This window comes from Carya illinoinensis, chromosome 5 (genome assembly GCF_018687715.1).
Source record: "Carya illinoinensis cultivar Pawnee chromosome 5, C.illinoinensisPawnee_v1, whole genome shotgun sequence".
Classification (NCBI taxonomy): domain Eukaryota; kingdom Viridiplantae; phylum Streptophyta; class Magnoliopsida; order Fagales; family Juglandaceae; genus Carya; species Carya illinoinensis.
The window spans coordinates 42613399-42725677 of record NC_056756.1 but is presented as its reverse complement, the minus strand read 5'-3'; the positions used below and the strand labels follow the sequence as shown (position 1 = coordinate 42725677).

The window sequence follows — 112279 nt, the reverse complement described above, 5'->3', positions numbered from 1 at the left end:
TTCACACACACAGGATCTTAGTTTGTGATATGTGGGCAGATGCCTATCCTAGTGCTTGCCTTTACCATTTCTGTTCAAAGAACCTCTTCACGAGGTCCCAATCCATGCCCATGCACGAGCTGTACACATGAGCAACATGAGAAGGCAACCAAACACCCTCCCAACATAAAGTCAAAATAGCTACAACTTAAACCGATATATTGAATTTTTATTTTTTATTTTTATTTGAATCTCAAAAGAATATTTCCCAACTTTATCACCATCTTTAGTGTTTTTTGTCCGAATTTTAAGACTTAACTAAAGAGAGACGACACAATATACGAGTCGCATATTAATTCTTCTTTAAGCAAGTCCTATCATATTCACTTTACATGGATATCTTCATCATAATGCGATATAGGGCTTATAATTTGTATCTATCTCTATTCATTAATAGATGCTATTAAAAATATATGCTTTAAAGGATATATCCATCTCTTTGACTATGTGTGTGTTTACATATAGGTAAATACTTTAACCATAAAATAATTATATAAAAATAATCTCATAAATTGACATGGTTTGATGTGATTCGTCAGATTATAAAATTACTTTTATTATAAAGCAGATCTAATGAACAAGATAAAGTTACGTCAATTTGTGAGATTATTTTTATATAATTTCTTCGTGAATATAACAGAACTGTTATATATATAGTACTGCTAATAGATACTATCTATAACAATAGTCCTGATTGGCAAACTACCAAACTGATAGTTTACATCGATGCCAAGTTTCCACTAAACTAAAGTTAAGAAGCCATGTGCCGTCTCCGTGCAAGATATGTTGAGATTTGTCATTTTTTTTTACCCATAGCACATGAAAATGATGGTAGTGGGTGGGGCTAGTTTCTTGGTAAAAGGAAAAATATATATATTCTACTTTGGTGCACGCTGGATGCACAAGCCGTGTTTTATCCATTTAAAAAGCCGAAAGTAAAAAGGATCTTTTTTTGTCCCTTTTTTCTTTTGCTTTCTGTTTTTAGATGTCAAAGCCTATGTAAGATTCATTGATTTTTTAATTTTTAATTTTTAATTTTTTTAGATTCTATTTATTTCAATTTTGGTTAACACCAAGACTCAAAACCTTCTCCTTTTCTTCTAGTTTAAACTTCCAACCACTCCACATGGACTAAAAAGCCAACAAATGATGATGGAGGGAGGGAGGTGGTTTCATTTTGAGGGATTGTACAATGAGTTGTCTTTAGCTATTTTTCTTGACTGAGGTTACGTTTGAGTAATGAGGTGATTTTAAATATTATGTGAATAATAAGGGTTTTGATATATATAATTACTTTTTCGTATTTTTTATGTATTTCATTAATATAATTAATTACATTATTTTTTTAATATAAAATAATTATTTTAATCAATTACATTAATTGAATATGTAAAGAATTTATAAAAGTGATTACATATAATAATTTTAAAAAAATAATAATAAAATAATAAATAACAATTGAGTGTTAATGCATGAAAGTCCTCCATATGGGTTGGTTCAAAAGTCGCAAAAATGGTATTACCACCTCAGCCCTGACGAAATCCTGCTCTGAACAACGTGCTAGAGTCTAATTAGAAAGTTGACTGATTTCAGAGAGAGAGAAGAGAGGGACATTCAGAGATATTATTCTTGATCTGATGTACAGTGTCTGGTAGCATGTTGTAACCATTACTGCAATAGACATCCACTCTTGGCTAACATTAATGCTTATGATCTGGTTTTGATATATATAGTTGCAAGTTTTCTGCAGTTCTGGTTAGCTTGGGAGGATTCATTTTCCGACCACTGTGATCCTGTGAAAGAGAGAGGGATGCTTGAATTTAATAGATCTGTAGGCATTTGTTTCTTAGTTTGGAAACTGGATCTGGTCAAATTTCTTGGGGGGAATCCCAAAGAGTATTTGCTAAGAACCAGGCCACCAGTACCTGACACGAAAGGGCAGCAATGGGCCAAGTTTTTATTCACCACTTCTTTGGCTGGTGGTTATTTTTTGAGCGGTGATACCGTGGTTATGTTTTTGTCAGATTTTTTTAATATATTTAAATATTTTTAAATAATATAAAAAAATATTAATATATTTAAAACTATTTTTTTAATTATTAAATTAAAAAAAATTATGACCAGTAATCATTTTGAGGAGACACATAAAAAGAGCACACAAACATTTTTCTTATTCTTTTTACTAAATTAGAATTAAATTTACACAATTGATTTTATAAAAATTTTACAAATATAAAGAAATTTTATAAAAGTAAATTTATAAATTAATATGATTTTCCATGATATATTAATAAATTTAATATCTTTTACGTTAATTTGTGAATTTATTTTTAAAATATTTCTTTTTTGTTAAGCACTTCTCTTAATTTTATAAAAAGAAACTTAACAAAAATATTATTTAAAAAAATTAAATTATTTTTTCAAATATTATTAATTGTAAATTCTATAATATATAATTATTTTTATATATTTTATAATATATTTTATTATAAAATATTTAGTCAATTATATAAAAAGTACATAAAAATATTATATAAACTTTTGATTAGGAGAACATCAAATCATATTAAATTTTGTTTCCACATTTTGCAAGGGAAAAAAAAAAAAAAAACTGTCGAGAGTAATGGCCAATGGGAGCGGAAGTATGTCTGGTTCATGCATTTATTATTCTTTATCACCAATTTCTTGGTCTCTTCGTCCCATCAATGTCTTGAATATTTTTTTCTTCCAATGCATTTTGTGTGAGCATAAATATTCATAACCTGCACGACTAAAATTGGGTTTGTTCAATGGTCGTTTCATTATTTCTTTTGCAAAAAAGGATATTTGGGGTCGTTATTGCAGATATTACACAATTAAAATTTACAAACTCCAAAATTAATATATGAACGAAAACTATGTTAATTAATATTTTTTACTATATAAGAAACAAATATAACCATCTTAATATTTTTTATCATGTATCTATTTAGAGATATATATTACAAATTTTCGAGATGACGACCGTGTTATATTATCAAGTTTATGTCGTGTCAAGTTAAATTTAAGTTTTATATAAGTTAATTGTTAACAAAACATTATGGATAGAATTTAGATAATATTAATTCAGATTTAGATAGTAAATCAATAAATCATAAATTAATCTATTTAATTAATCGGATTACAACTAATCTTATTTTACTAATTTTATATGAGGATGCATTTAATAAATTATATTAAAAAATGCTAGAAGATTGAGAATGGTATCCCTTACATTAAGGGCAAATGTATTTATTTATTTATTTTTAACTATTTTTTTAAAATAATACTACGTTATTCCTTTATTTTGTCTTTTTATTTTGACTATTTATATAATTAATTTTTTTAAATTATTTATTTATTTATTAAGGAAGTTACTATAAATGTATATTTTTTTAAAATATTAAAAATTTTTAAAAAAATAAAACTAAGAATTTTATCTGACATTTCTAAGCGAAATACGAATTTACTCTTTAAAAATTAAGGAAAAAAGTACAAATCATAATCAATCAATTTTATAGTCACTTCTATCTGTCTAAGTACTATTTTAGACATAAAACAATTTGTCAGTCATAGTCGATCTAAGACTTGCAACCAATGAAGTTGAAACTTGTGTACAACTGCAGTGGCTCAAAAAGGTTCAAAAAAGAGATCCATAAATGCTGTTGCAAGGGGGGATTCACATTGGGGTTTGGTCCACAAGCTCTGTAAATTCAGCGGTGGAAAATGATATGTGCCATGTGGCATGCGATGATTGTGAATGGATGGTAATAATGGAGACTCTCGGTAGCATAATTGCATGAGAAGAACTGAAGATCAACCAACCACATTCAAGATTCTGTCTTTTGCTTGCAGTTTAATTAATCAAACCATCATGTAAATTGGAACTTTGATTTTCATGAAAAAGAAGATATCTCAGTAGTGGGGTGGTGTCTAAGCTTTGCTGCTTCTAAATTAGCTAAGCCTAAATCAGGTCTGACTGTGAAGAAGGAGGCATAGATCAACAGCTTTATCAATCACATATTGCATATATTTTCCTGTAATAAACTAGAACTAGTCTGAAGTACCAAAAGTCTTGTACTTTCAGGGCCATTTTGCTTTTTCCAAAAGAGATAAAGTGGTGAGCTAGCTGAATATAGAGGAATAGTTATCTTCTTTTATATGAAAATAAATCATTATAACAATTCAAATTACAATAGGTGGGGTTGAGGTGCCTTCAATTTTTCTGAAAATCAGTCATAGAAACGTAAAAATGATATGTATAGACTGTTATATAATTCAAGAGAACACGCTTCGTGGAGATAGTTAAAGTTGGCAATTCTCAATAAGACATGCCTAGGGTTTTATACTGATACAATTTGCAAAATATATATATATATATATATATTTATATAACCTCAAGAAAAATCTGATCGGGTACTTCTTACTTTACTAAGGATGGAAGTACCTGATTAAAAACCATTTACTAAAAAAGAAAGCACACAAAAAACTCACCTAATGGTTCATCATGACATCTCAAAACCCAAGTGCATGGCATTAGTATCTTCAATTTCAGTTCTATGGTTGATCATTGATCATGTACTACTCATATATATTATAAGGAAAATGCTGGTGAAGTCCTCCAAAGTTATTGCTCAAAGTTACTGTTCAATTTATATATATATTTTTATTTTTTTACTTAATAATTAAAGAAGTGACTATTAATGAAATTGTGTATTTTTTATTTTTTTTAATGATTAAAGATATTAAAAAACTTTAAAAAAATTAAATAGAGTAACTGTTGGGCCGCTGCTAGCACTACTCATATTGTAAACACTTCTTGTCCACTTGCATGAAAGATGCAAAGGTAGAAAGATTAATTGATTGCCTACATATACAATTCAAGTACAAAAAAAAGTCTCTGCCTTCATTTTCAAGCTGTGTCCAAACACATGCAGATACTTTCATTTGACTTCCAAAAGTACTCATAGATAAGGGGTTGTTGGGAAAATGCAATTTTTACATGTTACAACCGAACAACATTAAGCTGCATGCACGCGCGCGCGCGCATATATATATATATATATGTATGAGAAAAGTGTTATATTTATAAAGAGATTATATAAAAATAAATTTATAAATTGATATAATTTTATGTAATTTATTAAATTTATTTTATAATAAAAATAATTTTACAATCTGATATAATGCATAATATCACATTAATTTATAAATTTATTTTTATATAATTTTTTATGGTTAAAATATTTATATATATATATATATATATATATTAGAAGTTATAAAATTAGTCGAGAGCGGCTTAATTAATTAATCACCTAATACAGTCCTCTTTATTGACTTTCGATGAATATTTCACGTTTTAAAAATAACGTGAGGGTAGTTAATAGCTAGGGCTGAGAAATATATAGCCTCCACGTACAACTCCTTCCAACCTCAATTTTTTAGCAACAATAATTTATTAGGCTGGTTGCGTTGTCATCTTTGTTTGACTTTTACATACCACACACACCATTTATGCATTCTTGTATAGAGTTCAAAAAAATAATATATTACTATATAATAATCTCATATATATACATAATAATAATAAATATTTTAATTCCCATTTCATATATTTATTGCTTTCACTTTAGTCTTAAAATTCGGCTAGAAATCATAAGAAATTTTAATCTTATATTCTAGACATCTTGTTTGTTTCAACACGTATCTAGTTACTTGTCAATACACATATATATGTAAAATCTATGTGTCAAAGGAAATGATCATCATGTAAAGGAAATTAATTATGTTCAAACACTGACCATATAAATTTCTTGTTGTCTTTCTTTTTCAAATTGCATGTCATTCGAACACCGACTTGTTTGAATATGATTCATCGATTGGTTCTACTTCTTTCTCAAGAATATTTCAGTACCCTTATAATTAGCATTAATATTTAAGATTTTTTAAAAGAAACCGTACGTGATAGCGCTAAGAATTTTAAAATAAGAGTTATTCTACTTGCAAATCTGATAGGTTAACATACTTCTTGTTAACGATGTGGGATCCCGTCCTTTAGTTATATAAAAAAAAAAAAGTCAAAACTCTATTTATTAATTTAATTGAGTCCATATATATATATATATATGAAGATTGATTAGATGGTGAACTATTTAAAAGTTACTCGAATGGCGGTCCAAAAAGACGTATATTTATGTCACGATCGAATTAATTATGCGACTTTGTAGGTGAACCACTGCGTAGGTAGGTAGCTTTGGATTCAAGTATTCCTATTTTCTTGTCGCTTTGGGTCGAGTCTATCGATCCGATCCAAAGATATTTATATATAGCATCGTAGATCAAATTAACGTCACTAATTTCCTTGATCATGAACCCAAAAAAGCTTTAATGAACCCCAAAAAGGAAAAGTTTTGAGATTACAAGAACATGGTCACTAATGACTAATTTCTTATTTACTTTCTCCTTTCAACTTTACACAATATAGACAATCTTTAGAGCCACCATGCATGACTCCAAAGTCTTTTTATTTATTTGATGTGAGTAACTTTTCAATGGTTGGGGTGGTTCTTCGAAAAAACAAAATAGCAAGATTGCTTATAATTTAAAGGGACCTCTCTCCTTAATCAAATATAGGCATAACATATATAGTCTTTAATTTGCAACCAAAAGATTTGCTTAGTTATGGTATACCCTTGAGATTATGTATCATAATTTGATACTTGCTAGCTACCGTTTGTATTGAAGTGAACTTACTACAAGAAAAACGAATTTTTACGATTAAAATTTTACAACCAAAAGGATTATTTCCAATAAAAACGAGTACCTGCATCTCTTTTTGTTGAATTATAGTGTATGTACCAAGTTCTGTTATATACAAGTATGGTGTGTAAACACACACCATATGTTACAAAATCCATTATATTTTTAAAACAAAACGCCAATATTTTCTAAAACAAGTTGAATATTGGTTAGTTTCCACATCAATGGTCGATATATTAGTGTGCCAATTTGCAAGTTTACATAGTGAAATCTGTTAATACTCAATTGCACTCCCATCACAAAAGTTTTGGTCGTGCATGGTGGTGTACGTGTACATGACCGCTACAAATGAGCTATTAGATGATTAATTAATTATTATTTTTTAAATAACGTGTTCAATGGTTTTCTTAATAGAGAAATTGGCTTTTGTAAGTTGTAATCCCCTTGGGAAATGATGTGCATTTACTCCCTTTAATTTATGGGTGACTAATCATATATAGGAGACAAAGTCATCGCAGTGGACGCATTCAATATCGATCCCTAAATAAAAATTGGTCACGTTTGTATGACTAACAACGTCATGTATACGCTATTGGCGCATTGGTAATGACTAAAAAGTCCACCTTTTTCTTAGATTTTGGGCTGTCCATTGCAATCATATATATATATATATATATATATATGTTCTGTTCGGTACGTATCATTCACGCACATTAAATACTTAACCACCGGCAAATGGAGTTGGAACATGTTGTTCCAAAATGCCATGCAAACATTAATTCCAATAATTGATCAAATTTGATGAATTCAAAATCCTTGACTCTTCACGAATGATGGAAATAATTTATAGGAAAAATAATGAAATTGGGCTTCTTTCTATTGGTGTGTGGTATAATGAGGTTTGGACCAAAACTATATACGTGGGTTTGAAGCCCATTCACTGTGATGGGCTGATGCCCACTCAAACTGATCACTTTAAACTAAGACCGAACGTCATGATATTGAAAGGCCCATTCTCTCTCTCTCTCTCTCTCTCTCTCTCTCTCTCTCTCTCTCTCTCTATAAATAGAAACAAAAATTCTTCCCCATCCTTGATAAACCAGAGATTGAGATTTGAGAGATTGGATCTCTATTTTTTTTTTTTTTTCCTGTAGTATATACTCTGTTATCTACATGATATGTATGAGTGGATGATTTTGGCATGGTAAATGAGATTAACCGAGTATGATGCTATAAGCCAATGAGTAGTTCGAGCAGAAAAATGTTATTATTGATCCTAATTTATTACCAATATATCGCTCTTCATTTTAAATAGTTAAAATAGAAATTCATGAGATCAGAGTAGAATATACTCATTCTAATTAAGGTGTTTGTCAGAGTTTATCCTCTCTATTTTGGTCAAATGTATTTTTCTCATAATCTCGATGATCTATCATTAAATATCATGTCATTAAAATTGTTCATATAAGCACTGATTTTTAATAGAATGACAAATTATGATAAAATCAGAATACTACATATTTATACCCAAGAACTATGTAAATAATTACGTGCTTTCATGCAAAAAAAAAAAAAAAAAAGTTATGCCACAAGAAAATGATTTTGGCACTTCAAGCATAATTAAATAAATATCTCTTTCCTTTTTTTTTTTTGACAGAGTCAATCTTAATACCACATATGATAAGTATAAATGTAGATGGTATATGTGATACCACGTTGTTTGGAAAGAAGAAGTTTTTGCCCTTTATAATTTTCCAACGAGACTCCAATTATATAATTGATAGTTAGTCTTTTAGAGTATAGACAATATGGTTTGAGCCTTTTATTGAAGCCCTATAAATAATATTATAGACCATCCGAACTAAAAATATGAGACTTGAGCTACACTACCTACGATGGCCACATGAAATTAATTAATTAATTTATTTTTTATTTTTTTATAATGCTCGAATGAGACTTTAGTTATATCATCTACTAGTTCAAGTATATGCGTTGCAATGTGGTTTGAGAATTTCATTCCCAATGGTGGCGTTACTCAAAAATATTAGAATATCCTTAATTATCACGAACTCAAATTGGCATTATACTTTAAAAAATTGGCATTTTTTAAACTTAAAAAGGGAAAAAAAAAATTCTATGGTCTCTTCCTTCCTAGCCAGGAAAGTCAGCCGTTACCTCTCTCTCTCTCCTGTATTAGAACTTAACAGAGACCTCAGCACGCAAGAAAAACCTCCTTTGTATCAAACCTCACTCATCCTTTTCCTTCCCTACAACCAGCAGTACTGAGAAAGCAAACACTAAAAAACCTTGCAGAGAGGAAGAATTGCTTTCTGCAACCCTACTAAGCCATTCTTTTCTTCTTTTTGTTCCAATTCTTGTTTGTATATGTGTATCTGACGACTTGATTGATTTCTTCGATGTGCACGTACCCATTCTTTCAGGAGCAAACGCACATCCCAGAAAGCCATAAACGAACTGTCAAGTTCACGACTGAGGTAGCCATGTCATTGAGCCCTCCTCGTGTCCGTAATAATGGCAGTCCGAGGACCACCCCGCTCTACTGGTGCTTCCATTGCCACCTTGCGGTCAGGATTGCCTCCACCAACCCATCCGAGATCATTTGCCCACGTTGTAACGGGCAGTTCGTCTGTGAGATTGACGTCGATTTCACAGAGTACGATCCCTCCCCCGACGCACGTCTACTCGAGGCTCTCGCTCTGATGCTTGACCCGCCGATCAGGCTCTTCAATAATACAGAAACTGAATCTCGAAGCCGTCCTTGGTTCTGGCAGCGAAACCGTCGTTCAGTGGAAGATCGTCGGGACCCAGAAGCGGAAGGCATCACCCGCATTACCAGTCCTCGAAATGGAAGGTGGCTGCGTCGCAGGTTTGGCGGGAGAGAGAATCTGGGCCTGGAACCTGGCATTCTAGGACGGCCTCGGACTTGGATTGTCGTTAGACCTCTGGATCCTTCTGGCCCTTTCAATCCCATTCTCCAACCGGAACTTCCAGTTGCTCTGGGAGTTGATCCTAGAAATCATCGTTTTGGGCCGGGGCTAGACGGATTGATGGGGCAACTGACTCAAAACGATAGGCCAGGGCCTTCTCCGGCGCCCGAATCAGCAATCAACGCGATACCAACCGTGCAAATCACCAAGGACCATTTGATCAATGACTCAAACTGCCCCGTGTGCAAGGACGAGTTCAAGGTTGGTGGGGAAGCAAGGGAATTGCCCTGCAAGCACATATACCACTCCGATTGCATTGTTCCTTGGCTGCAGCTTCACAATTCCTGTCCCGTTTGCCGGAACGAGCTACAGGCGCCGGTTGAAGAGGGCAGGAGACGCCGGATGCGGTGCTTGAGGTGGAGTCAGTTGGCCACTTTCTGGCCTTTCAATGCGAGAGACCGCCGTACAAATCAACACGGCGACAACGTCGATTCTTCTCGAAGGGGTGAGCATTAAGTTTCTATAATAATTCCTTTTCCAGTACCAGATCCTTTAACATGCATAGGAGACTGAAAACCTAGTATGTACGCCATGCTTATGAACATTGAAAAAGCTTTTAACTCTTTGGTATCTGGACTCTGTATGATTGCGTACGACTTGATGGCTGAGTATCTTGTGAGAATTTCGTATGATCTCTCTGGATAATTCTATATCTCAACCTAAATTTTATAAAAATAAATTTATATACTGTAGTCAATTCATATGAGGAGTAAAATCAACTTTTTAATAAAAATAAATTTACAATACGATATCTTACTTTATGTGTAAAATCTCGACAAGTGTTTTGGTTTCATTCAATTTCTTGACATGACTCACTAAACTTAGAAACAAACAAACAAGTAAAGGATTAATGCAACCAAATTGATAAAATTCGTAGTAAGATCTTAGTAACATGCATGAACCATGCAATTAATTACTTGATATAATAAACATCATGATTGGAATTTAGTTTACGTATGCTTTCATATATCGATTGGAAATATTTTAAGGATGGATTAAAATCCATCGTGTATTATATATATATAATCTTTGTACTGAATGATCTGCTCTTGTGCCTTTGTTTCCCAGCAGTTAATTCATGGCGGAATTCTTGCTCTATTCTTTAGCACTTAAAATTGTTGCTGCTAGTGCTGGAAGCAGTAGTACTTTATATGGAGTACTTTATCATTTAGACCGCTTTCTTTAGCAATGTAATAATTACTACTTTATTGTTAATTTAATAGAAGTTTACAATATTCCTATATATATATTTGCTAAATTTTGTATTAATATATTAAGCTTTTTGATGAGGGGAAAACCCATATATGTACTTGTGAATTTCTGGATGATCTGGATCAAGTACGGGTTTTGCTACACAACCTCCCAATATCCCAACACCCCACTTTTTTTTTTAATTTTTATTATTTTATTTTTTATTAAATATTTAATATATAAATAATGAATAAAATAATTAAATTAATTTAAAAAGAATAAATTTTAAAAAAATATTAAAAAAATATTAAAAAATTAAAAAAAAGTGGAATATTAAGATGTTAGGAAGTTGTGTAGATTTTTTCTAAGGCAAAATATGTAACAAAAATCTGGACACTTGCACAAGTTCGACCTGTACTTTAGATTCATTACACACGTAAAAAGTAAAAGTAGCTTTGGATTTTACAAAACTTTTTGTAATGATCTGAGAACTCCTCCTATTCTCTTTTTGATTCAGAGAATGTAAGGAATGACTGTCGAAGTACCATTTCAGCCTGCCAAGTCAATTTCAGCTTGCATGTCGAAGTACCACATGCAAGCACTACATGAAAAGCCACATAAACTGTGGAGAGGAGAGAGAGTGTTACAAAAAAAAAAATAATAAAATAAATATTTGATAGTGGTACAGTATAATCAAGTTTGGTCTTAGTATTAAAATTACTGTAACTAAAAGTTACTGTAGTTACATTTTACCTAATCCAATGTGGACAGTTTTGTTGTTCTAATAACTAAAAAGTACGTACATTTATTTTACATTTAGCTAGGATGCTCTAACAAACAAAGAATCCTTTGCATTACATGAACATCACTCTATTAACTTTCATGCATGGATAATCTTTATATCTTATCTTCTTTAATCACGTTTAAATACTAGTTATTTAAAATGAGACGTATATGATCTACACCAAAACATAATAGCTATTTATCAACTAATAACGTGACTTAGGCTCTGTTTGGCAATACAATTATTCGAAAGAGTTTTTAAATATTTTCAAATATTTCATTCCTAAATATTATTCAAACACAACATTTTTCAATTTCAAAATTTTCATCTAATCATTATAACTTTCCTAAACTTTAAAACATAATACAAAAAACAATAAAACTTTTTCAATTTCTAAAATAAAAATAATATTCAAACAATTTTTTAAATTTACAATGTTTTTAATTAATTTTTTTCTCTCTTCTTTTTTAAAATCCAATAAAACATCATCATAACTCAACTTATTTCACTAATATTTACATATATATTGAGATATCCAAACGGAATCTTAATATGAATTGTCAACATACTTTATAAAAAAAAGATCGTTATAATCTTATATATTAAGTTACGTCAGTTTTGTAACAATCATATGGATTGCATTGGATTGGAAATTTCAATAAAATGGTGGGTTGCCAATTTCTATTGCTGTGTAGTGTATGACTAATCTACGTTCGATCTGCGGATGAAGATTTAATATACATCAAAGCGTACATGCATGCATGCTGTATTTTCAGTTTGGACAAGTTAATATTAAATCTTGCAAATAAAAATATATGTAAATATAGCACTCTAATATACTATTTTCAAATAATAATTTGTCAACTTGACAAGATTCATGGTAATAGAAGTAGTTCAAGAATAACTCAACTCATACAGGGAGATCTCTCCATCGTTCAATATACCACGAGAAGTTGTGTGTGTGGGTGGAGATGATCTCTCCCCTAGTGCACAGCCGCTGCATAGATTGCGCCCTCCTCGTAAGTGGCCGATGACCGTGGTGGGAACATTGCCATGCATGGTAAACGGAAGATTTCCTCCACCTCTAATACAAAAACACCCACAACGATTTTAAGAAACTACAGTACCCAAAAAGTCCGAACACTTGTAAGAACACAAGTTTCAGTTTGGCCACTAAGAATTTTAAGATGAGAATTTTAAATTTTAAGATGAATTATATTTTAATATTATTATTATTTTGAGATTGAAAAAAATTAAGAAAAAGTTGAATTATTTATTATATTTTATTTGGGTATTTGAGAGACTTGTAATAATGAAATGAGAATTTTTAATGTCCAAACCGAACCACGACGCTGTGAGAGAGAGAGAGAGAATTCTTTTAGCCAAGATAATATGATAATAGTAAACACTAATTTGGTTCCCCTTTCCCCTTCGGATTGCGTTTAGTTGTGTTTCAAGTTTTCAACCCCTTCATTTTATAACTTGGATCATACATTCAATAGCATACTTATTTATTCATTCATCAAGAATCCATAGTTCATTATCATGACAAGCTACATAAAATTAGAAGCACAGAACTAATCAAAATGTAATTAACTCTCAAAATGCACTTTCTGCTAGCTACTGTTGCGGAATCCATTAAGGGAGCCAAGGTCATGACATGGATCATCCATTTATCACCATGAAAACAGATCAGCGAATATAAAATCCAAAACATCCAAAGCAAGTTGGACGGATTGATATCAATAATCATGGATAGCAATCAGTTGAGCGAGTACATATTCTATCCAATGTATATATGAATGTAAAACAATTAGCATTTTAACATTCGAAAGTTTGGCAAGGAAAGTTGAACAACTTAATTCCTTGCTCACCTTTACTCCCCCTTGCATTCTGTTCTTTAGAAGTTCACAAGCACCTGAACTGATTGTGAGAACCAGTGTTCTGGAACATCATGCGAGCAACACCAAACCCTTCTGTGTATGCTGCGTTCAGGTATGACCTCTGCAATAATGATAATGATGAACATAGTAGAACCATAGAATTACATGAAAAAGCTTTACACAATCACAACCAATAATAATGCAAGGAACCAATGCCTCAACATGCAAGCCATGTATTCTATAAAATTGCCATGACCGATTGCTGCTTTTCAAACTAAGGATAAATAATAAATGTTTGAAAAAGAAAAAGGTGTCATGACTGACTGTTACTTTTCTGAAAAAGAATAAATGTTTGAAAAGGTAAAAATACAACTGCTGTATCCAAATACTTACAGTATCCGCCTTCAACTCAGCACTAAGACGTTCTCTGATACAATTTGATACAACAGCTCCTAGGCGCTCTCCATGTTGCTTAATAGTGTCCTCGGTTATCTGTATGATTTGATTTCTTTAGCATAATCCAGAAGAATCTCTTTGCGGAAAAAAAGAACAGGACAAAAATGCTTACCTCTGAAAGTAATAGTGCTGATGTTTTATCCAGTATCTCTTCCACATATTGCCCAACATCTTTGAACGAGTTGGACGGTTGCATGCTACCAACAGGTTTGTCCTTCACATTTTTCACTTTTCTGGATGGCTCAGCACCTTTTGCTGCATCAAAAATAATTAGTATATTAGGTTAAGATGATTAAGAACAAGACATTTTGGGATGAAGTTCGGACCACCCCCCCCACCCCCCCCCCCCCCCCAAAAAAAAAAAAAAAACCACAGCACAAAAAACCAAATAAAAATATATATTCAACTCAATAATGATCAAAACTCCTAATAGATGAGTCCGATCTAAAGAGGAACATAAATGGGCAGCTTCAAGGAAGTTGCAAGGTGCATTGATTAACTTGCATAGCTTGCATGTGCCACTGTTAAGTTGCATATGGCATGTTTGGCGCACAGGTCTAGGTTAGACAACACATCCATCCATTTATGCTGCTTTGTGCTGAGATCGCCATATTGGCATATTGGTATGAACATCCTATATCAGGAAAGATAGCAGCTAGAATACCACAATCACTATTTGGGGACTAAAGAAAAGAGGAACTAGGAAATGGCCTTTCCCTGGAATCAATCTGGTGACTGGCATGTCAGAGAACAATAGCTGAATAGAACACACTTGAAAAAACATAAACCAATTTGAATTGTTGAAGATGATTACTCAACAACACCCAAATCAAACCGATTTAAGTATCAAAGATGATTAATGAGCAACACCTGAGAGGAAATCTAAGATGAAAACTATGTTAATATTTTTTGCTATATAAGAAACAAATATAACCATCTTTTTTTTTTTTTTTTTGCCATATATCTATTTAGAATTATATATTAAAAATTTTCTAGACGACAACTCGTGTTATGTTATCAAGTTTATGTCGTGTCAAGTTAAATTTAAGTTGTATATAAATTAATTTTTAATAAAACATTACGGATAGAATTTAGATAATATTAAGTTAGATTTAGATAGTAAATAAATAAATAAATAAATCATAAATTAATCTTTTTAATTAATCGGATTACAACTAATCTTATTTTACTAATTTAATATTAGGATGTATTTCATAAATTATTTAAAAAGATGCTAGAAGATTGAGAATGGTATCCCTTACATTAAGGGCAAATGTATTTATTTATTTATTTTTAACTAATTTTTTAAAAGAATAATACTACTTTATTCTTTTATTTTGTCTTTTCATTTAGGTCATTCATATATTTAATTTAATTTTTAATTTTTATTTATTTATTAATTAAGGAAGTAATTAATAGTGTATTGATATTTTTTAAAAGTATTAAAAAATTAAAAAAATAAAAATATGAATTTTATCTAACATTTCTAAGCTATATTGTATTAGTACTCTATTTTAAATATTTTTAAAAATAAAAAAATACGAATTTACTCTTTAAAAATGAAGTGAAAAAGTAAAAATCATAATCAATCAATTTTATAATCACTTCGATCTGTCTAAGTACTTTTTGATATAAAACAATTGTCAGTCATAGCCGATCTAAGACTTGTAACCAATGAGGTTGAAACTTGTGTACAACTACAGTGGCTCAAAAAGGTGGAAAAAAGAGATCCATAAATGCTGTTGCAAGGGGGGATTCACATTGGGGTTTGGTCCACAAGCTCTGTAAATTCAGCGGTGGAAAATGATATGTGCCATGTGGCATGCGATGATTGTGAATGGATGGTAACAATGAAGACTCTAGGTAGCATAATTGCATGAGAAGAACTGAAGATCAACCAACCATATTCAAGATTCTGTCTTTTGCTTGCAGTTTAATTAATCAAAACCATGATGTAAATTGGAACTTTGATTTTCATGAAAAAGAAAGAAGAAGATATCTCAGTAGTGGGGTGGTGTCTAAGCTTTGCTGCTTCTAGATTAGCTAAGCCTAAACCAGGTCTGACTCTTGTTGAAAATTTGGACCTCTAAATTCACCCCCCTTAGGATCTACCCTTTGCAGGCATAACAAGAAAAATAGAGAAATAATAACAACACAAAAAATTTACGTGGAAACTCTAAAACAGGAGAAAAACCACCAGATCCAGAGAAGAAAATACACTATGTGAAAATTATTACAATCACATAATTTCTCTCCTCACCCCAAACACACCCACAAAGCTTTCCCCACTAGAAAAACTTTAACTCACACCTCTTCCCATTTTACAAAAATGGACAACAGAGGAATTTAACTAGAGTCAAAAGTTACTAGCTAAGCATTTGACTGGTGCACTTAAACTAAGAGGCTAAACCTCTTATTTATAAGTCTTGAGAGCTTGCTCCTTCCCATTTTCCACCCATATGGGACTAACCAAAGGAGCAAAAAGTCCAACAATCTCCACCTTGCGACTTTGACTGGTCCCACAGCCAAGCTCCACCTCAATGAAGATCTTCATAGCTTCCGCTATCATGCTTTACCATAAAAGCATACCCACTTAGAATAAACCAATTCCAAGCATTTCACTTCGGCCCATGTCGAAAACAACCTTGCTGAAAATTATGGTGTAACTTCCACGTTTGGCTCTCCTGGAAGTTCATCAGCCATCGACATGAATTTCCACCACACACCCTGCATTAATGCCAAACCAATGCCCGTGTGCAAACTTGTGGACCTGCTAATATTAACACATCCTCTATCATGACAACTTTGGGAATTAGCAGCATGCCATAAGGATGTACATGTCTCATTTTTCACGGAGAGAGACACAACATTAGCATCAATACCAGTATCTCCATTTACTGACTTGGAGCCACTTGCCGAACCCGCTCCTTGTACTAGCCGTTTCATCAGTCGCTAGAATCACTGCTGACTTCAAGGGTTGATCTGCCCTTCCACACCTTGTGTAAACCAATTTCTCCACCTCAAATCTAACAAGATTTGAAGCCCTACTTCCTAACATTGCTTTGATGAATTTACTGTAGAAATGAATAGTACCTCACTAAGTTAGTTCTCAGGAAAGATTGGAGGGTCACAATGGACACACTTAAAATTTCCAATCTCCTAGACAGAACCTCCTTAGACTGTACATATCCACACTACCACACCAAAACTTCATCTCACAAAAAGAACCTAGTGGCTCTGATACCAATTGTTGGGAATTTGGACCTCCAAATTCACCCCCCTAGGATCTACCCTTTGCAGGCATAACAAGAAAAATAGAGAAATAATAACAACACAAGAAATTTACGTGGAAACTCCAAAACAGGAGAAAAACCACCAGACCCAGAGAAGAAAATACACTATGTGAAAAATTATTACAATCACATAATTTCTCTCCTCACCCCAAACACACCCACAAAGCTTTCCCCACTAGAAAAACTTTAACTCACACCTCTTCCCATTTTACAAAAATGGACAACAGAGGAATTTAACTAGAGTCAAAAGTTACTAGCTAAGCATTTGACTGGTGCACTTAAACTAAGAGGCTAAGCCTCTTATTTATAAGTCTTGAGAGCTTGCTCCTTCCCATTTTCCACCCATGTGGGACTAACCAAAGGAGCAAAAAGTCCAACAACTCTGGGGAAGGAGGCCATAGATCACCAGCTTTATCAATCACATATTGCATACATTTTCCTGTAATAAACCAGAACTAGTTTGAAGTACCAAAAGTCTTGTACTTTCAGGGCAATTTTGCTTTTTTCCATAAGAGATAAAGTGGTAAGGTGAATATAGAGGAATAGTTATCTTCTTTTATAAGAAAATAAATTATTATAACAATTCAAATTACAATAGGTGGGGTTGAGGTGCCTTCAATTGGTCTGAACATCACTCATAGAAATGTAAAAATGATATGTATAGACTGATATATAATTTAAGAGAACACTCTTCATGGAGATAGTTAAAGTTGGCAATTCTCGATAGGACATGCCTAGGGTTTTATACTGAGATAATTTGCCAAAACACATCTATATATATATATATAACCTCAAGAAAAATCTGAGTACTTCTTACTTTACTAAGGATGGAAGTGCCTAATTAAAAACCATTTACTTAAAAAAAGGCACACAAAAAACTCACCTAATGGTTCGTCATGAGATCTCAAAACCCAAGTGCATGGCATTAGTATCTTCAATTTCAGTTCTATGGTTCATTGATCATGTACTACTCATATATATCATAAAGAAAATGCTGGTGAAGTCCTTTAAATTTATCGCTCAAAGTTACTGCTCAATTTTTATACATATATATTTTTATTTTTTTACTTAATAATTAAAAAAGTGACTATTAATAAAATTATATATATTTTTATTTTTTTAAATGATTAAAGATATTTAAAAACTTAGAAAAAAAATTTAAATAGAGCCGAGCAGTAACTGTTGGGCCGCCTGCTAGCACTACTTGTATTGTAAACACTTCTTGTCCACTTGCATGAAAGATGCAAAAGTAGAAAGGATTTTTATAATTAATTGATTGCCTACATATATAATTCAAGTACAAAAAAAAGTCTCTGCGCTTCATTTTCAAGCTGTGTCCAAACACATGCAGATACTTTAATTTCACTTCCAAAAGTACTCATAGATAGGGGTTGTTGGGCAAATGCAAGTTTTACATGTTACAACTGAACAACATTAAGCTGCATGATATATATATATATATATATATATATGAAAAATGTTATATTTACAAAGAGATTATATAAAAATAAACTTACAAACTGATATGATTTCATGTAATTTATTAGATTTATTTTATAATAAAAATAACTTTACAATCTGATACAGTGCATTATGTCACATTAATTTATAAATTTATTTTTATATAATTTTTTATAATTAAAATATTTATATATATATATTAGAAGTTATAAAATTAGTTGAGAGCGGCTTAATTAATTAATCACCTAACACAGTCCTCTTTATTGACTTTCCATGAATATTTCACGTTTTAAAAATAACGTGAGGGTGGTTAATAGCTAGGGCTGAGAAATAGCCTCCACGTACAACTCTTTCCAACCTCAATTTTTTAACAACAATAATTTATTAGGCTGGTTGCGTTGTCATCTTTCTTTGACTTTTACAAACCACACACACCATTTATACATTAATCTTGTATAGAGTGCAAAAAAATAATATATTACTATATAATAATCTCATATATATATATATATAATAAATATTTTAATACCCATTTCATATATTTACTGCTTTCACTTTAGTCTTAAAATTCGGCTAGAAATCATAAGAAATTTTAATCTTATATTCCCGACATCTTTTTTGTTTCAACACGTATCTAGTTACTCGTCAATACACACACATATATATGTAAAATCTACGTGTCAAAGGACATGATCATCATGTAAAGGAAATTAATTATGTTCAAACACTGACCATATAAATTTCTTGTTGTGTCTTTCTTTTTCAAATTGCATGTCATTCGAACACCGACTTGTTTGAATATGATTCATCGATTGGTTCTACTTCTTTCTCAAGAATATTTCAATACCCTTATAATTAACATTAATATTTAATTTTTTTTTTTAAAAAACCGTAATTGATAGCGCTAAGAATTTTAAAATAAGAGTTATTCTATTGAAAGTCTCATAGGTTAACATACTACTTGTTAACGATGTGGGATCCCGTCCTTTAGTTATATAAAAAAAAGTCAAAACTCTATTTATTAATTTAATTGAGTCCATTTATATATATATATATATATATATATATATATATATATGAAGATTGATTAGATGGTGAACTATTTAAAAGTTACTCGAATGGCGGTCCAAAAAGACATATATTTATGTCACGATCGAATTAATTATGCGACTTTGTAGGTGAACCACTGCGTAGGTAGGTAGCTTTGGATTCAAGTATTCCTATTTTCTTGTCGCTTTGGGTCGAGTCTATCGATCCAAAGATATTATATATAGCATCGTAGATCAAATTAAGGTCACTAATTTCCTTGATCATGAACCCAAAAAAGCTTTAATGAACCCCAAAAAGGACAAGTTTTGAGATTACAAGAACATGGTCACTAATGACTAATTTCTTATTTACTTTCTCCTTTCAACTTTACACAATATAAACAATCTTTAGAGCCAATGAGTAACTTTTTATTTTTTTGATGTGAGTAACTTTTCAATGGTTAGGGTGGGGCTTCAAAAAAACAAAATAGCTAGATTGCTTATAAGTTAAAGGGACCTCGCTCCTTAGTCAAATATAGACATAACATATATAGTCTTTAATTTGCAACCAAAAGATTTGCTTAGTTATGGTATACCCTTGAGATCATGTATCATAATTTGATACTTGCTAGCTACTATTTATATTAAAGTGAACTCACTACAAGAGAAACGGATTTTTACGACTTAGATTTTGTAATCAAGATGACTATTTTCGATGAAAATGAATACATGCATCTCTCTTTTGTTGAATTATACTGTATGTACCAAATTCTGTTATATACAAGTATGGTGTGTAACACACCATATATTACAAAATTCATTATATTTTTAGAAGAATCAAAACGCCAATATTTTCTAAAACAAGTTGAATATTGGTCAGTTTCCACATGAATGATCGATATATTAGTGTGCCAATTTGCAGGTTTGCATAGTGATATCTGTTAATACTCAATTGCACTCCCATCACAAAAGTTTTGGTCGTGCATAGTGGTGTACGTGTACATGATGACCGCTACAAATGAACTATTAGATAATTAATTAATTAATTTTTTTTTTAAATAACGTGTTCAATGGTTTTCTTAATAGATCAGAAATTGGCTTTTGTAAGTTGTAATCCCCTTGGGAAATGATGTGCATTTACTCCCTTTAATTTATGGGTGACTAATCATATATAGGAGACAAAGTCATCGCAGTGGACACGTTCAATATCGATACCCACATAAAAAGTGGTCACGTTTGTATGACTAACAACATGTACACGCTATTGCCGCATTGGTACTATGACTAAAAAGTCCACGTTTTTCTTAGATTTTGGGCTGTCCATTGCAATCATATATATATATATATATATATACTAGTAAAGCAGCACGTGCGATGTACGTGTGCCTAGTCGATATTTTTCTTAAGCGTAACAATTTAAAAATTTTTTAATTTAGCTATAAATAGACAGAATTTTATCTATATTTTAATAATTTTCTTCCTCTTCATAATAAACATTATATACATTGTTTGCAAAATATTCATTGCTATAATACAGCACTCTAATAAACATAACTATAACTATATACGAGTACCCTGTACTTTTTAGACAATATGTCATCAAAATTGTTAAAATATCAGTGATTGGACCCCTGTCGATATAAACTTTCTAAATATTTAAATATAATTAAAATATCTTTTAATTTTAAGTTCTTTATCTAATGATATTATTTAATCGTTACAATTTTTAAAACTTTTAAAATAAAACATAAAAAAATGGAATTTATTGCATAATTTATAATTTTTAACATAACAGTATTGAGAGTGATGAATAAAAGAAGCCGGACATGATTAAAGCTATTTTTTAGACAATGTGTCATCAAAATTGTTAAAATATCAGTGATTGGACCCCTGTCGATATAAACTTTCTATCCACCTTAGTATATTAAATTCAATATTTTTATCTGTAAGACAAGCAATTAAAGGGCTCGACCACCAACACACCATGTGATTTACGTGCATTATCGGCCCCATTCACCACCTAAAAGCTGGCCCACCAAGCCCACAAAGATAAGACCCATCTACTTGGCGATATCCCATTGGCTATTGATTTTATTAAATTATTTTTTCTTCATTCGTCGATTTTCACAAAAGTTAGTGTAATTCACATGCTTGGGCCCGCATTCCTTTATTTTAAAAAAATGTATTTAAAACATGGATTTATATTTGAAAGTGCCACGTATACTGTTTGTTCAATTATCCAACTACGTCACCTGCGATTTTTTTCTTAAATATATCTTATTTTATAGTTTTATAAAATGTCCAAGATCGGACACTTTTTTTTAAAAATAAAATTAATTAATTAAAAAGTAATATAAGAAAAAAAAATTATAATTTAATCAATAGAAGATACTGTTTACTTAAAATACAAATATATATTTTATGATTGAGGATGAAACGTCAATGTTTGGTTGATGTGGTCAATTCTATGATGCCATACATCCCTGTCACGTTACTAAAGCAAATTCATCGATCCCTGCACCACTGTCAGTTGAAATCAAGGCCCTGCATGTCAACTTGCATGCGTAGGCCTACAAAATAAAATAAAAAAATTGAAATAAATTCTTATCACAAAACATGTGCTTATCTCATCGGGCAGGATGTGTTATAGCACCAAGCACCAAAGCCACCTCCGTGGACAAGGACAAAACAGTTAGTGAAGAGTGGGGTCATCTCCATGACTTTCCTCTCACTTTTATTTTATTTTATGTTTTTTTTTTCTTTAGTTCCCAGTCGTCCTCACGAAGCTGCTGGATTTGCTGGTCTTTCACGCTGGAAACAGCATGGATGAGATGGAGGGTATCAGCGAGCCGTCGTGACCCACTCGTACGATACGTAGAGAGGGGATGCTTTGCCTGGGCTCAGAAGACAGAAACGGAGATTCCCTTCCAGTCGGCGACGATCTGGTGCATCGTGGTTATGTCGTGCGAGTACATGGTCTCATAGAGGGCGAGAACCACCCTTTGATTACTGAAATCGGTTTCCTCCAGTTCGTCGAGTCCCTGCCAAGCATCAGAAAAGATTATGCAGGAAATTTAAGAGATAATAAAGAAATTAAAATCACAGAGAGTGGAGGAATCGATTTTGGTGGAGCTGCTTCTCAGTTCTCTCGTTAGAAACCATAGAGAGAAATTAAATCGGAGTACATAGTCTCATAGAGGGCGAGAACCACCCTTTGATTACTGAAATCGGTTTCCTCCAGTTCGTCGAGTCCCTGCCAAGCATCAGAAAAGATTATGCAGGAAATTTAGGAGATAATAAAGAAATTAAAATCACAGAGAGTGGAGGAATCGATTTTGGTGGAGCTGCTTCTCAGTTCTCTCGTTAGAAACCATCGATTTCGGCACTTCATTGCCTGTTGTTTGCAGAGGGAGTGGATCTTGAGGCTTTGGCAGAGAGCTGGGTTTGTGAGCTTCAGAGAGAGAGAGAGAGAGAGAGAGAGAGAGAGAGGTTCAGCAAGAAAAAAGTAAGCAAAAAGATATGGAGTTAAAATTACCACGATCTTCAAGCCAATCAGAGTGATATTTTCCTTCTTCTGCAAATAAAAATCACAGATCATCAAATTCATAAACAAAATAATAAATAAATTTAAAAACAGAGAGAGAGAGAGAATAGAGGATGGGTCTGAGTTTAGAGAGAGAACTTAGGAGGAATACGAAGACGAGAATGGAAGATTTGTGTAGTCTGAAATTCTTTTGAATGACACAATCTCACTAAAGACCAAAACAGAAATAAAAGCAAACTGTCCGTAATTTTGGAATAAAGTTAAGGGTAAAATTGGAAATAAAAATATTAGACGAAAGTTCTGTAGCTTAAGTTATTGGCACTTATTAATATAAAGATATATGTTCTGTTCGGTACGTATCATTCACGCACATTAAATACTTAACCACCGGCAAATGGAGTTGGAACATGTTGTTCCAAAATGCCATGCAAACATTAATTCCAATAATTGATCAAATTTGATGAATTCAAAATCCTTGACTCTCCACGAATGATGGAAATAATTTATAGGAAATATAATGAAATTGGGCTTCTTTCTATTGGTGTGTGGTATAATGAGGTTTGGACCAAAACTATATACGTTTGTTTTAGGCCCATTCACAGTGATGGGCTGATGCCCCCTCAAACTGATCACTTCAAACTAAGACCGTACGTCATGATATTGAAAGGCCCATTCTCTCTCTCTCTCTCTCTCTCTCTCTCTCTCTCTCTCTCTCTCTCTCTCTCTCTCTCTCTCTCTCTCTCTCTAAAAATAGAAACAAAAATTCTTCCCCATCCTTGATAAACCAGAGATTGAGATTTGAGAGATTGGATCTCTATTTTTTTTTTATAGCTTTCCTGTAGTATATACTCTGTTATCTACATGATATGTATGAGTGGATGATTTTGGCATGGTAAATGAGATTAACCGAGTATGATGCTATAAGCCAATGAGTACGTAGTTCGAGCAGAAAAATGTTATTATTCATCCTAATTTATTACCAACATATCGCTCTTCATTTTAAATAGTTAAAATAGAAATTCATGAGATCAGAGTACTTGAATATTCTCGATCATTCTAATTAAGGTGTTTGTTAGAGTTTATCCTCTCTATTTTGGTATATTAATGTCTTTTTCTCATAATCTCGATGATCTATCATTAACTATCATGTCATTAAAATTGTTTATATAAGCACTGATTTTTAATAGAATTACAAATTATGATAAAATCAGAATACTACATATTTATACCCAAGAACTATGTAAATAATTACGTGCTTTCATGCATAAAAAAAAAAAAAAAAATTATTCCACAAGAAAATGATTTTGGCACTTCGAGCATAACTAAATAAATACTCTTTCTTTGTTTTTTTGCAAAGTCAATCTTAATACCTTATATGATAAGGATAAATGTCGATGATGTATGTGATACCATGTTGTTTGGGAAGAAAAATTTTTTGCTCCTTATAATTTTCCAACGAGATTCCAATTATATAGTTGATTAGTCTTTTGGAGTATAGATAATGTGGTTTGAGCCTTTTATTGGAGCGCTATAAATAGTATCAAAGACTACCCTAACTAGAAATATGAGACTTGAGCCACGCTAGCTACCTTCGATCGATGACCACATGAAGTTAATTTTTTTTCTTTATAATGTTCTAATGAGACTTTAGTTATGTAATCTATTAGTTCTTTTAAAGTATATACGCGCAGTGTGGTTTGAGAATTTCATTCCCAATGGGGGCGTTACTAAAAAAAATATTAGAATATCCTTAATTATCGCGAACTCAAATTGGAATTATACTTTAAAAATTGGCATTTTTTTAACTTAAAAAGGGGAAAAAAAATCCTATGGTCTCTTCCTTCGTACGTAGCCAGGAAAGTTAGCCGTTACCTTTCTCTCCTGTATTAGAACTTAACAGAGACCTCAGCACGCAAGAAAAACCTCCTTTGTATCAAACCTCACTCATCCTTTTCCTTCCCTACAACCAACAGTACTGAGAAAGCAAACACTACAAAACCTTGCAGAGAGGAAGAATTGCTTTCTGCAACCCTACTAAGCCATTCTTTTCTTCTTTTTGTTCCAATTCTTGTTTGTATATGTGTATCTGACGACTTGATTGATTTCTTCGATGTGCACGTACGCATTCTTTCAGGTGCAAACGCACATCCCAGAAAGCCATAAACCTAAACCCAGCTGAACTGTCAAGTTCACGACTGAGGTAGCTATGTCATTGAGCCCTCCTCGTGTCCGTAATAATGGCAGTCCGAGGACCAACCCGCTCTACTGGTGCTTCCATTGCCACCTTGCGGTCAGGATTGCCTCCACCAACCCATCCGAGATCATTTGCCCACGTTGTGCCGGGCAGTTCGTCTGTGAGATTGACGTCGCCCGGCCAAGGCTCGTCGTCGATTTCACCGAGTACGATCCCTCCCCCGAAGCACGTCTACTGGTGGCTCTCGATCTCATGCTAAACGAATTGATCGAGCAACTGACTCAAAACGATAGGCCAGGGCCTTCTCCGGCGCCCGAATCAGCAATCAACGCTATACCAACCGTGCAAATCACCAAGGACCATTTGATCAATGACTCAAACTGCCCCGTGTGCAAGGACGAGTTCAAGGTTGGTGGGGAAGCAAGGGAATTGCCCTGCAAGCACATATACCACTCCGATTGCATTGTTCCTTGGCTGCAGCTTCACAATTCCTGTCCCGTTTGCCGGAACGAGCTACAGGCTCCGGTTGAAGAGGGCAGGAGACGCCGGCTGCGGTGCTTGAGGTGGAGTCAGTTGGCCACTTTCTGGCCTTTCAATGCGAGAGACCGCCGTACAAATCAACACGGCGACAACGTCGATTCTTCTCGAAGGGGTGAGCATTAAGTTTCTATAATAATTCCTTTTCCAGTACCAGATCCTTTAACATGCATAGGAGACTGAAAACCTAGTATGTACGCCATGCTTATGAACATTGAAAAAGCTTTTTACTCTTTGGTATCTGGACTCTGTATGATTGCGTACGACTTGATGACTGACTATCTTGTAGTCAATTTTATAAATATGAAATGTTAAATCAACTTTTTAATAAAAATAACTTTACAATACCATATCTTTCCTTATGTTATATCAATTTGTAATTTCACTTTTGTAAAATCTCGACAAGTGTTTCGGTTTCCATTCAATTCCTTGACATGACTCACTAAACTTGGAAACAAACAAACAAGTAAAGGATTAATAATGCAACCAAATTGATAAAATTCGTAGTAAGATCTTAGTAACATGCATGAACCATGCAATTAATTACTTGATATAATAAACATAATTAATGGAATTTAGTTTACGTATACTTTCATATATAAGTTTTGCTACATACAAGTACAGTTGCGCACTAATCTGTGTACCAATACTGATTTATTCATACTTAAAATTTAAAATAACACTGTTTTCAATAAAATCTACTTTTTGACCAATCACATCACATAGATGCACAGATTAGTGCACAATTATGCTTGCAATTATATTTTTCCTTCATATATAGATTGGAAATATTTTAAGGATGGATTAAAATCCATCGTCTGTATATATATATATATATATATATATATATAATCTTTGTACTGAATGATCTGCTCTTGTGCCTTTGTTTCCCAGCAGTTAATTCATGGAGGAATTCTTGCTCTATTCTTTAGCACTTAAAATTGTTGCTGCTAGTGCTGGAGGCAGTAGTTCTTTATATGGACTTTATCGTTTAGACTGCTTTCTTTAGGAATGTAATAATTATTACTTTATTGTTAATTTAATAGAAGTTTACATTCCTATATATATATATATATATATATTTGCTTAATTTTGTATCGATCATATATATTAAGCTTTTTGTTCAGTTTAACAAAGTACTAGAAGCTAGTAAGTACTGGTTTTTGGATTCATTACACACGTAAAAAGTAAAAGTATCTTTGGATTTTACAAAACTTTTTGTAATGATCTGAAAACTCCTCCCAATTCTCTCTTTGATTCAGAGAATGTAAGGAATGACTGTCAAAGTACCATTTGAGCCTGCCAAGTCAATTTTTATAGTCATGATTCTGCACCGGTAAGAGTATCCTCCACGGATTAATCAAAGAAAATGGATAATTTTGATCAATGTGAGATAAATTTAACTTTTAATTATTTTATTCACATCAAATTTTTATATTAAATTATTTATTATATAATAATAAAATAAAATTAACCTAAAAAAATATTTAAATTTTTTAATTATTAATTTATTTAATTTTATCATTTTTTACCATTCATTATAAATTAGTTAGTAAACATCGAAAATAAGATAATAAAGCATGAAATAGACAAAGTCACTTAGGCATGTCTTTATAAATGAAAATAAGTGCACACCAAGAAAGTCCACATGCAAGCACTACATGAAAAGCGACAGAAACTGTCGAGAGAGGAGAAAAATTGTTAAAAGAAATAATAAAATAAAGAATTAGCATTACCTAATTCAATTTCAACATTTTTCAATTTTAAATATTTCATCCAATCATTACTTAATCATTATAACTTTCCTAAACTCCAAGACAAAATACAAAAATAAAAAATAAAACTTTTTCAAATTCTAAAATAAAAATAATATTCGAATAATTTTTTAAATTTACAATATTTTTAATTAATTTTTTCTCTCTTGTTTTTTAAAATCTAATAAAACATCATAACTCAACTTATTTCACTAATATTCACACATATATTGAAATATCATAACGAAGTATTAATATGATTTGTCAACATACTTTATAATAAAAAGAGCGTTATAACCTTATATATTAAGTTATGTCAATTTTGTAACAATCATATGGATTGCATTGGATTGGAAATTTCAATGAAATGGTGGGTTGCCAATTTCTATTGCTGTGTAGTGTATGACTAATCTACGTTCGATCTGCGGATGAAGATTTAATGTACATCAAAGCGTACATGCATGCATGCTGTACTTTTAGTTTTGACAAGTTAATATTAAATCTTGTTAATGAAAATATATGTAAATATAGCACTCTAATGTACTATTTTCAATTAATAATTAGTCAACTTGACAAGATTCATGGAAATAGAAGTAGTTGAAGAATAACTCAACTCATACCGGGAGATCTCTACATCGCTCAATATACCCCGAGAAGTTGTGTGTGTGGGTGGAGATGATCTCTCCCCTAGTGCACAGCCGCTACATAGATTGCCCCCTCCTCGTAAGTGGCCGATGACCGTGGTGGGAACATTGCCATGCACGGTAGACAGAAGATTTCCTCCACCTCTATTACAACAAAAAAAAAACACAACGATTTTAAGAAACTACGGTACCCAAAAAGTCCGAACACTTGTGAGAACACAAGGTTCGATTTGGCCACTGAGAATTTTAAGATGAGAAGTTTAAATTTTAAGATGAAATATTAAAATATTATATTTTAATATTATTATTATTTTGGGATTGGAAAGAGTTAAGAAAAAATTGAATTATTTATTATATTTTATTTAGAAACTTGATAAACTTGTAATGATGAAATGAGAATTTTAAGTTTGAGATGAAAATTTTTAATGTCCAAACGAACCACTGAAGCTGGTTGAGAGAGAGAGAGAGAGAGATAGAGAGAATTCTTTTAGCCAAGATAATATGATAATGGTAAACACTAATTTGGTTCCCCTTTCCCCTTCGGATTGCGTTTAGTTGTGTTTCAAGTTTTCAACCCCTTCATTTTATAACTTGGATCATATATCGGCCAATAGCATACTTATTTATTCATTCATCAAGAATCCATAGTTCATTATCATGACAAGCTACATAAAATTAGAAGCACAGAACTAATCAAAATGTAATTAACTCTCAAAATGCACTTTCTGCTAGCTACTGTTGCGGAATCCATTAAGGGAGCCAAGGTCATGACATGGATCATCCATTTATCACCATGAAAACAGATCAGCGAATATAAAATCCAAAACATCCAAAGCAAGTTGGACGGATTGATATCAATAATCATGGATAGCAATCAGTTGAGCGAGTACATATTCTATCCAATGTATATATGAATGTAAAACAATTAGCATTTTAACATTCGAAAGTTTGGCAAGGAAAGTTGAACAACTTAATTCCTTGCTCACCTTTACTCCCCCTTGCATTCTGTTCTTTAGAAGTTCACAAGCACCTGAACTGATTGTGAGAACCAGTGTTCTGGAACATCATGCGAGCAACACCAAACCCTTCTGTGTATGCTGCGTTCAGGTATGACCTCTGCAATAATGATAATGATGAACATAGTAGAACCATAGAATTACATGAAAAAGCTTTACACAATCACAACCAATAATAATGCAAGGAACCAATGCCTCAACATGCAAGCCATGTATTCTATAAAATTGCCATGACCGATTGCTGCTTTTCAAACTAAGGATAAATAATAAATGTTTGAAAAAGAAAAAGGTGTCATGACTGACTGTTACTTTTCTGAAAAAGAATAAATGTTTGAAAAGGTAAAAATACAACTGCTGTATCCAAATACTTACAGTATCCGCCTTCAACTCAGCACTAAGACGTTCTCTGATACAATTTGATACAACAGCTCCTAGCCGTTCTCCATGTTGCTTAATAGTGTCCTCGGTTATCTGTATGATTTGATTTCTTTAGCATAATCCAGAAGAATCTCTTTGCGGAAAAAAAAGAACAGGACAAAAATGCTTACCTCTGAAAGTAATAGTGCTGATGTTTTATCCAGTATCTCTTCCACATATTGCCCAACATCTTTGAACGAGTTGGACGGTTGCATGCTACCAACAGGTTTGTCCTTCACATTTTTCACTTTTCTGGATGGCTCAGCACCTTTTGCTGCATCAAAAATAATTAGTATATTAGGTTAAGATGATTAAGAACAAGACATTTTGGGATGAAGTTCGGACCACCACCCCCACCCCCCCCAAAAAAAAAAAAATAAACCACAGCACAAAAAACCAAATAAAAATATATATTCAACTCAATAATGATCAAAACTCATAATAGATGAGTCCGATCTAAAGAGGAACATAAATGGGCAGCTTCAAGGAAGTTGCAAGGTGCATTGATTAACTTGCATAGCTTGCATGTGCCACTGTTAAGTTGCATATGGCATGTTTGGCGCACAGGTCTAGGTTAGACAACACATCCATCCATTTTATGCTGCTTTGTGCTGAGATCACCATATTGGCATATTGGTATGAACATCCTATATCAGGAAAGATAGCAGCTAGAATACCACAATAGTAGCTAGAATACCACAATCACTATTTGGGGACAAAAGAAAAGAGGAACTAGGAAATGGCCTTTCCCTGGAATCAATCTGGTGACTGGCATGTCAGAGAACAATAGCTGAATAGAACACACTTGAAAAAACATAAACCAATTTGAGTTGTTGAAGATGATTACTCAACAACACCCAAATCAAACCGATTTAAGTATCAAGGATGATTAATGAGCAACACCTGAGAGGAAATCTAAGATGAAAACTTTGTATACAGCTACCTCCCCATCACCTGGGAGGAAAAAATGCTTTTATCTGAGAATGCAATACCTCATGAATTTCCAATCTAACATTTTTTACTTTCTGATTGTTTGAATAAGGTGCTTGCTTCCAGGCATAAATCAAGTGGCTTTGCATAAACCCCTTTCTTATAATGCCGTATTGCATTCAAGTGGAATCGTCTCCCTAAGCCCCTCATGGCCCATAAAGAAAATTGCACATACCACACCAACGCAATTGTTCACTCAGCACAGCAACATAAAACCAAGCAATAATATGGGGCCCCAGTGGTTTGTAGAATCCTTTCAGATGTGATAACATGTTTGAAAGAATAACTCGGCTGACATAGAAGAAGCAAGAAGATTTTAGCAAATTCATGACGTCTAAAAACATTCATATGCATTGTGCAATCAAGACAATTAACTCATTTTCAAGTATACAATTGCACACCATGTACAATGAATGCAACGAAAAACAATATAAGAAATAATCATTCTCGTAACTGCAATGTTTTGCATCTTCGACATGCAGATAGTCCTCCAAAATTTGGGAAAATATGAAATACACAAGCATTCATATCTTTATCTTTGTTCAAGCACATGATTGGGTGGCAATATCATATTTTGGGGAAAAAAGGTACCAGTAATTTCCATGGACTTACTAACTGAAACAGCATGATCTTTTGTAGGACCTTGAACTGAAGCTGCTTTTTCCAGGAGATCTGGCACAGCCACAGAATCAGATGGAACAAGATCAGCTAGATCAGGAGGATTATCTTTCCCTACAGGAGGATTAGCCTGAAAAAAAAAAAACCCAAAAGAAAAAAATAAAAAAAGATTAAATCACACAAACAAATAAAGAATTATTTGTTGAACCTACATTTAAAAAAAAAAAAAAAAAAATCCCAAATCACCTCCAGGTCAACATACGAGGAGTTCCTGCCAATTGATCTTAGAAATTTGTCGAGCTCACAGACATTAAGAGCTGTAAGTAGGAAACCAAGTGTCAGGGCCTAAATTAAAAAAAAAAATGCATGTATATTTACCAATAAATTCATTTACTGGTGCAGCCTCCCATGTACCCAAATGTTTTGAAGTAAGCAGCAGATAACGGTTGAAAATGAACTCAAAAGTCTTTTGAGTAATGCTACCCCTCACAGAAGGTTTTTATGGAGCTCACACTTTCCATAATTTGTCATAGATAAATAGCTGCCATTATGTATGTACATATGAATTTCTGTAGCTGTAGCATTTTCTTTAATCTGTTATGAAACTAAATGAAATTTTTTTTCCCCTAAAGAATATATGCTTGTTCCCTGAAATCACCCCAATTTCAGTTCTATCTATAAAAGAGTTTCCATCCAAGTTACTCCTATGTTTTTTTCAAATGAGTCAATTTAGTTTCTTGACACAACAAAGTCATGTTATGCAACATAAAAGGCTGACGTGTATCTTTTTTTCTTAGTCTTGTATGACCCAAGAAAAGTTCAAACTACATTTTTGAGTTCATACTCCAAAAGAACTAGGCAAGATTACCATGGAGTTTCTTGGGATCATAGAATGATAAGGCATTACTTGTCACATAACAAACTTCATATATTGTCCACTATTATTGGGTAAATGTTTATGACGTTATACCATAAAGGAGGTACAACCGAGGTGATGAGATTCTTTGTCAAAATTTATTAGATTTGTGGCAGGTGTTGGTTCTATGTTAGGCTTTTGAAACAATGTGTGTTGTGGGGATCAACCTTGGAAGATATCTTACCCGAAGTCGTATGGTATTGCTAATTGTAAGGATGTATGCATGGCAGAGACTACGCAAATACAAAATGGAAGTATTCGGTGGGATACACTTTTTACTAGACATGTGCAAGAAGAGCCCCCTTTTTCTTTTTATAAGTAGAATCTGCTTTTTTTCTTTTTTTCTTTTTTTTTTCCTGCCTATACCCTCAAAACCCTTTTGCAAGATACATGTTAAACAACCTAGCACACTAAATAACCAAGATGAAAGTGGTTTTAAAATTATATCTGGAGAAAAAAATGACCAAAGATTTTCTGTCTCTACAAACCACTTCTAACTTACATATTGTCATGTCATTTGACAGTGGGTGGAATAAGCAGTGCTCCTTGCCTTTAAAACCTTGATCCAACAACAGGGAGACATGTCTTCACAGTGCAAAGACAGAAGATAAGATGAAACTGAGAATATACAGATAAATATGGCAAATAAATGACCAGAGGGATAGATAGAGAGAGAAGGGAGTTAAAAGTTAATATCTGTGGGAATTTTTCTTAATTCAGGTTTAATGCACATGAAAGTCTATGGCACAGAAAGATTACAAACAAGTTACCTTTAACCCTAACTAAAGAATAAAAACTGACTGACAAGACAATTCTACAGTACCAAAACCAATTCAACAATGACAATCAATGAAACCAAAAAAGGAACCTTTTCTTATAAGTAATAATCATCTCATTTAAAAATGCTTGATGGTGCATTTTACTTACAACGAGATGTGTGCAAGCAAATCATCTTATTAGAAATAGAAATAGATACAAGATAGTCATGTAGATGAAGCCCATTAAAGTCTATGGATATTGTCATAAGGAGAGCGTTAAAGAAAGTCTTGAGCTCCTCGATCATCCATTCCTGATCCTCAAAATTTTGATCATTCTTTTCCCTCCAGCTACACCAATGAGACATATAGGAACCATTTTTCTCATTGCTGAGATTTGTGGACTACCACCTAATCCTCTCAATAAGTTAAGAAGGTCCAGAATGCTTCTAGGCATAATCCAAGTTACACCAATGTGTCTATTTCTCTTATTGTTCATGGTAAGAATCTTCCCAAGATATGCTTTTTTGGTGAGTTTCTCAACATATTCTTTTTATGAATAAAATTTTTATTAGACAAGTAACAAGGCAAAGCCAAGTACACAGGAAATATACAAAAACTGAACCTATTACATGTCAAGAACTAGAAAAAGAAAAGAAGAATCCATGGACACTAGTTCCATTAAATACAATTTTCCCAATATATGCTGTCATGCTGTCCAAGCAATATACACAACTCCTAGAGGTACTTTAGTCTTCCACATTCTATTATATGAGAAAAAGATGGTAATATGAGGGACAAGAACATTATAGAAAGAATGGACATTAAAGCTCCCTGTATTGAATGGAGTCCAAAGCAGTTTGTCTTCACCTCTTATTCTCAAACTAGTGGAGTACAATAGATTAAAAAATCCAATAAAGGCCTCAACCTCCCAATCATGAGCCACTAATAAACCAACATTTCACTGAGTGAGTCCATTATCTATATCTCGAAAAGGTTCGCCATGAAGTGTCCTTCACCTGTGCCGCGAGTGTGTGTTCCTAGGTGACACTGGAGCATCTAAGAAGCCATCTAAACCAAGCAGGCCTACAATCCACTTGGATCTGCCACCAGCTAGCATTACTTCAGTTTTATTCTTGTGTTTATGAGTGTCCTAATTATGTCTCCTTTTCCCCTATTTTCGTAAGCTATGCCCTATTCTTGTTTTAAAAAATGCAGCTCACACGTAAATTTTAATGAGTGGGCATTGTTATTATAAGATCGAGGTAAAATAACTAAAGGGGAAGACATTAATTTGCCAAAGGTCAGTAGATCTATTATGAGGCAGTGTAAGCAGTCTGCTGTTATGTAGCATATCCAATTTCACTTTGGTACATTACTTTTTTTTTTTTTTTGATGTCGGGGAACCTCTCCAAGGCAGGGCCCTTTGGACCCACCCCTGCAGAATAAACCCCGGTCCCGTGCACCACACCCTCGGAAGTTTCCCTACACGGAACTGGTTAAATCGCTGGCTTTTCACCAGGGGGTGTGGCCCCAAAGGATTGTTTGCACCCATGAGGTATTGAACCTTGGACCTTGAAGGGAATGAGACCCCAAGACCAAGGCCTTCACCACTTGGGCCAACCCCTTGGGGTTCACTTTGGTACATTACTCAGCCTCTCAAAGCTAGAAATGTATCCTTCTAACTTCAATCCAGATCTACAATTAATCGCATCACTAGGAAATAAGAAGATAGAAGCTTCTACAAAATTCACAAAAAAACACTACTGTGGAAGAACAATGTTGTTTGGGGCAGCCCGCAAATAAAATATGAAACCATTGAAATTACGATATTCACACGAGAAATTCTATCCTCACAAGCATATCTGTGCACACAATAGTATTGGTCCAGTGATAGTAAAAATGTTTGCTCCTTATTCTAATTATTAATTTCCAAAATGTATTTTCTCTGTTAGCTCATTTTATCAAGTGCTAACGAGTCCAGGAAGGACTATGATCCCATGGAGGAGCATATGGTAGACAAAAGCTCCTTCAAAAAGCAGCTTTTTTTGTTTGCACAGCTTCAATGGATAAGATCCTCACTACAGATAATCAGAGGAAACAATGGGTAATTGCTCTGGATTGGTGTTGTATGTGTAAGAAGCATGGGGAATCAATAGATCATCTGCTTTTACATTGTGAGGTGGCCAGGTTCATGTGGGATGACTTTTTCTCAAGAATCGGATTGTGTTGGGTCATGCCTCTTAGACTAGTGGATTTCCTAGCAAGTTGGAGAGGACTCCGTGGCAACTCATATGTAGCGGCAATTTGGAGAATGGTCCCAATATGTATGTGTTGGTGTATTTGGAGGAAGAGAAATGCTAGAAGTTTTGAAGATCAAGAGAGAAATATGGAGGAACTAAAAGTTTTCTTTCTTAAGTCATTGTTCTTATGGGCGGGCGCCTTAGTTTGTAACAGGCTTAGGGTCCATGAGCTTCTTCTTTCTATTGCAACCTCTAGCTAGGTGTTTCTCATGTATACTTCTTGTGTACCTAGGCTTTGCCTATTTGTATGAATATAACTTCTTGATTAATTATCTAAAAAAATTATTGATTTCATTAAAGAAATTTAAATATATGAAGAGCACAAAAAGTATGCCTGAGAACTACAAACAAAAATCAGAAGATCTAAAAACTCCAAAAAAGAAGAGACCTTCCAACCAGTAGTAGAAAGTTTCCCCATTAAATCTTCCCTTTAGTGGAGATTTTTTTAATATATTTTTTTTTTGATAAGTAATTTTTTTGATAAAAAATAACATTAATACAGATTTCAATTCTCCGCCTCCAACAACTAAAAAATATTGGATAATTTGAATCATTTTGCAAAAATGTAACCTCAAGGCATACATAACAGTACCATGACATGTCTGAACAAAAAAGTATACAGAAAGAAGTTCAATTTCCAGTGTGACCAACAATTACTTCATACCTTGCTGAATCATTAATAAGTGCAAACGGAGTAACGCAACCCAAAGGTACCTTCCAAAAACAAAAAAACACAAGCAATAAAATCAGGGAGCAGATTACAGTCAAATCAATGAGTAGTACTGAGTATTGAGCCAAATAAATCATATGAAAGATGTACACTTCAGATATACATAACAGAAAGCATTTGAGTTAAATAATTAAATAATACTGATAAAAGAAAATGGTCATCCTTTTTAGTAATAGACATATACCTAGCCAAAAACAAACTAGCATGTGGTCAATCAATCAGGCTTGGATTTGTCAATCACAAAAAGGGACTGAATCTGCCATCAGACTAGGGCTCTACCTCCTTATAGCTCCTCAATGAAAAGTTGAAAACTACCATCCACAATATGTGAGAGAAAACTTTATTTCAAAGAGGAGAGAGCTTACTCATGCAGGACTGCATCTGGAAGGTTCCTCTAAAGAAAGAATTTATATATTTTCAAACATGAAGAGATATGAGCGAAATATGATGCACATGTAGGGAGTATTTACAGAGGAATGGAACTATTAGCAAAAAGAAAAACTAACTGGAAAGAGCACGAGCAGCATAATGGCACAAAACAGGGGGCATGTAGCAGAAACTGAACTGATACGCTTACACCAACCTGAAGTATTTCACCCAATGCTTCTTCAGGAGCCATTCTCAAACCTCCTTTCCCCAAACCAAGCCTTTGAGATAGAACTGCTCAGTTTTGAAGAAATGTGTAACTCCATCAATGCCCGCAAAAATAGAAGCAATATAAGAGCAAGACCAATCCAATAGGAATTCAGAGATGGCAAGCATCTCTAGAAAATCTACTTGCCCGTATGTGATGAGGTGTAGAGTTATATACCTTTCAGATCTACTTTAGTATCTGCCAGAGCGGAAACAACATAAAATCTATTTTTCTTGTCCTGTATATACAAACAAGTCCAGGTGTTGGGCCACAGACTACATCAACCGAGAGAAAACGGCCCAAATTTAACACTTTGCAGCAGCTGTACTAAGTCTAAAACTATCATACCTTCAAAAATAAGTTTTTACTCAGTGCACCGCCAGTATTTCCAACATATTTTGCCTGCCAGAAAATACATATTCTTGATTCAGAAACCATAAGTACATACGAAAGAGGAAGGAATACAGCACAGTTTTTTTATTCTGTTTTTTTGTTAGTATCGTTTTACCTGAGCTTCAACCGTCATGACAACAGGATGTTCATACTGGGAGAACTCAATTTTAAGCTCCTAAAAAAAAAAAAAACCAAACATATTAGTCTCTTGAAAGAAAACAAACCAAATGATACAAATCTGTTGGCCCATTGGCATAATTCTGAACCGCATAGATTCGCATGAAACTAAATCCTATGCCTTGTAGGCTGGTGGATTTTCTAGCAAGCTGGAAAGGACTCCAAGGCAATCTTCAAGTGGCAGCAATATGGAAGATGGCCCCTATATGTATGTGTTGGTGCATTTGGCGGGAGGGAAATGATAGAAGCTTTGAGGATCACGAGAGGACAATGGACGAGCTTAAAGTTCTCTTCTTTAAAACCCTGTTCTTACGGTCGGAGTCCTTGGTTTTAATGGTCTAAATGTCCATGATTTTGTACTTTCGGTTAAAATGGCCACAATGAATAAAATTTTTTATTACCTATAAAAAAAATAATAACTTGTCACAGTTCCAATAAAACACTGCAGAATTCTGCTAAGTATCACAACATTCAACAATATCATTCTTCTTCTAACTCATATATTAGTTAACAAACCAAAGCGAAGAGAAGTTCATTCTGTTACAAGCAGAGGTTTACATAATAGCATAAAATAGAGATCTAAAATCACCTATCGAACATGGAAATTGAATTCTAAGCCAACATGAAGAATACCCACATCAAATTGAACTAGAAAGAAAAAGACTGAAATACTGCAAGAAAAAAAGGAAATTGGGGGGTGGGGGGCGCGCGCTGCAAAAAGAACCTGTAAGCGAGCGAGGAACTGATCCTTGGAAAAGCCCATTGCTTAGTTCCGTCCTCTGGATGCCAAATGCCAAACTTGGGAGGGGCAAAAAAAAAAAAAGAGCACTAGAAAAATGGAATGGCGAATAATTTGCAGCTATAGGTTACGCTCAGAATCAGCGGAGACGCCGGTTCGTTTGGGACTGGCTGGTTATACGACACCGTTGCATGTAGAAGTATGAATTTTCAAAGGGTTATTCGGGAAAGAGTGATAAATGGATAACAACAATAAATAAAAATAAATTTATAAATTAACGTAATTTTATATAATTTATAATTTTATAATTTGATATATTACATTAAATCATATTAATTTATAAATTTATTTTTATATAATCTTTTTATCACTAAAATTCTAAATATATTACTCAAATATTATGCAGTATTGCTCAAAAGAAAATTTTGTGCAGTTCTTTAGAAAAGATTTTTAACGTGGGTTTAAAGTTTGGCTCAATTTTTTTTTTTATAAGGAATTATGCCGGATCTTGCACACTCTAAAATTATACAAATTGATTTCTATGTAGATATGAGTATGGATACTTCTAAAATGCAGATGATGTGGTACCTTCATCCTAGACATAATTAAAATTGCTTATGTGAAGCATAAACTTAATTAATTTGGCATCATTTGGCAAAATGAGAATATCTTGTATTCGTACCAAAATACTTAATAATTAATCTTTGCTATACACGTTTTAACATTCTACTTTGATCATACATGGAATTATCCATGAATTATTAGTTAATTTTAAAATAACACATTTAAGCATCCATAGATAGTGACTCATCATCATCCTTTAACCTTTAACTCTATAAATTTTATATGATCATCTTTTCAATTTCATGTTTTATAAATTTTATAGCGGCATGGCTTAGAAATATCTCGGAAAATATGAAAAAATGGGGTGAGGTTTCTAGGGTTTATGCCCCAATTTTGGTTGCTCTGAATGTCGGTATTCCTTTGGTTGCTGCATGAAGACCTTAATCGATTCAATGGCAGAGACCGATGATAGGTAGAGTGAAATTAAATACGGATAGCAACTATAGAGATAATCCAGGGAGTATAGGTGGTGGGAGAGTTATCCGAGATGGTGATGGCTAATTCTTAGCCTTGTTCTCAAGCCATTTTTGGCAAGGCACTAACAATTAAGCCGAGCTGAGGGCCTTGATGGAGGGAGTGAAGTTGTGCACGGGTTTGGGTTTTAAGCATGTTGATATTGAATGTAATTCTAAAATTGTGCTTGATTGGGTACAAGCCCAATGATGTACGATTTGATATTTGTAGGGTTTTTGGGAAGAGTTTCTCATCACTTCAAAAGAAATTTTTTCTCTATTTCTCACCATTTTAGAGAAGAAAATATGGTAGCCGATTTCTTGGTACGACATGGAGAGGAAGGGTATAACAGAAAGTATGATGCATATGAACTGCTTCATAAGGAGCTAAAGGGAATCATGCGTTTGGAGAGGTTGAGTTTGCCTTATATATATTCGTCAATAGGCTTGGAGGGTCACTTTTATCCTCTTTCTTTTTTATGTTTGTTTTGTATTGGTGTAGATTGGTGTTTGGGTTGAAATTTTGGTTCACTTGTTTACACCATATTTCTCCACAATAAGGGAGAGATTTCTTTCAATAAAATTTGGAGGTCACCCTCCTTAAAAAAAAAAAAAAATGTTCATATTTTCATACATTCAAATTTTTATTTCATATGTTCATAAATGAGAAATGCTTATCCTTTTTACCTTTTTCTTCTCTAGAGGATTGGGATGGTAAATCCCTAGCTGCCATTTGCTTTTTCTCCTTCTCCCTCTCTAATCTCTTCTCAAATCTTGTTTCTTTTCTCCATTTTTTCATGATTTTGGTTAGCCCTAAACAAAGCCTGTTTCAAGGACTCATATACCCACCCATCCATTGTTTTATATAAGATCAATAGATTGCATAGAAACCTTAAATTCCCTTATCAAAACCTCATACTCTTACATCATTTTCTAATGCTTTTGACATTGCTAATTTTCGAATTTCATTTTTCATCATCTAAACTAAGAGACATTTCCTTGTCAAATGGTTGCCTCCTCCTAGGTATCCTTTAAGCTTAACATTGATGGTGCTTCTAAAGGTAATTATGGACCTGCAAGTTGTGGGGGTATCCTTCAGTCTTATAATTACTTTGTTATTGCTTATTTTTCCTATTACTTAGTGTGAGTACTAACATTTTTGCATAATTGTCAACTTTAAGGATCGGGCTTACTTTGTGCTATCAGCTTAGCATTCAGGACCTCATTGTAAAAGCAAATTCTCGTCTTCTTATGAATTGGTTTTTTAATAATTCCGAACCTCCTTGGATTTATGCTAATATTTGGGATAGTATTTTATATTTCAAAAATATTTTCCATTGTAGATTAATCATGTCTACAAGGAAGGGAATGCTTTAGTGGACAACTTAGTTATCATTGTTTAGCTCCCCAAACATATAGTTGACTTTTTTGCTTTAGATCGTGCAGGTATTCCTAGTTTCTAGCATTAGTTTGTACTACTTTTTTTTTTTTTTTTTTTAATTTTCTATTGTATCCATTCAACTGTTTTTTCCAATAATAATTTTTCTATGAGTTTGGTTTTGGGATTTCTACTGTAACTCTTTTACTCTGTTTGTATAAGGTATTTCTTTATGATAAGTGAAGTTTTATCAATAAAATTGAGATACTGTTCTCTTTTTTTTAAGTAAACTCAAATTGTAAAACCAAAGCTGGGCTTGAATTACTTGATAGCCAAGGAGGCTCTCTATTTTTCAGTTATTCTTGGTAGTTTCAAAAGTGCAAACCTGGCGAATAATGAGGAGTCGATTTCCACTATCCTAATTCATTTTTGCTTCTCTCGGTAGTTTCATTTGTTAGTTCTTTCCTCTTGCTTTTCTCATCTATTTCGGGGCTTAAAGTTTTTTAGCAGATGAAGAATGTGTCCAGATTATGGGTCGAAAGCAAAGTTGTTTGCTTTTCTAAGGAACGGTATAAATCTCTTTTATATTTTTTGAAAAAAAGTAGGAAGTTGATAAAGTTTCTCTATCTCACAAGATGGATACTGATTTGCTTGGCCGAGGTGGTGGATGAGTGTTTGAGGTTTGCTAGAAACTCAAGATTTTATCATACAAGGAGGGAAGCTGAATGATATTTTTTGATTAAGCAATGCTCTAACTCATATGGTAGATTTGTGAAATTGGTTAAGTATAGAGTTGGTGCGAGGAAGGGCATCATTGTTGTACTAGAAGACAAGAAAGGGAGAAGATGAGCCGGTTTTGTGGAAAAAATGTGGCAAATTGTGGGTATTCAGTCATCTGTTTCTATTTATGATAACAGAGCTGTGGTTAATTGTGGTTGTGAAATTCTAGGTCACGGAGTGGTTGTGAAATACTAGGAGGGGATTGTATTTATCAGAAGAGTGGCCCATTGATGGAAGGAAAAAATGGCAAGGAGAGAAAGGAAGGTGATTTCCGGTATCTTCGTAGGGGGAGACGAAGGTTGGTCTTTCAAGGCATTGTAGATAATCGAATAAGTTAAAGAAGAAGTTAAATGGTCGCTTTGGGATGCCTGGGCTAAACTATTTGGGTTGAAAGAGTATCGAAAGCTAGCTGAAGAAGGTGGACACGGGTTTGGGTCTTTTAATGGGCTTGGGCTGTAATGCAACATGCTATTTTAGCAAGAGGTTTAAGAGTGGGCTTCCTATGCTAGTGAGATCTTCTTCTGAGCTGGATAAAGTTAATACAAACGGCGTAGTTGGGCAAATTATAAAGCTACATCTTCACGATCCATTAGCTCGGAAACAAGTTGCAGCTTAACCCAAGCCAATGCTTGATTATCATCATTGTTGTCGACACAGAAAAGTTTGGAGGACTCCAACGACTCTTTTGAGGGTGTTCTGTGTTGGTTTCTTTTATAGTGTATGAAATTTTTTCATATGAGGTGCGGGATCCAATTTCTTTGGCTCGGGATGATGGTTTTTGTTGTAAGAAACATAGTGAGTGGTCGATTCTTTCTTCCTCCTCTTCTAAGTAGCTTTTTTGTTATAGAGGGAAGGTTGTTGTGGTGGAGGATACTGAAGAAGGGGAGGGTAGCAAGGGGTTAAGCAAGTTTATACCTTGGATCAGGATCAGGAATTAGAGAGTTTTTCTTTTGAATTTAATATCTTTGGGCAAATGTCCTTGTTCTAAATGAGGATAATTTTCATGATTTTCTTTTAGCTTCTACCAGTTCCTATCTTGTATTTAGGCTTTTATCTCTTGTATACTTATTGTGTACTTTGACTCTATCTATTTACTTAGATTCAATAAAACTTCTTATTACTTCTAAAAAGATATTTATATATTATAAAATAAATTTAATTTATATATCAAGTCACCTCAATTTCAAAAATCTCTTTGGATACCAAAAAAAAAAAAAAAAAAAATTGTTTTAAAATGTTCTTAAAATGTTAGTCACAGGAGATTTTAATATTACGATATTGTAGATATGCATAAAAAAGAGCGTATATTTGTTGGTTTGTGTGAAATAATTACTCAACAATTAATTAATTAATTAATTCTCAATCAAGCTTATTTCTGTCTTAATGAGGCCAAACCTAAATCATTACACTCACGCTGTATGTTGGATCTGACTTGTACTGTATCTTCATTATTTGCACAGATCATCGTCTTTAAAATCAATGAATGAAAGCATATGCAGATGAGCATCTAGCAACTTCTTTCACCAATTTTTTCTTTTTTTTCCATAAAAAAACAAAAACAAAAAAGAAGAAGAAGAAGAAAAAGAAAATAGCATTACCTTCTTAATTGGTTCAGACCATTTACAGATAAAACAAAAAGTGTTAAAAGTGTCAACAACATAATAACAATAATTGGGCAAAAACTATGAAACTGGAAAGACTTGGTACGTATATTGATGCTTTGATATCACATGAAGTGTCTTCTCTTCAATCTGAGGAAATTGGATTTTTGCCATCATGTGCTCAAATGCAGAAGCATGTTCGTCCTGGGAGCATGATCCAATGTAGGCCCAACAGTAGCATGATTAGGATCCAAATATGGATAATTCGGCTTCTGCTTTTGCCAAAAAACTCTCCTTGCTACGTACACTACACTTCACTCAAAAACACAGTATTTTGTGCAACTTTCCCACAGTGAGTGAGTGTGGCCCATACAAAACACACTGAATGAAGAGACCAAATACAATGTAAAGGCAGAAAGTGGAGATGAGATTCCATGCCCTCTCCTCATCCACAGGACCACAAGCACAACAGGACAGACAGGTCATGTGCTATATGGCTTTGACTAACAGTTTCTTACACTTGACCAGGTCCAAAATTTCCATCTATGATGTTGAAATATTGATCAATTTAATTTCTCTCTTTTTGTTGCTTAAATTTTTGGGGGTGAATGATATTTTGTCAGATGAGTTTTGTTACGTATAAGTACAGTCGTACACTAATCTATGTACTAATATTGATTTATTCATAATTAAAATTTAAATTAACACTGTTTTCAATAAAATCTACTTTTTGACCAATCACATCACATTGATGTACAGATTAGTGCATAATTATGCTTACTATTATATTTTTCCTTGTCAGATTCTGCTCAACATAAACAGTGCCCATATAGTTTCCGTATACATGTGATATTCTTCTGCTCATATAATTGCGTATCCTGTCCACTTCGAATCTTAGCAGAAATGCTAAAGCCAAAGCACAAAGTTTTTAAGAAACTAGAGTCAAAATTCCAGTAATAAAAACTAATATTGAATTAAGTATCATATTAACCTCCTTTCCATCTTTTTCTGCAAATTAAAAGAAATACCCAAGCATGCATTAATTCTGGACACTTCAGATATCACCACAGTTGTACTGCTTATCATTTTGCAAGTCCTAAATCCTCCAAGCCAACAGAAAAGGTTACAATTTCAGGAAAAAAAAAAAAAACAGAAAAGGGTACAAAATCACAAGAATGTGGTAGAACATCAAGATTTCGACCTACCAAGAAAAAATAAGATTTTTACAAGGTTTTGAGGCTGGGAATTTTACAACAATCCATGACCGTTTGAGCGAGCTAAGTCGTAACTCCTTAACCAAAAAAGGCGCTCGGATGGTTTCGAGTTTCCACATAACTCTGCAATTTGTTCCCAGGAAGATAGGCAAATCTGACATATCTCTATACAATAGATGGGCTCCCACACTCCAAAAAGAGCGTGAAACAGTAAGTTCTGTATAAAACAGCATGTTTTACAGAGATTTGATTAAATAAATTAGAAAGAAAGAAAGATACAGAGCATAGAACAAGCCAACAAGAGGCACTGATGAAATTAAGATTTTCTTCCTATTATTCCATTACAATATAAACCATATGAATAATACTAATATGAGGAATTGTCTCATACATATTCTTAACATATAGAAAACCACAGGGGAGAGTCCAAAAATTGTCTCACTCCCCATGAGTTTTACTTCAACTAATTCAAAATACACTAATAAATGAATTTTGGTCACTGTCAGCAATGTCTTCAGGCAGCAAGCGAAGATCATCAATGAATATGAATGGACAAAAGAAAGAATGAATATGATTTGTTTTTTCCCTTTTTTCTCCTGATCATCAGCAGAAGCTCCACAGACTAATATCGCTTTCTTCGTACAGATCATCAAACACTGGTGGATCAAACAAGGCACCATTAAGCATTTGATCAATGAATTTTGGTGATTGTAGGCCGTCCAAGTTATACCAGGATTCCATCGTGGCCATTGGCTCATAGGCCTCAAAGGATGACATCAATGAGACATGATCGTCGTCGAGTTGATCCGACGGAGATGAGGACATGGATGGAGATGAGACTAATGATGACGATGAGGGAGGAGGAGGAGGAGATGGAGGGGTGGGAGCATCTGCCATGAAACTATTGGCAGCAGCTGCAGCCACTCTTTGGATGGACTTTGGTGACATAATGGTGTCTTGATCAGGAATGTGATTAGAGGAAGTGATGGGGAAGTTGAGATTTGCTGAAGAGCCTTTAAGGCATAGAAGTGCAGCATCATAGGCTCGGGCTGCTGCTTCTGGTGTGGAATAAGAGCCCAACCATATTCTTGTTTTTTGATTTGGTGCCCTTATCTCAGATACCCATGAACCCCAACTCCTCATTCTCACTCCCTTGTATTTCTTCTTTTTGCTTGCTGACGTCGATGCCGATGCCGATGCCGATGCCGATGTTGATGTTGATGGAACTGGTTTTGATATTGGATCTGGATGATTCTTCTGCTCTGTCTTCACCATTTGTTGAAAGCTGCAACAATCAATGCTTTGGTGAACAAGGGTGTTCTGGAATCAATACGTCGGTGGAGAAAGTATGTTGGAGACGTCTCTCTACCTAGCAGCTCTTTGGTTTGTTATAGGCAACTTTTTTCCTTTCTCTTGTTCTGAAAGTAAGGAAAGCAATGTAGGTACTGAACTTTGAGGAGAAAAGATTGCTATTTATAGATGGGTGGTTTGAGTTTTTTCAGTAGAAGATCCTGCTAGCTAGTCAATGCACAGTAATAAGGTTCTCAACATATGGACATGAATTATGAAAATGGGTGACAGATGTTTTCTAGTGTATTAAAATCAAAACTATATTCCCATTCCTGAATTTCTTGAAAAGGTGACTATTTGCCTATCAAGGTAAAGGTAACTTTAGATGCCTGGCATTACTAATATTTCTATTAAGAAAAGATGGGGAATATATAAGGGGGATCTGATATATAGCTTGGGCAGGGATATATATATATATATATATTATTGATGTTTGCATATTTTGTTTACCAGTAGTTCAATCACCAGTACTTTGCATGTTTGAGTTTTGAACAACTTTGAATTAGTCATGAGCCACGTAATTGTTAACCCAAGTAAAATTATAATCAATGTCAGCACTTGTGTAGAAGATCTTGGATGACCTCAAAAATGCGTGCTTGTGTCGTGTGTGGCGTGCTTCATCAAAATTTATAGTTGTAATGCAATAATATTGGACAATGACACTAATATTTTTCTGACTTTCTTGCTAGGAAAACTGTTCAGAGCATATATATATATATATATATATATATATACACGCATGAGGTGCTTGTCTAGAGTAAAATAAATCACTACAAGAAAATTGCTTATTTGCAATCAATTAATTTCAGTAAAATGAATATTTCTAGTTAAAATTGGTTGCAAATATTCTTTTAGTTATAATAAATTAATTACAAAAGTCCGATTTTTTTTTAGTAAATCTTTTAGATTTCACTGAGAATGAATATATATATAATGGTATCTGTACTGTTCATGATTTTATGGAACATATATTACCGTCTTTGTTTTGGAGTTTCTGACTAACACAACAAGTCTTCCCCTCCCCAGTTGACACCCCAACAAAACTGCAATAAAAAAAAAGTAGAGAGTAAGGACAACATTCAATATATATAATAGGCATATGGCGGGTAATTTTGATATCACTGAGAGTCGTGATATTTTGTACAGATATTACTAGTATTTTATATGCATGTTCTATCTATCTATTTTGGGAACGTGATGTCTTATGTTTGATTTATGCAATAATGTAGGGTAAGTAAAGAAGAAACATAGGATTCTGTCATAGGCAACTTCCAGGATCTGAAGTTGGCTGTGATGAAAATTAAAAATATATATACATATGAAAGCATTAATTTATGAAACCGAAATGATACTCGAAACCCACCCGCAGTCTTACTGATCTTAACAGTGAGCCAATTGATATTGCCCCATAGATATGATCACCAGCTGTTGCTTCTCTGTCTCGCAGCTCCAAAACCGCGTCATGGGCCTCATGCAGATACCAAAGAAAGACCATATGCCTTTCTCTCTTTCTCTACAGAAAGATTATAATAAATAAAGGGGTTCACATCTCAACCGTTGTCATGGCATATGCATTTTGCTTAGCTGCTTACGCCTGCATGACTTGACTTTTGCTCCTTTTCAAATTTTCTTTTAACTCCAATAGAAAGATCATGTCCATGAGCTAGGTTAATTATTCTTTTTCCCAAATTTTTTTTAATCTTTTGACCAAGCTGCATGCATGTTGATGATCATCGAAGTTATTATTCATGGGATTTTCTTTTGGTACGGTATGACCAACACCAGACACTTTTCTAGACGAAGGAAAAGTACTGCCAGCACACACACATTGGAGGCCGATCGAGGTTGTGGGAAGATACGACCTACTTTCCTATGGGGGCAAATGACACTCTTTTCGAGCTTAGCCGAATATACTTTCACACTAAAGATCTATATATGGCTGAAATGGTCTCTGTTTCAAGTTACACAAATTTCGTAGACCTTTTCCTATTTTACTATTAACAAGTAGGCGTTAAAACAAATCGTTTATCTCAAGACCATCATGTATTCTAATTACAAAAATAAAAATAAAAAATGTTTCGAAGAACTTTCATATCAACGGTCGATGTTAATTTCTATGCAGAGTTGCAAATAAGTAAAAGCCAGCATGCATTTTGTCAACTTTCCTGCAGAATTGTGGTAGCTGTTGGGCTATGGCAATTAATGTGATCAAAGAAAGATTAGTATTGTAGGACAGCCATGCATGAATATCGATTCCTTTGAAAGACGTTTTTATTCTTGCTGATCTACGTACTGGCCGGTCATTGTTCTCTTTATTAGGGTGTTTCAATAGTCTTGGCCGTCACTATCAGATGATCACGAACATACCATCATAACAAATGCACTGCAGAGAAAATTAATTCATTGAAATTAAATTTGAAATTTCTAGGTATGAAACTATATATATATATATATATATATATAGTATCCCAGTAATTATCAAACCCACGTGAACAAACAAAAATAGTACGTCATATTCTATATAAATTTCTTAGCTAGATGCTGTTGATTTGCTGGATTTATTTTTTATTTTTTATATTTTTTATTGCAGAGGAAAACCGTGTACAAAACAAAAGTCATAGCAATTACAAAAAACAGAGCTAGATCTATCTGAAATGTCAAAATTACACGACATCATAATGCAAGAAATCATGAATGGCATCAACAATTTAATTGAACTCGCCATGCATTCAGGAAACCCACAAAAAATGTGATTCACTTCTCATATTACAAATTAAACCTACAAAAATTATAATTATCTAGCTCCATCATAATGTTATTTTTTCTTTAATTTTCCTCTTTTAGAAACAAGGAATTTGCAAAATGGGAGATCTCAGAAGCATATAATATATTTCTCTTACTTTCCTTCTTTATTTCATTTTCTTTTGTTTTTGTTTATCTCGAATCAGATATCCTATATATATATATATATATTTTCAAAACTTATCTAATCAATTATTAGAAATGCTAACTAGCTTTATAGAAAAATTTTACAAAAAATTTATAAATTGACGTGATTAAATATACTGATGTGTTAGATTTTTATTTATAATAAAAAGAGATTTACAGTATAAAGTGCTAAAAACAAACCACGCTAATTTGTAAGCTTTACATTTATGAATTTTCTTTATAAACTAAATAATTTTGAATTAAATCCAAATTCGGATGAAAAAAATTCAAGGTATTTTTTTGTTTTTAATCTCGATTTGTTCACACCAATATGTATATAATTTGTTTTTGAATTATTAGTGGAATTTTTCAACGCGCCTAAAAGATTGAAAAGAAGCTAAAAAAGTGTGGGAGATTTCATTCAGTGGGTAGAGAGACAGATCGTGAGGCATAATTGCAAACTCCAATGATAATCCATGTGTGAAAAGAATAGTGTCGTCAACCCGTACGAGTTATCTCCATGCCATCTCCTAATATCCCTCCTTTCTATGCCTGAATTCACTTAGGAAACCACATTAAATAAATATATTTTATTGCAATTTGCAAGCATCTTCTGATCATCTTAAAATAACTTTAATTACTGCATGTATTAAATTAATGAAAATATTTCTTGATACTATATCATGATCATCAGGTGGCCTGACACTACCGCTTCAATATATATATATATAATATTAATTTGAGTCTTATCACATGTTCTGGCCACACTCCCTTTCCCTTTTCTATATATTATATCTGTCACATTAATGCAGAGTTGAACTAGCTAGCTAGCCAGGGTTTAATTTCTTTGTTGGAAGGGAGAAGGAAATTACATAAGTTCATTGGTTAATTAATTTGCTTGACTTTCCGGATATTTAGCAGCAAGCTAGCTTGATCAAGGTTTCTTTCCTCCTGTCCTACATGGGAATGTCAAACTAAAGCTGTATAGCCATGTTACTGAGCTCCATGCATTCATGCGTGGCCTGTTGAAATTAATCATCATCTTAATCTAATTACTTTATTTAATTACGTGCTGAACACATGAGTATTCACATTACGTACGTACCGCAGAGTCATCACTTAGCTAGCCAAGCTGCAACAAAGACAACTTCCATATATTATTATGACTTTTCTTTTGCTTTCGTGAGAAAATGTTTAAGCGCGTACAGATAAATTAAGGATGATCATCATCATTATTCATGGTGGGTCTTTATAACCTCCCTCTCCAAACGTACTATTCAAATCTGAACGCAGTTCATTATAAATAGAATTAGTACAGTAAAATTTTTACCGAATATTGACAGGGTGGGTACGGTTCTTCCAAGTCTTATTATATATGAAAGGAAAATTTTATACAGTATACTATTATTTCATTTATATTTTATTAAGATGTGATATATTTATTATTATTAAATTATGATCATTTAGTAAATATTTTTTTATTATTAAATAATGACAAATACGCCACATTATATATAATAAAATATAAATGAGATGGTAGTGTAGTATATAACATTACTCATATCTAATATATAGCATTTAATTATATTAATTTGTAAGTTTTCGTGAGATTTTGCAAATAGAACAGTAGATTTTCCGAATTTTCTCACTATCCTTGAGTAAAGTATAACAGTGAATAATCTTGTATATATTGTCTGTTTTCATGCATAATTACACTATGAATGCTCTACGCATCACATTTTTTTTTTCATTTGTTTGGCTGATCTATCTCAATTCCCACGAGTCACGATCAGCTCCTACCAACTAAGTATAAATGATAATCGAAACATCGAAATCAACATGTATATTTTTTGTTAGGTCTGAAGATATATAACAGATCATATATATCTGAAAGTACTAGATGACGAAGTACGAAGATTCATGCTCCACTCCCCTATATTCTAACTCATGCATGCATGTACTTCAAAACCTCTAGCCTCTCTCTTATCTGGCCCGTACCCTGTATTCGTGACCTTCCGTACCTTTCATATTAATGAAAGAGATGCAATAATGCAATCCGTATCAAAAAAGGATCAGGCAGAGCCAGAGAGAAGTAGGGCCAAGGAGTTGGGAGAGAGGGCAAGCGCCAAACAATGAGAAAAAATCATGACATGACATGGCACCATTTTCATTTCAATAAAATTATAATGATATAGAAATGGAAGAAGATTGGGTTGGGGAGAATGGGCGAAAGTGCAGGGAAGGCTTTGGACAGGAGGATGTTGGATGATGGAGAGGCAAGATCCATGTGGGTAAGGTCTTCTCAGAAGCTACAAGAATATCAAATTCCATTCTTTCTCTTTTTCCCTTTCATATATATGAGAGAGAGAGAGAGAGCAGCTTCCTGGAAAAAGTTGATGGGCGGTATCAACAACCATATCCATAGGGAGAGAGCTGTTCTGCATACAATAAATGTATTTTTCAAGGCGAACTTGTTGACCCAAAAGGTATGTAGATATTTTAAATTTCAGAAAAAATCATAGGAAAATATGAAGATATTAACAATATTCTATAATATTCTATGGTTAGGATATTACTCTATGCTTATGTAAATTGCGGGGTGGAATGGAAATCTAATAGATTATTTCTAGATGCATCCTCTCTGGCAGAAAGAGTAGGCCTGCATAATGCAGTGCCTTAGCGAGCTTTCCATGAGTGCTTCCTCAGTCGGTTTCCTATCCCTTTGTGTGGCCTGATCCTGAGGCCTACTGCTCTCACCCGCCTGTATGTCGTATTAAGACATTGAGATTATGCACACTTCAGCCTTATATTGGGACTTTCAATGGCAGGGTCAGAGTTTTGGAGCTCTGCAATTTTTGACTCTCTTCCTTGGTTATCAACATGCTTCACCTCCAATGGCTGTCCTGTTCGCCTGTAGCTTTGAAGCAAAATAGAGTGCTTTTTGTGGGAAATTGAAAAGGTGTTTGAAACTGAGATCTTGCGTTATGTCTTTGAAGAACTAGTTGCATTTTCCAGGAGAGAGATTCTTACAAATTATAAAGGAAGCACTGTTGAGTTGGTCACAAGTTCTAACAAAATTAGTTTATCTAATGCAAGCTATTAGAGTTTCGAGGCTGCAAAATGCTATTTTGATGGTGATTTATAAGACACTTTACACCGCCAATTAAGATATGTGACGTTACCAATACGAAGTGCAATTTCCCAAATTATATTTTTCAATGCGTGTAATTAAAAAGAAAAATACTTGCATATATGGGCTTTCTTTGCATATTTGTGTGGACATGCATGCAACATCCATTAAATACAGGTACGCTTGCACCAAAACGTTAAATGCTAGGAATATGGAATTAACCCTTTCACGCCCTCTTACAAAATTTAGAACATAAGATCATAACATTTCTATTTTTTTTTTTTTTTAAGAAGAGAACAGTACTCCAATTTTAGTGATAAATCCTCATTTATGTTCAAAGAATACTATATACCAAAAAAAGCAAGAGGGTTACATATGGAAACCAGAGCATTCCCATAAAAATTGGTTCGGGAGCACATATTTATTGAAGGATAAGCACTGTACGGCCAAAGATAAAGTTACAACATCACAATTCGTACCAGCATAACATTGCCACGCGTCAAGTTAAAGGTATGAATTATGAACACCATCCTCCCCTTTAGAGACGCCCTGAGTGCTCTAATAAGATGATGATTCTTCGAAGGAACTCAAAGATCTGATTATGGATTCATATACCTCTATTCCTTCCAAATATACAGTGTCTTCCAGGAACTGCAAGACACAGTTAGGGGAGTGAGAAAAAGAAGCAGCACTAGATGTATATGAGAGAGTCAGATGAGAGATTGCAAACGTGTCAAACCTCATTGTGTTCATGCAGTAAGATGGGAGTATTTTTCATTGGGGAGAAACCAAGTACAGGAATTCCCAACTGTCTTATGTATCGTGCATCAGTAGTTGAGGCCAAGATTTCAGGCTTTGCAAGTTTTCCTCCTACTGCAGTGATAGCTTGCTTGAAAATAGGCCACCATGGATTGGAATCATTGGTTGGTGTCGTCAAAGGGCGGCCCATGTAGTCTCTTAGGGGTCCCAGCTCAATTATCTAATACAAAGAAAGAAATCAGCCATCTAGTTGCTAAGAAAATAAATAAAAGAAAATCTGAAGTTCTGAACCTAGTTAGACATTGTAATGGTGTTCTGCCAGAAAATATATAATCTAACATTACCAAAAAGAAAAAATTAAATAGGAATTTTGGCTCATGTCAGCACATCTTAGTCAAGAAAGTGGACAATTGCCCGATCAACCAATGCTGTTTTTTTTTTTTTGGTAGCAACATCAACCGATGTGAACAGATGAAACATACCAAACTGGAGTTTGTTGAATTTGCATACCCACTTTAAAAAAAAAATGGAAATGTCATTTTCCTTCCAATAAAACTTGATCGAGTAAATAACTGAGATCAACAATCTAGAAAAGGTGCATTACACAGAGTCTACCAGTCCTCTTTTGATGCCGAGATAAAAATTTACTGGCTACCTACCATGTCTTCTCATAACTTGATTTAACATAGACAAACCATGTGTCAACTCTGGGCAGAAAACTCAATAATCACTAGATCATGGCATTCTTTAGCTGGGATCTAACACCTTATAACCCAAAATCAATAAGTTTTCAGACCTATAAACATGATCTTCTTTATCCTTTCATTTTGCACTTGTCATATGCACAAGTATGAAGCACTTTTACTCAGTCACATGGAAAGAGCGGATAAGCCACTTAGCAACATAGGTTCTTTAAAGGTCCACTCACGTGAACAACAATGACAACAAATATTAGTCTCTCGGTTGTTAAACCACAATCACATTCACATTGTTAGACACATGTTTAACATTGCAGAGACAACCAAATGAATGATCATTAACTTGAAATCAAAATAACATTTCTTATATGTAATATATCATTTTTTTTTTTATAAGTAATATAAAAATTTATTGAAACAATTAAATAGCCATAACCCAAGTACACAGGAAGTATACATCAAAAAGCACCTAGTTACAAGTTCGGAGCTAGAAAGTGATACAAAAAAGTCATGTACGCTGGCTCCATTAAAAACACTGGCAGAAGCCCAAAGACAAAGTATGGAATTTTTTTTTTTTCTTTTTTATAATTAATAAAAGATTTTATTCCCAAGAAATATGCATAAACCCAAGTACACAGAACGTATACAAAGGAAATACCTACTACTTTCCAAGAACAAAAGGAAAACTAAAACATAAACTGGAAAATATCTTCTGTTACGAAAACTTTAGCCCACAATCTCAAAGTACTAAAGAAGAAATCCCTAAGTTCTCATCGTTCTTTGTCTTCGAAGCATCTCCCATTCCTTTCAAGCCATAGACACCACATGAGACAAGAAGGAATCATCTTTCAGACATGAGCAGCATTCTTTCTACCCTTCAAACCCTTCCACCCTACCAATAAATCCACCACTTCCTTGAGCATTACCCAAAGTAAACCAGTCCGATTCAAAACCTCAATCCACAAGAACCTAGCCAGTTCACAATGGAAAAAGAAACTTCTAATCTCATCCAGAGAAGATTTCCTATCTTAAAAGCTTCAACCATTCCTTTCAACCCAAATACACCACATGAGACATAAAGGATCATTCTCTAGACATCCGCAATTTGGGAATTGCCCCAAATCCCTTTCCAACAAGGAAACAAGTCCACCAACCTCTTGGGCATCACCCAGGCAAGTTTGGTCCTATTGAAGATCTCAGCCCATAACATCCTCACCACCTCACTGTGAAGAGATGATCCATAGACTCACCACTCTTCTTACACATGTAGCACCAATCCATGGCAACAAGTCCACGCCTTTCAAATCTTTATAGAAGGCACAATTTGATTACATGTGAAGTATGCAATAGAGACATCATCTACAAGGAAAAAGGATACAAGCAATTCATGCAAATTTAACTCTTTAAAGCCTATAGAAACAGTCCAAAGCAAAAGGGTTGATAAAAACAGTTTTGAACTTCTCCAGCGTTCGTTCATGGTCCTCAAAGATTCTGTTTCTTTCCTTCAAGAGGCACCAAATGAGGCAAGTATGCATCCATCTTCCACACTGCTATGATTTGAAGGCTTCACTTAACCCTTTCCTTGGATAATAAAGATCCAGAACTCTTTCGGGTATGATCCAAGCCAATCCAATTCGATTGAAGAAGTCACTCTATAGTGAACTCACAATCTCACAATGAAGTAAAAGATGATCAATAGACCCCTCACTCTCCTTGCATATGAAACACCAATCAATTACAATAATGTACCTCTTTCTCATAAAAATTTCTATTTACAAGTTGATGTTAGAGGACAAACCCTTCACGTCGCTGACAAGGTATGATTTGATTTGTAAGAGAAATTTAAAATGAAATCTCTTGCAAATCTTGTCATGTCAATGGTGTGGAAGGCACACCAGCTTGTAAGTAGAACTACTCCTTCCTTATATTATCTATAGTGTGGATCTTCCCCATATAGGCTTTCCAAGCGAAGAACACAGCTCTCAAGGGGTACCTTTGTCCGTGAAATACTCTTTCAAGATACAGATTATTGTCATGATGAACAAGGATATTATAAAACGAATGAACAGCATCAATCGATCGGATGTGGTCCAAAGAATCTCATCTTCCCCTCCTTATCTTAATCTAGGGGGTCAACTAGTAAAAAAATTCAGTAAAAGCATCCACTTCCCAATCTTAAGCTACTTTGACAAAACTTATATTCTACCGAGAAAATCACTAGAAAGAAATCTCCAAATTTTCTGCTACCCTGAAGTATCTTATACCAGGAAATCTTCCATGATTGCCCTATCACCATACCGCCAATTGTGCCAAAATTACTCCCATTCCCGCCTCAAATCTGATATAGTTTGATTATATCTGCCAACCGCTCCTTATATTCCTTCCATAATCCCACAGTATGAGGTCCTCGGAACTCGTTAGAACACTACCCAACCCACAAGCATCTTATTTTGAATATACTTCTGCTCTCCACAATTCATCTCTCTCATTTTGGTAATGCCAAAACCTCCTCCCAGTATTGCACAAACAAATCCCCTAAGAAACACCCTCCACCCAAATTAACAATCCATACCGGTGAAATAATCACTTGAATCCCCGTCGTAGTGCAGTCCTCATCAAGAGTCATCCTTCTCCACGTAACCTAAAATATCAACTAAATTAAAAAATAGAAATAGAAATACTTTTACCAACTAGGAGTCTAGGACCTTGTATAATATGATTTACAGAAGCTTGTATCAACAAGTAGAATAATATCAGATAATGTTTATTAATTAGTAGGTCCATCACAATTTCAAATGTTTATTCATACCTATCCTTAATTCAATCTTTACAAAAAAAGTTTCAATTGAGATACACACACACACACACACACATAACCTCAATCTCTTTCAGATTTTTAGAAAACATTGACAATCAACTTACAATATCAACGTCCATCACCATCCAATTTAGAGCAACCTGACTTCACATGGGGATTGAACTGATCAATTGTTTAAATATAAAGCGATTTAACTTGTAAGAAGCTAGTGCTAAACTATCAACAAAATCATCACCTAATGGTTAATAATAAAAGACAGACATCTATCAAGAAACAAAGGCAGCCAAAAATGGTTAATTATTGTTAATAGCTTATAAATTGAATCTCAAAGGTGGCATAATATGGAATTATGAAGTAGCACTACCATAGCAAAACCATTTACACATTCTTAGATAAAAAGAAGCACGCTTGCAGAAGCATCCTCAACGCATTATTTATCTTCAATTTGAATTGAAAAATTCTACACACTACACCATCATCCCACTCTTATCACATTACAATGAGTGGCACTGCTTATCAAATCCTGAATTTTCTTTAAAAAATAATAAGGGATGATCCCAGAGTGATGAAAAATGCCATATTTATTCTTGGGATGAAAATAGAATAAGAGTGTATAATAGAGCATCACCCATTCGAATTAAGTCGATAATTTCAAATCATACTAATATCATAAAAGAAACGAAGCATATTGCGGTTCTTAAACAAAGTTTCTTTTGAAGGTTTCGATAAGCTAAATAAACTGTATATCAACTAAGGTCATTCACCTGGTAAGTCATGTTCCGCCTAGCCGGTGCCCATTCTTCAGCAATTCTTCTCCTCACAAGCTCCGGGTCCGCAACAGGCGGCAATCTGATATTGAACCCCGCTTCCGCCTCCGAAGGCTGCATGTTCATCACGAATCCCTGCACAAACAAATTAACTGTCCCCATCATAAAAATGCGGGCGTTGGTATACCTAAATTCAAGCTATACGCGTTAAATCACTCACACTGGGGGAAGGAATCCCAGCTTTCACATAAACAGGATTAACCGAAACAACTTCCGAATTGGGGGCTTCCCCAGCCTTAACCACATCGAACTGACTCTCCCTAAACCTAGAGATAATCTCAACGCTCTTCATCAAGTTCTCCATTGCACTATTATCGTACATTCTGGAACCGTGCCCGGGCATCCCCTTAGCCTTGATTATCAAGTTCCACGGCGACCTGTCCGCGTAGAAAACCCTGAACTCGTCGCCTGGGGAGGCCTGACCCTCGTCCATCGCGAACCCCACGTTCAATTTCCTGAACTCCTCCGAGGCAACGAACTTAAGGATCCCGTTGACCCCGCCAATCTCCTCATCGGGGACGTAGGACACGTGGACGGTGCGGACCGGCGCGAAGTTCTTCTCTTTAAGGTTCCGGATAGCCTCGAGGTACTGGACGCCGATGCATTTATCGTCCTGGGCGCCGCGGGCGAATATCTTTCCATCGGGGGATCGGACGGCGAAGAATGGCGGGTGAGTCCACTTGGAGGACTCGGCGGGGACGGAGTCGAGGTGGGAGTTAAAGAGTAGGGAAGGGAGGGAGGGATTGGAGCCGGGCCAGGTCAGGAGGAGGACGGGCTTTCCAGGGGAGAATTCAAGGGTCTTGACTTGAAGATTGATGGAGAGGGCTTGGGATTCGAGAAAGGAAATGGCAGAGGAGTAGTCGGGGCGAGGGTGGGCGGTGTTGATGCGGAGGTAGCGCTGGAAGCGAGCGATGGGCGTGTCTTGAGGTTGTTGGGCTGAAACGATAAGGAAGAGTACTACGAGGTTTGTGAGTACGAGTTGGAACAGGGAGTGAGTGGAGTTCGGCATGGCTGTAGCCTTCACCGTACTGTATGAATGCGATTCAGTTTTCACAACTATAATAATTTTCCTATTAAAACAAAAACTATAGTAATTTGGATTTTATGAGCTTTATAGATCGATGACGTGTGATCAATCAAAATTAAAATAAAGAATTAAGGTGAGAGAAATGATTTATATAGGATTTTAGAATGCAAATTACGTGCATTTTTTTTGAAAATGTGAATAAATATGAGGCATATATAAAACATTTACCTTTTATTAGTGGTCCTCATATTTTTTAAGAAAAAGATGCAGATCATGCACATCCTTTTTTTAATAAATAAGAAATTTTATTAAAATTACTCAATTATCAAGCTGTTGTGTAGAACATATCATTTATATTACTTAAATGGTAAGATTTAATTTGTCATATTTAAATTTTAAAATTTATTTTTCAAATCTAATTATGCAATGTAATAGTGTGTGGTGTAAACGCTTTAAAACAGTACTACTCATTTTTAGGGGTGGGCAACGAGGGCCTGCACCCTGCTCCCCAGCCACCGTCCACCCCGCCCCGCAAAGAGAGTACTCAGCAGGGGTGGGGGGTTGGCTAAACCTAGCGGGGCCTTGCCCCGCCCCACCCCACCCCTTGCTCTGCACCCCCATATATAAAAAAAAATATATATTTTTTTAATACATTGATATAAATAAATATATTTTATATAGATATATAAAATTTATTAAAAACTTAAAATTGTATTCAAGTTATTAGATTGCCTTGGCCTCCTAAGCTAACTTTTATATAGGAGGTCAAGATAATGTAATAGTCATACTTAACCAATCTGGGACTTAATAGGTTGAAAATCCTACCTCCTATGGTGTGGGGTGGGTGCAAAGAAGGGTCCCCCCGCCCTTCACCATGTGGATATCACCCCTACTCATTTTATTAATGATGCTCCTTTATAACAAGGAGTGAATACAAGATGTCTCTCTTCCATATCACCAATAATATCCTCAGGTATCCTTAAAGCCTTTTTTAGCTAATACATAAGCCACTAAATTTGCTTCCTTGTTAATATGTTGAATAGACTAATGATCAAACCTACTTAGAGACTTTATATGTCGGCTACTAGCATTTCTGTACTATTCTATTATACTTCAATACCTTTAATAAGATTGACCACTTTTAAGGTATCTCCCTCTATAATTGCATTCCTTAAACCCAACTTAATTCCAAAAATTAGCTAGAAAAACATTTGGATATAAGTCCCTTCTCGTCCTCATGGTAGCCATTACTTAGCCTTCCCAATCTTGAACAATTACTCCAATTCCTACTATACATAAAGTTTTGTCAATTGTTGCATCCTAGTTGATCTTTTGTGCTTCATTTAGGGTGCTACCCAACATCAGTTTTTGCTTGTGGGGGTTGTTGCGTTTGTTGTATTCTTAAGGGCCAAATTTTTTAATTCATGCACAACCTGTTTTTATTGCATCACTAGTCTAGTAGGATCTAGAAACTCTCCAAAAAAAAAAAAAAAAACAAAGGAGTTTCTTCTGAGCCAAATCTTCCTTCTATCACATTCCTCATTATCCACGGGCAATCAGAGTTTCTAGTACTTCCAATAAAATCTTCCTCATGATTGTACTTTTTTTATATCCTTATTGAGCATTGCCCCCAAAAAGAGGAACTAAAACCTCACAAAGTATACTCAATTGTTTCGATTACATTTATACATTTGGGTAGTTTGGATTTCCAACCACCTTTTTTCTTAAATAGGTTTATTTTGGTTAGAAGAGTATCAAGGCAGGCTCTCCACAAAGATTTTTTCAGCATTTGGAATTCTCAATTGCCATATCTTGGACCACCTCACCTGCTTGTTGGTGTAGCTTAAAGATTGATCCTTTGTTCTTGTATTTCTCCCTGTATATGGTAAGAACTTCTTATTGAAAACTGGCCATTTGTAGTGAATCTCCATACCAGTTTATTAAGAATTTTATAAGGACTTACTTGTATTTTGCATATTATCTTAACTTCAGCATCCAAGAAGAATATCTATACTATAAGAGTATTTAACATGTTTTGCATCTCTATCTATCAAGGCAACAACCTTTTCCTCTTCATTTAAAACCCTTATTGCAGATTGGATTATGAAGGTTACTAGTTCAGGGAGCCACTTATCTTTCCAGATTTTGATAGATACCCCATTTCCAAATCTCCATATTATTCATTCTTCAATAAGTTGTCTTGCTATCAAGATACTTTTTCATACTAATGATGGGTTACTTCCTAACTTAGCCTTAAAGAATTCAGTCTCAAGAAAGTATTTAGATTTTAGAACCTTTGCTGCCAGTGAATCAGGGTTTTGTACTAATCTCCATTCTTGCTTGACAAGAATTGAAATGTTGAAATTTTTCAAGTCTCTGAGCTTGAGCCCTCTTATAGTCTTTGCCTTTCCCATTTGGCTCCAGTTAATTCAGTGAATCTTCCCTTCATTTTCTCTTTGACCCAACCAAAAGTTCTGCATAATTATATTGATTTTCCTAAGTAGTAACTTGGAAAGTTTAAAAACTCCCATGCAGTAGGTTGGAAGAGCTTATATGACAAATTTGAGTAGAACTTACTTTCCAGGTTGAGAGAGAGTTTACTTTTCGATTGCGGATTTTGTTCCTCACATTATCCATAATACTCTTGAAGAACTTTGATCGAGATCTACCAATAAAGGTTAGTAATCCCAAGTGATTTTCATAAGAGTGGGAGGATCAAATGCTTGCTATATCCAGAATGATGTCTTTAACTTCTTTTTTAGTATTCCTATTAAAGAAAATTGATGTTTTATCCTTAGTAAGCCTTTGACCTGATGCCCTACTGTAAAGTTCTAGCAATCTCAATTGTCTACTCCATTTTAAAGAATTTGCCTACAAAAAAGTAAATTGCCATCAAAAAAGTAAATTGCCATCTGTAAAGAACAAGGTTAATGTGCAATTAACCTCGAGAGATTGGAATTCCTATGATATGGCTTGAAATTTCTGCATTGTTAAGGAGGCTACTTAGGACTTTGGAACATAGAATAAATAGATAAGGCGATAGAAGGTCACCCTACCTAATTCATCTTGTTGGTTTGAAAGCTCTTTAAGGGATACCATTGATTAGGATAGAGTACGAAATTGTAATAAAATATATCACTATAAGATCAATCCACCTTCTAGCAAAACCCATTTTTTTCATTAATGCTTTTAAGAAATCTCATTATATAATGTTTTTAAGCTTTGCTCATATCAAGTTTCAAAGCCATAAAACCAGATTTTCCATTCATTTTGTTGTTCATAATGTGCATTGATTCATAAGCCACATTGATGTTATCTGAGATCAATCTTCCAGGAAAAAATGCACTTTGGGTTGCGAAGATAATCTCATGGGGAATAAATTCCAGTTTGTCAACACTCTTGATGTGATCTTATAAAGCACATTGCCAAGACTTATGGGTCTGAACTCCCAGACTTTGGTATGAAATTTGGTCTTAGGAATAACAGCTATGTATGTGTCATTAATGTCATCTATTCAAGCATCCACATTTAGAATGCCAAAAGCTACTGCACAAGCATCTTGGCCAACTGTACCCTAGTGATCTTGATAGAAAGTTATTAGAAAACCACAGTGAATTCTTGTATCAACCTTGCATTTCTCTCGTATTTAACTTTATTATTCAAAGATAGTAAACAATCTTCTATTCCCTCATATAGGGATGATGTGAATAGATCTTGGAAGAAATTATAGAATAATTGACTATTATCCTTTGGCTTAATAGCAAAATCCTCCCTCCACATCTAATATCATGATGACAATGTTAATCATTTTCCTTTAGTTTGCACACAAATGAAAGAATTTTGTATTTCTACCACCTTCCTCCAATCATCTTTATATTGTTCTTTGTTTCAATCTAATATCTTATTCTTCAAGCAAGCAATCTTCTTCCTTCTGCAATTCTTTTATACTTCATGTGGATTCTCCATTATTGGTCACTTGAAGATTTTAGAAATGGTTCATCATATTATTGATAAGACCATTTTGTTTGCCAAGGAATTTTTTGCTCCATCTAGCCAGTTTAACCCTACTGCGCTACAAACCTTCTTTAAAGACTCAAGATTGTTATTTGAAGATAGGAAGCTACTCTAAGCTTCATTGATTAAATCATGATAGTCCTCCTTTTTGGCCCAACTTGCTTCATATCTAAAAATTGTTTTCCAAGATCTTCCTTCATCTATTTGGTTACCCACTGATATTAATAGTAGGCAGTGGTTCGAGCTCTAATATGCAAGGATACTCATAGTGGTAAGTGAATATAAATTGTGTCATTCACCACTACCCAAGTACATGTTTAGGCACTAGACACATTACTAACTTCAATCCATCAAGAACAGCATGCCACTCAACCTTTGAGTTATGGGCATTACTCTTGTGATATGCTTTTCTTCTCTTTCTCTATGCTTTATTTACTGCTAAATAACTCTGTTGTGTATGAGTCTTAGACTCATTGTTAGTAGGAACTTTCATCCATGATCATCGACAGTATGAGTAAATAGGAACTGTATAATTAGAGTTCATACAATATTCATAGCAAAAGGAAATACTTCAAGGTCAATTTGTGTAGTTGTTCCACGAGTAAATCTAGTGTTCAACCATTTGTTCAATCCAAGTTCGTCTCCACCCTATATGTGAGTGTGTTACGTAAATTAACTAAAGACACATTCAAGATGCCCACAACCTAACGGCTTTTTCACATAGAAAATATTTGTGAGAGAGTGTTATAAAATTTGAATGTTCGTCCATCTATGGGAGGAGGACTGATTTAAATTAAGTCCTCAATTGGTAACAATTGGCTAGTCAAGGCTAGCTTTCATCACTCTCCCATAACTCTCGGCATAATGCAATGCCTGGAGTAATGCCAAGCGTTATGCTTAGCATCCTAATATAGGAAGCAGTAGGTGCATTCCCATTAAGGGTGCCAATGCTTTATTACACCTCCCACTTGCACATAGTGAGTATGCTCCTTGCATATATTTCTCAATGTATTTTCTATCTCGTTCATATAAGCAAATGGATTATGCGACCGCATAATGCATTTGAAAAAATGTGTGGGAGCACTATACCAAATCTCTCCCAGAGAAGATCAGCATAGAGACATCCCTTAAAGTGTCTCATATGCTTTAGATTCATTCGATCGTATCTAATTAAGCATATTCAATCCCTTTCGAGTTTAAAAAAAACTTAGAACTATGCTCGATCACTTCTAAATTATCACAATGCGTTTATAAATTTTGTCACTATTACATTGTAGTGCCAAATTTTGATGTAAGCAAACACAATCGAGGATACTTTATCAAATAGCATTCCCTTAGCTCTCATGTCATTTAATTTTAGTCGAACCACTCTTCTAGTAATACCTTTTTAGAACATATCAATTATTGTCATCGACAGTTTGCTAGAGTAGAAAACATCAGAACCCCTATCTTATGATATTGTCAAAGGTCAAGAATAGTACTCAAAAGTAAGAATAGGACTTACACAATGAAAAAATAGGGAAACATTTATTTATTTCCATATTCAATTATATAAGGACATATAATATGAAATACATGTTATGGTAGATTTCTCTTTCTAAACAAAAGAGCGTATATCCATATCAAATACCATACAAATCTTATTCTAGACACCATTTCTGCATCTAACCTATGTCTCTCCATTTGCTCGCCTCCAATGTACTAAAGAGGGTCTTGTATCTGGCTAACTATAGGCTACATAGATTGTTGAGTGTCCATGCATGATCCTCTTAAATATGATAGACTTTATCTTAACTCCCATTGAGATGACATATTTTTCGTATCTTACAACTTATCTCTCTCTAAACAAGTACTAAGTGACATGTTGTCTCATCTATGTGTACTACCTCTTTGTAGTACCAAATGTAATGCTTGTGTGAGTAAGCCGATCTAAACTGGAAAAAAATTATAATCATAGTCTACGTAATTCTAAACTCCTAACATGAGCGATAAAAAGATTTTTCGTTGTAAGTTTTGTCAATGGATCAACAACCATGCAACTTGTAGAAAGATGTTTCAGAGCCATTTGGCTTTGTGTCACCATGTCTCTAATGTAGTGATATTGGATATTAATGTGTTTTGTTCTTCCATAATACTTTAGGTCCTTAGCATATGCGTGAGTAGCCATTCTATTGCAATAAATTGTCACTAGATCAAAATTATTCGCAATGATGTCTAACTGCTAAAGGAACCTTTTAAACCAAATAGCCTCCTGAACTACTATTGAACATGATATGTACTCTATCTACATGGTGGGTAAGGTTATGCATAGTTGTTTCTTACTACTCCATGTAATGGTGCCATTGTTTAGCAAGACAACATATCTAGTAGTCAATTTATGCTCGTCTACGTCATTACCCTAACCAACATCATTGTAACTCTTCAACTACAAATTTGAACTTTGATAGCACAACACATAGTCTATATTTCTTAGAGATATCTTAAAATTCTTTTGACATCTATCTAATGGATCGGTCCAAGGTTAAACTGGAATCTATTGATCAAGCTAACTGCATAGCATATGTCTAACAAGTATACATCTTTGCATACATCAAGCTACCAATAGCACTAGCATAGAGAACATAGGTCATCTTTTCTATTTCTCTTGGAGTCTTGGGACACATATCTTACAATAAGCTTTCTCATTCAACAATATGGGTGTCAATAGTTTACAATCATTCATTTGGAAGCGCTCAAGAACCTTCCTTATGTAAGTCTGTTGAGACAAACAAAGGAGTTTCTTCGAGTGATCTTTATATATCCTAACTCCCAAAATGTATTCTACTTCACCCATGTTCTTCATCTCAAAGTGGAGGGATAACCACTGCTTAGTGGTAATAATCATCCCCTTATAATTTCTAGCCATGAGAATGTCATCAAAGTATAATGATAATAATATGAAACTAGTTTTGGACCATTTTACATAGATACAATAATTTTCTGTGATCATCGTAAAGTTATTTAAGAGAATGGCTCAATGGAATAAGAGAATTGGAGATACCACTATCTAGATGGTTGCTTTAAGCCATATATAGATCACTTGAGCTTGCACACTTTCCGCTCTCAACTTTTGACCATAAAGTCCTTGGATTGCTGCATATAAATCTCTTTATCTAGTTCTCTGTTGAGAAAAGTTGCCTTGATGTCCATCTGATAAAGTTCCAAACCCAAATATCCTAATATGGTTAGAATAATACAAATTGAGACAAACCTTACAAGAAAAAGTTTCCTCATAGTCTACACTATTTTGTTGGTAACTTTTTGCCACGAGGGAAGCTTTGTACCTCCCTATTGATTCACCTACTTTGCATTTTACCTTTAGAACCCATTTGTTCTCAATGCCTCCCGCCGTGACAATAGATCTATCAGATCCAAAATCTAATTGGATCTCATAAACTCCATTTCATCATTTAGTACTTTCATCTACTTATCTTTAATAGAAGATGAGAGAGCCTCTTGGATGGTCCTAGGGTTATCATCATCTTACATAGATACCATGAAAGTTTCTCATTCAATTTCAAATTGACGGAGAGGAAGATTGACACATAAACTCCTGCATGGTTAAGGTTGTTGTGGATGACCAATAAGTGTTATGATGCCACTTGGAGCCAAGTCACTCTTAATGTTCTTAGAAGTTTGAGAAATTCACTCATTCTCAACTAAGATCCTTGAAGTGGCTTCCTCTTGATCCACAACTTCTTGGAGATTCAAAATCCTATCAACCTTACCAATAATCATAAATTCATCTACGATAAAATTCACATCTCATGACTCAATTTCGAATACCGTTCCATTATGTTGTTCACCAATTAATACAAATCCCTTAAAGTGGTCAAGGTACCTTATGAAGATACACTTCTTCCCTCTAGGGCCCAACTTTCCATATTTATGAGAAAAAACATGAACGAAACCTGTTGAACCCTATGACTACAAGTTACTTAAGTTGAGTTTCTCATCGGTCCAAAGTTCATACGAAGTGGACAGTACTGATTTGGAGGGCACTTGATTAGGGATGGATTGTAGTCAAAAGCGAATTCCCCAATATGATATTGGTAGATTCGATTTTGCCATTATCGACCTAACCATCTCAAGCAATGTCTGATTTCTCATTTCAACCATCTCAAACAATGTCTGATTTCTCATTTCAAATGATGTAATTGATTTTCAACCAAGTTCATGTAATATCTAAAGCAATCCAATACTTCAAACTTGTGGGTGGTCAAATATACATGACCATATTGCGCAACATCGTCTATAAATGTAATGAAATAGATAGCCTCATGTCTTGTCTTCACACCCATTGGGCCACAAATCTTTGAGTGGATTAATTGCAATAGAGAAAATGCCTTTGTTGCTTTTCCAAACGGGTTCTTCATTACTTTTTCCATCAAACAATGTTCATATATGAGAAAAATCATGAATGAAACCTATTGAACCCTATGACTACAAGTTACTTAAGTTGGGTTTCTCACCGGTCCAAAGTTCATACGAAGTGGACGGTACTGATTTGGAGGGCACTCGATTAGGGATGGATTGTAGTCAAAAGCGAACTCCCCAATATGATATTGGTAGATTCGCTTTTGCCATCATCGACCTAACTATCTCAAACAATGTCTGATTTCTCATTTCAACCATCTCAAACAATGTCTGATTTCTCATTTCAAATGATGTAATTCATTTTCAACCAAGTTCACGTAATATCTAAAGCAATCCAATACTTCAAACTTGTGGGTGGTCAAATATACATGACCATATTGCGCAACATCGTCTATAAAGGTAATGAAATAGATAGCCTCATGTCTTGTCTTCACACCCATTGGGTCACAAATCTTTGAGTGGATTAATTGCAACAGAGAAAATGCCTTTGTTGCTTTTCCAAACGGGTTCTTCATTGCTTTTTTCATTAAACAATGTTCATATATGAACAATGTGACTTTAGCGAGATTGCTATTAGGCCTTTTTTAGCTAATTGAGTCATCCTCTCTTACCTAATATGGCTAAGCCTGACATGCCATTTATAGAATCGAAATTATTAGATGTAGTGAGAAAAATAATATATTTATTCATATTTGAGTAATCTAACTCTATTATCATAAAATCATTTAAAAGAAAAGCAGAAAAAAAAATTATTGCCCAAAAATATGGAAACACCCTTGTTTTTAAAAATAAAATGTGAAAGCTAAGTCTAATTAAAGTAACTAAAGAAAGTAAGTTTTCTCGTATTTCGGGAAGGTATAACACATAATGGAATTGTAGAATGCAATTGCCTTGCATGTTTAGTTTGTAGGTACCAACTCATAACATCTTCACGCTTGCTCCATTCCCCATCTTAATATCACGACTCCTAATAAAAATCCGATGATATTCTACAAATTTGATTCTATTTCGCCCTATGTGCTTAGTGGCTCATTCTTCAGCTCATTATAGTCATGAACAAAGTGACATTTCTTTCCATAGTTGAAGTAGTCTTGTTTAGACTTGTTATTTTTGTGCTTTCCTCTCTTGCTACGCTTGAAAGGTTTTGACTCAGTTTTGCACACGTCCAATAGCTACCACAATCTTGTTGTTCTTGTGCTTATACCTAAATGCCTTGTACGAGCCTAATTCAGCCATATAAGATGAATGCTTAGGCTTAGTAGCCTCTAGGTGCTCGACCGTAAGTTTCAAATGATGTGGCACGTCATCAAAAGTTTTGATATTCTCGTTGTGCGCAAAATTCTGGCTCATTGTTTCCCAAGAATTAGGTAGCGAGCGTATCGCTGCTGGGACTTATTGCTCATTAGTCAAATTGTTTCCAATCACCTTGAGTTCATGGATCATGGATGACATCACTCTAAGATGCTGCTTTATTTTGTATTTAGTGCGCATCTTGTAGGACTCAAATCTCATAGTCAATTTGCGCAACCTCGTGGCAAAAGTTCACTCGTACTTCACTTTTAATGTGTGCCACAGACTTTGAGCAATGTTTTACTCCTCGAACTTATTGATAAGGTCATTGTGCATGCTGCTTAACATAGTAAAACGCACACATTGATCATTCTTGAGCCAATTTCCAAATGCCTCATGATCCTTTCGATATTGTTCCAAGTTCTCTTTCTCAGGCTTGGTAAGGAGTGAGTTAAGATCTCCAAGACTTCCTACTCATTCAAGACATTGGATCTTGTGATGTCCAATGTCATAATTCTCCACATCCAACTTATTCCCTTTGTTCAAATTGGCAAAAATACATTTGGATGTCATTCACTACAAAAATGACACAAATAAGATATTACACACAAACACCTTAAAAAATTTGCTGCATCAGTCTATATTAAAGACAAAAATAAACTAATAATCTCTTACGTCATAATGCCTAATTATTAATTTTCAAATTATTTTTTGTGCAAATGTAAATTGTATCGGAGATAAAAATTAAATTTAATCTCTACCATATTCCCACTATTTATCCCTTCAAAATATGTGTAGGTCAAAAACAAATAAATAACCTAAAGATTTAGTGATAAAAAAAATTCATATATCACAACATATATAAAAGAATGCCAAAAAAAACTGAAATTTGATTTTATTTTGGCACAATTAGTACAACAAATAAAACAAATGCCTCACCTATCACTAAGGAAAGCAGTAGCTCATTGGTGCTTACTCATTGATTCCCATGAGTTAAGGACATGGGTTCAACCCATGAAAGGCACTTTTTTTGTGTATTTCCTTTTATTTTTAAAACAATCATGTCACATGGGTTGGGTTAGAAATGGATCCTAAGCCTAGAAATGTAGCCACATAAAAACTTTCTTTAGTTGGGCCAAAGAACTATGCCCATAAACAAAACTTCTAGGGCTAGGTTGAGAAAAAATAAGCCTCGAACATTTTTAAAAATAAATCAGCCCAGGCCTGTTTGTAACATATGACTAAAAAGTCTTCTTCCTCAGAATTAGGGTATTATTCATAATAGCACCTAAACTGTTGCCGCATCTCGGTGTTGTGCCATGCTGGAATCGCACTCACTGGTGCATGCAATACCACGATGTGTAGTACCACCAAGGGCACTGCATGTTACAAGCGCTGATTTAGGGTGAGGTCTAAAAGTCAAAACATAGAAAAAGTTAGTATTTATGTAAAGGGGAGAAGAGCTACAAGCTACATTGGTTAGGTCTTATTTTAATTTGGTCAGGGTAGAATGGTATTTAGTTAAATCTTTTTATTATTTGATTGATTTATTTAATTTATTAAGTAGTGGGTGGGCTAGCTAGTAGAGGTCGACTGGGTCTTAAGTGTCGTTGGGGTCGTTGGCCATTCAAGCCACTAGTAGAATGTGTTGCAGTTAACAGTTGTGGGCCATGTTAGGCCATTAGGAGTTTGTATCTAGGAAGAGTTTATTTACTTGTTTTATGATGTATTTATATTCTTACATTTTCAATAATTAAATTGAATAAAAAATTTTTATCCATCTAAGAAGTATTGGAGGGATTGACGCTTTGAACTACCATTTTTATTACATTAAATATTTTCATTACACTTAATAATGGTCTCAAAATCGTGTTCTTATGACATGTCTAACGGGACCCGTCATGCTCAGTTGGCCGAGGTTGTGTTGACATTGAAAGGGGAGTTAGTGCACTTGAGGGAAGAGCAAGGAGGCAGAAGCAGTGTGGCAGTAGCTCAACAATCTAATAGCAAGCTACAATCAGTTGGTAGTGACAACTGAAAATCAAAACATGGGAGAAAGGTCATCAGGTAATGCCTTTAAGTTCAATGGAAATCCTTTGTTTAAGGGCCATGGGGGAATTTAGGTTAGGACCCTTAGATTGGATTTTCCTAAATTTGATGGTTCAGAACTTACTGCATGGATTTTAAAAGCCCAATAGTTTTTCTCTTATTGTAATACCTAAGAAGATCAAAACATATAGATTGTTTTCTTCCATATGAGAGGAAAAGCTCCTCATGGTACTGTTGGCTCATGGACTCTAGCCCAATCCATTATTGGGAAGAGTTTGTTGTAGCCTTAAAAATCAAGTTTAGGCCTTTGGCTTATGAAGACCCAGTTGTAGCCTTTACCAAGCTCTGACAAACTAGTACAATGGAAGAATATTAGTCTCAATTTGAGGTTTTATCAAACAAAATTAATAAATTTCCGGAGGAGTTTCATATTAGCACATTTTTAAGTGGGATAAGGGAGGACCTTAGAATTACTGTTACTATATTTAAACCAACAACCCTATTAGCTGCCTGTGAGTTGGCAAAACTACTGGAAGAGGAAGAGGTGAGGAGGAGGTGTGAAGGAGAAGCTGAGGTTACCAACCCAGCAGTCAAACACCTAACTAGCCTACCTTAAGTCAAACTCCAAAACTACCTGCACCAAAACCCATCTTGAGATTACTTGCACCACCAACCAAACCAGATACCATGAACACCAATCCCAACTAACAAACTATTTAACCCAAACAAAAAGCCAACCTTACCAATTAGTAGAATTACCCTTGCACAAATGCAAGAAATAAGGGAAAAAAACTTGTGTTGTTATTGTGATGATAAATTTCACCCAAGCCATAGATGAAATAAACACCCAAAATCTTCCTATTAGAGGGAATAGAAGAAGAAGAAGTAGGAGAAAGTGATGTTGAAGGAACCCTAACTGTAATACAACTTGAAGAAGCTAAAAAGGGGGAGGCAGAGGTTGGAGAACCGCTAGGCATCTCACTACATGTCATTGTAGGCTCTCTAGCTCCAAGGACCATGAGATTGATGGGAATCATTAATCAACATAAGGTGTTGGTGCTTATTGACATTGTGAGTACTCATAGTTTTAAATACCCCCATGTAACAAGAAAAGTAAAACTGGTAGTGGAGGAGAGCCAACTATCATTTAAAGTGGCTAAGGGAGCTAGCCTACCTTGCCTGGGTTTATGTAGGGTTGTTCCACTATAGCTACAGAACCTACACATGACTCTTAATCTCTATTTAGTTACTTTAGGGGGCTATGAAGTTGTCTTGGGGATTGATTGGTTGAGAAGGCTCGGGTCTATTGTATAGGATCTTATTGATTTGACCATGAAATTCAATTGTGAAGGTGCTAAAGTTACTCTGTAGAGAATATAGTTACTAGTTAAGCTCTTGGAAGAAGAAGAACACATTCAGCTATTAAAAAAGAGTGTTGCTAAGGGGATTTGGTTGCAATCGATAAAGTAAGTTCCCATGGGGTCAAAAACAGTTGTTCCATCTGAAGTACAACAACTTACTGAGAAATTTGGGAAGGCTTTTGATGAGCTAAAAGGGCTGCCTCCACCTCGCAGTTTTGATCATAAAATACAGCTACAAGAGAGCTCTAAACGCCCTTGTATTAGGCCTTACAAATATCTTTATTATCAAAAGGAAGAGATCGAGCATTTAGTAGTATAAACAAATATCCTTATTACCAAAAGGAAGAGATCGAGTATTTAGTAGTATAAATGTTAACGAGTAGAGTTATTAGAAGCTGTCAAAGCCCATATTAATCCTAAGTGTTACTTGTGAGGAAGGCAAATGAGAGTTGGCGTATGTGTGTGGATTACTATGCTCTTAATAAGGATACTGTAAAAGATAAGTACCCCATTCCCAAAATTGAAGAATTATTAGATGAGCTTTATGGCGCAGTCATTTTCTCTAAATTGGACTTAAGGTTGGGGTATCATCAAATCAGGATGAATTCGAAAGATATCCCAAAGATGGCTTTTTGGACCCACAAGGGTTACTATGAGTTCTTGGTGATGCAATTTGGCCTTACCAATGCTCCATCAACCTTTCAAGGGTTGATGAATGAATTTTTCAGGCCTTATTTATGAAAGTTTGTTTTGGTATTTTTTTTTTTATAATATTTTGATTCATAGCTAGAAACTACAAGAGCATGTACATCACTTACTATATTAGAGATCCTACAAGCTCACCAGTTTTATGCAAAGACTTCAATATGCACTTTTGGCAGTTGGGGAGTGGAATATTTGGGACATCTAATTTCCAAAGTAGGCATGAGGGCAGATCTACAGAAATTAGCAGTTATGTAGCAATGGCCAGCTCCAAAAAGTCTTAAAGCCTTATGTGGTTTTCTGGGACTTACAAGTTATGGGATGATAGCTGCCCCTCTCACATCTTTGCTTAAGAAGAATGACTTCCTATGGATAGATAAAGCCTTACAAGCCTATAATCAGTTTAAAGAGGTGATGATTAGTTCTCTTGTGCTACATTTATCATATTTTACCAAGGGCTTTATTGTGGAATGTGATGTATTAGGATATGGGTTAGGGGCAGGTTTAATGCAGGAGGGGCAGCCTATAGCATTTCTCAATTAGGTCTTGAAGGGAAAGAATCTAGCCTTATTGACATACGAAAGGAGTAGTTGGCTTTAGTTATGGCAGTGAGGAAGTGGCAACACTACTTATTGGGTCAATCTTTCAAGGTTCGCACTAATCAGCAAGTCTTGAAATATTTATTAGAGTAACAGGTAGAGACACTAACCCAACAAAAGTGAGTTTCTAAACTAATGGGCTACGACTTCACAATTGAATACAAAAGTGGCAAATCTAATATAGTAGCAATTTCATTATCCCAATTACCGCTCATTGAAAATACCATCCCTCCACCACAGTAAACACCCAACTATCACCATCACAACTAAACTCAATCCAAAAATCAGACCAAACAACCAACCATAACAATACAAGCAGTTAGTATGATGCAAGCAACATGGATGGAGGAGTTGAAGAAGTCTTACCCCCCATATCCCCTGCTGCAAGAGTTACAGCCACTATCATTAAGAGACCTTGGACCCATCTCAGTACCAAGTTTGCAATGAGTTATATATATATATATTTTAATAAAGGTAGACTCTATTTGGGCACATTGGTGCCATTCCAGCAGTAGATCATACAATAGTTTCATAGTAGTCCATTAGAGGGCTACACAAGAGTACACAAAAAGTATGCAATAGTAAAAAGTGAGTTTTATTGGCTTGGCTTGCATGCAGATATTCAAGCCTTCATTAGGGAGTGTGATACGTGCTAGAGGAACAAGGTTGAAGCCCTTCACCCGAGAGGATTGTTTTGACCTCTTCCTATACCAAAAAAGAATTGGGCAAATATAAGCATGGACTTCATAGAGGGGTTGCCACCTTTAGGAGGGCGTATTGTGATAATGACAGTTGTTGACAGATTGAACAAGTATGCTCATTTCATATCAATTTTTCTTCCTTACACAACACTAATAGTAGCAAGGATGTTCATGGACAATGTATTGTGACTGCATGAGATGCCACAAACTATAGTCAGTGACAGGGATCCAATTTTCATCAGCCAATTTTGGACAAAATTATTCAGGATCTGTGGCATAGATCTCCTATTGAGTTTGGCCTACCATCCATAAACGGATGGACAAACTGAGGTACTCAACAAAAATCTAGAATGCTACTTATATTATTTTCCTAGGGACAGACCTATGGATTAGACCAAGTGGTTAGCTCTATCAAAGTATGTTTATAACACTTCAAGGCACAACTCAACCTAGATCTCACCTTTCGAGACTATGTATAGACAATCTCCACAAAAAATCTTACCATATGAACTAGGTTCTACCCATGTGTAAGCAGTAGAGGAGTTGCATAGCCGTGATTTCATTGCTACCCTGGTACGAGAAAACCTACAAGAGGCACAAGCAAGGATGAAAAGGGATGCAGGAAAAAATGAGGATAGATTGAGAATACCAAGAGGGTGATTAGGTTTACTTACATTTGAGGCCTTATTGTCAGATGTTTGTCGCCATGAGAAGGAATCTCAAGCTATTGCCTTAATACTACGGGCCCTTCCAGATTCTCCATCGTGTAGGCAAGGTGGCGTATCGGCTAAATCTTCCTAAGGAGTCATAGATCTATCCAACATTCCATGTATCATGCCTCAAACCCAAGCTGGGAGCTCGAGTTCAGGCCAGTTTGCAGCTGCCTCAAGTAATGACCGAAGGGGCATTAACTCCAAAGCTAGAAGCCATTCTCCAAAGGCGTTTGGTGAGGAAGGTGTCTCGAGCAGGGGCTGAAGTTCTGATCCAATGGAATGGAGCAGTAATCGAAGACGCTACATGGGAGGATCTTGAGGCTATGAAACAAAAATTTCCTAATCTTGTCGGCAAGATCTTTTGAAGGGAGAGAGTGTGTTACATGAGCTGATTCGGGGATGAGGTCTGAATGTCAAAATAGAGAAAAAGTTGGTATTTATGTGAAGGGGAGAAGGGCTACATTGGTTAGGTCTTATTTTAAGTTGGTCAAGATAGAATGATCTTTAGTTAAATATTGTTATTGTTTTATTTGTTTGTTTTATTAAGTAGTGGGTGGGCTGGCTAGTAGAGGCAGACTAGGTCTTAAGTGTTGTTGGGGTCATGGGCCATTCAGGCCACTAGTAGAACGTATTGCAGTTAAAGGTTGTGGGCCATTTTAGGCCATTAGGAGATAGTGTCCAGGAGCTATTTATTTATCTACTTTATGCTATATTTAAATTCTTACATTCTCAGTAATGAAATTGAATCAGAAATTTATCCATCTAAGAAGTATTGGAGGGATTGGCGCCTTGATCTATCATTTTCACTACATTACATATTTTCATTACACTTAGTACTGCACTCATAGTGCGTGCAGCACCTAGTGTGCCACACTACTGTTGCACTGGACTCACCATGAGAAGCAACACAGCGCGTTGCATTTAGTGCCATAGTGAGTCTCTTCGTTTGCTTCCCTCTCTTTTTTATTTAATGGATTTATGCTTAATGATCCGAAATATATAATACAAGAGCTCATATTAACATATGCAAATCAATGATATGAAACAGAGACTCATATAGACATATATGTATATATATATATATGTATGTATTTAAAGGTGCATAATAGAGGTTTATGTAAACAAAGATATAGTGCACAACGTATAATAGATCATGGTATATTAAATAGAGTCTCAAACATGTTTATTTAAAAAAAAAAAAAAACTCAACAAAAATATTCATAATCAGAAACATAAATGTAAGAGAAAAAATATGGATATTACATGAACAAAAATAGAGATACATATCACTGAGAACAATCAATCATATGCTCTGATATCAATGTTAGAGTTCATGAAAATACTCAAAGTGGAAGGAAATACCTCAAGGTTAATTTGTGTAGATGTTCCATGAGTGAATCCAGTAATCAAACCTTCGTTCAAGCTGAGTTCGTCTCCGCCCGATGTGTGAGTGTGCAATGTAAATTAATTGGAGACACTCAAGATGTTCAAAACCTACAAGCTTTTTGATCACATAGAGAATATTTGAGAGAGATTATTTTGAAATTTGAATGCTTGTCCATCTATGGAATTAGATGATTGATTTAAATCCAATCCTATATTGGTGATAGTCAGCTTGCCTCAAAGGCCAGCCTTCAGCAACCCTCCCATAACTCTGGAATGCCAGTTGTTATGCCTAACATCCCAATATGGGAAGCAGCAAGGGCGTGCCCTGCTTTATTACATGTACTCATGGTGTGATTAGGGATGTAACCGGTCCAGTTTTAGACAAAATTTAAGATCGAATCGGTATACACTGGTTTTGTATTTTTCAAAACCGATTATGCACTAGTTACCCTTCTAAACTGGTACTCCGGTTTTACCCGTTTCCAGTCTGGTTTGATTCGGTTTTATCGGTTTTAATGTACTATATTATATATTATATTATAGTATATAATGCTATAGTGATAATATATTGTAGTATATTATAATATATATTATAATATATTATAATATATAGTGATATAGTATTAGTATAACTATTAATACAATAAACAAAATGATATAAGATTTTAAAATTTAATATTATATTAATTAGTAATGTATCATATAATACAAAACTATTTTATATATAGTTATATATTATATATAAATATTATATATAATATAAAAAATTAAAAAATATATACAAACCAGTCCGGTCCGGTTTTAGAAAAAGAAAAATCGGAACCAGACCAATTTCGACTAATTTAAAAAAAAAATAAAACTGGTACCGGACCGAACCAAATTCGGGACTGGACCGAGCCCACTGGTTTGGTCTGGTCCAATTTACCGATTTATCGATTTTTTTTTTACACTCCTAGGTGTGATCAACAATAAAATTTATTGTAACAGGACAAACTTGCATCATATCTCGATTCCTTGCATTTTATCATTCCTTTCTTGTTTTCATGTCCTCGTTTTCAATTTTCACCGTATTCTCCTGTGTTTAGGCATCCTTTAAGATTAGAAATAACTATATCTATATATATATATATATATTTTTTTTTTAATAAGAGAAATAACTATAACTATATTTATATGTTATATCCTAACTATTAATGTTGGGGCCGGCATGTTGTTAGAACAAGTACTGGTCTGATGGTTTAGCACTAGCCCAGAGAATTTGGGCCAAAACAAGGTTATTTTGGACTATGATCACAGAGAACCCTCTTGAAATGATGTCTGCCGTGCATGTCCAATAAAAATTGGACTGCGAATGAAGTTTTTATGGTGGAAGAATAGGCACAAAAAAGAAATTTATGATGTTAGTTTTCCAACTATCGTGGTTTGGTTCACATGGATTCTGATGATCATTGTACTAGATAATAGACTGTAATTAGTTATATATGTATAAATATGGAGGTAAAACTGTTCTACATCTATCAGGCAACTCCGAAGGGTGAAATTAGAGGAAGATTTTCTAGAATGTAGGCCATAGAAATCTGAAGCTGGTTCATGCCTGTGGAAGTTTTAGACATCCTACAAAGTGATTTCTGTAGAAAATCATGAGGTTCGCTTTTGATTGTGTTTCTCTTGCCAGGGATGGTTGACTAACCGTTTAGCTTGCACATAATCCTCATGTCATGAGTTCCCGCCAATCAACTTAATGTGCAGCATTTTGCCTGTTGTAATTGCCCCCATGAACTTAACCTTGGCTAAGGTTTATCCATGTTGGTAAAGGCTGTGTTTTGCTTTGGAATACTATCAATGTTATTTCCAATCCATGTTGGTAAAACACGTCCTTTACCAACATGGATGTTGTTTATCCATATACATTGGAATAATACTTCAAGGTTTTCAATCTGTTTTTTTTTTTTTCAGTATCACTGTCAATTCCCATTTTTCTTTCTTTTACTGATCCTTTTGGATTCTCTCAACTCTGCTCTATCTTTTTGGTAAGGCTTGATTTCAGGATTATTATGTTTCTAGGCCAGGTTCAGTAAGTTTGTTCCTTGAATCTGGAAAGCTGGATTCTTTTCATCCAAAATAATTTACTACAAATGGTGAGAATCTCAGCTGACTATCAAATCACGATCAACTTAATGAAAGAAAGCACTAAAACATCAATTGATTAGCCAATAATGCCAAAAGCTGGTAAACAATAAGAAGACTAAACCTTTTCCTTGCAAGAAAGGTTTCCAGTCACGAACTGGAACATCCCCTTGCTAGCTTAGGCGTGAATATTATAATTCAGTAGTGATTAATGCATTTGCATACATCATCATTTGAAGATGACATCTCACTCAAACATCAATATCTTTCAGGAAAACCTACCAGCTTTATTTCTCCAAAATCAGTGGAGCTCATGATCCAAAAGAAGATTGCAGCTGCTTTGTAACAACAAGAGGATTTCTAGGTTCAGTGAGTCATCGATCGGTACTCAAGAATATATAATAAATATTGGATGTGACCACCAAACATTTGCACCCCTTGGAATGGCACGCTCTCCATGATAATGTTCCCTTGTCGAATTTCCAATTAATTTCTTCGTTGCTTTCATGCAAAACGTAACCAAGCTTCAAGGCTAAAGCTGTGATGTACATACAAATATAAAAAACAAACAGCATTAATCTTTCCTTTTCGACCTTTATTATATTTTCTGGAGGCACAAATTATTAAAGTCCACTATGCGTCGCAGAACGTTATTGGTATATATATAAATATACATATGGAATGTCGTTTTCATATGCTTTTACTGATGTGATTAGTCCAAGCATGATTGCAAAAGACAAGCAGGCCAACCCTTGTGCTTTGACTGTTCTTTTAATTTATGCGTTAAAGATTTGAAAAGATATAAATTATTAAAGTTTCCTCCATATTTATCATGCCATGACAGATCAACACATGGCAGCGGAAAACAATGTCATAAAACTACTAGCATCGAAGTTTTGTTTTCCTGCCTGTTGCACACTAAGCTTACCAACCATTAAGGACATCATTTGAAGGGACTGGCCAAGAGGAGGCCAGGTGACATTTGCTAGTGGAATGATGTCTAGATAAGATCATAAGTGTGGGAAACCAACAGCAATATCTGAGGTGCAAAACTGGGATCTTGAAATATCTATATATATATATATATGTCATAATTAATTCATAAAACAATTAAATTAATGATGATGAACATTAATGACACAGTCATGAGATCATGATATTATTCTCAAGTTCGACTTGTGTTTAAAAATAAAAAGATTAATTAATACTCGATATTCAAATCGATTTGGCCCAATTACAAGCTTAATTACCTAGTTAGTTGTATTAGCTGGGCTGCACTACCGATTAATGCTTTCTTAATCATTAGTCGAATTAAATTAAACTTTCTAATTACTGATAAGATTTGAATAACCTAATGAATCTTGTACATGCACTTACAACTGAAGAATCATGTGTGACATATATTAATAATGAAAATTAAGAACAACTTAATTCCTTGACCGGTTTCGCAATTCTAACTTGACCCGTACGTATCGATCATTATCGTGGACAAAGGGTCCCATGGGAGCAAGATAAAGATCATTTATTTGTTTTTCTTTGAACGTCCATTTGAACAATAAATCCTAAACTTTAGTGTTCCTTTACAATTGCACCAAATAGTGTGATCACCCTCTTGATTGGTGTTGCATGCAACTTTCTGCATGTTACTTTCTCAAAATGCATGGAAAAGGAAAAAGATAGAGAAAAAAGAAAGAGCTATATGTGGGTACGTATGTACGCACGCCACCACTCAGTTACCTCTTTTGGTAGTCTTCTTCTAATTTCCTTATATTTTCCTTTTAGCCGCGGCCGGCCTCTTTCTAATTTCTTGTACGTAGCTGATCCACAATGCTAGAAAAGTATAAGCATTTATGATATTGACAAATATTATGCATGCTCACTCTTTGATCCAAAGACTCCAATCCTCTCTGTAATTGCAACATGATGTATATACACATCGATCGATCGTAGGGCTATATGCTAAATTATTATGCTCAATCATAACCTTGTGGGAGATGCGCACATAAGCAGGGGCGCGCTTTTTCTTATATTCTTCTCTATATATAATATTTATTTCTACATGTTTTTCCGGAAGCTTTAAATTTGGCTACCTGCTCGATCCATTTATAATATGTTACAGTACCATGACCTAACAATACAACGTCTAGCTAAGATATATACTTTATGCAAAAGCCATTTTTTACTTTCCTAGCTAACTTCTTAGTCATATATATGTACGTGTAATTAATTAAAGTGTTGAGGATATTTACTTTAAATCTGATAGACTACATGCAATACAGTTACGTGCGTAGCAGTAATGGTGGCTCCATTCCCGGCCTTATCCTTACCCATTTTTTATCACGAAGGTGGAAAATTAGCTTATGATCACTTCGAATTATTGCAATCAGTACTCCTAAAGATATAAATAAAGTTTTTCCTACTTTTGATTAATCTCTCTTTGCTTTATAGGAAGAAGACATATATAAAGTTTCATCGTTTTTAATATTTGTCAAAGTTTCATATACACATAATTTGCTTTAGTAGTGGCAATTAAGCATATTCGATCCTTTCTAGTGTAGTACTAGTCATGTATGCATGCTTCTGACTGCAACATATGTAATATCAGTACTGATATTTTTGTGTCAAATCATGGAAAGAGATTGTAAATAGTTGGAATATATATACTTTTGAAATTGCACTACTACAACTAAAGAATTCTAAAGCTAGCTATTGCATGCACCTCTTCGTCACGCATCTCAAGCTTGCTTTATGGCATAATCGGTCATGTGTGGGATGTATGCATGTAACATTACACACACACACACACACATATATATAAATACGGGATTATATATATATATATATATGTGTGAATCTGTGATTGATTTACCTTCTACATGAAGCACTTCCAACAAAAAGAAAACGAAAGGAAATATTTTCATGTAAAGTTCTTGATCTGTGATCTCATCAAACATGCACGTGGGAGACGATCATTGATCGATATATTACTTGAGTTATAAAGCAAACCACTTGAACAAACAAAAGTGATTTATAATGTTGATATATTTCTTTGACCAAGACTAAAACATTACCTTTTGATTATTACCTTCTGGACCCTGGTGAAGATTGTATATATCCACTCTCATTTGATTATTTCATATTTTCATTGCAGGCCGCGTGAACTCTAGGTGTGTTCTGCTGAGCAATCCTATGCTTTTTGGGGTATAAAACCAAAGTAAAAGACTGAATTCTAATGATTTCTCGACATGGTCGGGAATGCTTTTTGATTACCTATGCTTGCTCTTTTCTTCCTATGTTTATCATACTGATTCTTGGCTCATTTTGAATGAGGGACAGCCTGTTTTCTCACTGTGGTCTCAAAATACTAGTGGAACCTCAAAAATAGAAAGAATAAAGAAAACAAAATAATAAAGAAAAAATTTAGTTGCAAGCATAATTGTGCACTAATATGTGTACCAATCTATTGTGATTGGTCAAAAAGTAGATTTTATTGAAAATAGTACTAATTTAAATTTTAAATATGAAGAAATCAGTACTAGTACGCAGATTAATACACGACTTTACTTGTATGTAGCAAAACTCAATAATAAAATACCATTTGGCCGCAATGAGCGGTGAAAGTGCCTGCAGAATCGATCTACCGCAGGGTCACCTTGAGTTATTTTCTTTTTCATATCTTTTTTGCTTCTTTTATTCTGTTTATCCTTTATCGTAGCTAAATGCCCAAGCACCATCAGTGCTACAAGCTGACGTTTTCTGTCACTTGTTTGAAGGAAGAGTCATTGGAACTCGAATTTAATTAGCATGTTAATTACTTGAAGAGAACAACAAGTAGTCTTAATTTTGTACAAATTAAAAACTCAGATTTTCTAGGTGAAAAAGGAAAATAAAAAAAAGCACATGTTTTTAAACACTACAAGAAAAGTAGACTTTTGTGACTAAACTTTAGTGACTAAACGGATTATTTCCTACAAAAATCGTGAGAAATAGTCATTTTGGTAATTAAATTTTAGTCATAAAAACTTAGTGAAATTTCATATTCATAACACAAAATTGTAATATCTATTTAAAAAATCAGTTAAAATCATAATTTAATCAACACTAACAAGAAAAAAAAAGGAAAAAAAAAAAAAAAAAAGAAGGAACAAGATAAACCTGAGCAAGCTGGTGGCTTGCACTATGCAGCTCGAGTACGTACGTATATATATATAGATCATGATCATCTCAAATCGTTGATTAGATTCCAGGTGATAATCTGAGTCAGATCACTTTAAGATCGAATTAGAATGTACATTACCACATTCCCATGCATCCAATATCTAGTATATTATTATTCAGATTTTCCAACTGAAAAAAGGTACATCACATTCATGGGAATCTTCCCATCGAAACATCAAGTTACAGTTGTTAAATATTTTAACATGAATATTAATAAACGGATCTTCGATTTTATATGATCTACAATAATAAACAGTAATAAATAAATGCGTACCTTTCTCCATCAGTTTGATGAAGAATTAAATCTGACTATGAGAGAAGGATCACCCTAGCAACTTCACCTCCCAAGTGTCTCACGATGGCAAAAGGCACTCTAATGTTGTAGGTGAGAATCCTTTAATCCCTCAGTGCTATTTATAGATTTCTGACCATCAAGAAATCTAAGAGTTTGTATCTGACTATAATTAGAGATAGAGTTTTAATCTTATCTGTTAGGATTTCTGTTATCCCGTTATCACTCATCTTTAATCTGATAGACTTGAGCTATTTCAAATTCTATTAAGATGGGTGTGTGGGACATAGAGTTTAAATAAAACTCTTACATTCTCCCACTTGGCCCATACGCCCATAAAATAATATTTTCCGTTCATGGGTTTATTACAGGAAATTAACCATACTGCGCAAATTCATTTCCTGAAACTTTCATAGCTCAAAGTACGTTACATGAGTTCTGTAATATCAATGTTAAATCAACTACTGATGCGAGTCATGGCGGTCCTTTGTTATATAATCAACAAATTCCCTTCCATGTACCACAACACCAGCAACCAATTTTACATGATCTTTAATTGGGATAATTAAGGCTAATACCGTAATGCCTTGGGTTCCAATTCATGTCTGTTGCAGACATTATCTTGTCACCATTCTTCCAAACCATACAATGTACAAAGAATTGGAAAGACAAGAAAACAGAAACAAAACAACCATAATAGATATCATTAAGTGTCCAAAACAAAATAAAAGATCTACGAGCTCAATAACATGTTTACATCATAAGACCCATTCTGTCAACATGTTCTTTAAACTGTTTCGCTACTAGACCCTTTGTTAATGGGTCTGCTATCATAAGCGTAGTACTAATATGTTCTATGGACACTGTCTGTTTCTGTACTTCCTCCTTGACACTTAGGTATTTGAGCTCCATGTGTTTAGCACCTTTAGAATACCTATCATTTTTGGAGAAAAATACTGCAGAGGAATTATCACAATAAATTCTCAGCGGCCTTTCTATAGAGTCAACAACTCCAAGCCCTGAGATAAAGTTCCTTAGCCATAAACCATGCACTGTGGCCTCAAAGCATGCCATAAACTCAGCCTCCATTGTTGATGAAGCAGTGATAGTTTGCTTCATACTTTTCCATGAGATCGCTCCACCGGCTAGTAGGAAAATATATCCAGAAGTAGATTTCCTACTATCAGAACAACCGGCAAAATCAGAGTCTGAGTATCCAATTACCTCTAAGTTGTCAGTTCTCCTAAAGGTAAGCTGGTAATCCTTAGTTCCTTGCAGATATCGCAATACCCTCTTTGCTGCTTTCCAATGAGACATCCCTGGGTTACTCTAGTAACGCCCAAGCATGCCAACTGCAAAACTGATGTCTGGCCTCGTGCAAATCTGTGCATATATCAAGCTCCCCACAACCGAAGCATAGGGGATTTTTGCCATCTCTTTACGCTCCCACTCAGTTTTAGGACATTGTGATAGGCTAAACTTATCACCTTTTGATATCGGAGTATCAAGTGATGAGCAACTTTTCATGCCAAATCTCTCAAGAACTCTTTCTATGTAATTTTTCTGAGACAATCCCAACAGTCCTTGTTTTCGATCCCGGAGGATTTCAATTCCGATCACAAAGGATGCCTCACCCATATCTTTCATTTCAAAGTTCTTGGATAGAAAACCCTTGGTTTCATAAAGTAAGCCAAGATCACTACTAGCCAACAAGATATCATCAACATACAGGATCAAAAATATAAACTTGCTCCCACTGACCTTTAGGTATATACATCGATCAACAATGTTTTCTTTAAATCCAAAGGCAGTAATGGTATCATTGAACTTTAAGTACCACTGTCGGGAAGCTTGTTTAAGCCCGTATATTGATTTCTTAAGCTTACATACTAGGTGATCTTTGCCCTTTTCTGAGTAGCCCTCTGGCTGCTCCATGTAGACCACTTCATCCAAACTTCCATTTAGAAAAGCTGTTTTCACATCCATTTGGTGTAACTCTAAATCAAAATGAGCCACCAATGCCATAACGATTCTGAATGAGTCCTTTTTAGATACTGGAGAAAAGGTCTCTTTGTAATCAATGCCTTCTTTCTGGGTAAAACCCTTAGCAACAAGTCTGGCCTTATGTCGTTCGACGTTGCCTTTAGAGTCGCGTTTGGTCTTAAAGACCCATTTACACCCGACTCTTTTACATCCTTTAGGCAACTCAACGAGATCCCAAACTTGATTTTGATCCATGGATTTCAACTCTTCTTTCATGGCATCGATCCATTTACTAGAATCACATCTCTCTATAGCTTGTGAAAACGTTAGTGGATCTTCACTTGTCCCAATGTCAAATTCAGATTCTTGGAGATATACCACATAGTCTGCTGAAATAGCAGGTCTCCGATCTCTCTGAGATCTGCGTAAGACTATCTGTTCTGGTAACTCCGAACTTGGTTCATCAGTGATATTATCATTCTGAGATGGGTGATCATTTTCTTGTTCCAATGTATCATTGTCGTGATCAATTAGAGGAACCATTATCTTTTCTGAGGATGTAGGTATGGGGACATCTACTCGTACTTCCTCAATGATCACATCTCTAGGTTCTATTTTTCCACTGATTTCGCCAAGTTCAATGAATTTGGCATTCCCTGTTTCCACTATTCTCGGACTGTGATTAGGACAGTAAAACCTATACCCTTTGGATCTCTCTAGGTAGCCAATAAAGTACCCACTTACTGTTCTGGGATCCAATTTCTTTTCATGTGGGTTGTAAAGTCTCGCTTCTGCTGGGCAACCCCAAACATGCATGTGTCTTAAACTTGGTGTCCTACCAGTCCATAACTCGAAAGGAGTTTTTGGAACTGACTTACTAGGAACCCGGTTTAAGATATAAGTTGCCGTCTTAATGGCTTCACCCCACAATGATTTGGGTAAGGTAGAATTGCTTACCATACTTCTGACCATATCCAATAAAGTCCGATTACGCCTTTCAGCAACACCGTTCTGCTGTGGCGTTCCTGGCATCGTGTACTGTGCAACAATGCCATGTTGTTCTAGAAGTTTGGCGAATGGGCCAGGGTTACGACCCGATTCGTCATACTTTCCATAGTATTCTCCACCTCGATCCGACCTGATGATTTTCACCTTTCTATCTAACTGTCTTTCCACCTCCATGAGAAATACCTCAAGTACTGAAACAGCTTGAGATTTCTCATGTAGCAGATAGATATATCCAAACCGTGAAAAATCATCTATAAAGGTGATAAAATACTTTTCTCCACCAAAACATTCAGTGGAGAATGGTCCACATATATCTGTGTGAATTATTTCAAGAAGCTCTTTACTTCTTGTGGCACCTTTCTTAGTATGTTTGGTTTGCTTTCCTTTAATGCAATCCACACATACTTCAAGATTAGTAAAATCTAAATGCGGAAGTATCCCTTCTCTTACTAATCTCTCTAACCTTTCTTTGGAGATGTGCCCCAATCTCTTATGCCACAAGTCATAAGAATGTTCATTCATCATGTTTCTTTTAGTTCCAATACACATTTCATGGTTATGGGTATAGGTATTATGAATAAATGTATTATCGAGACAAAGTCGATAAAGACCATCGGAAAGAAACCCAGAACCAATAGATAAAGAGTCTCTGAACAAATTGAAACTACCGTTGTGAAATGAAAAGGAATAACCATCAGAGTCCAGTCTAGAAAGGGAAATTAAATTACGCCTCACAGAAGGCACAAAAACTGTGTTATGAAGGTCTAAACAATGACCAGTACTCAACACTAAACGAAAAGTCCCTATGGCCAAAACTTCAGCCTTATTCTCATTTTCCATAAAAATGAATCGCTCACTGGGGCTTGGTGTTTGGCTTGTAAGGTATCCCTGCATGGTTATAGAAACATGAACATTAGCACCTGAATCTAGCCACCAAGAATTAGTAGGAACATTTACAAGGTTTGATTCAAAACATACAAGGGCAAGAGGCTTACCCTTCTTTTCAAACCAAGCCTTACGTTTCTGACACTCAGATTTCATGTGTCCATTTTTCCCACACCAGTAGCATTTGGTACTACGATGTTGAACCTGATTAACATTTCCAGGCTCCTTTCCTCTTGGTGGTCCAATTCGTTTCTTTTTACTATAATGGTGCTTTTTCTTTCCAGCTTCTTTGGTCACAAAATTAGCAGAGTAATGCCCTTGTTGTTTCAGTCTTACTTCCTCCTGAACTACCATACTTGCCAGCTCATTCACATTCCATTTATCCTTAATAGAATTATAATGCATCTGGAATGGACCATACTGAGGTGGCAATGAGTTCAGAATAAACTGAACAATAAAGGACTCCTCTACCTTCATTCCCAGGGTTTGTAATCTAGCAGCAAGATTTGTCATTTCAAGGATATGCTCTTGCATTCCTTTGGCTCCATCATATTTCATGGTGGTAAGTCTAGCCATCAGTGTTCCTGCTAAAGACTTATCTGCAGACTTAAATCTCTCCTCAGTATTTTTCAAAAAACTTTGGGCATCCTCAACACTAGGGAGTGAATTTTTAATATTTTCAGATATGGTCATTTTCATGAACATTAGACTCAGCCTGTTTGATCTCTCCCACTGTTTAAATGACTCTTTCTCATCCCTGTTACTCTCTTCAGTGATGGGTGGTGGTTTTGGACTTGTAAGGGATGAGTCCAGGTCAAGGACCCCTAAGGTGAATCTGACTCGCTCAACCCACTCAGAAAAATTAGAGCCATTCAAAACAGGAACTGATGAAGTTTGTGAATGTAATGAAGTCGGTACATTTACTGCAAGAAAATATTCGTCACATAATGCTTTGAGTTAGACACTTATAAACAATAATCAGAATTTAAATAATTATGGATGAACTAGTAGTGTCATTAAAACCCTCCTTTGGGAGTAGATCTTAATACACAAAGTGTTCTCACCAATATTAAATTCTGTGGATGAACTAAGCGTATCATCAGAATTCTCCTTTGGGAGTAAACTCTGACATACAATTGTTCCCTCCAACCTTTCTTTTGATGGATGAACTAGTAGTGTCATCAAAACCCTCCTTTGGGAGTAGATCTTGACACACAAAATTGTTCACTCTATCATATCCACCTTACTATGGAATTTAATGATTGTGCACCAAAATTGAAGAAAATCTTGTACCTTTGGGCAACCAAGTTTTTCTTTAATTTTAATGAAAATCATTTGTCCACATTGGATAAATAATTAAATATATAACATGATAATGAGAGTCAATTCATACATGTATTTTTATGTATGTAATAATAACATGCACATGACATTTAATAAAATTTAATACATGTATTTAACAATAATATCATGCATATAACATTTAATAAAATTTAATACATGTATTTAACAATAATAACATGCATACAAATTTATCAATAATAAAATTTTCATACATGTAAATAACATTAATAACATGTATATAAAAAATAAAAAAAATAAAATAAAATAAAATTCGTATATATATATATTTTTTTATTAATAATCTGACCGGTCCGGTCCGGGTCTGAACCGGACCGGTTCAGCAATCCGGACCGAGACCAAGTCAACTGAATGCGTTGACTTGGGCCGGAGCTGTACAGGCCCGTCCTTTTTTTTTTTTTTTTTTTTTTTGTTTCTTTTATTGGGCTGGCCATTACTGTGGCCCGTTATTTTCTCTCGGGCTGGGCCGAAATGCAGGCCCAAGTGCTTTACCCATCTGTTAATAAAAAAAAAACAGATAAAATAATTTGGACTGGGTCAAAGTCCATAGCCCACAGCCCAAACCCGGTTACACACTTAAAAGAAAACCTAAGTAATTGAATCTAGTTCTTCTGCCTCAGGAAAGAACCAGCGCCGCACTTCATCAAGCACACAGCACTTCAACCGATCTTCACGCGGCACTTCATGAGTCACGGCAAGGCATGGTGGTCTTCGCCGGCGAGGAGGAGAACGGCAAGGCATCACCAGCCTCCATCCGCCGCCGAGGTCCACCTCCTCTTCGATTTCAATTTTTTTTTTTTTTTTTTTTTTTTTTTTTTTTTATTATAAACACAGAACCTCTGCGGCAGTGGGCTTTTGAGCCCTCTGCCGCCGTTACAGGAACTCCGGCGAGGAGTTTCTCAGCCTCCTCGCCGCACCATCCTTCTCTCCCTTTTTTTGTTTTTTTTTTTTTTTATTATTATTAGAGAACTGTGGCCAGTGGGTTTGAAATCCCACTGCCACCTTTATAGACGCCGGCGAGGAGGATAACAGCCTCCTCACGCCGCCGGCCTCTCCTTCAATTTTTTTTTTTTTTTGATTAACCATTCGGGGCGTCACAGCCCCTTATGCCGTACACTGCCGACCCACACGGTGGTCTTTCCTCAACCCCTTCTTTTCCCATCTCAGGTAAACAGCAAATATAGTTCATGAAATCCAAAAAAAAAACATGTAATACTTCAAACAATACACGAGGAAAGTGAATACAGTATGGCATCGTTCTTGCTTTAATGAAAACCGAAGTGCTTTAATGAAGTGTCAGTGTATCGTTCTCGCTCAAAAGGTAAATACAGTATTTTTAATCTTTTCCGATACGATAAAATCACAATACATGAAACTATATATTCACTGAATATTTTATTGAGATCATAAAAATCTATAACCTGAAGCTCTGATACCACATGTTAAATATTTTAACATGAATATTAATAAACGGATCTTCGATTTTATATGATCTACAATAATAAACAGTAATAAATAAATGCGTACCTTTCTCCATCAGTTTGATGAAGAATTAAATCTGACTATGAGAGAAGGATCACCCTAGCAACTTCACCTCCCAAGTGTCTCACGATGGCAAAAGGCACTCTAATGTTGTAGGTGAGAACCCTTTAATCCCTCAGTGCTATTTATAGATTTCTGACCATTAAGAAATCTAAGAGTTTGTATCTGACTATAATTAGAGATAGAGTTTTAATCTTATCTGTTAGGATTTCTGTTATCCCGTTATCACTCATCTTTAATCTGATAGACTTGAGCTATTTCAAATTCTATTAAGATGGGTGTGTGGGACATAGAGTTTAAATAAAACTCTTACAACAGTCATATATATTAGTACTACAAGTTTAGCAATTGAGTATGTACTACAATACGGGACATTATGATCAGGGGTTTATCATAATGAGCACAAATATTTCATGAATATGGCTTTTCTTAGGTTGTGGCGTTAATCGATGCCTAAAAACCATTTAAGAATTTGAGTTACATACGTACGTACTCATGAAAGAAATTAAGACTCGCGTGGTGTATAATTAGGTTCTTATATATAAATATATATATATATATATATATATTATATTTGTTGATGTATGGTAGATATAAGATAGTTTCATCCCATGTTGAGGTTATTCACGAGGACATTCTAAATCCGTACTTAACACCTGAAAAAAAAAATGAAAAAGCACTAAAAAGTAACACTACAAGAAATTTTCTTTTTAGGGACAAAATTTGTTAGAGATGAAATTTAAAGATACATATGGAGAACCTTATAAATCCGTTCGAACTAATAAATATTAATTCGAATCGGAGATTATGGGACAAATTAGATATTGTCTCAAAAAATCTAAACCGTTCGAACTAATAAAATTTAATTCGAACAGATAATTAATCTATTCGAATGCAAAATAAACTGTTTGAATAGTATTATTTAATTGAAAAGATATATTGTTAAAATTGTAATAATACATATTTTTTCTATTAATTTTTTATAATTTTCAAAGTAAATAAAAATTTCTATATATTATATATTATGATTTACAATGAATTAAAATATTTACGAATTCAAAAATTAATTTTATGTAATTATTTTAAAAATATTTTAGTTAAATAAATATTAATTTAAAGATAGTGTCATTTTTTCAATTACTGTGAACATTAAGTATAATGAGAAGAAAATATAATTAACAATAAAGAGGCTAGCAAACACTAAAAATAAAAACCATACATTAATTACATCCCAAAAAGAGTTAGATGTTCTATACAACATTAAAAAAGTAAAATAATAACTAACGATATCTATTTATTAAGTAAATTAAAATCCTCCTGTAAGGTATGTAAGTGTCATTCCACGTCCTTAAACTTCTCTATGATGGGCTGAATGAAGCCCCTGAATATAATTTGGCGGTGTTTCACCAATATAACTCGTACCTCATCCGGAGTAGCCCCAGCAGACTGTCTCTCAATAGGGACATCAGTAGTAGAAGCTGGATTAGTAGGCGGAGGCTGATCCTGTACTGCATGAGTCTTCGGCAAATGACCCCTGCTCTTGCTGAATGTGATCTTGTTAACGGGCTCCATCTGTGGTGTCCTCCACTCAGTCGAAGTCAATTGAACCCCCGATTGGAATAGGAGGTTAGATATCAGCAGTGCAAATGGTAGACTACCTCCACCCAAATAGCGTGACTTTGATTGAATGTGGAAGAAGAAATATAATGCCAGATCAATCGGCTCCCCCTATGCTAACCGTAACAAAAATCTGGCTCACTCGATCTCGAAATCAGTCTTGTATTTTTTTGGATCAATATTATACCCAACAATCAAATTAAGCATTCTGAAAAATGCTATATAGTCGGCCTGTCGGATCACTTTACTGCCATCATATGGCGAAGTTGAAGGCTCTTGCACAATGTCACAAACCTGATCATCTGTGAGACCATCATCAGGTACCTCAACGCGTCTCTCACTATCATCCAAGCCAGCATCTAGCTCTGCGGTCTGTACACCCGGCGCTGGTGATGAGGATGCGACTGGTGTGTCCTCTCCAGATGGTGCAGTCGCTGCTCTCTTTGGTGCTGGTGCTGCAGGATATGCACCGAACTCCTGCCACAAATCAAGAAACTCAGCAATAACGCGGGGAGAAAAGATAATACTCACTCCCTGGACTACTAAGTTGTAGCATAGAGCATCACCAGACTGCTCTCCCATGGCACGGTAAAACTCACCGACCATCTCAGGATATGCTGCGGCCCTCTGCCGACAGATTGAGGTCCATCCACGATCGGTGATGATGTCATGTATGCTCCATCCCTCCCAAGTGAGATCACGGAAGTCATTCAGAATGATCTCTCGCTCAACTAGTATAGGCCTCACAACCGGCTGAGAAGGAGCTGCTTCGCTACTTTGGCCTGTCTAGGGTCGAAAACGTTTTCTTTCGCTACTGCTTGCTTTTAGTATATTGTTGATCTATAAAATAATTATGTAATTTAATTAAAGTGAATTAGAGGACATAAATGTTAGTTTGCAATGTTTGGCAAGCCTTTATTCAAATGGATTCCAATTCATTGGAATAAAGGCTGCCAAATATCATCTTTAGTTCGAATGATTAAAATTCAATTCGAATGACCTAAAATTTCATTCGAATGAAGTAAAAGTCCATTCGAATGGAATTTAACGTCATTCTAATGACTATAAAATTAATTCGAATGATCTCATAAAACATCTATTCGAATGAGCCTAAATTCCATTTGAATGAACTTCTTTTCCATTCGAATGGAAATTATTTCCATTCGAATGGAATTGAAGGGACTAAGCCAAACAGACATGGCTGAATCGACTTAGTCCCGAATCTACAAATCCTATTTTTAACAATAATATAAGATTTTAATCGGTAGAAATGATTGAGGAGTAAAGCCCCATCATTTCTATCGATTACTTTTGTGTCATTTGGCTCCAAAACAACAAAATGGGGTTGGATTGATTCAAAATCCGAACCCCCCAAAACCAATGATTTAATCGGTAAAAATAAAACTCATTTAACCCATACCTCTTGTTGTAGGGGACTTGAGGACTTGGACAGAGTTGGCGGCGGCGGCGTTGGGGCTGTGAATGGCGGAGGATTCAATCGGACAGTTCGAATGAGAGGATGCACGAATAAAAAAAAAGGTCGATACTAGTATATATAATATAGTGTATATATATATAATACTATATTACTTATCTATATCATCTATAGTATAGAGTATTTAATTAGTTACTTCTATATATTGTAAATAACTAGTATATATATATATAATAGTATATATATTATGCATTAGATGAGTATAAAATAGTCTTAGGTAAAGCATTGCATTATATAGTAATATACTAATTCTATAGTAAAACATTGCATTAAATATAAGTATAAAATACATATATATCTAATATATTTAGTTTGTGTATTAGTAATTAATAAACCAAGTAGTTAGAATATATTAGAAAGTATCATAGTACTATTAGTTTTCAAATATTTATGCTATCTATACTATAATAGATAGTATTATACTATTAGTGATACTATATAAAATATTATACTATTATTAATATATAATATTATAGATTGATAAGAAACTTAGTATTATGCTATTAGTGACACTTAGTATTATATAGTATATTGTATTTTATTATATACTAATAATAATATTTTGTGTATATTTATATATTTGTATTATTATCTATTCGAACACATATAAAATTGTTTGAATGGAGATAAAGTATGTTCGAACGAATTTTTTTTGTTTGGAGGGAAAATTCGCGCCAAATTATTGATATATGCTAGAGAATATTCCTTTTTTTTTGTTCGAACTGTAATATTATTAATTCGAACGTGAAAATATTGTGGGAAAAATTCGTGGTTTTTTTATTTTCGCATTCAAACTTGTAAAAAATTTGTTCGAACGTAAATTCACATATTATTAACCCGATCATTTTACTTCATTTTTACTCGGATTGAAATTTGAGAAAGAGAGAGAGAGCGTGACAGAGGCTTTTAGAGAGTGTTGTGGAGAGAGAGAGCTTCAAAGAAGTAAGAGAGAAGAGATTCTTGAGAGAGAAAAAAGGACAAGAGGTAATATGTTTTTTTTGTTGTTTTTCATTCCGATTTTCGTTTATAAGTAAAATTTCATTTGTTGCATTTATTTGTTGGGATAGAACAGCTGTTTAATGTGTTTTATACATATATAGGTATTGTGGATTGATATTTTTATTAGATTGTAAAAATTAGAGGTAAGTTTTTATAGTTTTCTAAGTTATTTAATAACCATATTTAGGGATAATTATATAGTTTCCAATATATTGTATTGAAATATGCCATCATGTATGTGAAAATTGTGTTTTATGGTTCAGTTTTTTACTTTTTTTATGACTGGTTTCTGGTTTTGTTCCATTCAAACACTCTAAATACCGTTCGAATTGAATGTACTCAGTTCGAACAAAATCAAATGAGGCCAGAATTCCATTCAAACATATTGAGTGTTTGTTCAAATAGTAGCAATTAGATGATAGTTGGTCGAGAATGTAATTATAAAATGTAATTATAATGTATAATTGTAAATATTTAAGTACTGTATTGTAATATTCGAATACTTAAAATATAATTATAAAATATTTAATAAAAGAAGTTTAATGTATTAGTGAAAATATTTAGTATATTAATAGATTAATACTTAAATTACAATTATAAAATATAAGTCATAAAAAATTATAATTAAATATTTGAAAATATTTAAGTAATCTAATTAAGATGATTAATATTCTAAATATTCTTATTGTATTATAATTAAAGAATTATAATGTATAATCAATTCTATTTAAGTACTCTAATTAAATAGATTAATACTTAAACAATAATTATAAAATATAAGTTATAAAAAATTATAATTAAATATTTGAAAATATTTAAGTACTCTAATTAAGATGATTACTACTCTAAATATTCTTATTGTGCTTAATTAAAGAATTATAATGTATAATTAATTCTATTTAAGTACTCTAATTAAATAGATTAATACTTAAATTATAATTATAAAATATAAGTTATAAAAAATTATAATTAAATATTTGAAAATATTTAAGTACTCTAATTATGACTTAAATTATAATTATAAAATTATAATTAAATAATTGAAGATATTTAAGTACTCTAATTAAATAGATTAATATTTCATTGTATACATTACAAATATTTAAGTAAAGAATTATAAGTACTTCCATATATTTAAGGGCCCATCATTTATACTTGTAATGTAATCTTGCAATGTATTTGTGATGTATACTTGTTATGTTTATTACTGAGCGGTTGGATTTTCTAATTATTTTACATGTAATTAAACCTTACACTTGTTCAAGAGTTTTAGCCAAATATTCTCGTAAACAATGTTTGGGTACAACTCTTGAATTATCCAAAGTGGACAGTTTGGGATTCTATCATCTATATGGTATATATATTCAGTTAAAACTCATGTGTTAGTCAATTAAAATTTTGGTTTAGCATTTTCTTACATTCTTTGAGTATGTAGTTCGTAAGTTTCTCGGCCCATAAATAGGGTCGATGATTTACCGTAACTAGCATACTTGGAGAATTGTAGGGAAATGCTGTCGAAATTTTTACTAACATATGAGTTTTGAATTGAGTATATATGCGATATAGATAATAGTCTCTTGAATGGGATAGAACTAACTACCTTAAAAATAGATGGTAAAGTGACACGTTTATTGATAGTGCTTATTCCATGAATTCGGTTTTTTATATATGGATAAGAGTTGGATGTTGTTGGGAGATAGACTTGGTCGAGACTATAAGCAATATGCACAAGGGGTGAAATCTTTGTTAGAATTTGCTTGTAGGAGTGTTGTCAGTCGAGGATTTATAAGATGCCCATGCAAGAAGTGCAAAAACCTTAGTTCATATAATATGATGGTTGTGGAGGATCATTTATTCGTAAATGGAATTGATCCAAAATATTCATATTGGGTTTTACATGGCGAACCATTTCCTAAGGGAGTTCGATTTGGCAGTAATCTTAATCAGATGGATGAATGTAACGAGATCGGCACGGACAACATAAATGATGATGTTTCTGATGATAGTTATGATAATGGAGAAGATATTACTGAAATGTTAGAAAATCTTGGCGTAGGCATATTTGGTGCCAGGGATGGAGAAGGAACATCTGCACAATCATTTGAGGGAAATGAAGACTTTGAATTACTGTGGGAAGATGCACAACGAGAATTGTACCCAGGGTGCACCCGTCATAGCAAGTTGTCATTCACTGTCAGGCTGCTTCATATTAATTCTATTTGTCGTATTTATGCAAAAGCCATCGATATGTTGTTTGAATTATTTAAAGAGGCTCTCTCACAGGATAACGTAGTACCTCAAAATTTTTATGAAACGAAGAAATTGAAGTGAGGTTTAGGATTTGATTATAATATCATCCACGTATGTAAGAATAATTGTATTCTCTTCTGGAAGCAATATGCAAAATTTGATTCATATCCGGTGTGTCATGAGCCAAAATGGACATCAGATAAGCGTAATGTATCCCATAAAGTGTTAAGACATTTTTCGCTTATTTCTTGACTTTAGAGATTGTTTTCTTCTCGGATAACTGCGACAGATATGACTTGGCATCACATAGGGAGAGTTCAAAATGATCAATTCCTCACGCATCCTGCAGATTCTTTATAATGGAAGAAATTTGATGACGAGTATCCATGGCTTGCCAGAGAATCTCACAATGTACGTCTTGGTTTAGCAACTGATGGCTTTAATCCATTTGGCAACATGAGCACTTCTCATAGCACCTTGCCTGTCATAGTAATGCCTTATAATTTGCTACCATGGAAGTGTATAAAGGATCCCTATTTTATGATGACTCTATTAATCCCAGGGCCAAGGTCACCAGGAAATGAAATAGACGTATATTTGCAGCCAATGATAGCAGAGTTGAAAGAGTTATGGGAGCAGGGTGTCAATACATATGATACGGCCATGTCGGGAGAATTCAAGATGCATGCTGTAGTACTTTGGACAATAAATAATTTTTCAGCATACAGTAACTTGTCTGGGTGGAGCACGAAAGAAAAGATGGCTTGTCCTGTTTGTAATAAAGATACACAGTCTTAGTGGTTAACGAATGGTCGAAAATTATGTTTCATGGGACACTGTCGATATCTACCTCATGATCATAGATGTCATTCAAATAGAGCATTATTTGATGGAAGGGTTGAGCGTAAGTCATCACCACTAGAGTATTCTGGTCTTGATATTTTCACTCAATTGGAAGATGTTTCAGATAATAGATTTGGAAAGAATGCAATATGTTGAAAGAGGAAAAGACAAACAGTGGAATTAAATTGGACAAAAAAAAGTATTTTTTTTTAGTTACCATATTGGTCTACCTTGACACTATGTCACAATCTAGATGTTATGCATATTGAAAAAAATATATGTGAGAATATTTTGAGTACCCTGATGTCAATACAAGGGAAGACAAAAGATACAATCAACTCTCGTAAAAATTTGAAAGAGTTGGGAATAAGATTGGAGTTGCATTTGCAAGATACTGGGTCGTCAGTTTATATGCCCCTTGGATGGTATATACTTTCGAGTGATGAGAGAAAGAAATTTTGTGACTGGTTCATGACAATCAAATTACCCGATGGTTATGCTTCAAACATGTCAAGATGTGTCAGACCTCATGATTGGAAGATAACTGGTTTCAAAAGTCACGATGATCATATATTTCTGCAGCGATTGTTGCCAGTTGGTGTGTGAGGAAAGCTTATTTGATATGTTCATGCAGCTCTGACAGAATTAAGATGATTTTTCAGGAGTATTTACAGTAGAACATTGAAGGTTGATGCCTTATTAAAAATGGAAGCTGACATTGCATTGATATTGTGCAAGTTGGAGAGTTTGTAACCGCCTTCATTCTTTGATGTAATGGTTCATTTGGCTATGCATCTACTTCGTGAGGCTCTAGTTGCTGGCCCCGCTCAGTATAGATGGATGTATCCTATTGAACTGTTTTTAGAAAAACTTAAGTGATCTGTAGAGAATAAGGCTCGCCGGAAGGATCGCTCGCAGAGTCATACATTCATAATGAGTGGCATATATTTTGTTCAATATATTTTTGTGGAGTTGATATTAGATTTACAAGACCGGATCGAAATTATGAAGGTGGACAAATGGGAGTTTCGTCAGTATTTACTGTGTTTTTTCAGAACGTACATCCCATAGGTGCACAAGGGGGCTATGACCTATGTGGGTGAGAGTTTGAAAGAGCTCGCTGGTATGTCTTGAATAACTGTGAAGAGATTGAACATTATTTGAGGTTAGTGATAATCATCTAATTTAATGGTATTTTTAAGTGTATTTATAATAATATAGTATATATTGATACAAATTAATAGCTCACATTAACATACGCAGCGAACATATTTTGCACAAATGGTGTGATTGACGTAGAAAAGACGCAGGAAAAAGAATTTGTCTCATGGTTTGAACATACGGTATTACTAAAAATAAATATGCACAATTATTTTGAATTTTATACATTTTGTATGTGTCACGATATTTATATATGATATTGATATAACTAGAATAAAATTTATTTATGTAGGTTGCATCGAAATATAGTGAACATTCAGGTAAAATCTCACTAGAAGTATATGCTTTAGCATGTGGTTCGTCTAAGCGGACTATCTAATATTCATGACATTTGATGCGTGAATATAGATTTCACACAACAGACATAGAACGATATAGAAAAACTCAAAATCATGGAGTCGTCGTCGAAGGAAGCCATGAGGATGATAATATCGATTTTTACGGAATTGTGGAAGATATCATAGCGTTAAAGTATGTGGGGAGATATATGGTTTGGTTATTTAAATGTAATTGGTGAAATGTCTCAAATTTTAGGTTGAGAGTGCGTAAGGATGAATATTTTGTAAGTGTTAATACCTCTCGAAAATGGTATGAGAACCATCCTTTCGTCCTCTCATGCAAAGCAAATCAAGTTTTTTATTTAAATGATCCGTAGTTCGAAAATCCATGGCGGGTAGTCGAGAAGTTTGCACCAAGAAATATATATGATTATATTCCAGAGGCAGACAAACCATATGAAGAAGTTGATAGTCCAGACCATGAAGAAGCATATCAAGAAAATGAATCAGGTATCAATCTATTTGTTGATCTAAGCTAATATGATATGGTCCCATTGTGCAGAGAAGATGTTAAACCCGAAGTAATTGAAGGTGACATGTTAGAAGAATATGAATCAACTGAAGTGTCTACTGATGATGAGAGCGACTAGTCCAACAAAACTGATACCGAATGATTTTCAAACAGATATTTGTGTAGGTATAATTCTTATAAAAATATGAAATGTATCTTGTTTGAATAATAATTTATTATAATTTCAAACAGATATGCCTTATAAATGTAAAAAAACACGTGAGCCATCCCCACCACCTACTAACTCCTCGTGTGATTCACCTGCCAATAATAGTGGGCCAACATCACCAGAATCAGAACAAGATATTTTATTATTGTATATCTTTTAAATAAAATAATTTAATTAAAATATATACTTTAATTTTTGTATATATAGCTGTTGTAAATCAACGCCGAGTTAGAGGCATTACGAGGGGTGTTGGCATAGAGAAAGTAAGGAAAGTGAGTAAAATTAAAGTTGATATACCTAATGATCACACCGGTGGCTCTGGGAATTCGGCAACTTAGCTTGCTTCTTATGTTGGTACACTTACTCGCACGTATGCACCGATGGCTACATCCTCCTAGGCTAAAGTTCCCCAAGATATGAAAGATCACATAAAAAATCGTTGTCTGGTAAGAAGTTAATCTGGAGAACATTTTTATTTAAATAATTTTTGAAATTATACTAATAGCTTCTAATTTTTTGAAGGACGAGTTTGAACTAAATTTTGGCCGACAAGAGGATCGATTAACGATTGAGGAACTGATATCGAATGCATTCCGGAAGTACAAAAGTCAATGCCATGCACACTATCAGAAGTTCAGTACTACGATAGAGGTGCGTCAAAATCCTTTCCAAGCAATGTCACCAAACGAATGAGAGAAAGTTTGTGATCTGTTTGAAGATTCTGCTTATCAGGTAATTTCGTTATTATCTTTTTTTTATAATGATAGATGTATTAAACATAAAATTATAATATTTTTTTAGTAACAGAGTACGGTGAACAAAGCAAATAGATCAAATTTAACGATACACCATCATGCAGGTTCTCGATCTTTTCATCGCTTGTAAAAAAAAAATGGTTAGTTATCTTAGTCTCAATTAAATATTAATACATACAGTTTTCTGGTTTAAATTCTAATATTAATTTTCATTTTGCAGCAAGAAGAAAATCCTGCTGATTATGATCTGATCCAATTGTATGCTAATGTACATAAAAATCGTGATGGTGTTTGGAGTAATCCTGAAGCAGAGGCAAACTATGTAAGTTTAAGTTTATTTAATTTCATTGTCTAAATATATTTTTATTACCTATACTAATTTTAATGTTTTTTTTTTTTGTAGGACAAGATGAAATCTCTTAAAGATACTGCTGCAGATCCATATGATGAATCATCTGTTAACGATGCTCAAATCTTTTCTCAAGTTCTTTGATCACGTTCTGGATATTTGAGGGGTTTAGGACGTAGCGTAAAGCCATCCTTAACATTGTCATCATCTTTTAAAACCAGATTGAATGACGACCAGACTAAGAGGTTAGAGGAAGTTACACTTGAGATAGAACGATTGAGGTCAAAGGAAAAAGAGTTACTGACCCGATTAGATCAAGCAGTAGATTTAGAGGCAATATTAGAAGAGAGGCTACAATTAAATAACCAAAAAATATTTGAACAATTCCAGTCAGTGATGTCTCAAAACCCTAGGCCACTAGTACCATCACATCACAGTTCATTTAATTTTTTTAATTACCTTTATTTATGATGTTTGTAAAGATTTGAACAATTGATGTATATAGATTATAATTTGTATTAGTATGTTCTTTTTAATTAAATTTTATTTTGTTTGATCAATACCGTTCGAACTTTAAATAATCCGTTCGAATGGTAAATTACCATTTATGCATACATCCGAACAAAAACATATCCATTCGAATATAAAAAACCCATTCGAATGTATCGAAAAATACAATCAATGCGTTTGTTCGAACAATTAAATACTCATTTGAATAACGATATTTTTCAAAACTTCGTTTGAACAGAAGATTTTTGTAAATATATTATCTGTTCGAGCAGTTAAAATTTTTCTTCGAATAAAAGTCACTTCAAAATGTGTTGTTTAAACGAATTTAGTCAGAAATGGTTGTTGGTTCGAATTAAGATTTCTTGTTGTTCGAACAACAATTTTTTCATTCGAACTTCATTCTAAGACGACATTGTTTTGTCTAAAAAAAAAAAAATTACTGTTCGAATGGTTTCGACTGGTTCGACCCAATTTCATCTCTAAAATTATTTTTTGGAGACGAAATTCAATTTTTGTCTCCGAAAAACTTCTGAGACGATCTTTCTGAGACAACATAGAGACAAAAAAATTTTATCTCCAAAAACTTCTAGGGATGAAATTTTGAGACAAATTTTTTTGTCTAAAAAAATCAATTCTCTTGTAGTATGGTAAGTGCATGCAGAAATAGGTAGGGCATGGTAAACTAATGAGAAATGACCGAAGCAAGTATTATTCTTCTGAATATGGAGATGCGTAGGGGGCTCTGAGACTGTTTATCTTGTTTCTTGCGAGCTTTTACTGTTTATAAAAAGGCCATGCATCTGATCGAGCACTCTTCACTACCCATTCACAAGTTGGTGCTTCCTCCCAGAGTGAGAGAGAGAGAGATGCAGGCAAGTTGACAAAAAAAGAAAGTCGTGTAAAAAAAGATTCCTTTCACTGAATTGAATGAATTACAGAGCACCCTCTATGGTTAATATATACAACTAATGCAAACAAAAAATAACCAACTCTAACAAACCTATTGAAGTGTCTCTATGACACATTTACATATATAAAAGAATAAAAGAATCTTCTAGAACAATTACTACTGGTTCTTTTAACACTACCCCTCAAGATGGACTATATATATTCAATAGTCTCATCTTGGAAATTAGAGCTTCAAATTGCTGCTGTCCCAAAGCCTTGATAAAAACATCTGTCAGTTGTATATTGCTCTTGACATGTAGTGTCTTGATCAGTCCAGCTTGAAGCTTCTCCCTTACTATATGACAATCAATGTCAATGTGCTTTATCCACTCATGGAATATTGGGTTAGCAACTATGTGTAAAGCTGCCTGGTTATCACAAAACAGCAGTGCAGGATGTGGATGAGTGACATGTAGATCCTTAAGCAATTGGACTAACCACATTAACTCACAAACTATTGATGCCATTGATCTATATTCAGCCTCTGCAGAACTTCTAAAAATAGTGGGTTGTTTCTTGGATCTCCACGAAATCAATGAATCCCCAAGAAAAATGCAAAAACCAGTAATACTTCTCCTTGTATCTACACACCCAGCCCAATCAGCATCTGCCAAACCCTTTAGATGCAGTTTTGACTTGGAGGATAAGAAAATTCCATGTCCAGCAGTTCCTTTAATGTATTGCAACACCTATTTGCTATAGTAAGGTGTGTATGTCTAGGTTTATCCATAAATTGAGAAAGCACTTAAATAGCATATGAGATGTTTGGCCTCGTGACATTAAGGTATATAAGTCTACCTATCAACCTTCTATATGTTGTAGGATCATCTAGCAAGTTACCTTCTATTCTACTCAATTTTAAATTTTGCTCCATGGGGAATTTCCGTATTTTACTCTCTAACATCCTAGTGTCTTCAAGAATTTCTAAGGCATATTTCCTTTGACTAAGAGTGATGCCATTTGCTGTCCTAGTTATCTCAATACCCAAGAAATACTTTAAAGGACCCAAATCTTTCAATTTGAACTTGCTGTCCAGAAACAATTTAAGTTCCTCAACTGCACTCATATCATTAGATGCTATTAAAATATCATTTACATACACAAACAAAGCTACAAAAGATGATTCAGTGACTTAAATGAAGAGTGAGTAGTCTGCAGTAGACCGAGTGAAACCATGAGTAATGAGAGTTTTTGAGAATTTGCTAAACCACTGTCTCGAGGCTCCCTTTAAGTCATAAAGAGACTTAAATAATTTACACACTTGCTAAGGCTCCCCCTGTTTAGTAAATCCTGGAGGTAAGGTCATGTACACTTCCTCAAGAAGCTCACCATGTAGAAATGCATTGTTAACGTCCAATTGGATGGAATACCAATTAAAAATGGAGGCAAGAGCTAAAACTGTCTGAACAATTACCATTTTGGCAATAGGTGAAAATGTCTCATAATAATCAAATCCCTTTTATTGGGTACAATCCTTGGCCACTAATCTAGCCTTATACCTTTCAATAGACCCATCAAACCTGAGTTTAACCTTGTAAACCCATCGACAGCTAGTAGGAATTTTACCAGTAGGAAGTGAAGTGATCTGCCAAGTCTGATTAGCTTCTATGGTTAATATATACAATTAATGCAGACAAAAAATAACCAACTCTAACAAATTTATTGACATGTCTCTATGACAGATTTACATATGTAAAAAAATAAAAGAATCTTCCAGAACAATCACTACCAGTTCTTTTTAACACAGATATTGATGAAACATCTTCCACGAAATCAGGTGGCCGTGTAATGGTTATGAAAAACATGAAACCTTATCTACTGATGGTGGCCATGCAATTTGGTTTGGCAGGGTCGACGTACATTTTCAGCATGGTTTCTCTCAACCATGGCATGAGTCGCTACGTGTTCATTGTCTACCGCAATGCTATTGCTGCACTCGTCCTTGCTCCTTTTGCGCTTTTTTTCGGTCTTTCTTACCTCATGAGTCGACGTCAGTCAATGTCGTCGACACTAGTACTCATGCATATAATATGCATTTTTCAGCTTCGGAGAATATGAAAAATGAACAATTATTTTTTATCGTTTTTTATTTATAAAATCCAAATAAAGTTTTCTTTGCCTGATCTTAAAAGGAATCTCTTGTATATTTTAGTCGATCGTATCATTGGTCGAGGTCGGACTTATTCAGCAAAAAGAGACAAAAAAAAAAAAAAAAAAAAAAAAAAAAGGTCGATATATATCGTACAAACTAACCTCTTTTTGGCCTTTTCTCTTTCATTACGCTTTACAGTAAAACGAGGCCAAAGATGACATACCCTGTCTTGATGCAGATAGCAGTGCTGGGAGTTTTAGAGTATGATGTATTATCCATCCACACATGCATGCACATATATATATATATACCCATAAAAAAACATATATGGGGAATTTATATATAGGTCGAACATATCTACTAATTGTGATTAATAATTAATTAATATATGCATGATTTATATTAGATTAATTAATAAGATTATACATTAATTTATTAGAATTAATTTCAAGGGATCGAGATTGAATACCTTTTGATGCATATGATCCGTATACGAGATTTTGATCATCAGACTACTCCTTGATCAAGGCTTCACTTACTTGGCCATGAAGTACACATCGGCATCATTTGCATCTGCCATTATGAACGCCGTTCCTTCTGTTACCTTCATTATTGCGGTTATCCTTCGGTACGTACGTACATGTGAAACAAGATGGCTAGCTCGATCGTACGTTTTGCATAGCTTATTGATTTATTTCATGAACATGGGTAATTTCAAGCTAAGGAATATTATATCACAAACACATATATATGAATGATTATTTGAATATATATAATATTCTATATTAGAGCGAGTGAAGATAAAGGAGGTTCAAGGTCAAGCCAAGGTCATTGGAACAATATTAACCTTAGCAGGTGCTTTGCTCATGACACTTTACCGAGGCCCTGTGATTGACCTAATTTGGTCAAGGAAAATGGCCTACTCCTCCTCCATGATGAGCTCAGACCATAAATGGTTAATCGGTAGTGGCGGAGCCACGTTGGGGCAGGGGGCTGCCCCCCAACAAATTTGAAAAAAAAAATTTATAAGTGTTAATTTTTTTGATTTAATAAAATAATATTAATTTATCATGTATTAACCCCTCCTCTAAAGATTATTTTGCCCCCTCTATAAAATTTAATCTGATATAAAAATGAAATAAATAAAACATATATATCCCATATAAAATAAAATACATAATTTTTATTATAAATAAAAAAAATCTAACTATAACTAGTAGTATTTCTAACCTCTTTCCATTGTCTATATTGAAAAGAAATAGTTAAGAATTTTAATTTAAATTCAATAATTGATGATTTTGTTTGTTTAAAAGAACGTAAGTTATAATTTTAGACATTCTATATTTTTTTATTTGATATATTTATATGAATGTCTTTATATTATTTCAATAATATATTGTTCTTGACATATCAAATATTTTTTTAATATATAAGTTGTATTAAATATATTTTTTTATTGTAAATCTTCATATCAGATTATTATATATTGTAAAAAAAATTATATAATAGTAAAACAAAATATATAAAATATATATTGTTCTAATTTTATTTGGCCCCCCTAAAATAAATTTCTAGCTCCGCCACTGTTAATCGGGACATTTTTTATCCTCATTGGTTGTGTGGCCTGGTCCGCTTTCTACATATTGCAAGTAAGCTGTTTGACTAAATTAATTATCCCATCGATCTAGCTAGAACATTAATCTTACCTAGCTCAGAGGAGATTGTGATTTGCTAGCTAGCTAGGAGAAAAGCTAGGGTATATAAGTAATTAATTAATATATTTATTATATATGCAGTCCGTAACAGTGAAGAAATACCCAGCGGAGCTGTCTCTGTCCTCGTTGATATGTTTTATGGGCAGAGTGCAAAGTGCAGCAGTGGCTCGTGGCTGAGCGTCACTACCCAAGTGCATGGTCTACAGGTTGGGACTCCAGGCTCCTTGCTCCTCTCTATACGGTTAGTTGGGCTGTACGTACGTGCAGTCGATCAAGATTAATTTGATCTGTGTATGGTCAGTTGGCATAGTCGTCAAACACTATACATTTGATAACCATATTATAAGACATTCATCAACAATTTCTAATTTTGATCTATTCGTACTTTCAAATCTTTGAATTTTCATAACCCAATTAAAGATTTTTTTATTTATTAATAATTGTCAAATGGGATGCTCGATCGATCCTTAGCATGACTCAAGAACGAGCTGCATGAGTCTTGCGTATAGTCTACATCAATTCAATTACAATATTTGAAAAAAGTGAAGAATTTCCAAATTTTTCAGGGAGTACTTAGCTCCGGAATTGCATATTATGTGCAAGGCCTGGTTATGAAAGATAGAGGCCCAGTCTTCGTAACTGCCTTCAACCCTCTTTGCATGATCATCGTCGCTGCTCTGGGGTCTGTAATTCTAGCCGAGAAACTCCACTTGGAAGGTATATTATATTTATTAGACTTCTTCTCATTGTTGATCTTCTTCTTTCTCCTCCTTTCTGATCCCTTTTTGTTCCCATACCCGATAATATATAAAAAATGATATACTTACTACTCCATTACAATCCATTTACTATTTTTTTTATTTTATTTTTTTAATTTTTTATTTTACTTAATGATTAAGAAAGTGAGTATTAGTAAAATTATATTTTTTTTAATTTTTTCTTAATGATTAGGAATGTTAAAACAATACTTAAAAGAAAATAAAAAAAAAAAAACTTGTAATACACTTAAATAGTGAATGGATAGTAATAAGATAGTAAGCTTATCACTATCCATAATATATACATTGGTGCGTCCTTCGGAGCAAATATAATTAGAGCAAATATATATATATATATATATATGATACTCTAATTTATCGTTTAATAATTGATCTCTTCGATCGTAATGATCCTAATTCAATTTCTACCTGATGATCAGTATCATTGGAGGCATTATAATCGCAGTTGGCCATTATTCTGCCGTCTGGGGCAAAAGCAAAGATTATAGTGTCATGGACTGTGACGGCCAGGAGCTCCCAGTTACTGCAAATGAAGCTGCTTATAAATCGGTCATATCAGGGAATAAAACTCATGGCCATCAGCAAGTCAAGAACTGATCAAGAAAAAATGCAAAAAAACAAAACAACTTTAAGCAATGGTGCTCTTGATTCTTCTTATTTACAAGCTTTAATTTCGAATATTGCATATATTTATAATTTATAAGGTCCTCTTTTCACTATTTTGGATGTGGAAATTGTTGCGCAAAATAGTTAAAATTGTGCACATGACGAGCACGCAGCATCGTGGTACGTACGGAAAGTGGTGTGTCATGCACCGAGCCAAAGAAAAAAAAGATCAAACGTCTATAGTACTGGGGATCGATGAACTATTTTGGATAGACGTTATACAGTGTTGAGCTATAAATATATATTTATATATATAAAAGCTAATAAATAAATATGATCTTAAGATTGGACATCATGAGTGGTGATGCTGGAATATCGAGTACACCGTGTACTGTACACGAATTCATGGCCTTAATTGCGCTGCAATCTCAATGTAATCCCACATCATGTATCTTTCACCACTTAAGTGCTTGATATATATATATATATATATATTGATATTAATCATAAATAATTAGCCAAAAGATATTGTTGGTGTCGTTTCTAGATCTGATCAGTGAATTTGATCTGTACATTAATGTCACTATCTAAAGTTCAATGAAAACATGAGTAACCCAAACATTTTCTCTGCCATATATACATTTAGTCATGGATCGACCACATATTATTTTTATGTGGTTTAGTTACAATTTTCCTCCATGATCATCAGCCCATACATGTTTTTGTTTAATTCCCTTGTACTTGTCAGTGGGAATATGATATATTATTCCAATTTCAACTGTTAGAAAGGCAAATTTTCTTGAAACTATATATCCCTAGTACCTCCATCAACTCAAGCATCTCCATTCCGGGAATTGCATGCCTAACCTGCATCCAATACAAATATTATATATTGTACGTGAGTGCGTCATGATATCTTTCCCAACCACGCCCAAATCAAGATGACATTTCCAAATCATAATTTGGCATCAAATTGGTCGATTGAGTGGCATGCATGATCAAATCTTGATATGATTTCATAGACTCCAATTAATTGACATTAAAGCTTTTGTTGGTATCTCTGTTAGGGGTGCTACCGCCACTGCGAGCAGGCAACTAGGGTCCCTGCCATCTAACCCCTCATGGGCGGGGGGTGAGTTGGGCCCTCAGGCCTTGTCTTGCTTAGGCGACTGCCCTTGCCTAGATTCTGAGAGGGAGGATTGGCCCTCGGGCCATCCAGCCATTATCAACTTTGAATATGCACGCACACACAGAGAGAGAGAGAGAGAGAGAGAGAGAGAGAGAGAGAGATCAGTCCAAGATACATGGGGGTGACGACGAGTGTGAGAGAGTCTGAGAGACCAAGTGGCAATGGCGAGACTATGAGAGACCGATGACGAGATGATGAGATCATAATGAGAGATAGAGTCAGAGAGGGAGAGAGGAAAGACATTTGCACTAAATTCTAACCTAAAATAAAACGTTTTCCTTTTATTAAAAAAATGTTTTTTTAAATATATGTAATATATATGGGTCGATGAAATTCATGCCTAGCTCGCGCCCCAGCCTAATCTTCATGAGCAGTTACATGTTTGGAAATGCACACTGCCAAAAAAAAAAAATGAAGATGCATAATATTGTTTGCAATCATGAGCTTGGCTCATCACTTAATTAAGCTGTGATCTTAAAATTAATACCATCAAAGAAAACATTTTCACCAGTCTTGATTACTTTCTAGTTCAAATTAAGTGTGGAATATCTATTTTATTATGTAAGTGCCTAACGAGCTGCTACAATAATAAACAATAACTTTGTTGTTTTCCGTGTAATGAACCGTACCTTCTGTTGTCTTCCATTTTGGTATGTGTATTCGTATACCCTAGGGATATAATTGTATTTTCTATAGATTGATTTTACATGTGGATCCGTCATCCGTGTACTCCCCAGCGGGCTCTGGATATAAATGTTTGATTTTTTGTTTTATATGTTATGTTGTTTTGACAGGTTATGTTAACTTTTTTTTTTTTTTTTTGGATGGAAAATGCTTCATTGCATTCATTCATAATCGAAGTTACAACTGTGACTTATCAATACAGGAAAACCAGACTATAAGTCAACTAACGCAACTGCTCAGGAGCTTCCCCATCAACAAATTACTTTGTGACGGACATTGTCTAAACTTCTACACCTTCTCTCCTAACAATAGTCAAAAGAGAAAGCGTTCTGTCAAAACAGAGCTAAACAACCTTTCTTTCAAAGAAGAAAGATACACCCACACTCCATCCTCCCAAGGAGGAGGAGTACATCCACACTCTCTCCTCTCCAAAGAGGAAGAGTACCGACACCTACCATCCTCCAAAGAGGAGTAGGACAAAAACCCACATGCCTCCAAAAAGGAGTGGGACTCCAACCTATTTATTATTATCAACCTAAAACAGAACAACAGATTAAAAAACAAAAGCTAAAAAACTGATAATGGCTTGTATGCACGTGGGGGCCCAGCCCAAGCCAACCCGTTAGGGTTGCATCGCCTGCATCTTCGGCCGCCACCCCCGTTAACCATCCTGCACATGAGCCGGCCGCTCCACCACGATGCATGGAGAGCACCACTGATCCAGGTGAAAGCACGGCAGCCGTGGGTAGGTAGCCCATAAAAACCACACGCCAAAAACCAGATCAGCAAGCTCCTTCGTCCCGGCCAAAACCAGGGTTTCTCAAACCGATACCAGGTTCATCCCCGTCACCATCGCCAGCCCATAACCACCGAAACCATCCTTCCACCACTTCGGCTAGACTAAACAGAAGCCAGAGACAAAACCAATCGAGCCAGCGAGAGGCTTATTCCAGACACCTAAACCAAAGACCATATCTAGCAGATCTAAATAACCAAAACGAAAACAAAAACGAAATGGAAAAAAACAACCAAAACGAAAATAAAAAAAAAATAAATAGAACACTGCAACACCCGATTTCCGGCCACCATCCTAAGGAGTGAATCGCCATGAGTTACACCCGGACTCCACCCCAAAACCCCTTTGAAACCTCCATGCAGCTCGGCATACCACCCGAAAAAACCCTCTGTTTTCCATGGTTAAAACAGAGATCCTTCACCTCGCGGGAAATACCCAAAACCAACATGCAAAAATCATCTCCAGGAGCAAAACCCGAATCAACTCACACCGTAATCCTCTGAGCAAACCCCACAGAAGACTATACCACAACAGTCAGGAGCATCACCCAAAACGGAACCGAGAACCTCCACCCCCAAAAAGAATCAATCTCCGCCCAGCTGGGTGTAAAAACGAAGAAGAGGCCTCAGGGACAGAGCCTCTGGTGGAGGCCATAGGATACAGATCTTATTTTAGAAGAAAAAGAAAAAACGAAAAAAACAGAAAGGAAAGGGTTGGAGGAGGAGGGAGGGAGGAGCCGGAGCCCCTCCTCCTTCGGACGGTTTTCAGCTTCTTTTGCCTAGAGAGAAGATAGAGATTCTCTCACTAAAACCTATCCATCAGAATAAATCTATCACAATTAAAAATAAATAAATGAATTGTACAGGTTATGTTAACTGATCATGTGGATCCATGTCCTCCAGGATATAATTATTTTCTATAGATTGATTTTACATTTTGAACTATGTTCTCTCATTGCTACTCTCTCTTCACTGCAGTCTAGTATAAAGGGTGGATTTTTCTATCTTATATTTACATATTTACATGTTGGGTTTGAAAAATATTATAGTTACAATGCTAAAAAATTCCTTTTCCAATTTCCAGTGCCATATGCTAGCTTCTTTTCAGCCTTCTGTCCATGATACCTGCAAAATGGAGAGATCAAATATATGTTAAATTGGAAGAGTGGAAGAAACCAACATATCCTAATTTCTAATATATTTGTACTTTACATTGTAAATATATTTGTTGTTGAAACAACCAACAAAGAATCAGCTTAGGCTGCAGAGTGTTGCGCTCCTGGGATACTGAGAAGAACACTTCAAGACATCCAAGTAAATGGTAATTATTAGTTCAAATCATGTACAGTATAATACATTTGTAGTTGAAACAACCAACAAAGAATCAGCACTAAAATGTATCTTAAATTAAAAATAGGATACGTTGATTTCTTCCACAAAGAATCACTTAGGCTGGGGAGTGTTACTTCGAGATACTGAAAATACCATCTCAAGACATTCAAGTGAATGGTAATTATTATAAGTTCAAATCATGTACAGTATTATTAGCTATTTAATTAATTTCATGGTGTACATATCAAAATTCCTTGTTTAATTAATGAAGGGTATACGATTCCAAAAGGGTGGGCACCTATTAGTGATCACCTATCTTGTATGATGTATGAAGGGTACATTATTAAAACGTGAAATAATATTAATGAAATGTACTGCATGATGTATCAGTGATTTATATCACTGACACAAATTTTCACTAAAAATAAGAAATTATTTCTATTTTATGTGGTTTAAATGTAAGTTGTGTAAATTCGTGTCAGGTTTTATGACAGTGTATTCTAGATTTTAACCCAGGTTCTAGGGCCCCATATTTGCTCACTATATGTCATTTTTGTGTCAGTGAATTAGTACAAAGTGATTTGTGTCATTAGACAAAGTGATGCAGATGTAGCTTTTTATTGCTCGGTAGTTTTAGGGCCTGCAACGCGATGCGTATTATAATCTGGTGATCTGGTGATGTGTCTCTTAAAAATATTGTCTCAAAGTTAATTATTAATTTTTAAAATGATTATAACAGCTTTATAAGTTGGCCTTTTTTTACTAATATCTTTTAAAATTATTATTATTATTTTAAAATTATTATTTTAAAGTTAATTATTATTTTTTAAAATTATTATACCTATCAATTGGCCTCTCTTTTATTAATATGTTTTAAAATTATTATACCAACTTTATCTGTTGGCCTTTTTTTGGCAGTGGACAAAGTGATGCAGATGCAGCTTTTTACTGCTATGTGGTTCTAGGGCCTGCAACGTGATACGTTTTATGATTTGGTGATCTGGTGATGCAACTCTTAAAAATATTATTTCAAAGTTAATTATTAGTTTTTAAGATTATTATTCCTGCTTTATCAGTTAACCTTTTTTTTACTAATATCTTTTAAAACTATTGTTATTATTTTTAAATTATTATTTTAAAGTTAATGGTTATTTTTTAAAATTATTATACCAGCTTTATTACTTATTTTATTTTATTTTATTTATTTATTTATTTATTTATTTTTGTTTCAACTCAAGTTTTAAGACCCCGTGTGGCCCTATGGTAGGTGACTACATCATTTAGTGTCAGTAGGACTGGACTTAAATTTAATTATTTGGATGGTTTTTTTATTTGCATTCCTTTTTTTATTTACTTCAGCTAATTAGTTTAAAAGAAACGATATTTACAGTCGTGATTACGTAAACGGCGTACAGTTATTTTGAAAAAAAAAAATTAATATGGGATCTACATAAAAAAAAGACTAACTCTCTTTTTAGTCGTGGACTCCACTCTTTTTCAAAACGATTGCATAGTATTTACAATTTCACGACTGTGTGTAGCATTACTTTTGTCTAGAGCTCCATTTCTTATTTTGTTATCTGTATGTAAATATTTATCTTCTGAGGCAAAGAAAGGGAATTTTAGCATTTGCTGTTTTATGGGTTGTTTTATGGTTTATGTTTACTTTCTTTGTGTATTATTTTTATGCTGATTCTACATTCTACATTTCTCTGGTTTATGGTTAATTACTTTCTCTGTGTACTATATTACTTATCACTGTTGCGAAAACTAAGCTGGCCGTTCCTTTAGGGTAGTTTTATTTTATGTAGTATTAAATTGAATTTTAGCACTTGCTGTTTTATTCTACATTTTAATGTTGATTCTTTGTTGGTTGTTTTATGGTTTATGGATACTTTCTCTGTGGGTTATTTTTATACGGATTCTTCATTCTACATTTCTCTAGTTTATGGTTTATTTTCTATGTGTACTAAATTACTTATCACTATTGAGAAAACTAAGCTTACTATTCTTTTTGGGTTGGTTTAGGTTGTATACAGTTCCCAGATTTATTATTCATTGAGTTGGTTCTTATTCATTGATTTTCACATGTAATACAAAGTAGATTATTTTTTCATTCGGTACAAACTACATGTTGGTTTTTATTGGTTTTCATTGATTTCCAATATTAAAGACCACATACTTCAAAAAAAAAAAAAAACCAAACAACAAGTTCCGAAACAAAGGAGACCAATCAGGAGATAATATCCATGATCACGACAGTTCCCAACTTTATTATTCATTGAGTTGGTTCTTATTCATTGATTTTCACATGCAGTATAAACTATATGATTTCTCTACAAGCTTTTATACACATTTAATAAGTTGACACAAAAATTTCAATGTCGTCTCTATTGACCTTGTTAAGGATGCCACAAAATGATGGGCTAGATCCTGTAAAGTCTGGCATTAAAAGACTCATATTTTGAACTAAAGTTTTTGTTGAACTTCTATTAAACTTATCACAAGTAACATTGCTAAAACTATCGATGTTATAAGAAAAATTCTATACACTATACTACCAT

General features: G+C 34.4%; 6 protein-coding genes across 14 annotated transcripts; 3 read left to right on the top strand and 3 right to left on the bottom strand.

The window, feature by feature from the left end:
• The first annotated feature begins 9016 nt into the window (after window positions 1-9016).
• LOC122309936 (E3 ubiquitin-protein ligase RZF1-like) lies at window positions 9017-27580 on the top strand. 4 transcript variants are annotated; one of them, XM_043123746.1, is made up of 3 exons: window positions 9017-10272; window positions 26194-26313; window positions 27461-27580. In XM_043123746.1, exons 1-3 carry the CDS (start codon window positions 9237-9239, stop codon window positions 27493-27495), a joined length of 1191 nt encoding a protein of 396 aa, XP_042979680.1. In that variant the 5' UTR covers window positions 9017-9236; the 3' UTR covers window positions 27496-27580. The 4 variants fall into 4 exon arrangements, with proteins under 4 accessions (XP_042979680.1, XP_042979679.1, XP_042979681.1 ...); XM_043123745.1 differs by lacking the exon at window positions 27461-27580 and adding an exon at window positions 27096-27233; XM_043123747.1 differs by lacking the exons at window positions 26194-26313; window positions 27461-27580 and adding an exon at window positions 10896-11141.
• Window positions 27581-29410: 1830 nt separating this feature from the next.
• Window positions 29411-38448, bottom strand: LOC122309935. Of its 2 annotated transcripts, none has more exons than XM_043123743.1 (12): window positions 38270-38448; window positions 37484-37543; window positions 37324-37377; window positions 37153-37213; window positions 36925-37001; window positions 36276-36325; window positions 33056-33138; window positions 31884-31954; window positions 31611-31767; window positions 30161-30303; window positions 29985-30083; window positions 29411-29712 (listed from the first exon to the last, which is right to left on the bottom strand). In XM_043123743.1, exons 1-12 carry the CDS (start codon window positions 38306-38308, stop codon window positions 29617-29619), a joined length of 990 nt encoding a protein of 329 aa, XP_042979677.1. In that variant the 5' UTR covers window positions 38309-38448; the 3' UTR covers window positions 29411-29616. The 2 variants fall into 2 exon arrangements, with proteins under 2 accessions (XP_042979677.1, XP_042979678.1); XM_043123744.1 differs by having other exon boundaries at window positions 31632-31767; window positions 38270-38443.
• Window positions 38449-44644: 6196 nt separating this feature from the next.
• LOC122311237 (ethylene-responsive transcription factor ERF014-like) lies at window positions 44645-45941 on the bottom strand. The gene has a single exon (XM_043125696.1). It carries the CDS (start codon window positions 45606-45608, stop codon window positions 44937-44939), a length of 672 nt encoding a protein of 223 aa, XP_042981630.1. The 5' UTR covers window positions 45609-45941; the 3' UTR covers window positions 44645-44936.
• A 4781-nt stretch (window positions 45942-50722) lies between these two features.
• LOC122311298 lies at window positions 50723-51862 on the top strand. Of its 4 annotated transcripts, none has more exons than XR_006242761.1 (2): window positions 50723-51097; window positions 51260-51862. XR_006242761.1 is itself a non-coding variant. In XM_043125806.1 (2 exons), exons 1-2 carry the CDS (start codon window positions 50834-50836, stop codon window positions 51542-51544), a joined length of 369 nt encoding a protein of 122 aa, XP_042981740.1. In that variant the 5' UTR covers window positions 50723-50833; the 3' UTR covers window positions 51545-51862. The 4 variants fall into 4 exon arrangements, 1 of the variants encoding a protein (XP_042981740.1); XR_006242759.1 differs by having other exon boundaries at window positions 51242-51862; XR_006242760.1 differs by having other exon boundaries at window positions 51180-51862.
• Window positions 51863-52072: 210 nt separating this feature from the next.
• LOC122311297 (aminoacylase-1) lies at window positions 52073-57914 on the bottom strand. 2 transcript variants are annotated; one of them, XM_043125804.1, is made up of 5 exons: window positions 57004-57914; window positions 56781-56918; window positions 55771-55839; window positions 52481-52720; window positions 52073-52392 (listed from the first exon to the last, which is right to left on the bottom strand). In XM_043125804.1, the coding sequence occupies exons 1-5, from the start codon at window positions 57850-57852 to the stop codon at window positions 52300-52302; spliced, it is 1389 nt and encodes a 462-aa protein (XP_042981738.1). In that variant the 5' UTR covers window positions 57853-57914; the 3' UTR covers window positions 52073-52299. The 2 variants fall into 2 exon arrangements, with proteins under 2 accessions (XP_042981738.1, XP_042981739.1); XM_043125805.1 differs by lacking the exon at window positions 55771-55839 and having other exon boundaries at window positions 57004-57911.
• Window positions 57915-95638: 37724 nt separating this feature from the next.
• On the top strand, window positions 95639-105706 carry LOC122310365 (WAT1-related protein At4g08290-like). Its single transcript, XM_043124261.1, is given in 10 exon segments — window positions 95639-95645; window positions 102301-102484; window positions 102805-102876; window positions 103127-103251; window positions 103405-103578; window positions 104191-104264; window positions 104412-104498; window positions 104500-104571; window positions 104897-105045; window positions 105526-105706. Coding segments are annotated over 10 exon segments (1125 nt in total).
• Window positions 105707-112279: the final 6573 nt, after the last annotated feature.

What these genes read in the sequence shown, in the direction of transcription:
- LOC122309936 (XM_043123746.1), top strand. Translation starts at nt 9,237, where the DNA reads ATGTGCACGTACCCATTCTTTCAGGAGCAAACGCACATCCCAGAAAGC. An exon ending in CGTCGATTCTTCTCGAAGGG is followed by an intron (nt 10,273 to 26,193) that starts GTGAGCATTAAG and finishes CTCCGGTTGAAG; the next exon opens with AGGGCAGGAGACGCCGGCTG. An exon ending in CGTCGATTCTTCTCGAAGGG is followed by an intron (nt 26,314 to 27,460) that starts GTGAGCATTAAG and finishes TCTTTGATTCAG; the next exon opens with AGAATGTAAGGAATGACTGT.
- LOC122309935 (XM_043123743.1), bottom strand. Translation starts at nt 38,308, where the DNA reads ATGGGCTTTTCCAAGGATCAGTTCCTCGCTCGCTTACAG. An exon ending in CCTCGTATGTTGACCTGGAG is followed by an intron (nt 31,768 to 31,883) that starts GTGATTTGGGAT and finishes TTTTTTTTTCAG; the next exon opens with GCTAATCCTCCTGTAGGGAA. An exon ending in CAGCACTATTACTTTCAGAG is followed by an intron (nt 30,084 to 30,160) that starts GTAAGCATTTTT and finishes CAAATCATACAG; the next exon opens with ATAACCGAGGACACTATTAA.
- LOC122311237 (XM_043125696.1), bottom strand. Translation starts at nt 45,608, where the DNA reads ATGGTGAAGACAGAGCAGAAGAATCATCCAGATCCAATATCAAAACCA.
- LOC122311298 (XM_043125806.1), top strand. Translation starts at nt 50,834, where the DNA reads ATGGGCGAAAGTGCAGGGAAGGCTTTGGACAGGAGGATGTTGGATGAT. An exon ending in CGAACTTGTTGACCCAAAAG is followed by an intron (nt 51,098 to 51,439) that starts GTATGTAGATAT and finishes TTTCAATGGCAG; the next exon opens with GGTCAGAGTTTTGGAGCTCT.
- LOC122311297 (XM_043125804.1), bottom strand. Translation starts at nt 57,852, where the DNA reads ATGCCGAACTCCACTCACTCCCTGTTCCAACTCGTACTCACAAACCTC. An exon ending in CTGGGATTCCTTCCCCCAGT is followed by an intron (nt 56,919 to 57,003) that starts GTGAGTGATTTA and finishes TTGTTTGTGCAG; the next exon opens with GGATTCGTGATGAACATGCA. An exon ending in GGCGGAACATGACTTACCAG is followed by an intron (nt 55,840 to 56,780) that starts GTGAATGACCTT and finishes TTGATATTTTAG; the next exon opens with GTTACGTGGAGAAGGATGAC.